General features: G+C 41.7%; 4 protein-coding genes and 1 long non-coding RNA gene across 9 annotated transcripts; 1 reads left to right on the top strand and 4 right to left on the bottom strand.

Moving 5' to 3' along the window:
- Positions 1-26,779: 26,779 nt before the first annotated feature.
- On the bottom strand, positions 26,780-27,621 carry LOC118888507 (malignant T-cell-amplified sequence 1-like). Its single transcript, XM_036839598.1, has one exon. The coding sequence runs from the start codon at positions 27,467-27,469 to the stop codon at positions 26,924-26,926; it is 546 nt and encodes a 181-aa protein (XP_036695493.1). The 5' UTR covers positions 27,470-27,621; the 3' UTR covers positions 26,780-26,923.
- A 2,961-nt stretch (positions 27,622-30,582) lies between these two features.
- Positions 30,583-42,217, bottom strand: LOC118891091. The gene is made up of 5 exons (XR_005018897.1): positions 42,001-42,217; positions 40,576-40,709; positions 39,094-39,280; positions 38,656-38,846; positions 30,583-34,266 (listed from the first exon to the last, which is right to left on the bottom strand). It is a non-coding gene; the product is annotated as an uncharacterized LOC118891091 (long non-coding RNA).
- Positions 42,218-42,395: 178 nt separating this feature from the next.
- On the top strand, positions 42,396-56,447 carry LOC118891074 (aldo-keto reductase family 1 member B1-like). 2 transcript variants are annotated; one of them, XR_005018888.1, is made up of 7 exons: positions 42,396-42,488; positions 44,525-44,668; positions 46,655-46,752; positions 48,642-48,715; positions 49,009-49,230; positions 50,125-50,207; positions 50,485-50,610. XR_005018888.1 is itself a non-coding variant. In XM_036844676.1 (6 exons), the coding sequence occupies exons 1-6, from the start codon at positions 42,450-42,452 to the stop codon at positions 56,353-56,355; spliced, it is 501 nt and encodes a 166-aa protein (XP_036700571.1). In that variant the 5' UTR covers positions 42,396-42,449; the 3' UTR covers positions 56,356-56,447. The 2 variants fall into 2 exon arrangements, 1 of the variants encoding a protein (XP_036700571.1); XM_036844676.1 differs by lacking the exons at positions 49,009-49,230; positions 50,125-50,207 and adding an exon at positions 56,332-56,447 and having other exon boundaries at positions 50,485-50,606.
- On the bottom strand, positions 56,260-86,498 carry LOC118891073 (aldo-keto reductase family 1 member C3 homolog). Of its 3 annotated transcripts, XM_036844674.1 has the most exons (11): positions 86,390-86,498; positions 85,244-85,354; positions 74,190-74,332; positions 72,345-72,512; positions 70,046-70,162; positions 69,286-69,363; positions 68,172-68,294; positions 61,313-61,422; positions 60,425-60,590; positions 59,753-59,835; positions 56,260-56,503 (listed from the first exon to the last, which is right to left on the bottom strand). In XM_036844674.1, exons 3-11 carry the CDS (start codon positions 74,274-74,276, stop codon positions 56,461-56,463), a joined length of 975 nt encoding a protein of 324 aa, XP_036700569.1. In that variant the 5' UTR covers positions 74,277-74,332; positions 85,244-85,354; positions 86,390-86,498; the 3' UTR covers positions 56,260-56,460. The 3 variants fall into 3 exon arrangements, with proteins under 3 accessions (XP_036700569.1, XP_036700568.1, XP_036700570.1); XM_036844673.1 differs by lacking the exon at positions 85,244-85,354 and having other exon boundaries at positions 86,390-86,497; XM_036844675.1 differs by lacking the exons at positions 72,345-72,512; positions 85,244-85,354 and having other exon boundaries at positions 86,390-86,492.
- Positions 86,499-89,977: 3,479 nt separating this feature from the next.
- Positions 89,978-104,320, bottom strand: LOC118891271 (dihydrodiol dehydrogenase 3). Of its 2 annotated transcripts, none has more exons than XM_036845050.1 (9): positions 104,112-104,320; positions 101,623-101,790; positions 100,654-100,770; positions 99,417-99,494; positions 98,565-98,687; positions 95,871-95,980; positions 94,773-94,938; positions 92,327-92,409; positions 89,978-90,124 (listed from the first exon to the last, which is right to left on the bottom strand). In XM_036845050.1, exons 1-9 carry the CDS (start codon positions 104,193-104,195, stop codon positions 90,082-90,084), a joined length of 972 nt encoding a protein of 323 aa, XP_036700945.1. In that variant the 5' UTR covers positions 104,196-104,320; the 3' UTR covers positions 89,978-90,081. The 2 variants fall into 2 exon arrangements, with proteins under 2 accessions (XP_036700945.1, XP_036700947.1); XM_036845052.1 differs by having other exon boundaries at positions 92,350-92,409.
- Between the last annotated feature and the right edge of the window lie 39,859 nt (positions 104,321-144,179).

Below are 144,179 nucleotides of genomic sequence, written 5' to 3'. Positions count from 1 at the left end.
TATTAAGGAGACCAGGAGAAGTTAGTTAAAGTAGTTGTGTCTTGAAGTCATTTCGAATATGAGAATTTTGGTCTTTACTTATTCTTTTTATTGTACAGGCTTATGATCAACAATGTTACAATCTTATATCAACCTTTTACAGCTCTTTTGCAAATAGGTCCCTTTCTCTAAAAAATAATCTCCAGGGGCTAAATGGAGAAAATCATGAAAAAGTCCCAGAATGCCACGCTCAAGAATGTATATTGGTACAGCCACCATGGAAGACAGGATGGAGGTTCCTCAAAAAACTAAAACTAGAACTACCATATGATCCAGCAATTCCACTCCTGGGTATATATCTCAAAAAAATGAAAACACTAATTTGAAAAGTACATGCACCCCAGTGCTCATAGCAGCATTATTTACAATAGCCAAGATATGGAAGCAACCTAAGTGTCCATCAACAGATGAATGGATAAAGAAGATGTGGTAAATAGGTACAATGGAATATTACTCAGCCATAAAAAGGGATGAAATTCTGCCATTTGCAACAACATAGATGGATCTAGAGGGTATTATGCTAAGTGAAATGAGCCAAACAGAGACAGACTAATACTCTATGTTATCACTTATATGTGGAATCTAAAAAATAAAACAAACTAATGTATATAACAAAATAGAAGCAGACTCACAGATATAGAGAACAAAATAGTGGTTACCAGTGGGGAGAGGGAAGGGAGGAGGGGCAAGATAGGGGTAGGGGATTAAGAGGTACAAACTACTGTGTATAAAATAAATAAGCTACAAGGATATATTATACAGCACAGGGATATATAGTCAATATTTTATAATAACTTTAAATGGAGTATATTCTATAAAAATATTGAATCTCTATGTTGTACACCTGAAAGTAACATAAAATTGTAAATCAACTATACTTCATGTTTTTAAAGAAGACTCTATGGAGGAAGGGTACCTGTGAAGCTGGGTGCTTGGCAGAACACAGACAATGCTCAGCTGCTTGACCTGATCAGGCATAGCACCCAGCTACAGACGCTGCCTCCTAAAACACAGTGTGGAGCAGGCAACAGCCAAGGGAAATAAACTCAGATGCCAGTGGCCATGGAGTAGGAATCCTATTAGACAGTCTTAAGACTGGAAAATGGGGACATTGTGCATCCAGAGAAAATATTCTGACTCTCCCAGTTTCCTCTTCAGGGGCATTTGACATCACTTTCTGATGTTTGATGGTTCACATTCACTCCTTGTACACACGCTCCTATCAGGCCCTGCCAGACCCCTGTCAACAGAATGTCTCAGCCATTTGTACGTGATTGTTTATCTGACAACCGCCACCCCCGACACACACACACACACACACACACACACACACACACACAGAGTACTTGTATGTATAATCAGGAGTATAAAGTGAGGGGCCTTGACTCCCCAAGAATAAAGGGTTGGCTTCAGAAAACAGAGCAAACATTGAGGGAGAGAAGGAAAGATGCAGAAGGTGTTGGCAGTATCCCCAAAATCCCAGTTGAGCTCGTGTGTACACCAGCGCTGAGCAGCACTGACTAAGTTTATCAACAAAGAAACTCTAACAGTGGCAGAGGAGTCAGAGGATTGTACACAACCTGACATGATATATTAGCCAGAGCAGGAAAACTGCGTGTGTGTGCTTGACCTTTGACATTCTAAATAAACTTGTGAGAGCAACGTATTCTTTCGGTAATCTGTTTGGCACGTGATTTTAATCCATTTATTATACAAACCTACCTGATTGTGCTTTCACAAGGCTTCCCTTCAAATATGTGAGGACCGCTGGAATGTTCCAACCCGCCCTTCATGAGTTTTCTTTGCACCTGGATAAACATCCCAAGGTGTTTAAACCATTAGTCATGTAAAATACTGTGTCTCCATGGTCCTGAAATCACTCCTGTAGGCATTCGCTACTTGGTCATTGTTGCAGGCAAAACTGTCTTCTTTTTAAGGTAAAGGAGTTTTGGAGAAGATCAGTTTGGAGAAACTGATGCCTGACTTCTGGTTTCAGCTTCGACATGTAAAGAGTTTAGAAGCTGTCACTCCCATTTTTACAACAAAAAAGCTAGGCAAACTGAAAATAAATGACTTTCTCGGACCCATCAGAGAATTGAGGCTGTGGGGCAAATTGCCACTCTGAAATCTGGAGACCAGTGAGTCCAGAAAAGACTTTACTGGCCTTACCTCAGCTGGGGGAGGGTCTTCCTTCCACTCCCTCTAATATTTATGTCTCACTCAAGAGGATAAAACAAAAACACAACAGTAGTCAGGAGGTTAGAGCCTTAAGGAAATAGATAGGCAACTCTCTAGTCAAGAAGGGAGAGGTGGATGAGGGAAGAAAACTATACCATGGGAAAAACACTCGTGAAGGTCACAGCCCAGAGATGCAGGCCTGCAAGACACTGAGATTTAGTTCTGAGATTATAGAATGCTTGTCCTTCCCTGTGTGTTACCACCAAAACATGGGGTTCCTGTATAATAATAGTGCATTATACCTGAAAGAGCTGGAAGACAGAGACTCTCTCTGGAGATTAATTAGGGAACCCCAAAATCACAATGGAGACAAAAACAAGGGCACTGGAGGACCTTGAGTCCTCAAGCACATTCCGCTACAGCTACCCTTAGCCGGATGACCATAAATCCTCCAACTAAAAGCCTATTTACTTCAGTACCTGTTAGTCAATGTGTGTCCGGCTTTCAACAAAAAATTAGAAAGCATAAAAGACTAGAAAAAATACAGTGTGAAGAGACAAAGTGAGCATCAGTATCAGACAGATGTGACACAGATGTCGGAATTATCAGTTACAGAATTTAAAATAACTGTGATTAGTAGGTCAAGGGCTCTAATGGGAAAAGTTAACAGCATGTAAGTTTACACGGGTAATGTAAGCAGAGAGACAGAAGCTCTAAGAATCAAAAAGAAATGCTAGAAATAAAAAACATAGTAACAGACATGAAGAATGCCTTCAAAGAGATCATCAGTAGACCGGACACAGCTGAGGAAAGAGTCAGTGAGCTTGGATATATAAATAGAAACTTCCCAGACTGAAATTCAAGGAGAAAAAAAAAAGAGAAAGAGAAATAACAGGACATTCAAGATCTGTGAGACAATTTAAAAGTATGTAACATGTGTGTCATTGGCATATCCGGAGAATAAAGATAGGATGGAGGAAAAGAAATATTTGAAGAAATAATGGTCAAGAACTTTGCAAAATTAACGACTGACACTAAACCACAAATCCAGGAAGCTCATAGAACATCAAGAAGAATAAATATTTGTTTTAAAAATCACACCTTCATATATTTTTATATTTTAAATATCACAGACTATATTCAAACTACAGAAAACCAAGACGGTGTGGTATTTGCAAAACAATAGACACATAGATCAATGAGCAGGATACAGAGCTCAAAATTAGACCCAAACAAATTAAGTCAGCTGATTTTTGACAGGGGTTCAAGGGTAATTCAGTGGAGAAAGAATAGTCTTTTAAACAAATTGTGCTAGAATTGTGTATATCCATATGCAAAAAAAAAAAGTGTAGACACAGACCATACACTTTTTACAAAAATTAACTCAAGATGGGCCATAGACCCAAGTGTTAAATACTAAACTATAAAATTTCTAGAAGAAAATGTAGGAGAAAATCTACTTGACCTTCAGTTTGGTGATGAATTTTTACATATAGCACCAAAAACATGATCCATTTAAAAAATTGATAGGGTGAGCATTATTAAAATTAAAAGTGTCTGTTTTGTGAAAGATGCTGTTAGCCTCAGAATGAGAGAAGACATTTGCAAAACACTTATCTGATAAAAGTCGTCTCTAAAAAATACACAGGACTCTTCAGACTCAACAATAAGAAAGCAAAGGACCCAAGTAAGAAATGGTAAAAAGATCTGAATAGACATCTCACTAAAAAGGAAAATTGTCACATGAAAAGATGAAGATGCTCAATGGTACATGTTTTCAGAGAAATGCAAATTAAACCAGTGATAAAAACCATTACACACCTATCAGTATTCTTAACAGTAAAGACCCATAAACACCAAGCATGCTACAGGAACTCTCATTCATTGTTCGCAGGAATGCAAAATGGTACAGCCATTTTGGAAGACAGTTTGGCAGTTCCTTACAAAACTAAGCATAGTCTTTCAAATGATTTAGCAATCAGGCTGATAAGGTATTTACCCAACTGACTGGAAAATGTACATTTACACAAAAACCTGCAAGCAAGTATTATAGTAGCTTTATTCATAAATGCCCAAAACTGGAAGTAATCAATATATCCTTCAATATTTGAGTGAATAAACATACTGTGGCACATCCACACCTTAGAATGCTATTCAAAGATAAAAAGGAATGAGTTATGAAGACTCATAAAGACATAGATGAATAATATATTAATTGTTATTTGAATCACATCTCTCAATTTTGTCAACTAAAAAAGAACTCATGATCCAAATATATATTTCTAAAATCAAACTCCAATAACTCAGATGAAACTTAAATTCAACATCTAATATATCTTATTCCAGTCTTTCCCATATGGCTGTATATGATGTCTCTGTAAAATAAGTAGTTAAAGGGACTCTTGTGCTTTGTTTTAAGCTTTCCTTAGCAGGCAGTGTGATCTTGGATGTCTCGAGACTTTGTGCCTCTATTCCTCATTTTATAAATAAGAATAAAAACAACTGATATTTAACAAACATTTTGATTCTAATAAATCTATTAAAAAGAAATTTTCTAAGAAGCATTTAAATAATAAGTGAATGTATAGTTTGACTGTAAGAATATTGCTTTTTGTACAATCATTTGAGTCTGGGACCTGGGAGAAAGGTCAGTGCACCAATAACAATGTTCTCGCTTTGGAAAAAAAAGAAGTATTGAGATAACATCTAAGAATTTAGTTTTCTAAATGTCTTGGCATTTGGACTTGAGTTTTAACCTGGCACAAACATCAGTATTACAACTGAATATGCACTTGCTCCATTCAGCATCTTATTTGCTAAAAGTAAGAATAAATAGTAATAAATTGTAATATTTCAAAATCCTTATTTTAAATCTTCTTTGATAAATATACAATCTCATTTCCTCTTCTATCCAACAAAGCAAAATAAAAAAGAAATATCCTGAATAATTTTAAGATTATGCTTTTCTTCTTAATTTATATCTTGCCATTATTTTTTTCTCTCTTTTCTTTTTTTATCTACAGTTATAGTTTTCATTTAGGAAACCTTTTTGAGCTAAGTAGAAATGATGTATTATGAGACTAAGCCAATGTTGAGAATTCAAAGAAAACAGGTAACAGACAAAGGATTTGAATTTAGCTGGCTAACTCATACTTTGAGAAACTACAACTACTGGAATTACTTGCCTAAATACACCTTTATTTTCTAAAACTGGAATTACGCTTTCCAATGAAATTAAAATATTCTATTTGCATGTGTGTATTCTACACACTGCTTGTCAAAATGTGGTCCATGGATCAGCACCACGTGGGGCTCCACGAGAATGCAGAACCTTACTCCCTACCTGAGATGTATGGAATCGGGATCTGCATTTAACAGGATTTCCGGGTGATAGGCATGCACGTTAAAGTTCTATGTAACTACCAATAATAGGAACAATATTTTCACCAGAATGCGCTATATAAAATTCAAGTTAAAATTTATTTCTGAATTTGTTGCCACTGCTTTTGTTGTTCATTTGTTTCACATTCTTTTTCCAAAATATGAATATAAGATTAATAGAAGTGCTTAACAGGTAAAAGCAACTGAGTCCTCCAAGGTGAAAGTTCATTCTTGCCTTTCATCTCCAAATAAAATAGCGTCAAATGAAGTATCCCTCCCTCCATGCCATCCTAATCTTACAATCTACTTCCCCTACTAGCATTTCAAAGGTCAGCTTCTACTAATTGAAGTAACAGAGAGGGATTTGATCTCATATCTGCCCCTGAATGATTTCACATTACACACTGCAGGTTAATTCTTCTGGCTTTTACCAGTCTGGAGAGATGAGGTTATCCTTATGCTATGGTAAAAAATAACTCCCAATCTGAAAGGCTTAAAATAGCAAGGTTTAGCTCTCACTCACCGTGTGTGTGTGTGTGTGTGTGTGTGTGTGTGTGTGTGTGTGTGTGTGTGTGTGTGTGTGTGTGTGTGTGTGTGTGTGTGTGTGTACCATGCTTTTGGTGCTATATGTAGAAATTCAAACTGAAGGTCAAATAGATTTTCTCCAAATTTATCATCTTATAGTTTTAGAAGTCAAAAAGTCCAAAATAGGTCTTCCTGAGCTAAAATCAGGTCAGCAGGCCTGTGCTCCTTCTGAAGGCTTTCGGAAGCCTCGGTATTCTTGCCTTTTCCAGCTTCTAGAGGCTGCCTGCATTCTTGGCTCACGGCACCTTCCTCCATCTTCCAATTTTTCTCTGACTCTGACTTTCCCTTTTGTCTCCCTCTTATACTTTAAAGGACCCTGAAATTACATTGGGCCCAGTGGGATAATCCAGTAGACTCTTCTTATTTTAAGGTGAACTGATTAGCAATCTTATTTTCATCTACAACCTTAATTCTCCCTTGCCATGTAACATAACACATTAGCAGGTTCTGGAGATTCAGATGCAGACATCTTTAGAGTGGGGGGGGGGGCACATCCTGCTAACCACATCTTCATTATGGAAAAGAATGGATTGTCCTAGCAACTGAGAGTCAAGTTAAACCACGTCAATAGATCACAAAAGACACCAAGTGCTCAATAACCTCAGAGATTAATATTTCTAACATGGTTTCCAATATATATGAAAAATATGTTTGTTTACAATGGTCTTAGGATGTAGAACTTAATTAATATATATGTTTTAGACCAATATTTTTTCCAACTGAGATAGTCATTAAAATATCTGAGGTGCTTATTAAAAATATAGATTCTGAGGTGTCACATTCCAGACCTCCAGATGAGAGATTTGGGAATCACTGTGTTTAACAAGTGCCCCAGGAAATTCTGCTGATGAGCCCAGCTGGGAAAAGACAGGACTCCAAAAAAGATGTGGAAAGTCATCAAGATACACTGATGACAATTACAGAAGGAAGCATTGTACATACGGATTAAATTCTGCATCATTGGGTGGCAAGTAAAATACCAGTTAGTCAAACATTAGGACGTTTTTCAGGACTACAAATACTTTATCTTCAATTGGCTTTAACAGCATGTATGGGGAGCCCCAGGACCAAAAAAAGTTTTAAGATAACAGCAAATACTCACTGAGCACTTATTTAGTCACCTTTTGGAGTGATTTGTGTATATTAACACCTTTAATCCCATGAGAACTAAACAAGGCAGGTATTATTATTATCTCAATTTTACATATGAAAATACTGAGGAATATAGAGAGTAAGTTACTTCCCCAAAGTCACAAAGCCTCTAAGGCATAGAGACAGGATTTCAACCCAGGAAGTTTATTCCAGAGCCCATGACCTCAAACCCCACAGGATATTTTGACTCTCAGCAAAGGCCGTATAATATTTCAGTGTTTCAAACTAAACCAAACATGTTTGATATAAAACTGTAGTCACAAATCTATTTTTTATAGAGTATTATTTATACCCTGATAGAGTTAAGGTCACCCAAGTATAATCGAGGCAAAGAAACAGCTGCCAACTATTCCATTTAGAGATTCAATCATCGTAAGACTGAATTGATGACCCTCCAAGTAAGCCTCGTCATCAAGTATCAAATGCAATTTTGTCAGGAAGTATTATGGAAAATACAAGGCATCAATTTATGTAAATCAAAACATGAGCTTGCAAATGGTATAATATTTATTATTAAAAACACAGCAACTTTGAAAGCATTGTACATTTCTCATCTATAAAGCCCATATTTAAATGATATTTTATTTAAAAAGCTATAAAGATACTGGAATACTGAAATGGAGGAAAATCGATCTGAGAACAATTTTCAGTCTGCTTTTAATTGTCCCAGATACGCAGAAAGTAATATGGCTGTTACAATTACTGGAGCATTGCCAGCCTATCTTGCACATGTGAATGCAAAGTTTGGACGCCCTTGCCAGGAAACTGAGAAGCCTGAATTGTATGGCACTTAATGTTTCCTAGCACTTAATGTTCCCTCCCAGACCCATAGAGAATAGAATTGAGATTAGGAGGGAAAGGAAGATGTGACATTGGGAGAAAAAAAATGTCTTATGTAAACTTCAGTTAAAATATGCCCCTTTGAGCTGGACTTAAATCACCCAGATCCTAGCTTCTGGGTGGTCCTTTAAGCATCCAGTCATCTATTAAATATTTCAAGATTATGGGATCTTGACTAGACCTTTGTCATTTATTTTTACCCAATCCCCAAATTACCACAGATATTATAAAATCTAGCTACCAGTCATATTTCTCCCTCCTTCCTTCCTTCCTTAATTTTTGTTGTTGTTGTTCTTTTTTCTCTTTGCACTTTAGTTTGGAAAGTTTCAATTGATATACCTTCAAGCTCGGTGATTCTTTCCCTGCCTGTGTCTCATCTACTCATGAGCCCATCAGATAGTTTCCACCTCTCTGCTTCTATTATTCCTCTCTCTTTTTTTTTTACAATCATCACATTGATTTATTTACTTTTAACGACACCACTCAACATCCTCAGTGGAAAATAAGATCATTTAGGAGCACATACAATTTTCTATCAGAGACCCAGCTGGCATCAAGAAACTCAAGCAGTCTGTTTGGATGCCCTGAAAAAAGGAAGGGAAGGGATGGAGGCAGGGAATCCACAGGTGCTCTGTGGTTGTGTTGATAAAAAATCATATTCATCTCTTCCTGTGTGCTGTCTACCTTTTCCATTAGCGCTTAATCATAGTTATTTTTAAACATTCCAAAATCTGTGCCATATCTAAGAATCTTTCTGATGCTCGTTTTGTCTTTCCACACTGTAATTTTTCTGCCTTTTAGCACGCCTTGTGATTTTTTACTGAAATCCAGACATGACATGCTGGGTAATAGGAACTGAGGTAAACAGACCTTTCATGTGCAGTTCAGGCTATGTTTAATGTTTGTTATAGTTGTAAAGCTTCAAATTCCTCTAGTTCCATTGGTTTTATCTTCCCTGACAGCTTTGGGGCTTCCCTACGAATTCCTCCTTAGAGTCTGAATCCCGTACAATCTGCTGTTATTATACAGGAGCCCTCCTGATGTAGCTGTGGGGTGTGGGAGAGGAGAAGTGCTCTGTTATCTTCTAATTAAACCCCAGTCTCTTGGTGGGCCTGTGTCCCTGAGCTGTGACCTTCACACATGCTACTTAGCTTCAGGAAGTCTAGAGGGGGCTGGAGTCAGGGCAGTGGTCTTCCCCCAGGTGGAATAAGGTGATGGTACAGTCTGCTCCCCACAGAGTAGGATTCTGTTATGGAGAACACTTGGGTGTCTTTCTCAAAGATTGCTCTCCTTCTCCCCTGCCAGAGCCACAAGGGGCTCTTCCTTGGCTCTTTACAGAATTCCTGGAGGTAAAGCCCCTTTCAGTGGTCTCCACCAACTTCTTACTCTCAAGCTAGACCATACTCTGCTTCCAGAAATTCAACAAAATTACCCTTTAAGTGTTGCTACCAGTTTATGGCTCCAGTGGGTTCCGTTCCAGGAAAGCAGGTCTTGGCTCTGACTTTCCAGATTCACGTTTCTCTCCAGAATTTGGAGTGGTACCTAGACCTGAGACTTCATTGATTTTTTTTCAGTTAGTTCATCTTTTTTCCTGATGTGAGGATGGTAATGACAACTTCCAAGCTCTTCACATGTCTGAGTTGAAGCTGTAAGTCTCCACCTGTTTCCTGATGTGTCTTTCTGCAACCTCTCTGCACCTTGAGAGTTGCACCTACAGAGCTAGCAGGAATCTACCCCTGTAATTGGCCTCTGATCTCTTCATGTGCCATCCCAGCCCCGAGAGGCCACTGTTATTGAGGAAAGCTAGGCGGTAGAGAATTATATCATTGATATCTGTATCATTTAAGTAAACAGTTAATAAATAATTTTCTGTGATAAAAAAAAAAAACCATTATCCAACAACTCTGGCAAGATTTCCAAAACTTATTTTGTAGGTAAGTTAAAAGTATTCAAGGGTACAGAGACTTTGAAACCACCAGATAAAAAGATCTGGAAAATCTTTTTATCTTTTTAAAAATTCACAATTTTAAAAAAACAAAGCAAAATAATTTGTATTTTGACATTGAGCTCCAATAAAGGAGATTATGCATGTACATATGCATGTGCATTTTAGAAGCCCTTATTAAGATTTTAATTTGCTATCAAATTAAAATGTCACATGAAGAAGAAACTATTTTATGATTCATTTGCCAAGTGTGACTGTGACAGCTGAGATTAATTTAACCTGGGCTTTTATACATTAGTATTCAAAAGGAATCTAATGCAGAGAAAAGTGCTTGGTTTTATTTTTATAATGAAGGAAATGTGTGTTCTCTGTTTTGCTGATTACAATGAGCAGGTGGATTAAATGGTTTTGTAGTTAAACACAAATACGGATTAGGAATGAAAGCTACTTCCAAGATGCATTTCCGCCCTTCAGACAAGTGCTTGAATGACACAGGGTCATGAAAAGCAGGGGCTGTAACATTTACTCTGGAAAATAAATGTTTACCTCAAGCAGCAATTGACATTTCTAGCTTATTACGTGAATGTCAAGCACTGTTTCAAATCACTTTCCCCACATTGGTCCCAGCTTTGGGCCCTAGGCCAATATCAGATCGGTCAACCTTGATTGGTGGCTTACCTTTACTTCCTAGAATTCATATTCGTGTCAGTAACATGACCTCCAAATTCATAACAAGCAAGACGTGTTCAGAGCTGAAATACATCCACAGGAACCATGGAAACGAAGGAAGAGCTGCAGACGTGGGCGGGCCCGTTGCTCTGCACCCAATCAAGAGTGGTGTTCTGTGAGTTCCAACCCATCCCGCTGAGACCACGAGGTCTCCAGTACCACAAAGCGCTGTTCAAAGTCTACATCTTCAACCCTAACCTCTGACCCCGACTGAGCATGTTATCACCACTATGCACGATGGTTACTGTTGCTATTGGTGACGCAGCTACAGACATCCACTAACACAGAAGCCCCCGTGATTCCCATCAGTTGGTTCCTCTTTTCCTTTTTCTTCTTTGCCAATCACACATAATCCACCACCATAGCAAGAAAAACCCCTGAATCCTCTCCTTTTCTTTCCATTTTAGTGGTGGGATTCTCATAATCTCTTGCCTTAATTGCTGCAACAATAGCACTAAAAAAATCTTCATTCTGATGTTTCTACCCATTCTTGTTTCTTTCTCTCAATGCAAGTCTATGGAGCCAAATTACACACACTCTCACAAACACACACTTTTTTTTTTTTTTTTTACTACTAACTGTAATTATTATTACCGAGAGTTTATCATATGCCAAGCATTCCATCAGCTTGGTGAGTTTTTAATTTTAGTCAGCCCCAGCAACTCTCGATTAACTAGTCTGTGCCATAAATTTAGCATTTCGATGATATTTCAGTATTATTATTGTATGTAAATACACACATTCTGACTCCTCAACTAAACTTAAGCCTCTTAAAGTTAATGATTGTGTCTTACTCTCTATAACAGGCCCTCGCTAAATCAGAGCATCAAGCTTGTTTTGAGACATTTTGTGAACAAGGAGCTCATCCTACTCCACACACTAAGTTTGAGATGTTTGGTTAAACAGGATAATTAAAGGCATTCATAGAACTTGCACTGTGGCATGCTCCTAATAATTGAACAGAATTCATAAATGTATTTAAACTCAAGTTTCCTACCTTATAGCTACTTTTGAGAAGCTAGGACTCTTGAAACTGGCTCGAAGGGAGTTAAAAATGTCACAGGAAATGAAATATTCTGTCCAAAGCCCACTAAGAAATTTGAGAGAACATGCTATTTTTGGAGTAGATTGACCATTTCTTATATGTCAAAATTTTGGCAGGTGGTTGGTTAGCCATAAATACTATAGAAATATTATTTTAAGGAGGCCAAAGAGTCTATACATAAGGCACACATAGCTTAACATGGAAATATGTATCCAACATATATTTTTAATTAGAAAGAAAATTACAGTTGAGTATAGGACTACATATGTTTAGCGGATTCACATAAAACTGGAAAATACAGACATCTGCTATTTTTACTCAAAGCATACTGAGTGCCCATGACATAATTTGGCAAATACATGTATACCATAATTTTTTAAAATGTATTGGAATAAATGAGACTTGGTTATATCAGGAATGGAATGTTTAAATACCCCAATAATCTAGATACCTCTTTGTAGAAAAGACAATTTTTTTCTTCTGCTGTAATACAATTTTAAAGAAAGCAATCTTTTGTTTCTTCAAAGACACAGATAAATAAATGATTGTTTACAGGAATTTTGTTCAGCACGCATTCCAGTTTTCTAAACCTAAAAGTGCCTTATAATATGTGAAAGGAAAGCCACCTGTCATGCGTCTATAAGCAAAAACCAAAAACATATTATTTTGAATGCTGTCTGGCCTATGGCCTTTAAAATCTTTAAAGTTCAGTTGCTTTGGAAAGGATTTTCTAAATTGCAAAATCGCAATCCAAATTACACCTGAAAACTGGGTGCATTCCTGTAATGAAGGGTTCATGCATACTATCTCCCAGGAGGTGTTTAACCCTTTGAAGGACTCCTGCGTGCTTTTGTCTCTCTGTCAGAGAACTGCTTCCCCTCTAGCATCACTCAGCATTCTGTTGCTCCACGACCCGGCCACGTGAACATGACTTCCTGCATTTCCTAGGCTTTTGCTCTCAACCACAAACCTTTGTTACGCTCTTCTCTTGGCCTCGAATGCTCTTCCCTGACTTCCACTTGCCTAAACCTTCCCTACCCTGCAGTCTGAAGACAGGTGTGGGTTCCCTGAGGACTCCTTTCTTGACCCGCAGACCTTACCTTCTGTCTGTGTTATAATTGTCTCTTTGCTAGACTCCCCTTCCTACCCAGACGGGGATGTGTAAGGGCAGAGCCTGGCTCTGCTCACCATTCCATCTCCAGGCATTAGCACAGGACTAAGTAAACACACAGGACTTGTTAAATTAATAAATCAATGGGGGTGGTGTGGCAGCTAATTTGCATCTTTCTTTGCCTCTCTTTTCATTTTGTCTTTGCCAGCTGTGTTCTGTGAGGTGGGTAGATATCTTTCCAGGGCTAAAATGTATGCTAATCTCCTTCACGGTTTGTTCCTCAACTTTGGCTCTGGGTTCCAGAGAGGATGCTCCTGTATTCCCTCACTTCACAAAGTGCTCTCAACTGGCTTAGCTTGGCTACTTGCTTGCCTAATTTCACAGTATGTGGAAAACATAATGAAAATGCTCTGTGCTGGCAGAAGTGATTTCCATGCCAAAGAGAACTGATTTTTTAATCTTAACTATGTCATTATCCAAGTCTATTAAGTTGGACAATTTCAGTTATTTTTGCTGGCCTCAGTTTTCTCCTTTATGAAATGAGGGGTTGAACTACATGATTTTAGAGGTGCCTATAGTGGGCAGTTCTCGGATTAAATTGCCAGGGCGTTCCTTGCATATAGTTAGAGATACGTGATGCTAATGTATGGTTTGAATATCTCGTGCAATCTGTAAATTCAACCTCATGCATCGATTATATTAGCACAGGTGACAACATAACAAAAATAATAACCCACAAGCCACAGGTCGATTTGGCTAAAACTATAAAGGAAAGTTATGGACACACATAACTAAAAGCTCAGAAGAATTTCAGGCTTCAAAAGCGGTTTCATCACAGCCCCCCTCCTGCTCTTCTCGTCCTCTTGGATCCGCCCCCCCCATGCATGACTGGGCTTCAGATTCAGGCTGACTTGCCTTTTGGTTGCAATCTGCTTGCTGTCGTCCCAAGCCTGCTGCCCAGTTTCTTCCCCAGTCCTTAAAGTCCTGGCATCATTCTGGCGGAGCCAAATAGGAGCAATTGCCCAGACCCCTAAAACAGTCAATTTGACCAGGGCTGGGGTCAGGGCAAGGATTGCACTGCCGAGCTTAGGCCTGAGCCCAGGGTTGCAGGGCCATCTAGTTGCTCCTGGAACAAACCAATTTTGAAGGTTGCAGAAATACTGAAACAAAAATCTAGGTATTGTATTAAGAAAGGGGGAAGGAGAGAGTAAGGAGGCCCAAACAATAGATTGTCACAGTACATAGGCTTTGGAAACCTATTCCTTTAAAAAGAGAGAAATAATAAGTGTTCATTGAGGACACTCAAAACTACATCTTAATTTTTAACATCTATCTTCAAATTCACACACTAATCTGCAGGTGACTGTTATATATAATGTGGCTGTCCCACTATCCCCTCAACCCAGCAAATCTACAAAAGAGCACACAAACCCTCTCCCGCACACACCAGCCCACAGAACACTGTACTTCTCTCAGCTGCACTACTGTTCTCCAGGTAACTCAGGCTTGGACACATGGAATCTACTTGGATTATATTTAGGTCACATTTTGAAAAAACCTGAAGTGAACCCAAATGAATTCTCTTTATACGATACGATAAAACGATGAGTTAAAGAAAGATAGTCAAATGCACAGATAACTAAAATATTGAAGAAAAATAAGCAAATGCACAGAAATGTATTCAAGGTACAAATTCTGGAACGATACACTTATCACCAAAGTATACAGAGGGCTGGTGCACGAACTGCCCTACAGCCAGGACTTAGTCTCTTGAGTTACCCAATCTCATGTCAGGGATATTACAATGCATTATTGCTGTTTTAATGCTTAATTAATAAAATGTCTACACCATTTAAAAATACATGGACTAAATTCCCACGTTATCAATGTGGTCTACAAAACAAATATAAGGGGGTGGGGGGCTTGTATATTTATTTCCATTTACAGATAATGAAATCAAGTTTCAAACAAGGATGTATGACTTGGCCTTGATCATAGAGACTAGGAGGCTTCAAAGCCTTAATTCCCACAGTTTTTGACACTAAGCATTGTGGGTTTGTCATAGTATTAGTAAGAACATTGCCACACAACTAAGCTATTTGTCCTTTAGGTAAATAAAGTCCTGGGCATCATTCTGGCAGGGCCAAATAGCAGCAATTGCCCACAGAATTTGCTTCTGTGGTTGTGAATATTTCAATCTCCATCTACCTTTTGGTTTGTCTTTCTCTCATTTGATTCCAAATGCAGAAGAGGAACAGGGAAGCACGTATTGAGGGCAACCACCTGGAACAAGCATGTGGCTATTTGAACACAGGAACTCCAAGAAAAGAGCTAATACCTTAGGTATTACTTGAACGTCAACCCCCAAGTTACTCATATTTTATTGATTTATATAGATATATATTTATAAAGGTATTTTAGACTTTGTACTCTTTGGGGAGATACTTCTACAGCTTCTAAATACTTGTATTGTTTTATTTAAATTTTATACCAACCCTTTAATGTTAGTAAGGAATTTGACTAATTTCACACAAGTTCAGGAAGAACCAGGATTAGACATTGTATTTTTCAAACATCCAGCACATTCAAGTTAACCCCTCCTGTTTCCGATTACTTACCAACCAGTTTTCTTCTGAGTTAAATCATCAGTATATTTTCCTTAAACAACAGCATTCTGTGGCAGTTAGTTCACTTAGTGAGGGGGTGGGGCAGTTAAAATCCTTGTCTCCTTCCCATCTGGAAATCCTATTATTTGATTATGGATTCCACTGATTTGATTATTTCCCTATTTAATCAGTATTTATTGCTAATACAGTATATAATAGGTGGAAACAAGTTTTCACAAATTGTACAGACACACGAGCAGACAACTGTACAGATGCCCAGGGCTGCAGCAGCAGTGGTACCTGGTGCGAGGGGGCATGTGGGGCTGTGGCTCAGACTTGGGATCAGGAAAGTCTGCCGGATGCAACAAGCAATTAACACAGAAGGAGGAGTAACAGTTAGCCACGCGAAGGCAGAGGGTAGGCAGAATAGAGAAGTTCTTCAGACAGAACAGAGAAGTTAAAACCCAAAGGCAGGGGACAGCATGGTGCCTTAGAAAAACTACAAATTCAGGGTTTCTGTAGCAGAGAGGGCTAGAATTAGTGAAGCTGGTGAGAGAGGAGACCTAAGAATTCCCAGAGGCTGAATCAGGAAGGGTCTCGCACTCCATTTAAGGCATCCCTATTTTAACCAGAGAGTAATATGCAGCCTTTTAAGACTAAAAGCTAGGTGTGAGGCATGACCAGATTTGAATTTCAGAAGGATCCATCTGAACGCAGCAGGGAAGACTGTTTGGGAAAAATAAAAGACCAGAGTAGGGAGGGCAGGAGGCTGCTGCAGTAATCGATGAGCCGAGGGGTGATGAGAGCAAAGCAACGCCAAGGGTACGCATTCTTCCTGGAACTTGGATTTGGATTTCAGACACTAATCAGCGTCCACAGGTGGCCAACTCAGGAGCACAGTCTGGGCAATTCTGACTCATGTACACCAAAATCAGAGCAATTGGTTTGCAAGGAAGGAACAGAACAAAGCAGAAAGAAAGAGACAGAGATGAGACCCCCCCCCCTCACCTTGAGTCGTAACGGGTCTGCGGGCACACCCCCGTGAGAACCAACCCCACTCCCAACCCTGTGCCTTCCTGGAGATGCCCCAAATCTTTAAGATGGTCGGCAATGTTTTGCTTCTACTAGGGCAACGGGGCTTTGTTAATTGCAGCCAAAAAGGCTTGCCTAAGTATTTTAATTTCCATTTTATGGTGGGTGTTAATTAGTAGTTGTTACATGAATTAATGTAAGAATAAATGAATACATAAATTAAGTCAATGGTTTCAGATGAATTTTGGAAATTTCATTAACAGCATAAGGCTTTCTATTATTTCTTCCAACTAATTATCTACATCTGTTTATTACATTTTCACTCCCAATTCTACCCCCTCTCCCCAAAAAGAGGCAGTTTGTCTTTTATGCACTAGTATGATTACCTTGCTCAAAATATTTGTTTTAAATGAAAAGACTTAATGTGTGTAGCGTGGTGGAGGGGTGGGAGAGCGGGGAAGGGGTCATTTCCTGTGTAAACTCCCAGTCCTTAATTAAAACTGTATTTTCTAATATTAAAAATAACTAATTCTTATTCAGAGTTCTGGCTGTAAGTCTAAAAGGAAAGGCTATGATTTTTTAAAGCTATAAGAAGTATTGAGGGTTTCTCCATTATTACTGATTATTGGATTGTGTATTAAAATTGACAAATGTGCTTCATAAAATTGTTTTTATTGTTAATAGTTTAATTCATTATTACATTAAAATCTTAAAATATTCTAAGGGAATAAAATATACTACAAAGCTATTCTACTATAAATTTCATACTTTAGAGTTTGTGCATATTGTGTGCCACATATTTCTTAATTTTCAGGTATTTAAATACATGAACATATGCATAATCTATTCCTGAACTAGAGTTTGATGTGAAAAATCCTGCACATTGTATTTTACTCTTCTTTGGTGTTTATTTATAGCTAGATTTCTGCACTAATTTTATCATACCTGAATTCCACCATCCATATTTTAAATCATCCATGTTCCTAGTGCTAAAAAGATCTAGGCTTTTGTAGTTCTCATTGCTGTTAAAACGGAAAAAGAACAAACAGATGTTCCCTAATCACATGGATGGTGTTCTTTCTGATGTTTAGTACAGGATGGGGTAAAAAGACACAGTTCAGACACTAAGGCAACACCAAGTAACTCCAGCCCAGCAGGTGAGAGTGGGGACTGTCAATCACGGAGCCATTCTTGCCAGGCTACAGGGTGTCAGACAACAGACTTCACTGTCTCCATTGAACTGCTAATTATTTGAGGATTCTGTAGGGAAAAGTCCATGTAGAGTTGGCCTGTTCAATTCTCAAACAGCTTGCTCCTGCTAAATCATGTGCACACACACACTCTCACACACACACACAACAACAACGGGTATGTAACCCACAGATATGACTTTTCCACCTTTCTCTCTCTCACTTCCTGCGCTCAGGGTCTCAACCCTCCATACTTACAGCACGCAGACTTTCCCACGTCTATAGTTTCTCTTGCAAGACACTTTCAAAATCAACATTCCATTGCTGGGCTCAAAAGCCCAGGTGACCTGTTACCTTCAGGTGAATGCACTGACTGAGAACTCAAAGCACTCTCTATGTGGCTTCAATCCACCTTTTCCATTCTTACACTCCACTTCCACTACATTTTTCTTCTGTTACATGTTTACGGCGTCATCTGTCTCCTCCATAAATCTTCCTGGACTGGTCAGGACACTAGTTACCTCTCCCTCCTCTTCACGCATACATTGATATTGTCCGCACAAAGAATGTCTGTGTAGTGCCAGCTACTTTGATATCATCTTGTCTTATTCCTAGTTTTGGTTTTTAAAAAGTATTTTTAAAAATTCACCTTTATATCTTGACTTCATATATATATAAATTCACTGAGTGCAAAAACCCTGTTTCACACTGCTTTGCAGCTCTAACATAACCAGCACTGTGGTTTTGCTAGTAGATGACAATCCATGTAACTTTTATATGATTCCTTGAGGCCAACGTGATAAAATGGCAAAATGAGATATGCAGACATTACGTTACCTTAAGATCTCAGAATATTCGACTTTTGGTGAGGGGAATAATAAAGGAGAATCTAATAGAGGAAATGCAAGCCTTCATTAAGTTCTGAAGAAAAGTGATAATGTATATAATAGTTAGGCCAAGAGGGAATAGAAAACTCAAGATAAAAGAATAATTTGAACCTAAGCTGGACTCCAAAATGTCCACAAAAAGTCTGTGAGAGAGTGAATAAAACAGGTTGGCTAGAGTGAAGTGGGATGGTTAGCTTTTAGAGATGAAAACTAAGACTCTGTGACTTTTTTTTCGGTAAGAGGAAACTAACAGAAATTCTTGCATGTCCCTGAGGGTGAGGTAACAAGTCAAACAGCATGTTGAATCAGGTGGGGAAATTCTCTGGTGTCTTCTATAGAAGAGCACCCGGATTCTGGAGTCAGATGTCTGAGACCCAAGCCCATCTCCATCATTCACGGGCTCTGTGACTTTGGGTAATTAGCCTTGCCTCTCTGTGTGCCTCAAATTGTCAGCTCCAAAAAAGGAGGTTATAATCCTATCTCAGATGATTGTTCTCATAAATTATGAATATTTTAAAGGGTATATGGGGAGAGGGGGAGGCTGAAGAGGAAGGGCTGTGTAGGTTTGGGGAAAGGGGCAGCAGGAAAAGAAGGATGGGGTAAAGGGTATTAGCAGCTATGGAGAGTTGGTCACCACCTAATCCTGTGGGGAAGTATCCACAGCTCAGGGAATTTCTCCTGCGTTCATCTACAAATAGGTAGTGCAAAACAGCACCCTTTAATTGAGAGTAATAGTACATTAAACTGAATTTTAACAAAAGCAATAAACCTAAGCCTCTTTGGTGCATCACCAGAATGAGCGCATTGCTTGGTTAAGGGCTCACTTTTAAACCACGTTCACCGAAGTGGTGCTTTACCTGTAATTAAGAGAGTGATACTCAAAACCTTAGTGCAGCTTCTCGAATGTCATCTAGTACAACTTGGAAGGTTAATAAGAAAGGAAAAAAACAGCATAACCGATAAACAGGACGACAAATCACAGCTCTCTTTGGCCTGAGAATCTGCAATGGTTTTAAGAACGTGTCCTTCTTAGCCTAATGCCCTCTACATGCACCCATGTTTTCATTCTTTTTTTACATTTTTATAGATTTTTACTGAGATATAAATACAAATTTTTAAAAATAAACTGTCATTTGACCTCAAAAGAACAGAGACATAATGACCAATAGTCAGTATGTATATAAGGAGCCCTTGGAGGGGCTGCTCACTTCATGGTTTTGAAAGGAATGGTCATAGTCAGCTCAAATCCTCAACAGACCGGAAATGCAGGGCTTACTTTAAAAAGCATTATTTTGCCCAAAGAAAACCAATTGATATCATATTTGGTTTTCACGACTGTTTGGCTAAGCTTCTGACATAACCATGACTTGCTTGTGCACCTTTCTACAACATTCGGACAGAAGAAAAAAGTCTTCAGACAGAGATAACCCCAAAACACGCAATTGAAAATGTTGTTTTGCAGAGTCAGAAAGACTTTTCCTGCTTAGAAAATGTTTTCTCTGTAACACAGATGTGCTTTTCAAAGCCTCAGAATTTCCTCCTTTGAAAATATGTTGAGCCAACTGAATTTTTAAAGAAAATATTTATACCCTGAATTTAGCTCTGCTGAAAGAGCACGCAAGAATTGCAATCATGCTCTTTGTAAGTGTTTTAAAGTTTTCCTGGAGTTTATCACGTGAGGATGAACTGAAGGACTGAGGTCCCAGGATTAACATAGACCTTGACCTTTGATTTAACATAGACCTTGACCTTGATTTAACATAGACCTTGACCTTTCTCAAAAGAATGAGAAAGTGCATAGAGATGAAAAAATGTGCCAATATGTTCACTATCATTAATCCTCATAATCTGAAAACCTCAGTTTGTAATATTCAACATCCTTATTGGTCATTATTTGTAATATGTTTGCTGTTAAAAGATTCCTATTAAAATAAAGATTGAGAGTGGATAAGTATATGGCAATGGTAGGAATGTCCCTTTGGTAGGAATGTCCCTTTACTGTGTTTCAAGTTTGGGGGGATTACAAATACAGCCACTATAAACATTTCCTTTCCACAGCTGGCTACACCACTTGCATTCCCAGCAGCAATGGATGAGAGTTCCATTTGCTCAGCATTTCTGCCAACACTTACACGGCCAGCCTTTTCTGTTGTTGTTGTTTGTATGTAGTGTATCACACTGTGGTTTAATTTTAATTTCTCTAATTATTAAAGATGTTGAGCATCTTTTCATGTGCTTATTTGCTATTCATATATATCTTATTTAGTGAAGTGTCTGTCAAACATTTTGCCTGTTTTTTTCTTGCTTTTTCATCACTGAATTTTGAAAATATATATTTTGGATGCTAATGACTTATTAAATATATGTTTTGATAATAGTTTCTTTTAGTATACGGTTTGTCTTTTCCGTGTCTTAACAGTGTCTTTAAAAACTTAGAAGTTCTTAATTTCAGTTATTTCCATTTCTTCATTTAAGGGTAGTGTTTTGGGGTCTTCCCTGGTGGTGTAGTGGATAAGAATCTGCCTGTCAGTGCAGGGGACGCAGGTTCGAGCCCTGGTCCGGGAAGATCCCACATGCCGCGGAGCAACTAAGCCCATGCACCACAACTATTGAGCCTGCGCCCTAGAGCACACGAGCCACAACTACTGAAGCCTGCGTGCCTAGAGCCCGTGCTCCACAAAAAGAGAAGCCACTGCAATGAGAAGCCCCTGCACTGTAAACAAAGAGTAGCCCCCGCTCGCTGCAACTAGAGAAAGCCCACCTGCAGCAATGAAGACCCAACATAGCCATAAATAAATAAATTAATTAATTAATTTTTTTTAAAAGGGTAGTGTTTTTGGTGTTACATCTAAGAAATCTTTGTTAAACTCATAGTTTTTCTCCTATGTTTACTTCTAGAAATTTGATACGTTTTAACATTTAGGTCTACAATGCATTTTGAGTTAATTTTTATTTACATTGTAAAGTAAGGGCCAAAGTTCAATATTTTTGCATATGGATGCCCCCAGCACCATTTGTTGAGAAGACTATTCTTGCTCCATGGAATTACCTTGGCAACTTTGTAGAAAATCAATTGACAATATTTAGCAGGTCCATCTGGGGACTCTTCTCAGCTCCCTTGATTCATGAGTCTGTCCTTTTGCTAAGACCACACTGTCTACAGCAGCTTTATAGGAAGCTTTGGCGTCTGTAAGTGTGAGCCCTCCAACTTTGTTCTCCCTTTTCACAATGGTTTGGACTATTCTGTCCCTTTGAAGTGCCATTAAAATTTTAGAAATAGGGACTTCCCTGGTGGTGCAGTGGTTAAGAATCCGCCTGCCAATGCAGGGGACACAGGTTCAAGCCCTGGTCCGGGAAGATCCCACATGCCACGGAGCAACTAAGCCTGTGCGCCACAACTACTGAGCCTGAGCTCTGGAGCCCGCAAGTCACAGCTACTGAAGCCCGCACGCCTAGAGCCCGTGCTCTGCAACAAGAGAAGCCACCGCAATGAGAAGCCCGCGCACCGCAAACAAAGAGTAGCCCCCGCTCACCACAACTAGAGAAAGCCCACGTGCAGCAAAGAAGGCCCAAGGTAGCCAGAAATAAATAAATAAATAAATAAATTTAACTACAACAACAACAAAAATTTAGAAATAGTTTGCCAATTCTGATGAAAAACCTGTGTGATTTTGACTCAAATTGTATTAAATCTCTATATTAATTTGGGGAGAATTGACATTATCACTTTCCTGTTCCTGAACAGATCAAACCTCTGTGTTTATGAAAGTGCCCTTTAATCAGTGTTTCATTCATAAGTGTTTTGTGGTTTTGGCATACAGATCATGTACATACTGTTTGATTAAGGATTTCAAGTTTTTCTGTGCTACTGAAAATGGTCTATTTTTAAATTTCAACAATTGTTCATTGCTGGCATGTAGACATGCAACTGATTTTTAAATATTGATTTGCTAACCTCGTATCTGTTCTAATGGCTTATTTTGTACATTCCTTTGGATTTTCTACTTAGACAACTAAGTTGTCTGTGAGTAGAGACAGTTTTGTTTTTTACTTGCAGGCTGTATGCCTTTTATTTCTTTGGTCTTCCTTTACTGAATCACTATCTAAAATGACTGATAGAAGGAGTTATAAGGGACATTTCTGTCCTGTTCCTGATTTTAGGAAGACAGCATTCAGTCTTTCACCAATAAATATATGTGAGCTGTAGGTATTTTATAGACCTACTTTATCAGGTTGAGGAAGATTTCTTTCAGTGAATGAATTAATAATGAACTATGTCAAATGTTTTTTTCTGCATCTAGTGGGAATACCTTATGCTTTTCCTTCTTTAATCTATTAATATGGCATATTACATTGATTTCTAAATATTAAACCAAGCTTCCATTTCCAGAATAAATCCGTTTTGCCATTTTTACATATTGCTGGGCTCAGTTTGCTCATTTTTTAAACAGTATTTGTGTTTATATTCAGATGGATATCGGTCTATAGTTTTGTGGGGGGTTTTGCCATGTCTTTGGTTTGGATTTTTCGGTACTGCTGGCCTCATAAAATGAGTTGGAAAGTATTCCCCAAACCTCTTTACTTTAGAAGAAATTCTATAAATTTTTAAATTATTTCTTCCTGAAATGTTTGGTAGATTTCACTAGTGAAACTTTCTGGGTCTGGAGTTTTCCTTGTTTGTAGAATTTTAACTACAAATTTAATTATGTACTTTAATAGATATAGTACTACTGTAGTTACCCATTTCTTCTTAAGTGAGCTGGTGGTTCCCTTAATGACTTAGGAAAATTTCCTCCACAAACATTTTTAGAATAGCTCAAATCCTTTTAATCAGTGCCATTATCTTTTGCCTGAAATACCTACAATGCTGCAATATTAGTTATTTTCTCTAGTCTTATCCCCACTAGAACCCATCCTCACCATTATCATCTATCCAAAATATATTGTTCATGTCTCATTCTTTTTTAGCAGCCTTTAAAAGACCGATTTAAATTGTCAAGTATATACATTTTTTAATATTTATTTATTTATTTGGCTGCGCTGGGTCTTAGTTGCAGCATGCAGGATCTTTTGTTGCAGCCCATGGGCTTCTCTCTAGTTGTGGCGTGCAGGTTTTTTTTTTTTTCCTCTCTCTAGTTGTGGCGTGTGGGCTCCAGAGCACATGGACTCTGTAGTTTGCAGCATGTGGGCTCTCTCATGGAGGTGCCTCAGCTCAGCAGTTGTGGCATGCGGGCTTAGTTGCCCTGCGACATGTGGGATCTTAGTTCCCTGACCAGGGATCGAACCCGCGTTCCCTGTATTGGAAGGCGGATTCTTTACCTCTGGACCACCAGGGAAGTCCCTCAAGTATATAAATTCTTTAGCATATTAAAAATGGGTCTCTACCATAGGCCTCCAGCTTCATCTCCTCTCACCTTTTCCAGGAAAATCATGGCCTACAAAAGCCAAACTGCTTGTATTTCTGTGAATCTACTGCATTGCTTGCCCTGTATCTTTTACTGTAATTTTTCACCATATTCATTATGAAGATTTTTTTTTTTTTTTTTTGGCCATGCCACTTGGCTTGTGGGATCTTAGTTCCCTGACCAGGGACTGAACCCTGGCCCTCAGCAGTGAAAGCACAGAGTCCCAACCACTGGACCACCAGGGAATTCCCAATATTCTGAATCATCTTTTATGTCCCCACTCACACAACCTGTCATTCAGAAACCCTCTTTGATTCTCTAGGGAGAGACAGCTTTCCCTCATTCATTCATGCTATGTTGTAATAGGTAATTCAGATATTTACCGTATGTAGGTTATATACATACATGAATATACGAAAGTGAAATTATCTAAGTTTGCCTTCCTAACAAGACCAAGCTCCTAAAAGTTAAGGTAATAGTATATTTCTCTTTCTGTCCCTTACTCCTAGCCCAGTGTCTGCCTTACAGTAAGTACCCAAGAATGTTTGTTGAACTATTCTGGGTTACATAGCACTGGAGTGGGTAGATTCTTGAGGTAAGATATGACTGTAATTTGTATTTCATTTTCCAGCATCCTATCATTGAACTATGCACTGGCATTAGCCAAGAAGAAGTAGATGGGGATGCTCTTCTACTTTAATTGTTCATAATACCCTTTTGGCTCACAGGTCACCTTAAACACATGATCAATGTAGAGAAGGCTCTACCAAATACAGTTATCTATGCACATACACACCAGATTTTGTATGAAATTCCAGGAAGTTCATAGAACTCTTTATCTCCATCCGCTTCCCAGTTTGTATACAGGCTGTCCATTCTGAGTTGTTCAGTAGGACTACAACACCATCCAATAGAACCAAGTGAACCAGGATGGAATAAGAGAAGGAATAGAAGAGACCTGAAAGGAGGCTTAGAGTAGATCCAGAAGGTCCTTGTTCAATTTTTGGTGGAGATAGTAAGAATATGGTAAAAGAAGAACTGAAAGGTTGCTTACTTGATTGTCTCCATCAGTGTTCGTCAGAGGCCTGGGTGCTCCAGATTATCATGAGACGTTCAGAGACCCTCCACAGGTATCCACCACTGACCAGACTTAATGATGCTGATTTGGGCGGAGAATTAATAGGGGCAAAAGCCCTAAGCCTTTAAGGAAAAAACAGTGTTTTGAAGAGGAGTATTTAAGAGCTGTTACATGACAACCCTATGGTGAAAGGCGATAATCAAAATGTGCAGATTTCTGAGGATAGAAGGCCATCCTCTACCCCTGCTTTTGGAGCCATTCCTTTCTGCTTTCCTATTCCACTGATTAAATCCCCATCAAGTATCCCTCTCTTAGTGAATCTTTCCCCTCAGCATATAAATATACTCAGATACCCCACTAACAAACATGCCACAAGAAAGAAAAAAACAAAAACAATTAAAATAACAACAGCAAAATAATATAAACTCCAAAACAGACTATCTTAACTATGACCTTCCTTTCACCCACCTTTTAATTCCCAAAATTCTGTAAATAATAACATTTAGTGTAAACTCCCACACCTTAACCTTCTCACTCCCCATTCACCCCCAGATCTACTGCAATTTATCTTGCTTTCATATGAATTTCACTGAAACTGCTCATGTGAAAGTCACTGATGAACTTTCAGCTGACCTATTTTATCCCTGTTTAAGATATTTTTCAGTTGGGTGTCTATGATGCCACTCTATAAAAACTGAGTTCTCTTTAGCTTTAAATTTCAGAAGACTCAAGTACAAATGAAGTAATCTATAAGAAAATTTTATTATTTCACAGAACTTAGTCACACCCCTTAAGAGGTCCCAATATATGGAATCTGCATAGTTGATTAATCATTGGTTCATAGATCACCAAGGGCACTCTTTTCTATTTTCAGCTTTACCATGTTCAGACTTTATGCTAATCAAGGGTGCGTGTGTGTGTGTTTGGCAAGAGCAAAATCATATGCCAATGTCCATCCAAAGTAGGGAGAGTTTCTCCCCATGCATCTTTCTTTTAGTGGTCCCACCTATAAATGACTCAAAACCATGGGAGGAAGGACCCTCATTTTCCCATGGGTTCCTAAACAGAAGATCCTCCTTGGCCTTAGGCCCCACGCCCACCTACAAATGAATCCATCTCATAGGGAAATAGACCACCGTGATAGGCCTTGACTAATCAGCATTTTCCAGACTCGTGTAGAAAAGGGATGGACAGAGCTATGCCACCAAGGAGGGAGGGGGCTACTTTGTTGGGTGGACAACCAATAATGACCGCTGTGTACTTTTTACCGGATTTTCTGTTTCTAGTACTCATCCCTTAAATGGTCATATGAATAGAGTTGTTTAGGGTCTCTCTCCAGTCATTTTCTTCTCCCAACTTGGGTCCATCTAGCAACTGCACACTCTTGACTTTGAAATCTATTTTTCTAAAAGATAATTTAGCTGTTTGAACTGATATCTGCTTAAACAGACAAGACAGCAAATCTAATCACTCCCCTGTAAACACACACAAACACACACACACACCCTCACATATCCACAGGCATACACACTCACACAGACACACACACACAATGACACATGCACAGACATATGGATTCGTTCCAAAGCTTTACTTCGTCTATTTCCGGCTTTTAGCATCTGTTGAATTGCTAACCACAGAGGTGCCGTCTTCATGCCGTCACACACAAGCAGATACTGCACGAGGTCCATGTTTAGCCCAGGCGCATTTCTTCTGAGGCTCATTTATACGTCTTCATGTGCCACAGCCCGTCATTTAAATAATGGATATTTTCGATCCCGATTCCTTTGTTGACTTTCTCGATTTCCTCTGCAGACATCTTCATGACTCCCACACACAGGGCGTGCTGTTTTCCTTCTGCCATGATTGCGACCACCGTGTCCACAGCGGCGGGGTAGAGCTTAGCTCCGGGAGAGGTCAGGCCCGGACACATGATATTGGCTCCACTGAGCACAAACTTGATGGCTCCTTTATCAACCTGCTGGCGGGGCAGGATGAAAGGGTATTTGTGAAGCAGCCTTAGCGTTGGATAAAAAGGCCCTTCTCTTTGTCTAAAAAATAGTAACTCCCCGTTTACCGTGAGGATTTCTATGTGTTCGTGGCATCGCACTATTTTGACCGGATCCTTCTTAGGCATGATTTGATTCAGCCACGGATCGATACCAGGAAATTGCTCTATCAACTGGTTCTTAATACCCTTAATAACGGAAGTTTTCAACTGGATGCAGTTGGACACATTTTCTTTTTCATCAAATTTCTTGAACATGATCCAAGGTGAAGAGGGCGACGACAAGGAAGTGCCCGGAATGGAAGAGAAAATTGAATTACAGAGAGACCGGCGGAGGCGCTTACCGGAGGACGGCCGGCGAGGACGGTCGGTACGGCTGTTGTTAACCGGAAGAGGGGCGCGCTTTACGGCTTTCCGGGAAATCTACTTCCGCTCCTTGGAATGTGGCGTCGCTCTTTGCGGCAGTATTTGGTCTTCCGATTACTCTCCGGGGCGGGCATGTAAAAGGGCGGGACTTGAGAAGGAAGGGTGGCGGAGCAATCATTTTTGTTGCAGGAAGAGAAGAATGGAGGGGGCCTGTCTTCTATTTTTTTTAATTGGGAAATGGATCACCATCCGTCCAATTACCCACGCCAGAAACCGGGGGACGAATCCTGAACGATAAGACCTCCTGTTCCGCACCGTCACGGCAAGGAGTCGAGTCCTGTGCGTTATTCCTCCTCCACAATCTCTCATGCTCTCACAATCTCTCGCTGGTTTAGCGCAGCTCCGAATACTTGCAAACGGTCGCTGCCTGTCACCTTCCCAGTTCTCTCCATTTGCACCCGGAGAAGAGGCTTTACGGCCAGGAGGAATGCGGCTGTTGTACGATTTCAGTCCTTTTAAACACACCCAAACTCGTTTTATGGGCCGGCATACGGTCTCTTTTGGTGAATGTAACGGTGCTTCTGAAAATAATGGGCCTTCTGCTTTGTTTGGGTGCAGCGCTTCTCTATTCTTACTGATTTTCTGTGTGCTCATTCTGTCCGTTACTTAGTAGCATATTGAAATCTCCATGGTTGTGGAGCTCTTTCCCTTTTCAGTTCTATCAGCTTTGGATTTATACATTTTGAAACTGCGTTATTAGGTCCATACCCATTTCAGATTAATGTGGAAGTCACCCTGTTAATTAGGATTTTATCCGCTTAGGTTTTACTTGTCATCCAAAGAAGTGTGAGGCCCGTGAGGGCAGTAATTGTATATTTTATCTCTGTATTTTTTCACCCAGCACAAGATAGATCTGTTTCATACTACATACACAGTAAGTGACTGATGAATAAATGAAAGAATGCTTCCTCTCCCCCAAGTTTTGGTCCCTTTGTTTCCCAGACAGTGCTTTGTGAAGAGAATAAGAGCAAATCCTTGCTCTGTGGGCACTTCTCTCCAATAACACATGCTTAATTTGGGAAGCCTGCACTGCAGCAGAATTGTAACAGGTGCTGAATGTATAGTGGAAAAATAACATACATTTCCTCATTTTGGGGAGCTTATAGCACATGAGGGTTTTATATATGTGTGTTTTATACGTATACATATATAATCATTATTATAAGGAATTGGCTCATACGATTATGGAGGCTGAGGAGTTCCAAAATCAACAGTCAACAAGCCAGACACTCAGGAGAGCTGATGGTGTAATTCATTTTGAATCTAAAGGCCTGAGGACCAAGATGGTATAAATTCCAGTCTGAGTCCAAGTCTGAAGGTAGATGAAGACCATTGTCCCAGCTCAAAGGCCATCCGGCAGGAGGATGGCCTTTTCAGGGGAGAGTCAACCTTTTTATTTTATTCAGGCTTCCAAACTGATTGGATAAGCCCTGTCCACATTAGGGAGGACAATCTGCTTTACTCTACAATTAAAATGTTAATCTCATCCAGAAACACCCAGAATAATATTTGATCAAGTATCTGTGCACCCCGTGGACCAGTCAAGTTGACACATAAATGAACCATCACAGGGGTAGACCATCTTAAATGAGGCAGTATAATGGGGTATTTATGTGTGCTGACCCTAGAGCCCAGAAATGACTCCTGCTCCATCAGTTACTAGATTGAAATCCTGGAAGTTACTTAACTTCATCTGTGCCTCAGTTTATTCATCATGAATGTGTGGTTAACAAGAATACCCATCTCCTGGGGGTGGGGGTGAGAATTGCTTGAATTAATACTTATAACAAATGGGTTTTAAATATTTGACATAGCTATTATTATTAAATTAACATCAAAACAGTTACATAAATATTTTAAACACTCTTCACACAGGACACAGTACAACTGGCCCCACATTTGCGCTTTCCTATTTATAGCTTAGTCTGTTCTGCTTCCCTAAAACTTCACTGCAGTCACTTTGATCCTGTGAAGTCGCACACATCCAGATGCATCTCTTGTTATTTTATAAGCCGCTAACCTAATTCATTATATGTGGATTTTATGGGCTTAACTCTTCTTATAGGATGGTTGTCTTTCTTTTGTTCTTAAGGATTGTCCCATTGTTCCGATCTATGAAGTCATATGTATGAGCAGCATAAACGAGATGTAGAAATTCAGGGGAGGGAAAGTCATTACTGGCTACAATGACCAGGGTGACGTGTCTAGATGCCAAATGGCTTAATCAGAAATGATCTGACCTAGACCTGGCTATCAGAGGCATGCCCAAAGGACTTTGTAGTGAAGCTATTTTAAGCAAAGGACTTAAAAACTTTTAGTCTGGAGTTCCATAGCAATGAAAAATCTTTTTGAAGTTAATTATCCTTCTTATCTGAAATCATACTCTTAATTCCGTACCACGTAACTCTTCCCCAGGGTGCACTTTCTTAGCCCACAAGCATCTCTTTGCTATCTACCATGAAAAGGGACACGAAGCTCTAGTTTTTGCTTCTAAATTCTTCAGTTAAAATGGAAAACCTCTTTTTAGACTTTCTAAAAACTCACCTTCTCTAAAATCATGGGGCCTGGTTCTTAAACTTTATAGAAGAACCTAGGTCTTTGAGGCTGGCATACATTAGCATATTAAAAGAATGTGATACACAAATGTTGCTTTAAACATACTAATATGTTAAAACATGACCAACTTATTCTGGTTAAATAATTTTAAACCAATTCAAAATTAATTATATGGATTTTTAGAAGAAAGAAAGTCATGGCACAAAATTCAGTCTTTCAGGCCCGGGGTGTACCACTTCCTCAATCTTATCAGCCCCCCTCAGTATCACTTTATTTCTTCATGAAATCAGAATATTATAGCGTGTGCTTCACAAAGTGTATGGGGTAGTTATGGGGAATAAAAAATACAGTATATAATGGACTTACCTAATAGTAGGAAACAGTGTAAGTACATTTTAAAGTGTTTATTTACTTGCAAAACAACCTTTATGCAATAGCGATAAGATCTATGATTATACCATATATGTAAAAAAATTACAGAAAATAACGGTAGCTTTGGATAATTTACTAAGTCAAATAGTCAAAAGATGCCAGAATTGAATTTTATATCAGTAATCTCAAGGGAATATGTAATCGACACATGGTGTTTATGTTGCAAAGATGAGGAAATCAAGTCAGAAAATTTCTCAGGTTCCTCTAATCTCCAAAATTCCCAACCTGATCCCCACACCTGGGTTGTATAATTTCAGGGGGTTCACCTAATACAAGCTTCTCTGCATTTTGATAAATGACCACTAGAGGGCAGGAGACCCAAACGAAGTCCTCATACCGTTCAACAAGATGGAAGTTCTGTATTAGAAGGAATACTAATAGGTAACTAATACGTAACTATTCTCAATTAAAAGGTAACTATTTTTTATCATACAGTTGTTTTTCCTCAGTTATATTTCCGAAATAAACAAACCCATCTACAGAGTCACAAAATATTTCCCAAGCTCAGGTGAAGCACATTCTAAATAGTAATCTACTTAATTTACAATTTGTGAATTTTTCTCTGCAACTATAGACAATCAACAATAAAATAATTACTTCTAAAATGACGTCTTTTAAAACAAAAAGTTAGCCCTACATTTTTTGCCTGTTGAAAGAAACATTAAAAGTGCCTTTTCTCACATTGCTTCAATGTATAAACTATTTTTGAAAATTAAAAAAGCTATGTGTATTATAAAAATAATCTCACAACATCCAGAATGTTTTAAATTATGTCATCTACCTCATTGCTCCATTCCACAGGTAACACTGCTAAGTTTCTCATATACTGTACTACAAAAATGTACTCTGCATACCAAGAATAGTAGATGGATGGGGAGAAAACATGAGGTCGCGCATGCGCCACACCTGTGCCCAAGTGGGGATGCACAGAGGAAAGGGCCCCACGTGGGAGAGGTGTGCAGGGGGTCCCTCAGGATCCTAGGGGCTATCATTCCCAAAGCAAACCCTGGCCTCGGGGTACTGAACCCTCCCTTCTCCTCTGAACTCGGCCCACCTCTCGGGCCCTGGGCCAGTCCCCGACTCTCCTGCTCTCAGATTCCCCCGATTGTCCCAGGAGGGGATGGACACGGAACTGTGGGAGCCCCACTCGGTGTGGACACGGCCTGGGCTCCTGGTCCCCAGGCCCCCGGGTGGGTGCAGCAGGATGCGCTCAGGGGTGCAAGGGGCCTCCCTCCCACGTGCGGACTCAGCGCGGGGCCGCCGGCCTAGCGTCCAAGTCCACCTCCCGGCGCACATGCAGACCCCAGGCAGCGCGGGCACGAGACCCAACATCAGCATCAGCCGATGGTGCACTGAGCGCGTGAGCTCAGGGCACCAATGGCTCCCAGCCCGGCCGTTATCGCACGGCCCCAACGTCCGCTGCTCTGCGACCCCATGACCCCTGGGACCCCCGGGCCACCCTACTCCAGTCAGGCTGGCTGGAGACCTAGGAACATGAAAGTCACGGAATACCCCCCATACACAACCTGCTGTCCTGGTCCCGAGACTCCTCCCCGAGGCCAGCGCGGTGCACGGCTGGGTCAGGGGGCCTAGAGGTAGCGTAGACACGGGCCTGGGCAGGAGAAGGTCAGGCCGCCCCCGCCCCTCCTCCTCCACACCCGCCTCTCCCTGCCTTCTCTGGCAGGACCCCGGGACACGCACCGGGTACAGCCTGGCCCTGGCTGGTGTAGCAGCGGCTGGAGGGAGCCCCCAGAGGAGGTGGCCCCACAGGGAGGGCCGAGTGAGTGTTGGGGGTAATTCCTGTTATTAGGGAGCCCCTCCTGGACACTCAGTGAGCTCACCCAAATTTATAGATGAGCCATGGCATGGATGCTCAGGGTCACTCAGCTCTAAGTGACCAAGCCCAGCCAAAGTGAGACTCTGAGAAGTCACCAGGAAGATTGCTTGTCACAGGGCTGTGACTGGCCCCAGGTCAATCTGACCCGAAAGGCCATGCTGTGCCCAGGAGCCCAAGACGTGGCCCCTGAGCCCAGGCTTGGAGGTGAGTCCACTGTGGATGGGGGAGTATAGGGAGGGGCACTGCAGGCTGGGGCTGTGAGGAGGCAAGGGCGGTGGGGTCCATGGGTGAAGAAGGCTCTAGGGAGGCTGAAGGGAGGGAGGGTGACGGTGCACCCTGGGGAAGTCCTCTGGATCCGAACACATAGGGCTCTGAGCGCCAAGCAAGGAGTCAGGGGCCACTGCAGGTTGGGGGTGGGCAGGAGACACAATCCAGGTGGTCCGACCAGAGCCACAGCATCTTAGACCTGGAGCGAGCTTAATGAGCATGGATCCCCAGGAGCCACCCAGGGCTAAGGAGACCGCCTCTGTGTCCTCATGGTGCAGCGGAGCGCTGGCGTGCCCCCCCTGGGTCTGGCTGTGCTGCTTGAAGGGCACCTGTTCAGGAGAGGTCTATGCCCAGAGAGGTCTGAGCGCGGGGACCACGCCCCACCCATTCAGATGACCAGGGTGCTCTTGTGCATGTTGTCCTCCTCCAGGCTGACGGGCATGGAGCAGCATCGCCTGCCTGCTGGAGCTGTGCCCGCAGACCCGAGACACAGGGCTGCTGGCTGCGTGGGACAGTCACAGGCAACCACACTGAAAAAGAGGTGCTGCTGGAGCTGTGCCCGCAGACCCCTGAGACACAGGCCTGGTGGCTGCGTGGGACAGTCACAGGCAACCACACTGAAAAGCAGATGCTGCTAGAAGCTGAGCTAATGCTGTGGATTTGGGGGGACTTTGAGGAGGTCGACTCCCAGAACACTGGGGGATGGCAAGGGGCAGCAGTAGCCCTGGACTCTGCAGGGCATCACATGCCAGGTTGCAGCTTTGAGGGCTTCCTGGTTCCTTTTGTGGGTACAGATTGGGGAGCACTGAGAGGGGCTGCAGAAGTGCTGTCAGGGAGAAGAGGCGGGTGCTCAGCTTCTTTTCTTGGCCATCGGAGGACTCGAAGACAAAGCTCATGTTGATCCCCTTCACTTCGGAGCCAAAGGAGCTGCCAGAGTGCTCACTGAACTCTCTGCTGACGGAGGGCTGCGTCTGTAATGTTCACAGGACTTGGGGTCCTGGGGTCCTGTGGACTTGGAGTTGCTGTTGGTCCTGGCTCTTTGATGGGGCCCTTGTAGCTGAATGGAAGGCTGGCTTTGCAGTGGTCAGAGCCATGCAGGAGTGGTGCTCTGGGGTGCCTGTGGGCACAGGTGGCAGTGACCCACCCCCAGGGAGACACGAGGGAAGTCCTCGAGGACAGTGATGGTGGTGGGCACACACGCCTCCACACCCATGGCAGTGCTCCTTGGCAAAACTGAGCTGGTCTTTGGATCCCAGAGAACAGAAGGCGTCCAAGGCTGTGAGTGGTCTATGGAGGTAAGTCAGCCTATAGACCGCTCATTTCTCGTATATGACACCATATATATTCTCAACAGCAAGAGAATTTCAGGGTAAAAGTGGAATCTGAGAGTAGCTTGGGCTGGTAGTGGGGCAGAAAATGCCCAGGTAGCTCAGTCTGCTACAGTCTGCAAGTACTTACCTGTCTGACCACCCAGACCCTGAGGAGCGCAGCTCAGTGCCTGCCAGTGCCAAGCTGTTTAGAAGATGACCTTGGTGACCTAGAAAAAGAAGAGGAAAGTAAACCTAGAATTAGCAGGAGGAAGGAAATAATAAGGATTAGAGCAAGATAAATGGAATAGAAAACAGATGAACACTTGAGAAAAACAATGAATTCAAGTTCCTTCTTGAGAAGATTTACAAAATTGGCAAATATTTAGTTAGATTGACTTTAAAAAGAGAGAAGACTCAAATAACAAAAACAGAAATGACAGTGGGACATTATTAATGACTCTGCATAAAGAAAAAGGATTGTAAGAGAGCACTAGGAACAATTGTAGGCTAAGAAACTGGTTAAGCTTGAGGAAATGGACAAATTACTAGAAGCTGGCAAACTACCAAAACCGACTCAAGAAGAAATGGAAACTCTAAAGAGGGGGTGATCCTGAGTAACAAGATTGAGTCAGTTATCAGAAAGTTCTCAACCAAGAAAAGCAGGGAATCAGATCACTTCCCTGGTGAACTATCCCAAATATAAAAGATATGATGCCAATCATTCTCAGATACTACCAAAAAAAATAATATATATACAAGAGGAAGAAACAATCTATGATGCCTGCAATCTACCCTGATACCAAAGACAAAGACCTCACAAGAAAGGAAACTACAGGCCAAAATCCATTATGAATAGAAATGCAAAAATCCTTAACAAAATACTAGCAAACAGAATTAAGCAGTATATTGAAAGGAATATACATCATGATAAATGCAGTTTATTCAAGGAATGAAAGCACTGTTCAAGATGGTTAAAACTATCAACATAATACTCCATATCAGTAGAACGAAGGAATAAAACTACATGATCATTTCAATTGATGCAAAGAAAGCATGTGACAAAATACAAGATCCTTTCATGATAAAAGAGCTCAATAAAATAGAAGATGACTTTCTCAACATGACAAAGATTATTTATGAAAAACTCAAACCTACCATAATACTCATTGATGAAAGACCTAAAGTTTTCTCCCTGAGATCAGAAGAAAGAAAGAATGCCTGCTCCCATCACTTCAACATGGTAATGGAAGTTAGGTCAGAGCAATTAGGTAAGATAAATAAGACACCAAAATTGGAAAGGAAGGGAAAAGTATCTCTGTTGAGCTTCTACATAGAAAATCCTAAGGAATAAAAACAAACAGCAAAAAATAACCTGTTAGAACCAGTAAACATTTTCAGCAGTGCTTTGAAAGATTAACACAAACAGGTCGATGGAATAAAATTAAAAGTCAAGAAATAAATCTATACACGTATAGTCAACTGACTTTCCAGAGGTGTAGCAGGATCATTAAATGAGACACAGTCTTTTCAACAAATGGTGCTGTGAAAACTGGATATCCACATGCAAAAGAGTGAAGTTGGGGTGTTACCTAACACCATACAAAAAAATTAAAGTGACTCAAAAAGCTAAATTTAGGAGATAAAAGAATAGTACTCTCAGAAAAAAACAAAGACAAATCTTCATGACCATTGATTTGGCAATGGTTTCTTATATATGACACCAAAGGCAAAAGCAGCAAAAGACTGATAAATTGAGCTTCATCAAAATTTAAAACTTTTTTGCATGCAAGGACATTCTCAAGAGATTGGAGACAACCCACTGAATGGGAGAAAAATATTTGCAAATCACAAAATATGATAAGGGTCATGTATCCAGAATAAATAAAAAATTCTTATAATTCAACAACAAAAGCAATCCAATTTAAAGTGAGGGAAGGACTTGAATACACATTTCTCCACAGAAGATATACAACTGGCCAGTAAGCATATGAAAACATGACCAACCAGGTCACTAATGGAGGAAATTGGGTTATTTCCAATCTTTTGCTCATGTGAAGAAGGCTGCAATGAATAACTGTGTACATATGCCAAGTGTAGAGGTGTTTCCATGGGGTAAATTCCCTGAACTGTGATTGTTGAGTCAAAGGGTAAATACATTTGTAATTGTGTATAGATAGAGCTCCACTGCCTCTGTTGGAAGGCAACTTGCATTCCCATCAACAATGAATAAAAGTACTATTTCTACAGCAGCTTCAGAGTATACCTTCAATCTTCTGGATTTAGTAATTTTGTCATAGGAACCTGAGCATATTTCAAGCGTTTAGAGCTATATTTGTTTTCTTTGGAGTGTATGATAATGTCTTTTGCCCATTTTTATATTGCGGCTCTTCTCTTTCTTACCAGTTTCTAGGGTCTCTTTATTAATAGAGGCAGTTAGGCCCTTTGCCTGAGATATAAGTTGCAAATATTTCTTCCCAGATTATCACTTTTTCCTTTTTAGGTTACGGTGTCTTTTCCCTTGGTACAACGTTAAAATGTCAGTTCTCCCCCAATTTGACTTACAGATTCAGTACAATCTCTATAAAATGCCTCAGCAGAAATCTCTTTGTGGAAACTGATGAGCTAATTTCAAAATATATACAGAAATACAAAGGGCCAAGAATAGTCAGAATAATCTTGAACAAGAAAGTTGGAGGACATACAATACTAGATATCCAGATTTTTAATTCAGCAACAGTAAACAAGGCAGTGTGGTCGTGGTGCAGGACGGACAAATGGAACGGTAGAAAGTACAGATTCCATCCAGAGGCCCACATACAGATACTCAGGAGTGCTACAAGCACAGCGAGGTAGGACCTTCTAAGGATGGGTTAACATGCAAAAACCAATCAATGCAACACTCTAAGAGAACGAAGGGAAAAAACCGTGACATCGGGCTGGAGACCTGATACAGCCTGAGGCAGGACATGAATGAGTTCTGCTGGCCGGCCCTGATTCTGGTGGTCTTTCCTAGCAGGTATGGAGGAAGAGGCATTTCCCAGATCAACAGCTGCATGCCAGGTACCGGGGGATGTGTTATTCTGCTCAGGCAATGAAATCACACTGAGGAAGCAGCAACGGGAGTCAGTCACCGCCTGGCTGAGCTTACGATCATTCACTGTCCTTTTCCAAGATACATCCCAGGCCTCCTGTGCTCCAGACACCACTGCTGAGATGTCCTTGGGCAAATCGCTGCTTTGCTTTTTCCCAGGGTCCCGTTCTTGGGGCACAGGGGACAGGCACCTTGACGCCTCTTGTCACGTGTGAGGGACAGCTACAGTAGTTCACAGTGCACCTGCAGCCCCCGAGAATGTGCCTCCCACGGGGACGGGCACTCTTTCCAGGTGGCCCTTTGTCAGGTCCTTGTCACTGAGCACATACGGGGGCCCCCAAGTGCAGTCGCGCTGAGCCTGTCTCCATATCACCTTAGAAGGCCACTGCTGGCCCCACTTCACAGATGAGCAAACTGTGGCTCGAATAGCAACACCTTCCCCGGTGACGGGGTCTGTCTGGCCTCAGAGCCTGTGCCTCGACCACCAGGTGGCACTGCCCCAGCCACGCGGCCGTCACGCATCCCTGCTCTCTGCCCTCACGCGCTCACCATACGGTCAGGGTCTTCCCTCCCCTTCCTCCAGGGTGAGCCTGGCGAGTTCCCCCCTTGAGGACCGGCGCTGTCTGCCTGGGGGGCTCCAAGTCTGGGCAGACAAGACACAAGTGGCTGTGGCTTCATCCGACAGCCTCAGACCATGTGGGCCCTCCTGCCCGCAACCCACTTTGAGGCAGGTGAGGCTCTCCGGCTCCTCCCCGCCAGGCAGAGCTGCGTGTGACTGATGCTCGGGCTCGGGGTGGCAGCCCACACTCCCGTGGAGCCTGAGATGCTGTCTGAGCAGTGCTCCGCCTCCAAAGCCCCCAGCCCGATGCTCTGACCTTCCAGCAGCTTCCCTGAGTCCCCCACCCACCCCCGTGCTCTGTGAAGGCCTCCTCTGCTCATAGGAGCTCAAGGGTCCCGCTGTTGCAGCTGAGAACATGCCCTGGATGGATGCCTCGGGGGAGAGGGAACAGGCTGGCCGCGCCCTCCGGTGTCCTGGACAGCGGGGCTGGGTGCTCAGCTCAGAAGCTGCATTAAGATGCAGGAGCGGCGGGGGCGGGGATGGGGCCAGGACCAGGGCACGGCCTGCGATGGAGAGTCTGTGTAGGCCCTGATGAGTAGTCGTATCAATGGATCTTTGAAATATTGTGCAAGAATTTCTTTTGGATAAATTACTGCTAGTAAAGGTATACACCTGTGGGACTTTGACGGGTCCTGAAAGCTCTTCTCCGGAGAGAAGCGTCCCTCCAGGGCAGCTGAAGGGGCCTCTGCTCCCTCACACTGTCACCAGAAATAAACACCCACCAGTGATGGTACCCAGCGCTCCTTGGCGGTGAGGACATTTGTGTGCGTCCAGAGCAGGGAGGCGAGCATCTCTGCTGCTTACGGCCAGGTGCATCACTTCTCGTTTGAACTGCATGTGTTTGTTCTCTGTACCTTTTTTAAAACATTGATTTTTGAGAGTTTTTGGTACCACAGGGATGCTTACCTTCCTCTGGCTTTGGGTTCTGAGGAATGCTTTCCCAGGTTCAGTTGTCTTTCTACCAGTGACGTTTGCCTTGTTTTTGCTGGGCCTCTCTGGAGCTGGCCCTGGCACTGCAGTGATGCAGCTGGATCGAGGTCTTGAGATAGTACAGCAGCTGGCGCTGGAGCCAGCCTCACCGCGGGAGGGCAGTGGAGCTGCAAGAGGAGAAAAGGTCACCGGCGTGACTGCGCTCCCATGCGCCTTCCAAAGACCACACATCCTGGTGCTTTCCAGAGGACTCAGAGCCCAGGAGCCCACAGGAGGAAGTCTTCCCAGGCTGAGGGGGGGTCCCAGGCCAGTCTTTGCTCCTGGTCGGACAGCGGCCCCTGGGGGCTCCGCCCTGAGTGGCCCGTAGGGACCCCTCCTCCTATGCTCATGTGCGCCCACCCCTGGCCTCCTCACCCTGGGCTCGGCTCTGCCTCCTGGGCTCCTGGTCCCCCGGCTGGGTCAGAAGAAGGTAGGCCTGGGGCTCCAGGTCTGAGCCCAGCATGCTGAGCTGCACGTAAGCCATAAACTGCTTTAGGCCGAGGGTTGACAAAAATCCTCCGGAAACTGGTCCAGTCAGGTGCCCGGGAAGGAGCAGGTGGTACTGGAGGTAGAGGGTGGGCAGCAGAGTCAGAGGTCTGGTCTTTCCTTCCTTTCCACAGGCGCCCCTGCGGGCCCCGGTGTCAGCCCCTGCCCACCCAGAGGCCAGCCCCACCGCAGCCCGCCCCCACTTGGCTGCCAGGCAGGGGCTACAAAGAGTGTCCATGCAGGAGACTCTGACCACCCGCCCCCTCCCTCAGGGAAGCCAGGCACAGCCCTCTGTCTGTCCCCTCCCCGCTGAAACATCCACCCCAGGGGGGCAGGGAGGGCTGCGCTGCTCTGGTCATTGCCCACAGTAGGTGCTCCATGTGCAGCTGGGCTCGGAGGATGGGCGGCAAGGCCGATGTGTGATCAGGATACCCGGCACACCTCTGTCCTAAGCCCTCAGATCGGGGAAGGGGCAGGCACGGCTGGGCTGTGGGTGCATGCATCTTCTCTGGGGACTGGCTCTGAGCCCCCAGCCTCCCCTCTGCTCCCTGGGGACCCGGGACCCCAGCCACAGCTCTCTGACTCCTTTCTTCCTGCAGGAAAAGCCCTCAGCCCTCAGCCCTCTAGCGGGAATCACAAGATGTGAGGGATCCAGGGTTCTGCCTGAACCCCCAACCTCAGCCCCCAAATGTCACCCCATGTGGAGACAGGAGTCCTCTCCTTAATGCCCACTCACTTCTTTAGTTGTTCCCGGGGTCCGTCCTCCTTCTGACAATGAGGGCAGAGGAACTCCTATCCAGAGGAGGCCAGGAGGGTGTCACACGTGTCCACTACCTGCCTTGATGTCCAGTGGGACTGGTGGACCCCAGACCAGAATGCAAGCCCAGGGGGGCAGGGATTTTTGTCCACTCTGTTCACTGAACTCTGCTAAGTGCTTAGAAAAGGGCCTGTGCACAGTAGGCACTTTATGTACTGTTGACAGAATGAACCTTCTCGGATGTCTGAGTGTACCTGGGGCCCCCCAGCCAGCCGCCAGGGATCCCTGCTCTGGCTACACCCAGGACAGGGGACCCCGCCCAACAGACAGAAATGGGAGAGAGCCTGGCCCACGGTCACAGGATAAGTGAGGCTTGAAGCAGAAACCTTCCTCATGGAGGAGAGGAAAATCATAAATAAGAACCACCACATCCTTCCCACAGGCCAGGCAGGGACTCGGCATTTCCCGTAGCTTGTCCCACTGAGTCCTGGCAGTAACCCTATGAGTTTGGTCCTTGTCATACCCCAGCCATCACATGAGCAAACCCAGGAACAGAGAGGTGAAGCGACATTTCCAAGACACACAGCTGTGCTGTAGAGGGGAGAAGCACCTACCTTTTCACCGGCAGGCCGGGGACCTGCTGGGTGCCAGTGACGTTTCAGCAGGTGGAGGGGAGGTGGGTCACAGGAGCTCTGCTCCGGTGGGCAGGCACCAGGTTCTCCAGGTTCAGGGCTGACTTGTTTTCATGCTGGGGTGGATAGAAGGGGGACAGTTCAAATAATGTAGGTGAACAGTAGGAAAATGCAAAACTACAGCCATAACAAGAAGCCAAAGATATACATAAAGAAATCTTCTCAGATATTCCCCCAAATATATGAAAAGTAATTTTGCAACTGACCAAGGAGGAGGCTCACTGGTGGAGGTAGAGGAAGGGAGGAGCCCAGACTCCTTGGGACCCTGGCCACTCAAGTACAAAACCCCTGGGCCTGTAACCCCCAACACACACACACACACACACACACACACACACACACACACTGGGCCTTCCAGTGGGGATCATTCTAGCATCTGCTTCCGGATGTCATCAGGCCTATAAGAGATAAGACCAATGACACCCCAGGCGTGATATCACACGAGGCTAATGCACAAACTCAGAGATGGATGATTACAGAAAGGGGTGGGACGGAGCTGGAATACAACTCAAAACTGGCGTGGGTTCTGGTCCACAATCTTCCCCCCCTTTTGGCCTTATGCCCTAGTCTCTCCCATGGAGGGGTTAAAATGAAATTCAGATACTCCCCTTCTCTGGCATGAAACTTTCCAAGGACCTCTCACATTTAGAATCAGGCCCCCAAGTGCCTCATCTCGGCCTGTGTGTCCCTCTGTCCCCTGATACACAGGCTTACGAGATCCCTGGTGTCCTTCCCTGCGCCAGTTGTTCCGTTAACCACAGTGGGCACAACTGCCCCCTGGTGGTCACCGGCAGCACTGCAGCGCCAGACAGGAAAGCAGAGATTAAAACAGACCTTTGTTTGGGGTCATCAAGGCAAGCCCCACCTTTGTGGGGCTCCCAGGCCCCACGGGGCAAAGAAGAAGGACCTGCGGGATCCAGGGGGGATCGGAGGGACCTTGGATCCTCCATGTCTCCCAGTTTCCCTCCACTGTCCTGGGACGTCCATGAGGACAGGAGGCCTCACCCCAGGCAATGACTCCGCCCCCTTCCACCTCAGGACTGGAGGCTCCTGCAGGGAGGGTCTGTTCCCTGGCCCCCGGAGGAGCGGTCCAGGGCTCTACCACGTTGTGCATTACCCAGGTCCCCAGGCTGTCCTCTGCTCCCAAGGGCCCCAGGAGGTAGAAAACATTTACAGGACTCAGCACAGCGGGTTACCAACAGAGAACCAAGGCCAACACACTCTTCTATGAAATCGTGGAACCCTCGGGGTCCCGCCCAAGCACATCAATTTGCAGAGGATGAAGCAGGTCTTCCCTCCCTTATCCTGGTGCCCCCTGGCATGGGAGTGGGGGTCTCGGGAGCCTACCCTCGTCCCAGGTGCTCAGAGCGGTGAACACAAGGCCTCAGACCCTGTCCTCTCCCCGCTGCCCTGGGGATGGCCCGGCCCAGAAGACCCTGGGAACCTCTGGGTCCCCGCCCAGCAGCCCGGCATTTCTCCGCTCCGTACGCTGTGCGCCGCCGGCGTGCTGCTAGGAGACGGGGTGCTGGGCCTCCTCCCTCCTGGACCGCAAAGCCCACCCGGCGCGTGCGCACATCCTCTCCCCAACGCCCTACCTTCGGTCTCCGCCCATGTGGGCGTGTCCACTGCCCGCGAGCGCTTCTGGCTAACCGGCCGCGTCGCCAGCCAATCAGGGTGTCCACCATCGGTGCCGCCGGCCAATCGAAGTGTCCACCACGGTGCCGCCAGCGAATCCGGGCACCCATTACGGTGGCGTCCCTCGGAGCCGCGCGGCAGCTGCAGAGGTGATCTGAAGCATGGAGAAGATACCTGTCCTGGGCCTGGGCACCTGGAAGGTGAGGTGGCCCCGTGGTCGGGGAGGGGCGGCGCCTTTCCTCGGCTCTCCCTGACGTGGAGGGGCCACCTACCTGGACACCCGCGGGGACACCCCCGGGACACTGCCGCAGCCTCCTCAGGCCCAGCTGATCGCCCGCACCTGCCGCGGGGCTCCTCCTGTGTTTGAAAGATGGAATATTTAGATATCAGCTTTTCTGAAAATGGAGGTTGTCCTTATTCATATTGAGTCCCAATCATAATTATTCAGAAATAACGTCTGGAAAAGCCCAGAAGAAAAGGTGGTCATGCTTAGATAAGGGCGGGAAGATTGGTAGTCACCTCACAGATCAGAGCAGCAGCCAACCGGAAGATGGGGAAATGTCTGTATCAAAGAGACAAGGAAATGCTGTCATTGCCAACTTGGTTTTAAAAAGAAACAATGAAACTTTGTCTTCTTCCCCGTGTAAAAACCTGATAGTGGAAGTACTTTGGACCTTTCTCTACTTCGGACTTTCTAATTCCTGTCAGTGATTTAGACATAGCACTAACTAAAAAGCCTTTCAAATTTGCTTTCTTTTAAAACTTAGTCTTTGGTAAAAAGATATTCATTTAAGAAGTCACATAGGAAGTTATTGGATGAGTAGGAATTCGAATGATCTACCCTTGCTCATCAAAATATTATTTAAATTACTTCTTCTATCAACTTAACTCGTAGAGGCCAGGGATGTAGTTTAATTCATTGTGGTTTGGTAGAATGAGTTGGAATTATTTCCTCTTTACCTCTTGTCAGAAAGATTTTGTTTTAAAGTGGGATGAATTCTGACTTGAAAATTTTGTAGAACTATGTGTGTGTTGTGTTTAATTGCTTCATTTTAAAAATAACTATAGGACAATTGAGTTTTATTTCTTCTTGAGTTAAGTTTTTCTAGGAATTTTTCCATTTTATTTCATTTTTCCAAATTGTCGGCTTCTAGTCATTGATAATAGTTTCTTAGATTTTAAATCTCTATTTTTATCTATATGTACTGCTTTTCTTTCATGTCATTTTTTAAAAAATTGGTCTCCTCAGTCTTGTCAAAAGTTTGTCTACTTTAGGGAATTCCCTGGTGGCCCAGTGGTTAGGACTCCACGCTCCCACTGCTGGGGGCCCGGGTTCGGTCCCTGGTTGGGGAACTAAGATCCCACATGCTGTGCAGCACAGCCAAAAAAAAAAAAAAGAACAACAACAAAAAAGTTTGTCTACTTTATTAAGATTTTTCAAAGAGCTAACCACTGGCTTTGTTGATCTTCTTTATCGATTTTTGATATTCATTCTTATTTTCATAAGTGGTTCTTCTAACTTTGAGGTGGACACTTAGTTCATTAGCTCCCAGCCACTCTGAATGTGTTCTTGTTAAATGAAGATCATTATACTGATGCATCCCGTGGGGTGATGTCAAGTTCAAGTGAGAAAGCGCCTTGTGAGCTGTGAAGCCCTTTGGGAACATGGGGTTTAATGGTCCTGTGAGCCATCCCGGGCCTCTTCCCCTGGTTCCAGGCCCCTTGCCTGCTAGAACAACCCCGTTCACAGTGAGCGTTTTCTTTTCCGAACTTCCACATTCCTGATAGAGTCCATCTCGTTCCTTTGGGTCTGGCAGATGCTCTGTGTGATGGATTATCTTTGTGTGCACATGTCTACCTTCACACTTGGGCTGATAGTCTTTGTGGGTAGAGGGTGAGCCTGTACCTCCTTGCAGCTCACCTGTCATCTTTATGCATCCGAAATTTATTTATTCCTGTGTTCCATTCTGGAAGCACGGCCTCTAGCTCAGTTATTTGCAAGCACTAAAAATACCTAAAGCGTTTTCCCCAAATACGTAAAGGAATTTGAACTTAGATTAACTATAAATCTTTTCTGACTCTGACATTCCCAAATTCTAGGACGAAGGGATAGGAGTACCAATTCAGTAACTTCATTTTTTACGGATCATTGGCTGTGCATTCTAGAGTGCAAAGGGGGAATTAGGGTTGGCCTCTCCTGAATGTGGGTGGCTTACTTCTGTTCCTCGTTTTGCAGGTGGCCCCAGGGGAAGTGACGGAGGCGGTCAAAGTGGTGATAGACGCGGGCTTGTACCACAACGAGAATGAGGTTGGAGTGGGGATCCAGTGCAAGGTCAAGGAGGGCATGGTGAGGCGGAAGGACCTGTTTATTGTCAGCAAGGTAGGCCTTCCCTGGCAGAGAGAGCGGGGTGCAGGCAGCTCAGGGCTGGGCCACGAGATGGGGGGAGCAGAACAGGGGGGGTTTTCCGGTCTCCTCATGGGAGCTGATGACTCCACCTTGAACCAGACGGGACAGGACTTCTGCAGCTTCGTGCAGATGCTGGGAGTGGTGCGGTCAAGGGGTCGGGGACAGCGTGACAGGCAGAGGGGACCTCTTGAGCAAAGGTACAGCGTATGGGACAGCGCAGGGTACAGGGGCCCATAAGAAGCTTGACGTTCCTACATCGAAAAATGTTAAGCAGCAGAGAGACGCGAGGCTGGGGAAACGGATGGGCCAGACGGTGGAAGTCTGGATGCCGTTTGAGGAGCTTATTCTTTCCCCCTTAGACAAAGGAGCACCGCTGAAGGCTTTGAGGTAGGGAGCTTGTATTCTATGTAAGAGAGACTTGTGTTGTGTCGAGGTGATTGTAGCCGCTGAAAGAAGCACGTGTTTGAACAGGAGGCAGGAGACAGGCGACAGTAACAGCTGTAGAGACGGGGGTGATGACGGCCTGAACTAGGACGCAGGCCAGGACGGGACAGAGAAAGGCTTGTGAAGGACAATTAGGAGGCAGGCCCTGTGGGAAGTGCTGGGGGTAGACCCGGATGGTGGAGAATTAAAGAACTCCCTTTAAGCACTTTATTTTAAACTTTTTGTTGAAGTGTTAGGTACATACAAAAAAGCGCACACGTAAGAATAGAGCTTGATACAGTCTCATAAGCTGAGCCCAGCTCTGACCAGCATGTGGATCAGGAAACAAACATGACCAGCCCCCCCAGAGGCCCCCAACTGTGCTCCTTTCGTGTCCCCCCCTCCTTCAGAAAGGGCAGCCACTCTTCAGATTTCCAACAGCATTGAGTAGCTTTAGAGCTTTATATGGATAACATGGTACGTTCCATGCTCGTTTGTGTCCTGGTCCTTCACTCAGCGTTGCACCTGTTAGATCCTCCACACCCACGTGTGACCGCGGGTCACTGTTCTTCTCACTGTTCCTACGTGATGCTCCATGTGGGAACACGCCGCAGAGCAGTTGTCCATTCTGTACTTGGTGGGCACTCGGGTAGTCTCCCATCCGGGGGTATAGAGCATCGTGTCCTTTCTTTTCTATGAATAAACTTTTTAACTGAAGTGTAACAGATACAGAGATGCACGTGGGGTCTTGAAGGGCAAAGCCCACGGCGTTTCCACCAGTGAGCCCTCACAAGCACCCAGCACCAGAGCAGAAACAGAACGTCGTCCAGTTCGGGAAGCTGGAGGGTGTGTTTCCTAAGTAGGGTTGTGGACCCCCCAGGAATGCTTCTCCTTCGGGGTCTCTCCTGATGGCTGCACCCAGCACGTTCCTGGTTCCCCCTGATTCGCTGAAGCGAGTCTCCATCCGGTCACTTATGACCTGGATCGTTCGAGAATTCAGAGTGTGGAGGGGACAGGGATCTCCTCTCGAGCTTCTCAGAACGTCCACTGGGGCTGCTGGGGCGTGTGTCTGTCCCTTGTGAGCTTCACTCATCCACTCAGCAGATATTTATTCAGCATCTTCGGTATGCCCAGCTTATTCTAGATGTTCAGGAGACATCTGTGAACAAAACAAAATCGGACCAAAATCCCTGCCTTCGTGGAGCTTACATCCTAGTGGCAACAGACAGACAATAGCAGAAAATACAACATATAAGACGTCAAGTAATGATACACACGCACAGAGGGAGTGGGAGGCCGTGGTTTTTACCTAAAGTGATGAGGGGGGCCTGACTCAGCAGGTGAGGCTCGAGCGCTTCTGACACAGGTATTCACAGCGGGCTGGCGTCTCGGGGATCACAGTCTAGTCTTTCCACTTCACAGCTGTAGACCCTCAAGGTGCGTCACCTAGCTCATCAGTGACAGAGTCGAGACAGGCATGTAGGACCCCTTTTCTGGTGGACTGTTTTCCCTGGTAAGCTGTGATTTTCTTTGTAGATCGAGTGCCACCCATACCTGACTCAGAAGAACCTGATCAGTTTTTGCCAATGGAGAAATGTGTCCATGACTGCTTACCGGCCCCTCGGGGGCTCCAGGTAGGGATGTGCCAGTGGTCCTGAGTCCAGACCCAAGCAGGAAATAGCTTCGCCCTCCAGTTTAATGTGGGGAGTTAGCGGAGGGTTTAACGAAGGCCTGGGCGGGGTGTGGAGGGCCCACAGGCACCTGCAAGGGGTAGGGGGCTGTCAGCTCCCTAGGCCCTCCGGCTGGGGGAGGGGCTGCTTTGAGGGGCTGCCCCAGCTGAAAGCGAGCACTTTGCAGAGCTCTGGACCAGTGCATCTCGTCCTCTCCTGGGCCTCTTGACGGGACGGTTCACAGACATGGTTCACGGACACCTCCATCTCCATAGGAGCCAAACGCCACATGCCATCTTCCCCAGAACCTGCCCTGCCCTACATGAACCAACAGGCCTCCACCCACTCAGCCACCCAGACCAGACTCCTAGACATCACCCCTTTCCGATTCCCCCAATCCAATCCATCAGCAAGATCCACTGATCATTCTTCCAGAGAACCTGGAGTCGGTCTCTTGCTCTCTGCTCTCACTGTTTGCCTTAGTCAAGTGATAACTCTCGGGTTAGGGGATCAGCCTCTGAACTCCTGCCAGACTGAGGGAGGCATCCCAATTTGACCAGGTCACTTTCTTGCTTAAAACTCCTTCAATTGTTGGCGTGGCCTGCGAGTCCTGGCTGATCTGGCCTCTGCCAATTTCTGGCCTCTTTTCTTCCTGCAAACACTCTCTGCACTAATCACTTGAAACTCCATGGGTTCCTGGAACAGAACATGTTCTTTCTAGTCTCTGTGCCTTTATATATGTTGTTCTCTTTACCTTATTATCTTTTTTTGCAATCTGGTTAACTCCAATTTCTAAGGTAAGGCTCAATTCAGCAACACCTCCTCCAGGAAGCCCTCCTGACTCCCCTTATTCATGTTTGGTCTGCAGCCCTTGTCACACTCTCTTGTCCCTATTTTCTCCTCACTCTCTCCACTTGTCAGCGCTCACCGAGGGCAAGCACTGCATCTAACTCGCAACTCTGCCCAGCCCCTCGCTCGGTGCCTGGGACATGTCAGGGGTCCAGCGGAGGCTGAAATGGTGGCACTGTTATTACCTGTGTGTTTCCCACTTGAAATGGGGCACATGTGTTTGAACTTGGCAGCAGCAGGGGAGTTCCTAGAAGGCCGGGTTGTATTCCACAGCTGAACCCGGGCAGTGGAGCCCTTAGGGGAGCAGGTGGGGAGAGCCCTCCACGGCAGGGGAGCCAGCTGGAACCCTGGGCCCACGGCCAGATGAAACGGACTCCGTCGGCTCCCCTCAGTAGACTGTGGTGGCTGTTTCTAGTGCAGTGCTTGAAACCTAGTAACTGCTTAAATAATGTTCCCTGGGAGATGGCTCTCCAGGGTGACGAGGGCCTGTCCTCTGCTGGGCAGAGGTGGAGGGACAGAACTCAGTCACCATCTTCAAACTCTCTACACTGAAGGTTCATAATCTCAACTTTTTCTTGATGTTTGAGGTGAACCTGTCTGAAATCATCATCATCAACAACAATTATTTATCAATGGTACACTATTCTATGTCCTACAATACAGGTCAGAGAGGTCAGAGAGCCTTTAAATGTCAGAGGGGCAAAGCACAGAGACCCACTGCCTCATACGCTCTGATGTTGCTGCCTGGTTCTTGAGAAAAAGCACCCAATATACGCGAAAAGCAATGTGTCCAGCTGTCTCCACTGAAATGTCAACAGTGGTTTCTCTAAGATGGTGGTATTTGGGTGACAGCTGTTCTGCGTCATTTAAGTTTCCTATGCTGAGCATGTATCGTGACCAGACAAAAAATACATCTAGATTTTGCATTTGGAGAAAGTTTGAGGTTTTCCTAAAGAAGGAAGCATACTCATTTGATCCCGTGGCCCCTGTGCTCTTCTCCCCAGTGAGGGGGGTGCACCTGATGGAAGACCCTGTGATCCAGATGATCTTTCAGCAGCACAAGAAGTCTGCAGCTCAGGTAGGTTGGGGCCGCTGCGTCCTTGCTCTGATGTCCCCTTGTTTGGGGATCGGACACGTTAGTTCTCCTTAAGGCGTCTGCAGGTCCCCCAAGCTTCTCCTGCTAGGGCTGCTCAGAAGATGCCAGTTTGGTTTCTAAAGGACTTAGAATGAAAGCGCTTGTAGTAAAAGTTCCTGCTGCCCCTGGCTTTTGGACTTTTACTGCACGATATAGCATGAACCGTCAGGGAAAGTACTGAGCTCTGACTCCGATGAGGCCCTGTACCTGATATTAGACTTTTTTTTCCCCTGCAGAGTTTGATCCGATTTCAGATCCAGAGGAATGTGATAGTGATTCCCAAATCCGTCAACCCAAAGCGGATTCTTGAGAATATCCAAGAAAGCGTTTCCTCCTTTTGAATCGGCATCGGAGGGTTTGTCATCACCTGCTAGCTTGGGGCAGGAGGTGTGCTGACCGCCGGAGCCAGCATCCCCGTCCCCTGCGGCTTTGACACCAGGGGCAGGATGAGGCCTCAGGTGCAGAGACTGGCCCTTCCCAGCCTGGGAGCTGGCACACGGGATTGAATGGGGTGGGGAGAGGGGTTGAGTGGGCAGGGGTGCGGCCAGAGCTCTCTTGGGGCTGCCCGCCCAGCCAGACGCCCGCCCCTCACCCCAGTGCCACCCAGCGACGCTGCACCCAGGCTGCCCCAGCCCTGACGAGTCGGGCCCTCCCCGAGCTGTCCACTCTTTCCTCTTAACCCAGACGACCCCTGGCCCCAGTTCTCCCTCCAGGCAGAACTCCAGTTGTCACTGATTCCTGATTTCTGCTAGACTTCGGGCAGAGGGCCCCCTGCGGGTAGAGGCTGGGCCATGCGTCCCCTCCCCTCACTCTGCACACCCCTGCCCCCAGCTCCTCAGCTACGGGTTCAGAGATGGCTGTCGGGGGTGGACGGCTCTTACTGCGGGCGAGGGTCGTAGTCCGCAAGTGTGTTAGGGGCAGAAGGGGGGAGGGCAGCTCAGAATACTGCTTTAGAAGGAACAGAAACAAAAATTACACCGTATGTGGATACTGTGAGCATCAGCGGTCCCGGGGACCAAGGGTCTCCCTCACCAAGTGTAGAAGAAATGTTTTTGGTTTTTGTTTCTTGGGATTGTGTGTGTGTGTGCGTGTGTGTGTGTGTGTGTCTTTGCATGTTGGGAAAAATTCTTTTCTGGAACGTCCCTTACAACTATAGGCCGAATGCAGCACACACCTGTCTTCCTAAGGATTCCTAAACAGCCAAGGCTAAGCCGGCCGGGATGGTCAGGGCCCACGTGCCTTTTGGTCCAGGTGTCACAGGAAGTCCCGTCCCCACAGGTGTTGTAGCTAACGTAGCTCAACTAAATGTCCACTGAAGTAAATTTCCTATGAATGTTTCCTTTTGGTTCCAGGTGTTTGATTTTGAATTATCAGAACAGGATATGACTGACCTCCTCCACCCGGACAGGAATCTCCATTTGTCTACATTCCCCATGTAAATACGGCTGCTTTATCTCCTTCCCAAGTACAGAGAGCGATGTCCGGATTGCATGATTGCTTCCTGCATAGGCGTTTATTATGTACATGTGGAGTTAATTAAGCTTTCTCATAATTCTCTCCTGTCTGAGGATGGGCCACTTTGGAGGTGAATCATAAAACTGATTCAGTACACTAGGGAGTTTAAAAATACGTAACTGTATCTTTTGAATGTTTCTCTTAAAAATAATAATCATTCTCTGCTTCTATTTTTGATTTGTTTTTCTGTTTTTCAGAACTGAAAACCACAAGGACTATCCCTTCAAAGCAGAGTACTGAGGCCCTCCTTGGCCGGGACAAATCCTCGCCGAGGCACAGGCAGCTCTGGTCAGGGATGCTGGGACACAGTTGGATTTGGGTGAGTTCCTGCCTGCAACGGAAGTTCCCTGAGAAATCCAAGGAACTGAGTGTGGTCTGTGCCTGAAGGAGGAAGCTTCGTGAGAGCGGTGATCGCTCTCCACTGTTGACTTAAAAAAAAAGCACAACGTGAGAGTCACAAGTTAAGTTTTATTTGGGGCAAAATGAGGACTGCAGCCTGGGAGACGGCATTTCAGATAGCTCTGAGAAACTGCTCCAAGGGGCGATGGGAGAGCCAGGATATATAGGAGTTTTGCAACAACGGGCAGGTGGTCTGAACCTCAAAAGATTATTATTAATTAAAACCAGATATCTCAAGTTAAGGAATTTAGCGCTTTTCTATGTATGGAAAGATGCAAGAGTCTGGGCTCACCGAAATCATTCCTTTGCTATGCATCTCAGCTATCTGGGGCCTGTATCCTGTATTTTCACCTCCTGAGTTTCCTCAGGGCTCACCGCAGGAAGTGGCTGCAGTCTGACGGCTGCTAGATGGCAGGTATTCTTTTCAGCCCTGAGTTGCCTTAGGGCTCACCGGCTCACGTTGAGGGCTGCAATTGTTGATGACTGTGGCATCATTTGTTAATTGATATGGCAGGAAATATTCCATTTGTAAATATTATAAATATTCCATTCCATTTATAAATATTCCATTTATCACCACCGAGAACCCATTCAAGTCTTAAGAACCCCTGGAACACACAGTGTGATGGGATTCTTACAAGACCTGCTGTGCCTACTGTACTCTCAAACAAGGATATTTGATGTTTCATAAATGATTTGCCTTCACATTAAAAAAAAATTGTGTTATGAAAATATTTAATGGTCTACAGCATAACAAACCTCCACCCCCATCACTGAGCTTCAGCAGTTATCAGTCCTTGGCCCGTCCTGCTTTATCTCTGCTCGTCTGTTCCATGCCAATCCCCCCAGATGGTTTTAAAGCAAAATCCTTACCTTCAGACAACAAAAGGGTGTGCTCAGCAGCTGGTGTCTTTTAACAACATGCACCCCCCCCCCGGCCCCCACTCCCCCCCAGCTCCCACCCCACCCGCGGCCCGTTGATTCTAACATGCAGCCAGAGGGGAGGGGTTTCCTATAGCCCGGGAAAAAATATCTCCAACCTGTCTAAGAGACAAAACAAAAATAATGAAACTATAAAACAGTTCTTATGTACAAGAAAATGATAAATTCCCAATTTTAAAAAGATGATATTGGAGGAACACAGTAACTAACAGTTATTGATTAATTACCATGTACTAGGCATTTAATCCACAGAATGCCCCTACGTGACAAGTACCCTTTAAGAAGATAGGCACATGGAGGTCGAGTAATTTCCAAAAATTACTTAGTTGTAAAGGTCGAAGCTAGGATTTGAATGTCCAAAAGCCAATGAGCAAAGTAATAATAGAAATAAAAATTGAATTGACAGTGACTTTCCAGTTTCCCCACTCAAAGTAAAACAACAGACAAAAAACAAACCTCCAATACATGGGAAGTGTTTTTGAAAAATAGCACTTCCAGTAAATTTTGGTAGGACTATAAATTTATATAGATCTCCTGGAAGCAATTTGGTATTACATTTCAAAGTCTTTAAAAATGTGAATATTAAATGATAGCATTTGAGCTTTTAAGCCTTGAAGTTTAGGAAAAAAGAGTATTCCCTTCCCCATATTCTCAAGTTAGAGTATGTATGTTGCTAAAGAAAAGTTGTATTTATGGTTAATCATTTGCAATTGTGGAGGTGATCTCGGGTGGCCTCAGCTTGCAGTGGCTTGAAACAGGGTTTCAGTTCCCTGCCAGTGATTGAGGTCGGGTCGAGGCAGTGAAAGCACCAAATCCTAGCCACTAGACCAGTGGTCAGTGACAGAACCCTGGCCCTACGGATTTGCAGAAAAAGAATTCCCACAAAGACGGAAAGTAGTGAAACAAGTAAAGTATTTATTAGGAGAAAAAAGTACATGTGGATAGACACATGGGCGGACTCAGAGAGTCGCACCCTCGTGGCAGTTTGAATCACTTTTATGGGGCATTTCTTACGGGTTTCCTTTGACCAATCTTTTTTTTTTCTAATTTTATTTTATTTATTTTTTATACAGCAAGTTCTTACTATCTATTTTATACCTGTTAGTGTATATATGTAAATCCCAATCTCCCAATTCATCCCACCACCACCAACCCCCTGCCACTTTCCCCCGTTGGTGTCCATACATTTGTTCTCTACATCTGTGTCTCTATTTCTGTGCTGCAAACTGGTTCATCTGTACCATTTTTCTAGGTTCCACATAGATGCATTAATGTACAATATTTGTTTTTCTCTTTCTGACTTACTTCACTCTGTATGACAGTCTCTAGATCCATCCACGTCTCTACAAATGACCCAATTTCATTCCTTTTTATGGCTGAGTAATATTCCATTGTATATATGTACCAAATCTTCTTTATCTATTCGTCTGTCGATGAGCATTTAGGTTGCTTCCATGACCTGGCTATTGTAAATAGAGCTGCAATGAACATTGGGGTGCATGTGTCTTTTTGAATTATGATTTTCTCTGGGTATATGCCCAGTAGTGGGATTGCTGGGTCATATGGTAATTCTATTTTTAGGTTTCTAAGGAACCTCCATACTGTTCTCCATAGTGGCTGTATCAATTTACATTCCCACTAACAGAGCAAGAGAGTTCCCTTTTCTCTACACCCTCTCCAGCATTTGTTGTTTGTAGATTTTCTGATGATGCCCATTCTAACTGGTGTGAGGTGATACCTCATCGTAGTTTTTTTTTTTTTTAATACATTTTATTTATTTATTTATTTTTGGCTGCATTGGGTCTTCGTTGCTGCACACGGGCTTTCTCTAGTTGCAGTGAGCAGGGGCTACTCTTCGCTGTGGTGCGTGGGCTTCTCATTGCAGTTGCTACCCTTGTTGCGGAGTATGGGCTGTAGGCGCGCGGGCTTCAGTAGTTGTGGCACATGGGCTCAGTAGTTGTGGCTCACGGGCTCTAGAGCGTAGGCTCAGTAGTTGTGGCGCACAAGCTTAGTTGCTCCGAGGCATGTGGGACCTCCCTGTACCAGGGCTCAAACCCGTGTCCCCTGCACTGGCAGGCGGATTCTTAACCACTGCGCCACCAGGGAAGCCCCCTCATTGTAGTTTTGACCAGTCATTTTGATTTGCCTTGTTCAAAGTCCATATTTGGTGTATCTCAGGATTTTCTCATGTGTGCATAAGCATCTCTTAGCCAAGATGGAGTCTACTGGAGAGGCCTATGGGTAGTGAGCATTAGTTGTCATCACTTAGCATTACAACCCTTTTGACCTCCAAGGAGCCTTTCTGCGCATGTGTAGTCGGGGAGGTCTCCGGACTTGGAGAATGAAGGATAAGTGGTCTCTTATCTTCTATCTGAGCACGGCCCAGCCTCCTCTCTATATTGTCCTGTTATTCCCGTCTAGGAGTATCCGGACAAGGAAGGAACTCAAACCATTTGCCCTGAGGGCCCATCTGTCTCCTGCCTCAGGGGCAGATTAAAATTTGAATTTAAAAACACTTTCCGGAAAGTGTTTTTCTCCCCTGGGGTTCATCTGGTCTTTTTGACCTCATGACCCCCAATTCTCAATAATCTTACCATTTGGTAATAGCACTGCCAAATCCCAGGACTGGCATGGAGTTTCCAACGTTCATTTTCATAGAACGGAGTGTGTATGGATCCAGCCACTGGTTTTCACCATCCAGACTCCTGTTTTTATTCCCACTTCCTCCAGTCTGTGCTCTGGGCAGAATTTTATTTTTGGATTACACAGTAAATGGTGAGAGTGCCTAAGGCTAGCACCACATCCAAATTCTTTTGATTAGAAAGGAATCCAAAAGGGAGGAGGGGGTGTGGAGCTGGTGACAGTTTTCTAGTTGCTCTTTTTACAGTAAACTTTTATTTTGTGAGAACTGTAAATTCACATGCGGTTGAAAGAAATAGTACAGAGAAATCTCGTGTCCCCTCTGCTCAGCTCCCCCCAACGTTACCATCTTGCAAGATGAGAGCCCCATGTCACGACCAGGATATCAACAACAATACAACCCACTGAGCTTATTCAGATTTTCCCAGATTTGTGCTGGGTGTGCATTTAGTTCTGTGCAATTTTTTCACCTATGTGTTTCATGAATCATGGCCATGGTTAGGACACAGAACTTCTCCATCACCATGGGCATCCCTTTTCTAACTGTTCCCCCCTCTCTTCTGCCCCACTCTCTCCTTTAATTTTCCAGCTTTCTTGAGGTGTAATTGACAAATAAACTGTATGTGTTTTAAGTGTGCAGCATAATGATCTGATACACGTGCACATTGTGAAATGATTCCCACAATCAAGTTAGTTAACTCCCGTCACATCACATAACTCCCTTTTTTGTGTGTGGTGAGAAGGCTTAAGATTTACTCTAACAGAGTAAGTAGTAGATACTAGTGCCATAAATATAAAAATCAATTTTTAAAATTAGAATAGTTATAAACTAAAAGTACTATCCTCATTGTCAACTGTATCGGTTGATTCCATGAAAGGACATTGGATGAGATTCATCACCCTTTCTTTTTTTTTCCCCCAGCTTTAATGTTGTATAATTGACAATTAAAATTATAGATAGTGATGATCTGATATGCATATACATGGTGAAATGATCCCCACACGAAATCAAGGTAATTAACACATCCATCAACTGTCAGATTCCTTTTTTTGTTTTTGTTTTGGTGGGAACCCTTAAGATCTATTCTCTAAGCAAATTCAATTATACACTACAGTGTTTTTAACTACAATCAGCATTCTGTACATGAGAACCTCAGAACTTGCTCATCTCATAACTGAAATTTGGTACCCTTTGACAAACATCTCCCTATTTTCCCCACTCCGATCACATGCATGTTAGATCTTTTGTTATTGTTCCACAGGTCCCCAAGGCCCTGTTCCTATTTTTTAAAAAAACCTACTTTCTCTCTCTTGTTCCCACTGGGTAATTGATATCGCTTTATCTTCCAGCACACTGATTATTTCCTCTGTTCCTTCAAATCTACTGAGGTTATTCACTGAGTTTTCAATTTTTATTATTGTATTTTTCAGTTCTAAAATTACCATTTGGTTTTTCTTTATGTCTTCTATTTCTTTGCTAGGACACTCTATTTCCTTGTTGAAACTTTTTACTTTTTCATTTGTCCCCAGTATGTTTGTAATGGCTTGTTGAAACATTTTCATGATGGCTGCTTTAAAATCTTGGTCAGATAATTCTAATACTCAGTCATCTTGGTGTAGGTATCTGTAGCTTGTCTTTTTTAATTCAATTTGATGCCTTGTTTTAGGTATAATGAGTAATTTTTAATTGAAATCTGGACATTTGGGGTATTGTATATTCATTAAGTTTTAGATCCCTTTAAAAGGTCTCATAAAATTATATAGTGTGGCAAATTCACAGAACAAAAGGGGAAAAAACACACAAGAACTACAGACAGGTGAAAAGCCAGACTTCGAAAATTTGGAAAATATGCTATGGTTAGCTTTTTCTGGGGGATCCATATCTCCTATGATCACTTCCAGGGATGATAGCATTTCAACCTCAGTTACACAGGGAAACAAAACAAAACAAAACAGATAAACCAACAAAGCCAAAGCAGCAGTAGGTTGGATTGTTTGAAATGTATCTTTATTTACTTTGGGGGAAAAGGACTGGGTTTAGAGATTTTTATTTCCTGCCCCAGGGACCCCGGCCATATCAGGACTGATCAGGCTAAGTGACATGGAATGAAGCAGGTACGTTCTCATCCTTGAGATGTCCTCCAGTCATCAACCCAAAACCAAGAACTCTGGAGCAACCACAGACACTGCTGTTAATATTCATCATGAAATGGATAATTTGGATGATGAGACAGTCTAAAAGGTAAAGGGAGAGTCTTAGTCAAGTAACTGTTTCTGGGCTGGGTAAAGAGAGGTTTCTTTTAAACTGGCTTAAGCATGAGAATTAATGTAGTTTTCTTTTTTGGACAAGTACAAACCCAACGAGTTTTATAACAACCATATACAATTGTATTACAATGTAACAAACACATTGTGGAAAATAAATATGCTTACATGCACTTGGGCACACACACAAAAATAAACCAATATATTCCATTTTTTAGGTATATTATTCTACAACTTAAGGAGATAAACTATTTGTGTTGATATTATAAACTCCCAAGAGGGCAGAAATAAATTCTTCCTCTTTTAAAACAGTGCCAATCTGGTTTAATACCTTAAGTTAACAAATATTTCAAGGTGATGATGAGGAAGGTGACAAGAATATCACTGTTGTTCAATTTCTTGCAAGCACTCAGAAATAATTTACCTATGACTTTGCTGGGTGAAAAATTATATATTAGATCTAGAGATAGAGTGATTATAATATAAGCCACTTCAACAGGGGTTTCCATTTTTAGCAAGGGAAGTGAACTGTCTTTGTATATATGAAGTACAGTAAGTCCCCTATATGCGAACCTTCAAGTTGCAAACTTTCAAAGTTGTGAACATGCGTTCCATCAACATCAGGCATGAGTGAAATTGCAGCTTGCCCGCTGTCTCCTACTGCTGACGATCCTTCAGGTCTACCATCTCCCACCTCCTCTCCCTCCTGCAGGCAGTAACTCTTCCTGCCCGTTCACTCGATGCCAGCCCCTGGATGCCAGCTGTTGTACTGTACTACCATACTTTTCAAGGTACTGTACTGTAAGATTAAAAATGTTTTCTTTATTTTTTGTGTTTATTTGTTATGTATGTTTGTGTGAAAAGTATTATAAACCTATTACAGTGCAGTACTATATAGCCGATTGTGTTAATTGGGTACCTAGGCTAACCTTGTTGGACTTACGAATGCACTCTCGGAAAGGGACTCATTCGTATGTAGGGGACTTACTGTAATCATTTTTGAGGTAGGCAGTGCTAAACCACTGGATAATTATTGTTGATTAAAATGACTGATATTAATTGTTAAAAATTACTACCTGCTTCTTCACTGTCCCTTACTTTTCCCTATCATTTTCTTATATTATTCATTCAACAAACATTTACTAATTACTCAGAGAGAGGGCAGTTTTTAAAAAATCCTTCCCTACGAATCTAGCGTTCTGTGGTAAACAGAAAGTAAACAGAATAGGTTAGCAAACCACACGGTATGTTAATTAGGGAGGTGGGCCAAGAGAAAAATGGAGCAGGATCGAGGGGAAGGAAGGGCTGTACAGGGCTGCGTTTTTAGATAAAGTGACAGAGAAGGTGTCACAGAGGTGCCATCTGAGTTAAGACTGACAGTGGTGAAGGAGTGACCATCCAGGTATTTGGAGAAAGAGCATTCTGGGCAGAGGGAACAGACAGTGCAAAGGCCCCAAGATGGGCCTGACACATGTGGGGGACAGCAAGGAGGCCATTAGGCTGCACTGGAGTCAGAAGGGGCAGAACAGCAGGACTTGGAGGCAGAGGCATGGGGAGACCATGTCCTGCTGGCCTTTGTAGGTTTTGTGAGGACTCTGGCCTTTACTCTGAGTGAGAAGGCAAGCCACCAGATACCGAGAAGAGGACTTCCCCATCAGACCTACTATTTTTTTTGTTTTTTGTGGGTTTTTCTTTTCAGAAAATAGTGTTTTTATTTTTTTTTTATTTAAATTTTTATTTTATATTGGAGTATAGTTTATTTACAATGTTGTGTTAGTTTCAGGTGTGCAACAAAGTGATTCAGTTATACATATACATATATCCATTCTTTTTCAGATTCTTTTCCCATATAGGTTATTACAGAATATTGAATATAGAGTTCCCTGTACTATACATTTTATATGTAGTAGCGTGTATATGTTAAATAAGTCAGACAGAAAGATAAATATCATATGATATCACTTATATGTGGAATCTAAAAAGAATGACACAAATGAACTTATTTACAAAACAGAAACAGACTTACAGACGTAGAAAACAAACTTATGGTTACCAAAGGGGAAAGGTGTTGGGGGAGGGATATTAGGAGTTTGGGATTAACATATACAGACCTACATTTTTACCTCATTCACTGTGGTGAGTACGGGCAGAGACAAAGTACAGAAGCAGAGAGAGCAAATAGCAGCCAGTTAGTTGATCAGGAAGATTCTGATACAAGCATGTGAGGTTGTGGGGTTTGGGGGGGTGGGGTGGGTGCAGGTACCATCATGAGCTCAAGTGTAGACTTGATAAGTTTGAGTGGAGTAGAGCAAATGGGTATACAAGTCTTGATCCAGGGCCTAGGTCTGGGCTGGATATAATTTGGAGGAGTGTATATTTACCCAGTGTTTAGAGCACGGGACTAGATGAAGTACCAAGGATGAGGATGTGGATAGAAAAGAGAAGACGTCCAAGGATTGAGCCTTAGGTCACTCCACAGTTAAGAGGTCAGGTTGATGAGGAGACACCTGCAAAGACCAGGAGAAGGAATGGCATGGGGGATAAGGGGAAACCAGATCTTCAGTGAAGAAAGCAAAGCTGAGAAAGTGTTTCTAGGAGGAGTGACCCACTAGGTAAAATAAGATGGATGAGAATCACTGCTGGGTTAAGCAAAGAGGAGGTCATGGCTGACCTTGACAAGAGGAGCTTTGGCAGAGAGGAGGGCAAATGCCTGGTTTGTGTGGGTTCAGAAGAGAACGGGGAGAGAGACACGAAGGAAGAAAGCATGGACTTCTTCAAGAAGTTTTGCTGTAAAAGGAGAAAGGGGGATGGCAGGGTGAGCTGCAGCTGACATCAGTTTGAGAGAGAGCTTTTTTGAAGATGAGGGAATGTTCCAATGCCTCTAGGAGTAATCTCATGGGGAGGGGAAATCTGATGAAGTAGAGAGAGAGAGAGCAGGATGTAACCAGGTTTTAGACCAATGAGTAAGACAAAGAAGAGAGAGGAGACTTGAAAATACGTGCAAAGGATGTCATCGTATTGATTGATCCTGGAATTTAAGCAGAGGAAGGACAGAGGGGCATGGAGTAACAGGGCTATGAGGGCTTGAAGGAAAAATGTTTTCCATCCACTTCCCTAAAAGAAGAGGCAAGAGAAGACCCTGCCCTTTGTGGATTAGAATAAACGGAATTCCTTCATTACCCTGCTCCCCCAGTATCTACAATGGAACAGGGTACTTACGAATCTTCTTCAAAATAGCGCATGTTTCTGTTTAGGCCATCTAGACTTTGCATATCCTCTGGGGTCAACTGGAATTCAAAAACCTATCAGAAATGTGAGAAGATCAATTCAATTTCCTGGAGGCAATTACTGCAGCCCCTACATGCCCCCCACATGCAGATACACACACACAAATTTATGTAGGAACTTATGTAGGTTTCATGAGACAGTTGTCATGAACTTGGGGTTCATCCCCTGGCAGAAGTCATGGGAATTTGTCCATTCAAAGCATTGAGACTAGCAATTCAGGTCACCCTCAGAGACTTGAATTGAGTAGCTGTGGTGGTAGCCAATTAATCCTTGAGATTTTTGAGCCCAGGTCTCACTTCAGCTAACTCCTTCATTTTTTCAGCTGAAGAAATCAAGGGATGATTTACTCAGGGCCATACTGTTGAGTGAAAACCAGGATTGAGACTCAAACCTGACCCTCTGTCGACTGTTCTTTACAACCACCATGCCTCCTCCCTTGTAGGATTTAGAGGACAGGATAGTTAAATATAGCACATATACGCATAGAATATACAGGGAGATAAGCTTTGCCCATATACACATTGGGAGCCTCCCAAATAACCCATCCTGGGGAAAATGGTGTGCTTCTGTCAGCCCCCTGCTGCCCAAAACCCTACCAGGTACCTGGAAGTTCTCCTTGAGCCTCTTCTCATTGAAGCTCTTGGCCAGAGCAGCCACCCCTCTCTGCAGCTGATAGCGCAGGGTGACCTGGGCTGGAGTTCGCCTGTGCTTTTCAGCAATGGTGTTGAGTACTGGATCCTGCAGGAGAACTGGATTGTCCTTTTTCACCCTGGGAGGGAAGCAGAGGTGCTATGTGTCTGAGGTTGTGTATCCGTTCTACTTGGGGATAGTTCATTCAGGCTAGGGGTGGTTGATCCTCTAGAATCTTCCTCATTACCTTCTGGCTGTCTCAATATTTCTTTGGCTTCTTTTGGTAAATCCAAAGAAGAAGGACAAGGGAAAGAAAGGGAAAATCGGGTAGTTTTTTCATCTTTTAAACATTTCTGAGAAACTTGGTAAAAGATTGAATAAGTCAAGAAGACAAAATTGTTGTCCACAGTAAGACCCAATGACCACCATCATAACAAATAACCAAGAATTTTATAAGAATTTACTATTTCAAAAAATGCTCTCAACTAATTGTCTCCATTTTGTCCTCAAGTGTTAAAAGGTACACATCTATATTCCTCTTGAAGAGATAAAGAAACTAAAACTTACAGAAGTTGTAACTTGTCTCATATCCCTCAACTGCTAAGTGTCAGAATCATGGCTTGGAATTACCTTGTCACTCTTTAAAACCAAAGCTTTTGAATTGGATGAACATTTTAATCAGTAATAATAATTACTTTATTATTCAATAATTTTTCATTGAGTCCTCACAATGTAGACTAGGTAAAGGGTTTGCAAAGATGGATGATTCCTCTTGACTGTACTTAATTTCCCTCAGACGTTGAGAGATGTCTCCAGAAGGCACAGCATCTAGGGTCGGAATACCTTTATAGAGATCATTACCATTTCTTCCTTACGTCAGACCCCAAGGTAGCATATGCAACAAGGAGAATGTCCTTGGACTTGCAGAACTCCAGCAGTTTGCTCTGGTTGAGGTAAGGGTGACATTCCACCTGTAAATTGCCAAGCAGAAGTATTGGAGTGTAGGACCAGCAGGATGGCCAGCACCAAATTTACAAGGAACATACAGTGAATACAGATTCATGGTATCAGAAATACTTAGAAATACCAGCAACGTGGGCCAGCAAGTGACCATCATCCACAGCTGTACCCATGGTGCACCATACACAGTAGTTTTACTGCCTAAAAATGTCTTGTGCTTTACCTGTTCATCCCTCCTTCCCTTCCCATGAACACTTTGCAACCACTGATCTTTTCTTTCTTTCTTTCTTCCCTTCTCTTCCTTCCTTCCTTCCTTTCTCTTTCTCTCTTTCTTTTTTTTTTTGGAGCACTTTTGGGTTTACAGAAAAAATCGAACAAAAAATACAGTTTCCATATTTCCCTTCATTCCCTCTCCAATTTCCCCTATTATTATCCTCTTACATTAGTATGGTACATTTATTAAAATTGATGAGTCAATATTGGCAGATTATTATTAAGTAAAGCCCATAGTTTACGTTAGGGTGCATTCTTTGTGATGTAAATTCTATGGGTTTTGACAAATGGATGATGTGTATCTTTCATTACAATACCCAACAGAATAATAGTTATGCTGTCCTAAGATTTCCCCTGTGTACCACCTATTCATCCACCCTTCTGTCCCTTTGTACCCCTGGCAAGCACTGATCATTTTACTGTCTCCATAGTTTTGCCTTTTCCAGAATGTCATAGAGGTGGAATCATACAGTATGCAGAATTTTCAGATTGGCTTCTTTCACTTAACAATATGCATTTAAGTTTCCTCCATGTCTTTTTCTCGCTTGATAGCTCACTTTTTAATTGCTAAATAATATTACATTTTAAGGCTGTCCCAGAGTTTGTTTATCCTTTCACCTATGGAGGGATGGAGGGACATCTTGGTTGCTTCCAAGCTTCGGCAATTATGAATAAAACTGCTATAAGACTCTGTGATCAGGTTTGTGTGTTTTCAGCTCATTTGGGTAAATACCAAGGACTACAATGCTGGATCATATGATAAGAGTATGTTTAGTTTTGTAAGAAACTGCCGAACTGTCTTCCAAAGTGGCTGCACCATGTTGCACTCCCATCAGCCATGAATGAGAGTCCCTGTTGCTCCGCATCCTCACCAGCATTTGGTGTTGTCAGTGTTCTGGATTTGGGCACTTTTAACAGGTGCATGGCAGGAGGGTGGCCCCACCCCATCTGTCGTTTTTCTCTCTGTGGTCTCAGTTACCCACAGTCAACCATGGTCTGAAAATATTAAATGGAAAATTCCAGAAATAATTCACAAGTTTTATACTTCACACTGTTCTAAATGGTGTGATGAAGTCTTGTGCTGTCCTGCTCCATCCCACGCAAGACAGGAATCATGCCTTTGTTCAATGTACCCACACTCTATATGCTACCAGCCTGTTGGTCACTTAGTAACCATCAGATCATCACATCATCTGTCGTGGTATCGCAGTGCTGGTGTTCAAGTGACCCTTATTTTACTTAGTAATGTCCCCAAAACACAAAATTAGTGATGCTGGCAATTCAAATATTCTCTCTCTCTCTTTTTTTTTTTTATTGGAGTATAGTTGCTTTACAATGTTGTGCTAGTTTCTGCTGTACAACAAAGTGAATCAGCTATATGTATACATATATCCCCTCCCTCTTGGACCTCCCCACCCCGCATCCCACCTATCTAGGTCATCACAGAGCACCGAGCTGAGCTCCCTGTGCTATGCAGCAGGTTCCCACTAGCTACCTATTTTACACATGGTAGTGTATCTATGTCAATCCTAATCTCCCAGTTCATCCCACCATCCCCTTCCCCGCCCCACATGTCCACATGTCTGTTCTCTACATCTGCATCTCTATTCCTGCCCTGCAAATAGGTTCATCTGTACCATTTTTCTAGATTCCACATATATGCATTAACATATGATGTTTGTTTTTCTCTTTCTGACTTACTTCACTCTGTATGACAGACTCTAGGTCCATCCACATCTCTACAAATGACCCAATTGTGTTCCTTTTTATGACTGAGTTATATTCCATTGTATATATGTACCACATCTTCTTTATTCATTCATCTGTCAATGGACATTTATGTTGTTTCCATGTCCTGGCTATTGTAAATAGTGCTGCAATGAAAATTGGGGTGCATGTGTCTTTTTGAATTATGGTTTTCTCAGGGTATATGCCCAGTAGTGAGATTACTGGTCATATGGTAGTTCTATTTTTAGTTTTTTAAGAAACCTCCATACTGTTCTCCATAGTGGCTGTATCAATTTACGTTCCCACCAACAGTGCAAGAGGGTTCCCTTTTCTCCACACCCTCTCCAGCATTTATTGTTTGTAGATTTTTTGAGGATGGCCATTCTGACAGGTGTGAGATGATACCTCATTGTAGTTTTGATTTACATTTCTCTAATAATTAGTGATGTTGAGCATTTTTCACGTGCCTCTTGGCCATCTGTATGTCTTCTCTGGAGAAATGTCTATTTAGGTCTCCAGCCCTTTTTTTTTTTCCTGCCCATTTTTTGATTGGGTTGTTTGTTTTTTTGATATTGAGCTGCATGAGCTGTTTGTATATTTTGGAGATTAATCCTTTGTCAGTTGCTTTGTTTGCAAATATTTTCTCCCATTCTGAGGGATGTCTTTTCATCTTGTTTATGGTTTCCTTTGCTGTGCAAAAGCTTTTAAGTTTCACTAGGTCCCATTTGTTTATCTTTGTTTTTATTTTCATTACTCTAGGAGGTGGATCAAAAAAGATCTTTCTGTGATTTATATCAAAGAGTGTTTTCCCTATGTTTTCCTCTAAGAGTTTCATAGTGTCTGGTCTTACATTTAGGTCTTTAAACCATTTTGAGTTTTTTTTGTGTGTATTGTGTTAGGTAGTGTTCTAATTTCATTCTTTTACATGTAGCTGTCCAGTTTTTCCAGCACCACTTATTGAAGAGACTGTCTTTTCTCCATTGTATACTCTTGCCTCCTTTGTCATAGATTAGGTGACCATAGGTGTGTGAGTTTATCTCTGGGCTTTCTATCCTGTTCCATTGATCTATATTTCTGTTTTTGTGCCAGTACCATACTGTCTTGATTACTGTAGCTTTGTAGTATAGTGTGAAGTCAGGGAGCCTGATTCCTCCAGCTCCGTTTTTCTTTCTCAAGATTGCTTTGGCTATTCAGGGTCTTCTGTGTTTCCATACAAATTGTAAAATTTTCTGTTCTAATTCTGTGAATAACACCATTGGTAATCTGATAGGGATTGCACTGAATCTGTAGATTGCTTTGGGTAATGTAATCATTTTCACAATATTGATTCTTCCAGTGTTCCAAGAACATTGTGTATCTCTCCATCTGTTTGTGTCATCTTTGATTTCTTTCATCAGTGTTTTATAGTTTTCTGAGTACAGGTCTTTTGCCCCTTAGGTAAGTTTATTCCTAGGTATTTTATTCTTTTTGTTGTGATGGTAAATGGGATTGTTTCCTTAATTTCGCTTTCTGATCTTTCGTTGTTAGTGTATAGGAATGCAAGAGATTTCTGTGTGTTAATTTTGGATCCTGGAACTTTACCAGATTCATTGATTAGCTCTAGTAATTTTCTGGTAGCATATTTAGGATTTTCTATGTACAGTATATTGCCATCTGCAAACAGTGACAGTTTTACTTCTTCTTTTCCAATTTATATTCCTTTTATTTCTTTTTCTTCTCTGATTGCCTTGGCTAGGACTTCCAAAACTATGTTGAATAATAGTGGCAATAATGGACATCCTTGTCTTGTTCCTGACCTTAGAGGAAATGCTTTCAGTTTTTTACCATTGAGAATGATGTTTGCTGTGGGTTTGTTGCATATGGCCTTTATTATGTTGAGGTAGGTTCCCTCTATGCCCACTTTCTGGAGAGTTTTTATCATAAATGGGTGTTGAATTTTGTCAAAAGCTTTTTCTGCATCTATTGAGATGACCATATGGTTTGTACAAATTTCCAAGACTGAACCAAGAAGAATTAGAAAATATAAACAGACCAATCACAAGTAATGAAATTGAAACTGTAATTAGAAATCTTCCAGCAAACAAAATTCCAGGACCGGATGGCTTCACAGGAGAATTATATCAAACATTTACAGAAGAGCTAACACCTATCCTTCTCAAACTCTTCCAAAAAACTGCAGAGGAAAGAACACTCCCAGACTTGTTCTCTGAGGCCACAATCACCCTAATACCAAAACCAGAGAAAGATATCTCAAAAAAAGAAAATTACAGACCAATATCACTGACGAACACAGAAGCAAAAATCCTCAACAAAATTCTAACAAACGGAATCCAACAACACATTAAAAAGATCATACACCATGATCAAGTGGGATTTATCCTAAGGATTCAAGGATTCTTCAATATATGCAAATGAATCACTGTGATACACCATAATTAACAAATCAAATATTCTCTTACTGTGCTTAATTGTATATATATATATATTTTGGCCATACCACACGGCATGTGAGATCTTAGTTCCCTGACCAGGGATCAAACCTGCACCCCCTGCATTGGAAGCACTGAGTCAACCACTGGACTGCCAGGGAAGTCCCATTACTGTGCTTAATTAAAATTAAACTTTATCATAGGCATGTACGTATAGGAAAAAACATAGTCTGTATAGTGTTCAGTAATATCCATGGTATGGTTTGGGGCATCCACTGTTTGGGGGGGGGGGTGTCATCCCGCAGATAAGAGGGAACTATTCTATCTCACTTTTGTCTTAATTTGCAAATCTCTAATGATATGTGATGTTTAACAATTTTTCATATGCTTATTTGCTACCTGTTCAGGCAAACCTTGGAGATATTGCAGGTTCAGTTCCAAGCCATCACAATAAAGCAAATATTGCAATAAAGGAGCCACATATTTTTCAGTTTCCCAGTAAACATAAAAAGTGATGTTTACACTACACTGTGGTCTATTAAGTGTGCAATAGCATATGTCTAAAAACTACATACCTTAATTTAAAAAGACTCAATTGCTAAAAAGTGCCAAAACAGTTACAATAGTAACATCAAAGATCACTGATCACACATCCCCATAACAAATAAAATAATAATGAAAAAGTTTGAAATATTGTGAGAGTTACCAAAATGTGACACAAACTCAGCAAATGCTGTTGGGAAAATGGTTCTGACAGACTTGCTTGACACAGGGTCGCCACAAACCTTCAATTCATAAAAGATGCACTAGCTTCAAAACGCAATGAAAGGAGGATGCCTGTATATCTTTGTTGATGTATCTGTTCAGAACCTTTGCTCATTTTTAAATTGCTCAGCCTCCACTTGGCCAAATTCCATTCACCCCTTAGAGTTCAGGGTAATGTCCAGCTTCTCGCTTAATTCTTCACCACTCCTCCAGTCAAAACTAATTTTCTCAATAGTTCAAATTATTGGGTGTACGATAGCCTCAAGGATGTATTGTACAACATGGGGAATATAGCCAATATTTTGTAATAACTGTAAATGGAAAGTAACTTTTAAAACTTGTATAAAAATTTTTTAATTTAAAAGACAAAAGAATTAATTAAAAATTTTAAAAAACATACTACATTTTTAAACATGAGATTTCAGTTTACTAATTTAGTAAAACCAAAAATTATATATCATGGTATCTTATATTGGCTTAGTTCCTTACGATATTTTGTTTGATCTCTTTTATTGAGGTATTATTGACATATAACATTATATTAGTTTTAGCTGTACAAAATAATGATTCAATATTTGTATATATTACAAAATGATCGTCACAGTAATTCTAGCTAACATCTGTCACAAAATTATTAAAATTTTATAAGAATTTTTAAAAACCAATTTTCTTTCCTTTCTCAAATTGGTGATATCCAAAGCAGAGGTAAATCTCCCAAAGGACATAAATTAAAATTTTTTAGAACTCCTGTTTGTATTTTTCATCTACAAGTAAGAAAACAATAAGCCTTACTAATATCTAATTTATGGGTTGATATTAGATTCATCCTCTCTCAGTCTACATGTGAGACGTCTAAAAGGAGATGAGATAACATGGGAATATTGGTCCTCTGCTGGGCACAAGTATTGCCAGTTATTTCTACACTCATGATTTCTTTCATTATTCTCCAAGATCAGGAATGGATGTGCTGCTCATTAAAGTGAATTTATCTTAACAAAGTAGACTTCTAAAAATTTTTTAACTTTAAATTTTTTATGGTAGTAAAATCTACATAACATACATTATTTACCACTTTACCCATATTTAAGTACACAGTTCAATGGCATTAAGTACATTCGCATTGTTTGGGAGTGATTTTGTACCATCAAGAGTCTCAATGGTTATCTCATGACACAGAACTCAAAAGAGCTGTTAAAGATGAATTACCCATTTTCTTTGACACATGAGTGTTCCAACTTTACTGACCTTTTTTGAGAAAAGTCAGCCATTTGCTAGCTCTGAATTTTTAGGACCAACCACTATAACACCTACTAGATTATACTTCAGCCTGACTCCTAAATGTTTCTTATAAAGTGACATGAGAACAAAAACAAATAAAAGAAATAAAAATAAAGTGGCATAGCCTTTAGATCTTCAGTAACTTAAAAAACATTCTGTTTTCTTGAAGCAGCTAGTGTCCAAAGGTACAGTACATAAGGGGGAGCGCCATTGGTGACTTTGTTGAAGTGAGGGAAGAGTAAGCTGATGAGGGATAAGAGGTTGGGGGGCCAATTGGTGGGGCTCACCTGGTTGCAGACGGGCTTGTACTTGAGCCCTGGCTCATTCAGGATCATCTCCAGCTGCTTGCGGTTAAAGTTGGACACCCCAATGGACTTGGCCAGTCCTGCATCCTTACACTTCTCCAGGGCCTGGGGAGGAAGAGGTGGTGAGGAGTAACTGGCTAGAGAAGCATAACAAATGGTAGCATGCTGTGGATGAGAGACAATACGTGATGCAGATGTCAGTAAATAAGACAAGAATTGGCCAATAGGAGGTGAATGGGAAATAAAATAGTTTTTGAAATGGGTAAGGAGATAGAGTAAGAATGCAAGCAGCCAAGGCAGGGCTAAGAGAGCCAGTACGATCTTTAGCTAGCACCTAAAAAACTATGATAGAACAATAGTAGAACAAGCGCCAGGAGAATGGAGGTGGAGTCAGTTGCAGCCTGGGAAACAGGAAGTGGCCATGCCATCTCCCAGACCACCAGCTCCCTGTTTTCTCTTTGACCTCATTTCCTATTATTGTCCACCAAATTCACTCTGTTCCAGCCACACATGCCCCTTTGCTGGTTTTTGAACATGGTAAGCTCTCTCCTACTTTAAAATCTTTGCCTTGATTTTCTTTATGCCTGCATCACTCTTCCTCCAGATACACACTTAATCTACTTAATCCATTAATCAATTAATCAATTTCATTATCCATTTAATCAATTTCCTCATTTCCTGCAAGTCTTTGGTCAAATGCCACCTTCTCAAAGAGACCTGCCCTGTCCATTCTGTTTTTAATTGCCTATCTGTGCCCCAAACCCAGCCTGGCACACTCAGTTCCCTTACTCTTTCTTATACCACTGCATCCCTCCCCCCCACCAGTAGCACCTACCACTCTATGGGGTCAGAGACCTTGGTTTTGTTCATGGATGTAGCCTGAGTACTTAGAAGTACTCAGTAATCATAAGCACTCAATAACTACTTATTGAATTACTAAATAGAAGAAATGTGAAACTGAGGCAGAGGGATATTCAGGGATTTGCCCAAATCTACACGGGGGGCAGAATTGGACTACATCCTCCTCTCCTCAATTCCATTTCTGTCCTCTCCACCCCAGGGTGCAGAGACATGGCCTCTTTGGAGCTGCACTCACCTCCCATGTGGTACAGAGATCCACTGTGTCAAAAATGATGTTTCCATATGTGTCCTTTGGGAAAAAGTCCTCCCCAGGCTGGAATATAGGAAAGAAGAAGAGGTTGGATCAAGCTATGTCTGGCCTCAGCCAAGATGTTTGGAGCCTTTAGACCTTGAGGCTAATGGAACCATCTATCCTTATTCTTAGTACATTGAGAAAGTACACTTCTTAGAAATATTTTTAACCTCTAAAGGTTTAATAAATATTGTTTGTGTCAAGGACAACTTGAGATACCCAACACCCCATCCTAGTGAGAGCCCAGAGTGGTGCCATAGCTGAATGGGCTCCTTTGTCCCAGATCCTTGTGGGATAAGGCTCTTCCATCCCTGCTTTCCACCTGGAGGTGGTCTTTTGAGAGAGGGACTTGTCACCATCTCAAGGGCTGAGTCTCATCCTCATTAAATTTTCTGTGCCTTCACAGGTCTCCACACTGGGACGTTCCCCAGACACCAGTGGGCATGAGGTTGAAATTCAAGAGTACAGGGACTTGAAAATATAGACAGTTGTCCACAAGATCAAGGCAAATACATTGAAACCAGTAAACCCATCAGTCTGGGGCTGGAATAGTGAACTGGGATAGGGATAGTTGCAGAAAAAAGAAAAAACAAAAAGAATATTAAAGTATTATATATGATTCTTCTCATTTTCACAAACTATATCCTCTTTTTATTTAGCTACTAATGATGTTGATAACCAAAGTAAAATAACTTTCACTAACCTTCATAGCTATTGGGAAATGAGTAAGATAAAGATCCACATAGCTCAGTTGAAGTTTCCTCAGTGAGCTTTCCAGGCAAGTTTGGACCAATTCTGGACGGAAAAAGGTGCTCCACAACTGCAGTGGTGGAAAGACAAGTGAGGTGGGATTATTTAAGAACATTTAGGAGAGATTAATACAATGGCAAATAAACAACAACAACCAAAAACCCACTCGTGGTCGTTGGGAAGTGACAAGTCATCCTGTGAAGCTCAGGATTCTTTATCATCATAGCTTATTTTCACATTGAATTAAGAAAACATGGTAGAAAGTTAAAATATGGTCTTACACAGATGCTCTCAAAACTGAAAATACTAAAAAGAATTATTTGGTTTGTTTGTGCAAAATATATCCCTGGGTTCTCCCTCAAACATCATAAATTAGAATATCTGGAGACTGGGCTGGGAAACTGCATTTTATTTTTTATTTTTTTAAGAATTTTTGATGTGGACCGTATTTAAAGTCTTTATCAATTTTGTTACAATATTGCTTCTGTTTTATGTTTTGATTTTTTGGCCCCAAGGCATGTGGGATCTTAGCTCCCTGACCAGGGATTGAACCCACACCCCCTGCATTGGAAGGGGAAGTCTTAATCACCTGACCACCAGGGAGGTCCCTGGGAAACTGCATTTTAAACAAGCACATCAAGTGATTGTGATACAGGAAATTCTATCTTGGCTGCATTCAATTGTTAGGTTTGCCAAAGAAAGCTAGGCCCTTTAGGAACTTTGGGGGGAGGGCATTTTAGTTACTTCATTTTAAGAAGTAATAATCTAAGGAAAATCCATCAAAATTACTAAAGGTAAGGAAACAAACGGATCCCATGTAAAGAGGATTAAAGCTGAGAGTTAAGAGGGTAGTGCTCTAGCAATACCTCATCTAAACACAGTCGTGTGGAGAGATTCACATTCGGGAGCGAGAAGGAAGAAATATCCATTCATAGACCAGTATAGGGTTCACTATCATGGACACCAACTCCCTCCTCTTGGGCTACTTTACCTCAAATTCAAATGCTTTTTTTTCTAGCAGTAGTCAGTTCAATGAACGCGATGGGGAAAATTCCTCTTGTGTTCCATTTCCAATCCAACTTAAATAGTAAGTTCCTTTGTTTGTTTCAGATGTGATATCAGTGGGTATAAATTATATTAGTAAAAATGGCTTGAAAGTTTAAAATTGCATTAGAAATACTTTTATAAACATGAATGTTATCCTCATATCAGTTCCGTGGTATTATATTATTTTTCCTACCTCATAGGAAAGAGAAATAAATGTCTATTGACAACACAATAGATTGAGATATAAAGACTAAGACTTAAAGAGGTTAAAAGACTTTTTTTTGGTTAAGAAATTTCACAGGGCTTCCCTGGTGGCACAGTGGTTGAGAATCTGCCTGCCAATGCAGGGGACACGGGTTTGAGCCCTGGTCTGGGAAGATCCCATATGCCGCGGAGCAACTAGGCCCTTGAGCCACAATTACTGAGCCTGCGCGTCTGGAGCCTGTGCTCCGCAACAAGAGAGGCCGCAATAATGAGAGGCCCGCGCACCGCGATGAAGAGTGGCCCCCACTTGCCGCAACTAGAGAAAGCCCTCACACAGAAATGAAGACCCAACGCAGCCATAAATAATAAATAAATCAATTTTTTTTTTAAGTAGAGGAATTTAAACAAAAACTCCTAAAGAAACTCAACATTTAAAAAAAAAATTTCACAAAGTCAAATATATAGAATATTAAAAAACCAAAATTTGATTGTAGTTTCCAAAAGCCTACACTTTCTGACTAAGTTGCTTTACCTCACACTACAGCTAAGAAAGATTGTCACTTCATCAAAACTTGAGTATAACAGAGTTGGAAAAGCCAAATCCATCCTTGAGTTTGAAAACATATGATAATAATAACAGCTAGTATTTTTGAACATTTAAAATACATTAAATATTTTTAAAGCTTTACATGTATTTTTTTTGAAGTAATACTCATAAAAATCCTGTGAGGCAAATACTGTTATCTTCATTTACAGCTTGGGAAACTAAGGCACAGACTTTAAGTAGTTTGTCCAAGGTAAGTAAGTGGCAGAACCTGGATTCAAATATAGGAAGTCTGACCACAGAACCCACATTCCTATCCAGCTGTTCCAAACCAGCCTTCTCATAGTTCAAGGTCTGAGAGTGAATGAGAATTAAACCAATGAGAAAAGAAATATGCCAAGAAATGATTCAGCTAAGAGTGAGCTTCCACAGATACATATGCAACTATACACAACACCTTCGTAGTGTAGAATAAGTCACTCCTCTTCACAGTGCCAGCTGCAATCTTCATCTGGATGGCCCTGCCAATTTCTTCTTCATTTTGGTACATATAAGCTGAATCAATATGGCGGTAGCCTACATCGATTGCTCTCTTGATGGCCTTTTCTACCTCACTCTTAGCAACCTAGAAGAGCATGAAAAGATAAAGACCTACTTGATTCAGGAACAGATGACCAATTCCATAAGCAGAGCTAGTCAGCAGAACCCATTGTTTTTCTAAGGGTTAAGAGCTAGCGGTGACAAAGCTTAATGTTGACCTATGATCGGCAGTAAATATTTAACAACTGACTCTGAAGGAGTCCTGATTTGTAGTATTAGCCAGTTTCTATGGTGGAACTATTCCCACCATTGCTAATTTCACGCAACCGATGCTGGGAAAAGACTCTTACAGTTGAATCTTCGAGCTCATGAGCTGGTCCCAGCACATCACATCATGAACTCTCTATTTCTGGACTTACAGTATATACATGTATAGATTTACACAATATATAGATTTACCTTTCTAAATTAATTCACTCTGTAAGAGATCATTAAACTGGTTTCAACCCGGAAATCCAGTGCAAAAAAATGATCAATGCGATGAAGATGTAACTTCAGAGAGAATAAATTTGTGATTTATCTTTGTAAACTTGGAGAAACACTTCAAACAACATTTGAGGAAGAACTAAAATGTAAAAAACAAAAACAAACAAAAAAAACCCTCTTTTTTGTCACTTAAAAATATCTTATAATTAATTCCTTCTTTGGTTACTAAGTTAATCCTTAGCTAATATTCTCCTTCACAATTTTGTTATTCTTCTTAGCTGCCTACTGTTCTGCTGGACCACCAGGCTGGACTTCTGAAGTTATCAATCCTTTTCACAGCTCCATTATCCCCTCTACTTCACTCAGTAATTAAAAGGTCTTTTGGGTATATTTTTGTAATTTGCAACTCCTGATGAATTGACCAGTCCCAGGGGGATGAGCTGACTGTCCACAGATGAAAGAGCCAAGTCAAAGTAAAAGCAACAGTCCGTGCCAGTGTCCTTGCTACAGACCTCAACATCACACTCCACGTGGCTCTCCTGCTGGGGAATCAAGCATGAAGTTCAGTCTTCCAAACAGAGAGAGAACTTCCAAGTGCCACATGCCTCTCCCCACAGCACAGTATTCACAGCCTGACCTGTAAGAGACTATTTTCACCTCAGACCACCAAAACTCCCTCTAAGATGAATCTGGTCTCTCATTCTCCAGGTCCTTTTTGCCCCCGAGATTTCTCTGGATGCTCTACGATTGGAGGTGGATGGGGACAACTTGGACATTAGAAATTACAGAGAAACTTCATCACTAAGAAATTTGCGGCAACATCTCTGATACGTGGTAATCAAGACAACTACGTTTCACTGATTCTAACCTACTGTGGAATGGCTACAACTGGACAGCAAATGAGAATAAAGGGAAAAGATGGACCCACCCCTGAATTGCTGAAAGATGAAGAACTTCCGTATCTCTTGCTATAGCATCAGAATCACTTGCCAGCTCGTTAGAAATGTGGATTTTTGAGCCTTATCCCAGATCGAATGAATCAGAACCTTTGTGGGCAGAACCCCAAAGTCTGCATTTTAAACAAGATCCTCAGGTATTTTCATGCCTATTAAAATTTGAAAAGCACTGACAATGCACAAAATAACCTAACCTGGAGAGAAGCATACTACACATTAAGAAAGCGTGGTCCATCTGAATTTCCCAAATTCACACAGTGACTGGTTCTGATCAGGACCCAAGTCTGCTACTCCTCCATCTCCAATACCATTCTGATTACCTGAGGAGGGGCAGAAGTGCCCAATCCCAGCATAGGCATGAAGCATCCATCATTCATCTTTAAAGAAAAAAGTCTCATTTGACTCATCTTCTCTCACTCTTCTGGCTAAACAAACACTAATTTTCCTCTTTATTAAGAGAAATCTGCAGAGGGAAGAAAATAGTATTCAATACAATTGTTATTTTTTTTTAACAGCTTTAATGAGATAAAATTCACATATCATAAAATCCCCCCCTTTAAGGAACTCTGCTCAATATTATGTAACAACTTAGATGGGAAAAGAATTTGAAAAAGAATAGATACACGTATATGTATAACTGAATCACTTTGCTGGACACCTAAAACTAACACAACATTGTTAATCAACTATACTCCAATATAAAATAAAAAGCTTACAAAAATCACCCCCTTTAAAGTATACAATTCAGTGGTTTTTAGTATATTCATAGAGTTGTTACCACTACACAACTTTAGAACATTTTCATCATCCCCAAAGAAACCCACAATCATTAGAAACAAGTCCCCACCCCTCCTTCCCTTCAATTCCTGGCAACTGCTTTCTGTCTCTATAGATTTGCCTATTCTAGACATCTGATATTAATGCTCTCATACAATATGTGGCATTTTCTGACTGTCTTCTTTCACTTAGCATAATATTTTCAAGGCTTGTCCATGTTGAAACATGTATCAGTACTTCAGTCCATTTTATGGCTAAATAACATCCCACTGTATGGATATGCCACATTTTATTTATATATTCATCAGTTGATAAACATTTTGCTTTTTCTACCTTTTGGCTATTATGAGTAATTCTTTTATAAACATTCATGTAGAAGTTTTTGTGTAGACTTGCACTTTTAATTCTCTTGGGTATATACCTAAGAGTGGAATTGCTGGGTCATACAGCAAATCCATATTTAACATTCTGAGGAACTGCCAAATGTCTTCCAAATTGGCTGCACCATTTACATTCCTAACAGTAATTTATGAGGGTTCCAATTTCTCCACAACCTCACAACACTGCTTATTATCTTTTTTTATTATAGCCATCTTATGCAGTGTGAACAGTCCTGCAATGAACATAGGAGAACTAATATCTCTTCAAGATCCTGATTTCAATTCTATTGGAATAGTACACAGAAGTGGGATTGTTGAATCATATGGTAGATCTATTTTCAGTTTTTTGAGGAACATTCATTCAAAGTAGTTGCATTATTTTGCATTCCCACTAACAGTGTACAAGCTTTCCAATTTCTCCACATCCTCTCCAAGACTTATTATCTGTCAGGTTGTTTTTTTGTTTTTTTTTTTTATAATAGCCATTCTGACAGGTATGAAGTCATGTCACGTAGTTTCAGTTTGCATTTTCCTGATGACCAGTGATGCTGACCATTTTTTTATATACCTATTGGCCATTTGTATGTCTTCTTTGGAGAAATGTCTATTGAAGTCCTTTGCCCAATTTTTAAATTGGATTATTAGTTTTGTTAGTTTTGTTAGTTTAAATTGGATTATTAGTATTGTTCAGTGTTGATGTATAGAACCACAACTGATTGTGTGTTTATCTGTATTTATCTTGTACCCTACAACTCTGCTGGATTTATTAGCTCTAGTAGTTTTCTTGTGAACTCTTTGGGGTTTTCTGTATGTTGAATCATGTCATCTGTGATCAGAGATAGTTTACCGCTTTCTTTCCAATTTGGATGGCTTTTATTTCTTTTTCTTGTCTAATGGCTCTGGCTAGAATGTCCAGTATCATGCTGAATAGCTGAGGTAAAAATAGGCATCCTATCTCATTCTTGATCTTAGGAGGAAAACTTTCAGTCTTTCATCATACCATTGAGTATGATGTTACCTGGACTTTTTTCATATGTCTTTGTTGAGAATTTGGCTAAACTACTCTGTAATATCACTGCATTGGCATCTGTTTTGTACAGCTAAGTAGCCTACAGGGGCCATAAATCGACACTACCCCCTCCAGAAAGCTAATGCTTTAAACAAGTGTTTTCTGAATGCCCCCCAAAGCAGAAATGGCTTATTTAGATCCCCGGGAAGCCACTTCAGCTTGTGAGGTAAAAAACAATGGCAGCAGCCTTGTTTGTACCTCTTCAATCAGAGCAGCAACCTACCATCAGAACACAGAACACTGATATGTGGAAGACAAGCTCCTTATTTCCCACCCTGGATACAGCAAACCACACCAGAACCTCGGGTTTCCTTCCTCACAGCTGCCTGCCCCAGGTCTGGAAGGTGGGCGGTGGGTAAACACCACCCTGAGGGCTGTAACTGACCGGTACTAACCGCAATTTACCAGCCAAGCTTTGCTCTGGATGCAGCAAGCCTTCAAATAGACTCTAGAGTTCCAAAATATTTACTTCAGACAGATTCTACCAATATAATTTTTTGTCAAGGTAGAGAGATGGATTCCTGGTGCTTCCAATTATGCCATTTTTCCTGAAGACACTCTATAAATTCTTTGGGTTGATCTTTGAAAGTATTGTTTTACTCTAAGATCTGGTAAGATAGAAATAAATTTAATTTTCAAAAAAAAACCTACTCATTTTTGTGTTGCAAAATACTAATATCATTTCATTAAAATCTGATAATAAAAAGATGTTACTGTGAAAATATACATAGTTTAGAGTTGACTATAGTAAAAGCATCTTGGAGGATGCAAATATATTAACAAATACAGAGATTCTAGTAAAAAAAATTTACTAGAATATACTAAAGACTTTTGTCATTGATGGAATAGAAGACAAATACACCATATATATACAGTTAACCCTCCAACAATGCAGGGGTTAGGGGCGCCAACCCAAGCACTGTTGAAAATCCACATATAACTTTGCAGTCTCCCTTTTATATCCGCAGTTCTGCCTCTGTAGATTCAACCAACCGTGGATTACTAGTGTGGTACATATTTACTGAAAAAAAGCCACTTGGCCTCACATGGTTCAAACCTGTGTTGTTCAAGGGTCAACTGTAAATAAATTCCAAATATGTAAGTGACATAAAGTGTGAAAAATGAGGAGAAAAATACAAGAAACTTCAAGACATAATCTTGTCTGAGAGAAGAGCTTGTTAAATAGACCAGAAAATCAAATGCTATGAAAGGAGAAATAAACATATTTGGCTATATAAAAATCCAAACTTTTAACAGAGTTAATAAGAAAATGATAAATTTGGAAAATATTTATAAACTAGATAACAGGGAGCTGATATAGCAAAAGACAAGTAATTTATAAAAATTTGACTGAGGCTATGAAGATAAATTGCAAATAATAATACAAACCCAAATGTCCACGAGCATAGTAAAAGATTCACTAGTCGTTAGGGAAAAGCAAGTTAAAGTAACAAAAGAGATTTCAGTTTATAGCCACCTGACTGGCAAAATTTAAATGAGTCATGGTATCTATTGGGTAGCGGTGTGGATAAGAAAGTAATTTCGTATATTGTAGCTAGGTATGTGAAATTAAATGTGAAAAGCAATCTGCCAACAACTATTGAAACTAAAATTTCATATACCCTTTAACTCATAAATCCTGATCCCCAGAAATGAAAGCACCTGTGTAATGGCACATGTATAAGGATATTTTACATAACCATATTTAGTGCCAACACCCAGAACCAAGTGAACACTCACCCATAAGAAAATCAGTAAATAATTACAGTGACTTCACTCCATGTAGTATTTGCTCTGCTAATGCACTTGGAGGAATTTCCATGTGCTGAACACAGGATCTGGTTTTGTTAAAACATGACAAATAATTTCCATATGTTGTATATGTGTACATATATACATACATATATGTTTGTGTATATAAATGTATATATAGGTATATATTATATAAGCCTGGAGAAAATATAGGAAGTGCATATTAAGCTGTTAACATTCATTATTGTGAAGTGTTGCTGAAACGAGTGAAGGGGGAAAAAGAGGGCATGGGGGACAAAAAGGGCAAAAAGAAAAAAATTCAACAAAAAAGCAAATATATGATCATTTACATATGTATTTAAAATTATATACTTATCTTTTTTCTTTATGTATAAATAAAATAATTCAGTAAGCAATATCAAATTACAGAGACAGCAAAGGATAAAGCACTCAATATAATCACTTAAAAGACCAAGAGGTGACACATACACACTATTATATATAAAATAGATAACTAATAAGGACCTACTGTATAGCACAGAGAACTCTACTCAATACTCTGTTATAACCTATATGGGAAAAGAATCTAAAAAAGAGTGGATATATGTATATGTATAACAGATTCACTTAGCTGTACACCTGAAACTAACACAATATTGTAAATGTTTTGAAATGTTGTAAAAAAAAAAAAAAAAAGACCAAGAGGTATGTACTATAATTCACTGTTGAGTTACTGGACATGGTTCCACACCAAGAAAGGGAGAATCCCTGACTTCAGAGAATTATTTCCTCTATGTAAAGATTTGGGTACTTACCTCTAAGTGGATATCTAGTATATATCCAAACTTGAACGTGAAAAAGCAGCCGTAAACACTGAGACCGTTGCCCGGAGGACCCTGGCAAGGTATTTATGTGCTCATCTGCCCTTGATTTTTGTTTGCAAAACTTACACATAGGTGCTGATTGGCACCACACTGTTTTTGAACCTCTCTTCTATGCCACAATTAAAGTCATACACAAAATTATGTATTATAATCAAAGAGGAAACAGTCAAGCACAGTTTTAAATATTAGAGAAAGGGAACAAAATCATCTCTGATGTTCCACATGGCAAACACCAACCCTTCTCGAACTGTGAAAACAGCCATGAATCTGTCTTTCAGGGACAGCTCTGAGTCTGATCTGGAAATGCAGAATTTACCCAGACACTGTATTCCATTGGAGAGTATTGACTGTCCTAATATGGGTACAATCAGCCTGTCATTTAATTTTTATTTATTTTTGGCTATGTTGGGTCTTCATTTCTGTGCGAGGGCTTTCCCTAGTTGTGGCGAGCGGGGGCCACTCTTCATCACAGTGCGCAGGCCTCTCACTGTCGCGGCCTCTCTTGTTGTGGAGCACAAGCTCCAGACGCGCAGGCTCAGTAGTTGTGGCTCACGGGCCTAGTTGCTCCGCAGCATGTGGGATCTTCCCAGACCAGGGCTCGAACCCGTGTCCCCTGCATTGGCAGACAGATTCTCAACCACTGCGCCACCAGGGAAGCCTTAGGCTGTCATTTATAGAGCTAAAACTACTGATACCATGATATGAATCAATCATGTGAGCAATGAGAAAAATGTTACTTCACTGCTTAACTTTTCACCCCTGACCACTAAGGGGAGCAAGTCTCTGAAAATCCTTCACACCTTCTTTTCTCTTTCTTCCCTCTGCATTTACGACAATCTGTTGTGGTAGGTGGGGTTACAGGGCTCTTGGATTCACCAAGACTCTGGGAAAATAAGTAGGGGACTCAGTTAATCAGCCCATATTATATTTGCAAAAAGACCTTCTCCAAGGTTATATTAAAACTGTCAAAAGTCAACAACAAAGAAAATGGCAGCCAGGGAACAAAGGATGGTAACCTACAAAGGAACCTCCATTAGGCTATCAGCAGATTTCTCAACAGAAACTTAATAGGCTGGGGGGAAGGGAGAAGGGTGGAATGACATTTTCAAAATACTGAAAGATAAAAACTGTCAGCCAAGAATACCCAGCAAAGTTATCATTCAGATATGAAGGCAAAATAAAGATTTTCCCAGATAAACAAAAGTTGAGGATGTTCATCAACTTTTCCTGCTTTACAAGGAAATGTCAAAAGGAGCTCTTGTACCAGAAACAAAAAGGCAAAACTTTGAGCAAGGTGATAAGTAGACAGAGTTAATCAGAAAGTTGAAACTCTATATCAGAATAGGTTTTTTTAAAATGCTTTATTATAGCATAAAGGTTAAAAGGGGGGAAAAAGCAGAAAAAATAACTATAGCTACTTCAATCTGGTAACAAACTCACAACATAAAAGGGATAATTTGAGGCAAGAAAAACATAAAAGGGAAGTGGAAAAGAACAGAACTTGTATAGGCAAATGAAAATAGATGCTATCAGCAGGAAAAGGACTATTTTATCTATGAGATGTTGTATGCAAACCTCGGTAACCACAAAACATAAACCCAGAGCAGAGACATGAAACATTAAAAAAAAAAAAAAAAAAGAAACTGAAAAACACCATGGAAAACCACCAAACCAAAATGGGAGACAGAAACACAAGGAAAAAAATAATGGAGATATAGAGCAACCAGAAAACAAAAGATAACATGGCATTACTAAGTCCTCATCTACCAATAATCACCCTAAATGTAAATGGATTGAATTCACCAATCAAAAGACACAGAGTGGCTGGCTGGATTAAAAACCAGACCCAACTATATGCTGCCTCCCAGAGACTCACCTCAGCTCTAAAAACAAACACAGGCTAAAAGTGAAGGGTTGGAAAATGATACTCCAAGCAAATAGCAACCAAAAGAAAGCAGGTGTAGCCGTACTCATATCAGAGAAAATAGACCTCAAGCTAAAAAAGGTAACAAGAGACGAAGACGGATATTATATAATGATAAAGGGAACAATTCATCACAAAGACATAACAGTGATTAATATATATGCACCCAACATAGGAGCAACAAAACACATAAATTATTAACAGACCTAAAGGGAGGAATTGATGGCAGCACAATAATAGCTAACACCTCACTTATGTCAATGAATAGGTCATCCAGACATAAAGTCAACAAGGAAACAGAGGCCTTAAATTAAACATAAGACCAGATGGATTTGATAAATTTGTACAGAACATTCCATCCAAATGTGGCAGAATACACATTCTTCTCAAGTGCACATGGGACTTTCTCAAAGACAGACCATATGTTGGGACACAAAATAAGTTTCAATAAATTTAAGAAGATTGAAATCATATCAAGCATCTTTTCTGATAACTATGGTCTGAAGCTAGAAATCAGCTGCAACAAGAAAGCTAGAAAAATCACAAATATGTGGAGACTGAACAACATGCTAGTAAACAAGTTTTGATTTCTTCTTTTCAATGAAGAAATCAAGAGAAATCAAAAATTACCTGAAGACAAATGAAAATGAGAATACAGTGTACCAAAATCTATGGGATGCAGCAAAAGTGGTAACAGGAGGGAAGTTTATGGCAATACAGATCCACCTCAAGAGACAAGAAAAATCTCAAATAAACAAACTAAACTTATACCTAAAGGAACTAAAAAACTAGAACAAATGAAGCCCAAAGTCAGTAGAAGGAAGAAAATAAAAATCAGAGCTAAGTGAAATACAGACTAAAAAGATAATAGAAATATCAGTGACTAAGAGCTAGTTCTTTGGAAGAATAAACAAAATTGACAAGCTTTTAACTAGACTAAGAAAAAAAGAGAAGTCTCTGATAAATAAAATCAGAAAAAAAGAGGAGAAATAACAACAGATATCACAGAAATTCAATGGATTATAAGAGAATATTATGAGCAGTTATATGACAACATACTGGACAACCTAGAAGAAATGCACAAATTCTTAGAATCACGCAACCTTCCCAGACTGAATTATGAAGAAATAGAAAATTTGAATAAACTGATCACTAGCAAAGATATCGAAACAGTAATCAAAAATCTCCCAAGAAACAAAAATCCAGGACCATACAGCTTCACAGGTGAATTCTACCAAACATTCAAAGAATATTTAACTCCTATCCTTCTCACAATCTTAGAAAAAACTGAAGAAGAGGGAACACTTCCTAACTCATTTTATGAGGCCAACGTTACCCTGATACCAGACCAGACAAAGACAACATTAAAAAAAAAGAAAATTACAGGCCAATATCTCTGATAAACATAGATACAAAAATCCTCAGAAAAATGTTAGCAAACTGAATACAACAATACATTAAGAGGATCATACATCATGATCAAGTGGGATTTATTCCAGGGATGCAAGGATGATTCAATATTCACAAATAAAACAATGATTCACCATGTTAACAAAATGAAGGATGGAAACCATATGTTCATCTCAATAGATGCAGAAAATGCATCTAAGATTCAATACCCATTTATAGTAAAAACTGTCAATAAAATGGGTATAAAAGGAATGTACCTTAACATAATAAAGGCCATATATGACAAACCCACAGCAAACATTATACTAAATGGTGAAAAACTGAAGACTGTCCCTCTAAGATCAGGAACAAGGCAAGGATGCTCGCTCTCACCACTCTTATTCAACGTAGTATTGGAAGTCTTACCCAGATCAGTTAGACAAGAAAAAGAAATAAAAGGCATCTAAACTGGAAAGGAAGATTCAAACAGACAAATTCATTGATTCACTCATTTCAGGTTTAGAATTTGTCTCTTCCAGATAAAGAGACATCAAATAGGTGCTAAAAACAATCACTCATTTAAATAAAAATTAACAGCTGTTGTGTCTAACCTCCTGCTTCTTGCATCTATTGAAGTTTTCCTTTTTTCATTCAGATAATTTATTTTTCATAAGACTTCCAATTAGTTCTTTCTCCCATCTGTCTTTTTTTTTTTTTTTACTTACTTAGTTTTCTTCTCCTTTCATAAATGTTTGTCCCTTCTTAATTTCCTTTGAGAATGCCAAACCACATTATTTTTACATCATGCTCATATTACATTATTATTTTTATGTCTTCTTGTGTGATTTTTTTCCTATTTGTTACATCTTTTGGTTCCGTTCCATGGTGGTAGATTTCCTCATTTGCATCGTTATTTTTCATTTGAGAAACAATCTTGTGCCTGCATGTCTTGGGGTTTTGTGGTAACTCTTGTGGTTCCAGGTCTTATGTTAAGATTCAGGATTATTGCAGTCCAAATGTCAGGTTTCCTAACATCAATTCCAAATAGGCCAATATTGGTATGACCTTTTAGTATTTTACTGGGAGTATCCTAGCTGAATCTCTTGAATGAATTCCATGATATCTCAAGCCCATAGTGTTTGGAATTGCAATTTCCATGGGCTCTTGTTGGCAAAGACTATTTTTGACAGCTTTGATTCCAAAGAATAAAATACAGAAATTATCACCGAACTAGGAATTTTGTCCCAGTTGGCTCAGTTCTACAACCGCAAAGCTATTCTTTCAGTCTGCCTTGGGCATAGGTGCCATTCATAAGCCATGCCATCTCAGGCTTTATCTTGAAACTTCCTATAGGCCCAGGGAATATCTGTTCTTTATCTTTGTGGTACTGCAAGTCAGCATGGAATGAAATAGTTACTTTGCTGTGCAGGTTATGAAAGAATTTTGACATCTCTAAATGCTGTGCAGGCAGGAAATATCTGGACAAAGAGAGCTGCCACAAAAGAGCAGAGATAAGCAAGTCAATTCACAGAAATGGAAAGTTCCTTGAGGTCTGATTCCACTTTCCTTAGGAGGGAAATGCCCCTTTGAAAATGAGTTTCTCCAAAACTATTCCACACAGTCTCATGTGAATAAGCCTGGAAACCTGCTAACCTACTTTGCTAAGATGTAGATGATGACCAAAGAATGGCCTATTTCCCATTCCAGTTCACCTCCATAGACCTGAGAACTATTAGAAACACTGACAATTTGACTACAGGTGCATCAAATCCTTTAATGGTGGTGTCATGAGATAATCACAAAATCTGACTCTTAGACTCTCAAAAAAGTTTTTTTTTAATTAAAGGTAATAAACTGTTAGAAAGAATAAAAATTGGACAATACATTGTTTATTTTTAATAATAGACTATTTTTAGAGTAGTTTTAGATTGACAGGGAAATTGTATACAAAGTACCGCAAGTTCTTATACCCCCTCTCCCCGCCCCCCACTTTGCCCTGTTATTAGCATTTTGCATTACTGTGGGACATTTGTTACAACAGATGAGCCAATATTGATACATTACTATTAACTAGGGCGCATAGATTACATTACGGTTCACACTTATTGTTGTACAGCAGCTCTATGCATACTGAAAAATGTGTATTGACATGTATCCACCATTACTGTATACATAATACAGAATAGTTTCACCACCCTAAAAATCCTACATGCTCCACTATCCATCCTTCCCTTTCTCTCTTCCTCCAAACCCCTGGCAACATTGACCTTTTTACTGTCTCTATATTTTGCATTTTCCAGAATGTCATACGGTTGGAAGCGTAGAGTATGTAGCCTTTTAAGGCACTTTTTTTCACATAGCAATATGCATTTAAGTTTCCTCCGTGTCTTTTCATGTCTTGATAGTTTATTTCTTATCACTGAATAATATTCTACTGATGGATAAAATTATGTATCCATACCCAATGAACCTCTATATATAACTTGGCAATTATTAAAAGCTAGTATAATCATCCATGTGCAAGGTTTTTTGTGGATATAAGCTTTCAACTTATTTAGGTAAATACCCAAAAACACAGTTGCTGGATCACATAGTAAGAGTATGTTTAGTTTTGTAAGAAACCCCAAACTTTCCTCCAAAGTAGGCGTACCATTTTGCATTCCCCGCAGCAATGAATGAAAGGTCCTGTTGCTCCACATCCTTGTCAGCATTTGGTGCTGTCACTGTTTTGAATTTGGCCATTGTAATAGGTGTGTAGGAGAATCTTATTTTTTTTTTTTTTTTTTAGTTTCCTATTCCTAATGACAAATGATGTTGGGCAAATTTTCATCTGCATATTTGCCATCTGAATATCTTCTTTGGTAAAGAGTCTCTGAATATTTCTTTCTGTATTTCCAGAGGAGAAAAGTGAGACTCAAAGTTTAAGGACCAGTCCTTTGTCATACAACTACATACACTAAAGACAAGATGAACAGCAAACTTTCTGACTTCCAGTCTAGAGACTTGTGCACTAGCCTCTCTTATGTCCAAGCAATTAAATTATGTTTCAATCAAAATACAGTAACAAGGACCAAGAACTAAGACCTTGCCCTATAAGATTGTGGCTTATTCCTACAAATGATATTATATTTTCTATTCAAGATAAGTTTCCAAGCAGTAACAACAGTACAAGGCAAAACACAGGTGGAGTATTTCTCACCCGGCACTCAGCAGGCTACCCCATAGATGCCCAGCAATTCTCTCCTATCATTTTCCCAGCACCTCATCTTCAGGACCTTTTACATCAACTACTTCTTTGGGTTATGTCTTCCTGGAAGGAGGAAAGGAATCTTGAATTGATGAAATATACAGAGAAACCACTCCCATTACAATCAATCTCTAAGCAAAGCAACTGACAGTGTCCTTGACAGCTGAGTCTCACCTCTTCTGCCAAGCTGGGAAAGAGATGCAAACCGGGGGGAAACCCAGAATAATCGGTAGGTGACTGTATGATCAGGCCCTGATGTGGAGTGAAGACTGAATACTTTCTCCCCTTTCATAGGGGATGGTTCTAGCCTGGTTAGTAGAACAAAATGGGCCTCCCAGAGTCACACAGGAACTCAATGACTTGACAACCCACACTGGTTTCCACTCATATTAAGTCTATTTTCTTTTGAATCCTCAACCCCAAACTACTATTGTTACCTCCTCAGGTGCATAGGTGTCAAATTCCATACAGGAATGACATGACCATCATTAAGTTCCAAACACTGGCGTTTGGAACCATTACCTGTTGCTCCTCTGACTAAGCAGACACTGATTTTTTCTTCTGCCCTCAGAGGTAATGAATAACAGGAAGGTAACACCCCAACTGTACTGACCAGCTATTAGGAAATACATTGGAGGAGAAGCAGGGTTAAAGCAGTACCCATGGAGTAAGAAGAGAATTGAAGCCAGTTAACTTGGTTGTACTTCTATCAGAGTGGTCTTAATTAAAGTGTTATAAAATAATAAAGACATCATTAATTTTTTGCAAAATTTTAACTCATATTTTTAATGAGTAAATTTTAAATTCCAGATACACTTACATTATTGTAAATTATTATAAGAGAATGTTGAACAATTATTAACCATATGCTGGACTAGAAACCTCCACATACCAATATCTTTCTTGTTTTTCCAATGATGAAGCCCCTTCTTGACCAAACATCGTTTGAAACACTTAGCTATCTTACACTACACTACACCACACACACACACACACATACACACACAATTTAAAGGAATGATTAATGAGCGTTTTTCAAAATATTAACCTTTAGTAAAGAAATAAAACTTCAAAATGAAAGAAAATTTGCTTTTTTACCTTTTCAATCAGAAAAAAATTATTTCATTTATTCTTCTTTGCTTTATAATAAGAATATCCAGTCCTGACAAGGGTGCAATCCTGAAAAGGGTAACAAAAAAAGACATGCTGGCAAGGTGCTTAGTGGAGGTTAATTATTGATAGTTTTTGCAGTATGCAAACAGACTGTTGGAGGGGTTATATCTTTCACCCAGTGTATAACTTTTAAAGAACTATCACAATGTAACTCCCCCCAAATGATAAATATTTTATATAACTTATTATCTTGCTCAACATTATCCATAAAGGAAAAACCTCTAAACAAGTTAAATTATAATAAATTTGGGAGGAGTTAGGGAAATCATGAAACATTGATACAATGGAATGTTATGAAGCCAAATAAAATTTAACATGTACAGTGATGTCAACAAAATGCTAAGCTGTGATTTTGGAAATTGTGTGTCCGTTTTCATTTGTCTCAAGGGATTTTTTTATTTCCTCTTTGATTTCTTCAATGACCATTGGTTTTTTAGTAGCATATTGCTTAGTCTCCACTTATTGTTTGTTTAATTTTACTTTCTATAATTGATTTCTAATTTCATGTTGCGATCAGAAAAGCCTCTTGATACAATTTCCATCATCTTACATTTACTGAGACTTCTTTTGTGGCCTAGAATGTGATCTATCTTGGAGAATGTTCCGTGTGCACTTGCAAAGAATTTGTTTTCTGCTGTTTTTGAATGGAATGTCCTTTAAATATCTGTTAAGTCCAACTGGTCTAATGTATCATTTAAGTCCAGTTTTTCCTTATTGATTTTCTGTCTGGATTATCTAACCTTTGATGTAAGTGGAGTGTTAAAGTCCCCTACTATTATTGTATTCCTGTCAATTTCTCTATTTAGGTCTGTTAATATTTGATTTATATATGTAGGTACTTCTAAATTAAATGCATATTTGTTCACAAATGTTATAGACTCTTCTTCGATTGACGCCTTTATCATTATGTAATGCCCTTATTTGTTTTTTATTATGGACTTTGTTTTAAAGTCTACTTTGTCTGATATGGGTATTGCTAGAACAGGTTTTTGTTTTTGTTTTGCCTCCATTTGTATGGAGGATATTTTCCATCCCCTGACTTTCATTCTGTGCGTGTCTTTAGCTCTGGAGTGAGGCTCTTGAAGGCAGCATGTATACTGTTCTTATTTCTTTACCCAATCAGCCACTCTATGTCTTTTGATTGGAGGATTGAGTCCATTGACATTTAAAGTGACTGATAGTACTGTACTTATTGCCATTTTGTTACTTGTTTTCTGCTTGTTTTTGTAGTTTTTCTTGTCTTTTTCTTCTTTTAGTCTGTTATCTTTTGATTTGATAACTTTATTTGTGTTATATTTGGGTTACTTTCTCTTTAATTTTTGTGTATCTACTGTAGGTTTTTGATGTATGATTACCATGAAGTTTATATATGTCAACCTATACCTATATCTACTTGTTTTATACTGATATCATTTCAGCTCTAACACATTCTAAAAGATCTACATTTTACCCTCTCTGTCCTGACATTTTGTGTTTTTGATGTCATATTTTACATCTTCATGTCTATCCCTTAACTATTTAATTTAGTCTTTTACGTTTGTACTAGTTTATTTAAGTGGTTGATGCACCACCTTTACTATGCACTTGGCTTTACTAGTGGGATTTTTCCCTTTTTATATTTTCTTATTTCTTGTTATAGCCTTTTCTTTTTCACTTAAGGGAGACACTAATATTTCTTGTAGGGTCAGTTTAGTGGTGATAAACTCAGTTGTTGCTTGTCTGGGAAACTCTTTAGCTCTCCTTCAATTCTGAATGATAATCTTGCTGAGTAGACTGTCCTCGATCATAGGGTTTTTTTTCCTTTCAGCACTTTAAATATATCATGCCACTCCCTTCTGACCTGCAATATTTCTACTGAAAAATCAGCTGATAGCTTGATGTGGTTTTCCTGGTATGTGATTCATTGTTTTTCTCTTGCTGCCTTTAGAATTCTCTACTTTTAACTTTTGCCATTTTAATTATAATATGTCTGGGTGTGGGCCTCTTTGGTTTCATCTCATTTGGGACTCTCTGTGATTCCTGCACCTGGATATCTTTTCCTTTCTCAGATTTGGGAACTTTTCTGCCATAATTTCATCCAATATATTTTCTGCCTCTTTCTCTCTTTTCTTCTCTTTCTAGGACCCCTATAATGCAAGTGTTAGTGCACTTGATGTTATCCTAGAGGTCCCTTAAACTGTTCTTATGAAAAATAATTTATTCTTTATTGCTGTTCTGATTGAGTGATTTCCACTATTCTGTCTTCCAGGTTGTGAAAGCATTCTTCTGTATCACCTAGCCTGTTGTTAATTCCTTCTGGTGTATTTTGTATTTCAGTTACTGTATCCTTCAGCTCTGATTGGATCTGTTTAATATTTTCTAGTTCTTTGAGGTTCTCGTTGTGTTCCTCTACTATCTTACCACATTCAGTGAGCATTTTTATTACTATTGCTTTGAGTTTTTAATCAGTTAAATTATTTATCTCTCTTTTGATAGGGTTTTTTTCCCTGAGGTTTTATCCTGTTATTTCATTTGGAACATGTGTGTTTTTCTTCTAATTTGTTTGGTCTTTTCTGTTTGTCTCTATGAGATTAGGCAAACAGTTACCTATTCCAGAGTCTAAAGGTGTGTCCTTGTGTGGGAGCATCTCTATGTGGTCTGCCTGTGACCAATGGCATTGGTGGGAGAGCTGGATCTAAAGTGGGCACAGGCCATGTCTTCTCCCTAGGTGAGCTGGCAGCTGCTGTTTTGGTGGGAGATAGAGCTGGAGTCAGAGGGACTAGAGCCAGAGTTAGGTGTGAGCTGAGGCTTCTTCTAGGCTCAATGGCAATTGGTGACCTGTTGGGGGTAGGGCTAGGGCCCAAGGGGCTGGAGACACACTTCTGAGTTGCCACCACTTTCTCCCTGTGCATGTGATGGCTGTCACTGCCTTAGCAGGGACCAGTGCCAGAGCAGGAGGGGATGGAGCAGGAGGCTTTTGGCATGCACTGAGGTAGTCCTGGCAGACCGGCCAGAGCATCAAGCAGAATCCAATCTGCTGTCTCTGTGTTGGGACTGAAAGCAATCAAGTGTATGCACACGCTCTTGAAGAATGGAGTCTTGGTTTCTTACAACTCTCTGGTAAGCCCCACTGGTTTTCAAACCAGCCAAGGGGGCTCGTCTTCCCAGTGCCAGTCCTCAGACCTGGGGTGCCTAACATGGGTCTTGTACCCCTCGTTCTTTAGGAGGATCCCTGAGCCTGTTTATACTCCTCTGGGTCACCTGCTCGGGGTGTGGGTCCTGAATGGATTGCTTCTCCTGCCCACCTACTAGGCTCTGTGAGGTTCTTTCTTGATAGCTTGGGTTGTAGAGAGCCATTCTGCTACTCTTCAAGTTGTTTGCAGTGAGAGTTACTCTATATGTAGTGGTAGTTTTGATGTCTTCATGGAGGAAGGTGAGTTCAAGGTCCCCCGACTCTGCCTTTTGATCCCCCTCCCGAGTATCCTTACTTTGAAATCTTTATTATTTCACATACACCAAAACATGCAAGAAGCCTTAACTAGAGACACAGATTTTAATTAGCTCCAGTGATTATAGCAATTCTCACCACACCCCTAGAATCAATAATTTCTGATACAACCATGGCGGATCACTCATAATCAATATTCTTCAGAAAATGGATAGTCAGGGTGATCAGCAATGCTGAAAGAGAAGGAGGGATATTAATTTTATTAACTCTGTCTCACATTTGTCAAGGAGAGTGTTCCTCTGTGGATGCAGTTAGGATGCTCTAAAACTCTAAATTTACAACCAACTCATTTACAACATACATATATGCAGGCTCCTGGTCCATATGTCAACTGCATCTTCATATCCAGTTCCCACATTCACATGCAGCATAAAAGCCACAGTGATATCTACCTTGGTTGGAATTACAATTTCTAAGAAGGTCTAAGAACTATAGATGAAATGCTAAGGTCACTTCAGCCCCAGGTGGAACATTTGGCCCTGGATGATGACAGTAATCACAGTAAGAATTTTGCTGATCTTTTTCACACATCCATCCAACACATAAACATGGAGCACCCCCCAAAATAAAGGTCACTCTGTTAAAAAACTTCTAATCTCTTGAGATATCATGTACACATAAATAACTATACCGATAAAAAGGGATTACTATTTTCTTAATTTATAATGTATTAAAACACTGGTTATCAAGGAATTAGTATTACTGCTGTTTTCCTTTTTTTCCATGTTTTTACTTTTCTTTCTAAGTTTGTCTTTTTCAATTCAATTCATTAAAGAGTGCATTCTGAGCAATTCCATGTGCCAGGAGCCATGCTGTTGACCTAAGTCCACAAATATGAGTAAGTCTAGATATTCACAGCCTAATAAGGAGAACACAGAAGTATACTTCAAAGATTTGAGTACAGAAAAGTAACTTTCCACCTTTTTTTCATTTATAATATCCTTTCTCAGAATCATGATATAGCTTTACAAACAAGAGAAAGAGTTTTGACATCTTTCATTTGAAACTAGATCTTTATCAATAATTTGTATTCCCTTCTCTCTAAATTCCCTTCCAAATTTCTCTGTTTGATTAGTCTTCTTTCTCTTCAGTCCTGATATCCTCCTGCTGTAATTGAACATGGAATTCTATGTTTGTGAATTAAGTCAAAGTCGAGGAGGTAGGGGCTCCCCAGGGGGTGGACTCCTGATGGACAAAGGCAACACTGAGCTAAGTCTTAAATCAAGAAACCAGAGAGACCCACACGATCTTATCTGGATGTATCCTGCTAAGGACACAGCAGTCACTCACTGGAGGGTCAGTTAAGTTCATGACCTAACTGTAATTCAGTTTGGTGAGATTACAAGGATGAGGAAATGGAGTTGTAATAGGGAAAAAGGTCCAATGAAGAGATAAATTTGGAAGAAATGGATGATGTCTTGGGAAAGAAATGCACATTAGGGAGAAAAGCCACCAGACATTTAGGGGAGGGGGTGGAAGCATGCCCCACTGTGCCTTCACAGCACCGACGCACATTGGCCTTTATGGGCTCCTCCTCCATAAAAATATTAACATGACATTTTACAATTGTGTTAGGATAAAAATGAATGTATCCAGGCTGGATTCACTGTTACATAGTCATTACTAATACAAATCATTTTCCCCTGATTTAAAAAAAATAAAGGTGAAACATTTTCCTAGGTCCCTAAAAGAATAGTGGGCTGTAGGCACTGTGCCTTCTGTATCTAATGGGTACGTCAGCCCTGAGAGGAAGTACACCAGGCACAGAGATGAGGGGCATAAAGTAGTGAATTCACCACAATGTGAACTTTGGTGATTTTACTTATGAGTTGTCCTGGGCCCTGCTAACATTTCTGTTAGGTCAGAGACTGAGCCCTGGAAGAAACCTCTGGTCTGAGGTCTACAGGAAGCCCTGGTTTACTCCTACACTGGAAATCAGGCCTGCCTTCCTGGTTAGAGAAGCTCAGTTTCTCTGCTGACCTGCATGCTACAGAAAACAATGTGTGTGGACCTCCCTCCCACCACCCCCATCCCACCCATCTAGGTCATTACAGAGCACCAAACTGAGCTCCCTGTGCTATACAGCAGGTTCCCACTAGCTGTCTATTTTACACATGGTAGTGTATATATGTCAATCGAAATCTCCCAATTCACCCCACCCCTCCACCCCCAACCCCCGTGTCCACAAGTCCGTTCTCTACGTCTGTCTCTCTATTCCTACCCTGCAAATAGGTTCATCTGTAAGGGGATATATGTATACATATAGCTGATTCACTTCTTTGTACAGCAGAAACTAACACAACGTTGTGAAGCAATTATACTCCAATAAAAAAAAAAAGAAAACAATGTGTCTGAAATATATACAAGTCACTTACAAGAGCAAATCATAATATCGTACATTACTGTTGAGGCCATCAATTGCTTTCATGTCTTCTGGAGTCAATTCAAAATTGAGAACCTGGAAGGAAGGGAAGAATCACATTAACCTCTCCCCCAAGGAGTTGGCCTCCCCCTGGGAACTGGAGGACTTTCCAGCTGGATGGACGCAAGAATAGAGTACAGGGAAGACTTGCCTGTCCTCAGCTTCCAAGTGAACCAGCCTGGGAACCCTTCTGTGGGGTTCTCCACCTCTCTTTCCCACTCCCTCTCCTTTTCTGCTCCATTTCACACACACACACACACACACACACACACACACACACACACTCACACAGCTTGCAAGGCATCAATCCCAAATCTTTCTAAGTGAATTACTTGTGACAGAAAACAAACAAACAAAAATCTTCTTTTTCCAAACAAAGGGGCAGTTGGACAACCTGGACAAAATACTCGTACTTGACCAAACATTACACTGATTTTTCCTTCCCAACACCCCTAAGTATGACACAGCTTTGAGCTTAAGCAAGTATTGGAAGGAGGACACCCCCCCCCCCCCCGTGAAAACCTATCCGAGAAGCCCATATCAAACTTACTCATTCTCTATGAATAAATTGAACAAAAAAGATTATGTAAATGCCTTGTAAAGAAAGTTATGAAATGTATTTAAAATATTAAAGAACACCTAAATAATTAGAAATTCATATCATAGTCATGGAATAGAAATCTCAATCTTGAAAAGAAATCAGTTTTCTCTAAAGTGATCTAGTGTTTCAATGCAACATGAACCAAAGACTTAAAGATTTTTTCTTTTGTAGAAGTTGGTAAAGTGATACTAAATTTTATATAAAAGAACAGCTAGTCAAGAGCAGCCAAGACATCCTTAAGAAGAAAAATGTACCGTTCTTTAAAGCAAGACTTATTTTCCACCACAATAAGACAGTGCAGCAAAGTAAATAGCTAACTAGAAGAAAGAGGCCAGAAATGTACTTATGGACACTTGATACATGACAGAGTTGACAATGAAAATCTGTGGGAAAATATGGACATTTAGGTTTCTATTTAAGTATATGTATATATATCCATTTTCATGTCATATTAGAAAATCAGTTCCAGGTGTATTACAGGGCTAAATTTGAATGGAAAGACAAAAACAAATTTTCAGGGTAATATTTCCCTGCCCCTTGAATTGGCCTGACCTGTAACTTACACTGGACAATGAAATTTGCCAGAAAAAGTGGCGAGTCAGTTCTGAGCCTAGACATGACAAGGATTTTTTTTTTCCCACTCATGGCCTTGGTATCATACCATTGTGCTGAGATGAAGACCAGGTTAGTGGCCACAGTCTAGCCGACTATACATGAAAAACCGTATGGAGAAGAGGGCTGGCTCCTCTGACAACAGCCAAATCCACCTGCTAAAGCAGCACTGCCTAGCTGCTCTGCATTTGACTGCAAATACATGAGACGGCCCAGCCAAGGAGAGAACAGCTTATATGAGTGCAGGCTAATTGTCATACCACAGAATCATGAGATGCATAAATGATTTCTGCATTAAACCCCTTAATGGGGGGGAGTTTGCTGTACAGCTATGGCTAACAGTATAATAATCGTCTCATACATATAAATCAAAAGACAGACAACCTAATAAAAATGGACAAAGTCTTGAACAGGAACTTCACAAAGGCAGAAACTCAGGGAGGTTAGAAGTTTGAAAATGAAACAACGTTACTATTCAGAGGAATGCAAAATAAAACCATGATGACATGGAGGTTGAAGATCACTGCTGTAATCTGTGTGCTCCCCAAATTCGTATGCTGGAAAACTCACTCCTACTGTAATGATATTAGAAAGTGGGACCTTGGAGTGGTGATTAGGTCATGATGGTGAAGGCTTCATGAATGAGATTTAAATAATATCATATATCATATAAGAGACTCTGAGAGCTCCGTTGCCCCCCACTACATTAAGATACAAGGAGAAGCCTGTGACCTGGAAGAGGGCCCTCACACCACCACACGGGCACCCTGATCTCAGACCTCCAGCTTTCAGAACAGTGAGGAACAAATTTCAGTTGTTTCTAAGCCACCCAATCTGTGGTATTTTGTTATAGCAGCCCAACTGTCTAGGAAAATCACAATTCAATTTCGTCAACTGAGAATAAAGAAAATAAGATATCACTTGCAGGGTGACAGAATAAATTGCAGATGTAATGCTGGAACTAAAATCTCCATTTTCTGTCCAATCTTAATCCTATCCAGCCATGCCACCTCTCCTGTTGCCACAGTAGGAGGAGAAAACCATTAGGAATATACATAAGGCATACATGCACAACAAATAACAGGTAACTCATCTTGGCCCAAAGATAGTCCTGAGAGCTGGACAAAGAATGACCCTCGTGAAGGATATTATTTAGACCCCCTATGCCCACAGCCCCACTCATCACCTGCATGTTCTCTTTGATCCGCTTCTTATTGTAACTCTTGGCCAGGACCACAACCCCACGTTGCATCTGGTAGCGAAGGGCTATCAGCGCTGCGGTTTGCTTGTGCTTTTTTGCAATGGCACAAAGAACTGGGTCCTCCAAGAGAACTGGGTAGCTCGGGTTCACCCTGGAAGGAAATTCAGAAATGCTGACTATCTGAGACTGAGTATTCAGTTTGTTAGGAGGCTTCCCAAACAGACCAAGTAAAGTAGGTCCACTCTAGACCACTGCTTCTCAAAATGTGGTCCATGGACCAACAGCATCAGTATCACCTGGGACCTTGTTAGAAATGCAAATTCCATGGCTTAACTGCAGACAAACTGAATCAGAAACTCAATTGTGGCACCTGGCAATCTGTGTTTACAAATCTCTCCAGGTCATTTGGATGCATGATTGAGTTGAGATCAATGCCTCCACAATCATGGTTTTTTTCTGTTTTACATCTCAGTGGCTGTTTTTAATTCTCCAATCACAGCCCCGAAGTAAGTACAAGAGCATGAAAGGAGCAAGAGAAGGAAAAGACTGGGATACTTTTTAGTGTAATTTTCTTGGGTATTGATAAAAATTGAGTAGTCTCAAAATGAGAACTATTCATTTCATCATTACTTACAGTGTGCAATACTTCTACAGATGTTTACAAGAATGGTTCAAATTGTAATTTTTTGGATCATGATAGACCTGGGAGTTATATGTTATTATCCTGATTTTATACATAAGGTAAGTGAAGCTTGGAGAGTCTATTACTAGTAATGTGTTCCTTAGGTAATAAATAAGTAAATCATGATTTAAGCTTATGTCTTAGGTCTCAACCTGGGGATTATATATAGATTTTAATACAGACACATGTTATTGATCAATCTACAACAGGACACATATAATATAAGAAAATTGGCTGGGTGATGGGAATACAAAAGAGAAGGATTCCTTCCATCCCTCCCCTCTCTGCCCCAAGCAAGTTGAGAGTTATCTCCAGAGCACTGAGTACGGTATGACTAAAAATATTTCATCAGAAACTGAATTTTAGGTAAACTTTCCATTGTCTTCATTAGGGTTCATTACCAATCTTTTAATCGTTGGGATCCCAGAGCACCATAGGCAACAAGAACAATATCGTTTGACTTGCAGAAGTCCAACAGTTTGCTCTGATTGAGATAAGGATGACATTCCACCTGTAGAAGGCCAACATAGAAGAGTTTCAGATTATATGAAATGGTAATGTAAATATGACAGAGAAATGTTAGAAGTTAAAAAAATCTAAAGAAAAAAACTGTGTAACATTAAATTTAAACTGGAATTATCAACGTCAAGTAATGATTTTTTTAAAAAATACATTTTATATCTCTGTCCCTGAAAAGGTAAAAAATAATGACATTCCTGAGAACAAGCAACTCTAGGGACCAGATCTCAATTACTAAATACACTACCAGGAGACACGCCTAATTCCAGATCTGAGACAGGAAAACAACTGTTTGAGTCTTGGACATCAAATTTTGCAAAGAATTTGCTCCAAGACTCATGAAGAAATGTCTGAAGCACTAAAAGAACCAGTTTGATGGGGATCCCACTGGTGACATTTGGGTAGATTTGAGCATCAAAAGGAATAATGAATAAAAGCAAATGTAACACTGAGGGTAAATAAAAATCCCTGAGTCCCAAGTGATGAGAGAGAGAGAAAGAACAAAAATATTTGCCTCCACTGATGGTGATTATTACAATAAATCCTTTCTCAGAAACTGAGAATTAAGAGGAAGGAGTTAAGTTTTCACCCTGTCTTATAGGAATAAGGTATTTTATGCTGACTTAATGACAGAATTTTATTTTTGCAATAAAATGTCATGTAAGAAGATCAAAAAGAGTATTTAAGTTGAAAATATTGAAAAACATCCCAATGAAATAACTAATTCAGGTGAAAGTCGTTGATGGATTCTCAACCATTATGTGAAAATTTGGGGAGAATCTAACTTCCCCAGATGACTAGGTAATTTCAACAGGGAAAATACACATTTCCAAACAAAAAATCTAGCTACCACTAGCTTTACCAGGAGAACAAAAGTACCATCATTCACAGTGGGACAACCTGTCATCATGTGCTTCCTACTGGAGTGCATTTGAAGGGCACAGCATGCAAAGGACGTGTTCTTGTCAAAATGTTTAACCTTAAGGTAGTAAGGAGTTCAGATCTATCTACTCATTTACAGGAATTGAGAATAGAGAAACAAATTAACTAACATCACAAGATGATAGTCTGATAAATCTATTATATTTGTCAAAAACCTGTCTGGATATCATGGTTAAAAAAAATGATTGAGTGACCACCATGCTAGGTTAAAAGAGCTTGAGAAACATGTCTCAAAGTGACATGTGAATTACAATGAGATTCAAGTCAACAAAATATTACATACATAAATATATATACATATATATATATATATATATATATATATACATCTGGCAATGTGGCAAAACGTGAAGAATTTTGCATACAAGAGGGAAAATGGATGTTCTCTATCATACCCTTAACTTTGCTAATATCTGAAAATTTTCACAATGAAAACTTGGAGGCAAAATTAATGCTAAAATCACATTAATTTTTAAGCTTTTATAATTGAAAATGCTGATGCTGTATATAGATATATATAAATCTTGAATTTTACAAGCTACTTTTTCTGTAGAAGACTCTTACTCCTTGACTTAGGTTGTACTTGTGAACATTACATTATATGAAATACAACAGTCACAGAAAAACAAATATTAATGTCTAAACTGGTCAAACTCATAGAATTAAAAGAGTAGAGTGATGGTTGTCAGGGTCTGGGAGCAAGGAGAAATCGGAAGTTTCTAAACATGGGTGTGAAGTCTAGTACTCAAGATGAATAAATTCTAGAGATCTGCTGTATGGCGTTGTCCCTGCAGTTAACAATATTGTATTGCATTGTATTGTATAGTATTGTATACTTAAAATTTAAGAAGACGAATCTCTTATTAAGTTTTCTCACCACAAAAAAGTAAAAATACAACAAAAAATATACGAGCACAGGATCAAACAGAGAAAAAATGTGTTTAAACATTTAAGTTTAAGGTAGAAATCAATGGGAGAACCATACCAAGACCGAGTAAATCACAAGGTCTGCTCTAATTCCTGAGTGACTATTTCACCTACTGTTAGTATCACCATAAGACGTTAACTTCACCCTCTAACCTGGATGACTTTCATAGTCGCCAGCAAATTTTTCTGTACTATGCTTCCTGTTGAAGATCTCTAAAAGCAGAGACACTAAGACTAAGGACTCAGGCATCTGAACCCCACACAAACTCTTAAAACCTCAATGAGATCTCATTTTCACTCTTTATTTGCTTCTCATTCCGTGTTTTCATGGCCTTCCTACCTGTACACAGTTCCCTCCAAGGCACTTTCACCATCCAATTTCTGGTCATCCTTTACAGCTCAGGGAAATGCCACCTTCCTCTAAGTTCTGGGTAACTATTCTAACCCTCCTTTATCTCCTTTACCTTCCCTAAATGCCTACCCACAATTTAGCAGGAAACCCTCCCCATCTTTTCCACCAAGACTTTATCACACAGAGATACCATTCTGGGTTCTATTCACGCCCTTCCAGGCAGAGGCTCTGCTCTCTAGAATCTTCTGTCCCACAAAGGTAGGATGAATATGAGGGGAAGACAAATAGACATCTGGCTCTACTGCAGGAAGGAGGTTATGAAGAGCAGAAAGGAGAGGAAATGGAGGGTGCTCACCTGGTTGCAGACGGGCTTATACTTGAGCCCCGGCTTGTTCAGGATCTTCTCCAGCTGTTTGCGGTTAAAGTTGGACACCCCGATGGACTTGGCCAATCCTGCATCCTTACACTTCTCCAGGGCCTGGGGAGGAAGGGGTGGTGAACATGATTTGCAATGGGCTATAGAGCAAGAATAAATGCTGAAAAATGCTAACACGGTCACCTGTCAAGAATTAGCATGGATTATCAAGAAGAAAAAAGGGGAAGAATGTTGTGACACAAGAATAAGAATTACGGGACTTCCCTGGTGGCGCAGTGGTTAAGAATCCTCCTGCCAATGCAGGGGACATGGGTTTAAGCCCTGGTCCGGGAAGATCCCACATGCCGCGGAGCAACTAAGCCCGTGTGCCACAACTACTGAGCCTGTGCTCTACTGCGAGAGGCACAGAGCCTGCGAGCCACAACTACTGAAGCCCACGTGCCTAGAGCCCATGCTCTGCAACAAGAGAAGCCACCACAATGAGAAGCCTGCACACCGCAGTGAAGACCAAACTCAGCCATAAATAAATAAATAAATTTATTAAAAAATAATAATAAGAAGAATTACTGTCTCCTCCTTAGAAAAACCCAGAAGAAGATATATCACACTGAAGGAAAGAGATGCTATCTTCATTGTCCCAAATTCTTCTCCATTCCTCTCTGTGAACATTTCAGCAATGATTTCATCCACACCACCCCAGCATAACAGCCCTTTAAAGTTCATGAACTGCTGAATCTGATGGTCCACAGCCCATTCTCACAGGTGGAAGAAATGAAGGGGGTTCCCGCTCTCCTGACTTCCTCTCCTGGGCTCTCTCCTCCACGGACTCACCTCCCACGTGCGACAGAGATCCACTGTGTCAAATATCATTTTTCCATTTTCATCTTTGGGAAAAAGTTCCTCCCCTGGCTGGAATAGGATAGAAGCAGTCATTTTAAAGATGTCACTAAATAATTTCCCCACACTTAACCAGGCTGCCAGGCACATCTAGGACCAGGACACTAAACATCCATGAGGTAGGTGTAGCAACATTCTAGATCTCTTACACTTACTATATGTTTTAATAAATAGAATTTTCCTAGGTCCCAAAGGGGACTCAGAGTGACTTATGCAAAGAATGGCAATAAGTTACATGGCTTTATTTCCAGAAAAAAAGTGCAATCTTGACTTAAGCCTGACAATCAGATTTCCTTTTCCCTCTGAACATCTGATAGCCCTAGGGCAGTCACATGAATCAGCAAGGCTCTTTTTAGGTTAATATGGAATGTGGAAGATCCAGACATGCTCTCAAATGTTAATGACCATGAGCCTTGAACTGATCAAGGTTAATTTGCCACTGAAGGAAAATGTTGAGGTAAAAATAAAGCAAACCAAGAGTACTACAAAGTTAAGGGATAGAAAAAAAAGGAGACATTTCTGAAGAGTACTGCAAATCCTTAAATCTATCCATGGCTGGGACTTCCCGTCTACATAGTCCAATAAACTCTTTTGCATAGGGTAGCTTGAGTAGATTTCTGTAACTTCAAATCAAGAGTTCTATATAATGCAGTTCTTAATGGCTAAGTGCAGTCTACAAAACTCATTGTGAAGACAGCCAATGGTGTAGGCAAGGTCTCCCAAGTCCCTATAAAGGCTGCTAGGTTTAGACCCACCCAGAGAGAGCACCACCAACTCCGGTCAATTTGAAAGGGTGAAAGAGGAGATAAACTTATCATGTTCAAGTGTAAGGCAGCTTCATTGCTCACCACTGCTGCACCAAACTGTGTGTTCATGAAATCCCCAAGAGGCTCGGGACCCTGTGTTGAACGCCTCTATTTTTATTTCCTCAAGTTTTTGAGGCAGAGGATGTGAGATTGTTGAACTCTTTTCTCTTGGAGGCATGGACAGGAAATTAAGGATTCAAAGAAACCCAGTAAAAAGATAATCAGAAATTATGATTTTGGGACTTCTACTCTAGTGTAATCATCCCTACATCTTACTAAGAAAAATCTGAATTCAACCATCCATGCAAGTTGATAGATATTCTCACACAAGAAATAAAATAGATGTGATCACACAAATCGCAAACCTTCAGAGCCGTTGGCAAATGAATAATATAGAGATCAACATAATCCAGTTGAAGATTTTTCAGTGACTTTTCCAAGGCTGGTTGAACCAACTCTGGTCGAAGGAAAGTGGACCAAAGCTGCAGAGGTTAAAGAATGGGAGCTATGTTAAATTAATGCCTTAGGTAATTTTGTTTTTCTTCTTTCACCTAAAAATTAGACATTTTTCCTGATTAGAAACAGATGACCACAGAGGAAAACCACTCTGTTTCTTTTTCAGTTCCATTTTTGATCTAACCAACTGAAGTAAACTTTATTATTTGATTGATTTTATCATCAGTACATCATTCACAATAAAAAGAAATGATCCAAGAAATAAAGAGTATCATCAAATAATTACCATACTCATCATCTGAATTATGTTTGATAGAGTTTAAAAGCAGTTCACAAACTTAACCTAATTCTATCAAAGAATCAGTCCTCTCAGGAATTAGTATCTGTTTGTTTACATAACTGTAGGAAAAGTGCTTTGAACATATTAATATGAGCAGAACATAATTCAAGACACTTTTGCTAGATCTTGTGTAATATACAAACTGCCTCTCCTATTGCTCTCTCTCATTGATGGACGTAAGAACTGGGATTTAGAATTTGAAGACATTTTAGAAAGTCCCCTAGATGATAAGGAAAGCTATAATCTGATCACAGTTCTGTCTGATTCATTAGCCCATATGAAATCACACAGCTCTGGTCTAGGCTCAGAGAAGTAAAGTGACTTTACCTTAAAATTAAAATTTGAACACAGCAATGATGAGAAAGCCATCATCACTCTCATTTTCTTTTTGGATACCAGATTTAATATACAAATATGTGTGAAAAAAGTTGTACCAATAAGCACAGTTCACCAAACAACTACTGGTCCTATTATATAATTGTCACCTGTGCACAATCACGTTGCACACATGTGCACACTCACACAACACACACAGCACCTTTGAAGTGTAGAATATGTCTTCTCTCTTCACAGTGCCATCTGCAATCTTGCTGCGAATGGCCTGTCCAACCTGCTCTTCATTTTGGTACAAATGAGCACAGTCAATATGGCGGAACCCAACATCAATAGCAAATTTGGTGACCTCCAGAGCTTCACTCTTAGGAACCTACATAAGCAACAAAGGTAGTAGTTGGATACCCACAGGATTAAGAGATTGCTAAGACGCAAGCTTTGATCTTCCCAAGAATCAACTTTTCTTCATGCCTTTGGTTAGTTCTGCATGTGTGGTGATGAACCCATAACAGTTTCCCTGAATGTTCCTGGTAAGTAATTAAAGTTGGACATCCAGGAAGTCCTTCAGTCCCAGGCAATCACTGGTTCATCACTGGCATCAGAGGTCCCCAAGACCACCTCCAGTTTCAGTGATTTGCTGGAGGAACTCATAAGACTGAGCATAAAGTTGTAGTCATGGATATGATTTATACAGTGAGATATTTTAAGCAAAGTCAACAAAGGTATAAGGTTCATGGTACAAAGCATCAAGAAGCCAGGTGAACACTTCTAAGAGTCCTCTGTCTACCAGTGTAGCCACACAGAATACACCAAATAAAAACTGTATCTATTCAAAGTGTGCAAAGTGATGTTTTCATGTAAGTATCTATTGTGAAATGATTTACCACAATCAAGCTAGTTAACAGATCCATCTCCTCACATAGCTAACTTTTGGGTGTGGTGAGAACACTTAAGATCTACTCTCTTAGCAAATCTCAAGAATATAACCCATTATTATTAACTATAGTCACCATGTTGTACATTAGGTCTCAAGAACTTATTCATCTTATAACTGAAGGTTTGTATCCTTTGACCAACATCTTTACATTTTTCCCAGCCATGTCCCCAGCTTCTGGTCACCATGCCTCTATGCTTCTATGAGTTTGATTTTTCTGCTTCTATGAGTTTGATTTTTTAAGATTCTTCCCATAAAGAGATCATGCAGTATTTGTCTTTCTATGTCTGGCTTATCTCACTTAGCTTAATGTTCTCTGGGTTCATCCATGTTGTTGCAAATGGCGGGATAACTTCTTTTATAAGGCTGAATAATATTCCGTTTCTGTGATTCAGAATCTTTTCTTTTTCAAGGAGGTAGATACTTGGTCTAACTGCCCTTTGTTGGGTCTAGTTCTGGTTTTCCTTAAATGCACGGGCATTCGGAGATGTACCCAGGAATTAACCAGTAAGCTTCAGGAATAGCCTGGACCCTTCCCTCCCCTCATCCCACTTTACGCTGCAAATTAAACATGCCCTGGGGCTTCCCTCATGGCGCAGTGGTTAAGAATCCGCCTGCCAATGCAGGGGACACGGGTTGGAGCCCTGATCCGGGAAGTTCCCACATGCCGTGGAGCAACTAAGCCTATGTACCACAACTACTGAACCTGCGCTCTAGAGCCCGTGGGCCACAACTACTGAAGCCCACGTGCCACAACTACTGAAGCCTGCATGCCACAACTACTGTAGCCGGTGCGCCTAGACCCCGTGCTCTGCAACAAGAGAAGCCACCACTCGCCACGACTAGAGAAAGCCCATGTGAAGCAAAGAAGACCCAACACAGCCAAAAATTAATTAATTAATTAATTTAAAATAAATAAATAAATAAACATGTCCTGTCTTCAGTCTCCAAAGTGTTTCTGAATATTTCCTTCTGTTTTATAGATGAAAAAGATGAGACTCAAAGTTTAAGGACCAGTTCTTTGTCATACAACTATATACTCCAAAGACAAGATGGACAGCAAACTTTCTAGCTTCCAGTCTAGAAAATTGTCCATTTTGCCCCTCTTACACCCAAGCACTGAAGATTATAGTTTAATAAAAAAATATATTACAAAAAAACAAGAATTGAAACCTTGCCCTGTAAGACTGTAGCTTATCCCCTCAAGTGATATTATAGATTCCATTAGAATAAGTTTCCAAGCAGAAACAGAAAAACAAGGCAAAACACAGGCGGAGCATTTCTCGCCTGGCACCTAGCAGGCACAACACAGCAGAAGAGCAATTCTCTCCCATTATTTTTCATTCACCTCATCTCAGGACCTTTTACCTCAAATACTTCTTTTCGGAAAGAGGAAAGAGTTCTTGAATGAATGAAGCATACAGAGAAACCACACCATTGCAATCACCCTCAGAGCAAAACAGCTGACAGTCAGTGTTCTTGATGGTTGAGTTTCACCTCTTCTGCCAAGCTGGGAAAGAGACGGAAACTGGAGGCAAACCCAGAAAAACCGGTAGGTGACCACAGCTTCAGACCCTGATGCCGAGGGAATACTGAATGCCTTCTCTCCTTTCATAGGGGATGGTTGTAGCCTGGTTAGTAGAACCAAGTGACCCTCCCAGAGTCGCACAAGAACTCAGTGACTTGACAACCTAAGTCCGCTTCCACTCACGTTACATCCATTTTCTTTTCTAACCCTAACCCCAACCCACAACTGTTACCTCCTCAGGGGCATAGGTTCCAAATCCCAGAACGGGAACGAAGTGGCCATTATTAAGTTCCAGACACTGGCATTTGGGGTCCATTGCCTGTTGCTCCTCTGACTAAGCAGACTCTGATTTTTTCTTCTGCCCTCACGGGCTATGAATAACAGGAAGGTAACACCCCAACTGCACTGTCCAATGTTAGCAGAAATATTGCAGGAGGAGCATGATTAAATCAGTAGCCATGGAGTAAGGAATATTTCAAGGTAATTAACTTGTTTGGGGTTTGTTTCAGAATAATATTAAGTATCGTATAATGATAAATAAATCACTAATTGCTTGGAAATATTTTACCTCATATTTTTAATAAGTAAATTTACAATTCTGGATCCACTTACATTACTGTAAATTATTGCATGGGATTTGCTGAACAATTATTGACCATATGTTAAGACTAGAAACCTCCACATACCAATCTTTTTTGTTTTTCTAATTATGAAGCCCAATCTTGACCAAACATCAATTGAAACAATTAACTATATTACAGCACACACACACAAACACACACAATCACACAACTTAAAGGAGTGACTAATAAGCATTTTTCAAAATGTTAGCACTTAATAAAGAATGAAGACTTCAAATGAAAATAAATTTGCCTTTTGACATTTCCCACCAGCAAAATTATTTTGCTTACAGATGGGGGTGAAATCCTGAAAATGATACCAAAATCAGACATTCTAGCAAAGTGCTTACGGGAGGTTAATTATTAATAGTTTTTACTGTGTGCTGTATGCAAGCAGAATCTTTGTTCATACCTTTTACCTAGTTAGAGAACTTCTGAAAATTGTCATGACGTAAATGATACTTTATATAATTTATTATCTTGCTCAACATTATTCATAAAAGAACAACCTGTAAACAAGTTAAATTATAATAAAATTGGGAGGAGTTAGGGAAATCGTGAAACATTGATACAAGGGAATGTTGTGAAGCCAATTAAAATTTAACATGTAGATTAATGTCAGCTAAATTGTGAGGTAGGAAGTGCTGAATTCTCCCATGGAAACATAAGGAAAAAAACAGAAACTTGCCATAAAACCTCATAGGTGTTCTGGAAAACAGTCAAACAAAAACCTAGAGCAACAAAGTGAACACCCAAATTAAGAAAAATCCAGAACAGAGTGGTAGGACATTTCATGGTGCTTTTACTCACCTGTACCCTCCTCCTGCCTGGTGCATTGCAGTCTTGATCTGTAAAGAACAGCAGCTCAGCTCCCAGTCACATCCCTCAGACCAGAATGATCACAGAAAACCTTATTTGCAATGTCACAACCTATTTGGGGGCTGTCTAAAGACTGGTGTCTGCTTCAGCTAACCCTAAGCTTAGACTGAAGGGCAGCTGGAATGGTTCATTACAACTGCAGGGGGATTATATATGCACAGATGCCAGGGAAAAGGGATTAAGGGAGGAGACATAGCATAGACCACATAAAACCCTGAGTAGAACTGGGGTGTGGATTTGGGGGATAGTAAGGCATTCATGTATTCAGGAGAATCAAAAAGCTACACAGATACCAGGCAAGATGCAGAGTCAGAAAAGAAATGAGTAGCCCTTTAGCTTTCCTGCTGGGCTGATCCCAAGACTAGGAGCATACCAAGCTAATTAGTGAAGGACAGTCATGGCATGGAACAAATCTTCAATGAGTGGGTATTTTCTTGTTGTTTCAGGTGCCCAACTGTAAACACACACACAGAGACACATACACACACACACACACACACACACACACACACACGCGGCATACGAGACAGAAAGGAAGGAAGGAAGGAAGGGAGGGAGGGAGGGAGAAAGAAAGAGGAAAGAAGGAAGAAGAAGGGAGGGAGGGAGAGAGAGAGAAAAAGATGGAAGGAAGGAAGGAAGAAAGAAAGAAGGAAGGAAGGAAGGAAGGAAGGAAGGAAAGAAAGAAAGAAAGAAAGAGGAAAACATGGTCCATGAAAGGACGAAAATAAATTGGCAGAAACTGTTCCTGAACAATCACAGGTATTAAACTTAGTACACAATCAGTTTTAAAACCACTGTCTTGAAGAGGAGATCCAGGTGGCAGAGCAAGAGGATGCTGAACTCACCTCCCCCATGAGCACATCAAGATTACATCTACATATGGAGCGATTATCACTGAAAACACACTGGGGACCAGCAGGAAGGTTCTTACACAGCCAAGGCTGTAAAGAAACATCCACATAGAGTTGGGTGTGAAGGGAAGAAAAGCAATCAGATCAGGACTTGTGCCCCAAGGAGGGACACAGAAGAGGAGGGGGATTACAGGGATTTGGTCTCGGAGATCCTCCCTGGAGAGTGAGTGAGCAGTTCAAACCACATACTGGGCTCCACAGCCCTGGGTATTGATTTGTAAATAAAATACAAACTCACACATTTGTAAAGGAAAATCATGAAGGAAAATGTACCAAACGTTCAATGTAATGGGCTAGTTACAGGTTATCTTTATTCTCTATCCTTTCCTTTTTTCCCGCAAATTTCTGTAATTTGCATGTATGACTTTAATGATCAGGAAAAACAAACATCCTTATCTTTTTCATTGAAATATAGCTGACTTACAATATTATATTATTTCAGATGTACAACAGAGTGATTTGTTATTTTTATAGATTATACTCCATATAAAGTTATTATAAAATATTGGGTATATTCCCCATTATTCTAGGTTGTAGGGTTTTCCCTTTCAGCACTTTAAATACATCATGCCACACCCTTCTGCCTACATAGTTTCTACAGAAAAATCAGCTGATAGCCTGATAGGGTTTTCCTTGTATGTGACTCGTTTTTCTCTTGCTGCTCAAACCTGTGTCCCTTGCACTGGCAGGCAGATTCTTAACCACTGTGCCACCAGGGATATCCCCCCTTCTTTCTCTTTTATATCAACATTTAGATGTTGAGACCTCAAAGCAGTAACCATCTCTTTTCCCTCTGGAGCTGGATTGACCATCATGCAGAGCAGCCAGACCTAAATAGACCAAAGGCCCTGGGACAATGAGTGTCTTTGTGGATCCAGTCCCTGATGATCAGGGGGACCGCCAAGACTTGGTTCTGTATCTAAAATACAGTACGTGCCTGTGTGTGTGCGTGTGCATGTACGTGTGTGCGTGTACGTGTGTGTGTGTAAGGTAGAGGTCTAACTTCCTTCTTTTGCACGTTGATATGTAGTTTCCTCAGCATTGTTTGTTGAAAGGACTGCACTTTTCCCATAAATGATCTTGGCAACCTTGTCAAACAACATTAACTATATTTGAGTTTATTTTTGTATTCTGTTCTATTTCACTGGTCTTTATATCTGTCTTTATGCCATTACCCACACTATTTTGATGATAGTAGCTTTGTAGTAAGTTATGAAATCTGGAATTGTGAGAAACCCAAATCTGTTCTCTCTTTTTACTTTACTTTTTCTTTTCCAAGACTTGTTTCTTTCTTTTCAAGATTGCTTTGTCTATTCAGGGTCCCTCGAGATTCCGTATGAATTTTAGGGTGAGATTTTCTACTTCTGCAAAACAATGATGTTAGGCTATATATAAAGTTCAATGGAATGTGTAGATCACTTTGGTTCATATTGTCATCCTAATATTAAGTCTTTCATTCACGAACATGGTTGTCTTTCCAATATCTGTGTCTTTACTTTCTTCAAACAATTTTTAGTTATACATTTGTCAACTAAAAAATTATTCACAACCTAAAAGTTGAGAGTTATGTTTTAGTCAGCAGAAATTTTTAGGACTTCAAGCCCGGGAGACAGCATCTCAAGTAACCCTGAGAGAACTGTTCCAAGGAAGCAGGGGGAAGCCAGGTTATATAGAAGTTTTGCAACAAAGGGCAGGTAGTCTGAATATCAAAGATAATTGTTAATTAACAAAAACCAGATTATCTCAAATTAAGGAATTTAGCACTTTTCTATGTATGGGAAGATGCAAGAGTCTAGGCTCACTGAAATCACTCCTTTGCTATGCACCTCAGCTTCTGGGACCAGTATCCTGTGTTTTCACATCCTGAATTTGCTCAGGGCTTTGCTTACGGAGTGGCTGCAGTCTGATGACTGCTAGATGGCAGGTATTCTGTTTCCTCCCTGAGTTCCCTCAGGGCTCACCAGCTCACCATAGGCTGTGGCTGCAATCACTGATGACTGTGACTTTCTTTGTTTACTGATATGGCAGGCAATATTCCATTTATCACATTTCTTTTGCCTTTTTGGTTAAGTTATTTCTAAGTATTTTTTTTGTAATATTTTAAATGGAATTGCTTTTTAAATTTTCTTCTCAGACAGTTCATCGTTAAGGTATAGAAATGTAACTGATTTTTCTGTGTTGATATTGTATCCCACGCCTTTGCTGAAATTGTTTATTAGTCTAACGTTTTTTGTTTTATCTCTACGGATTTCTACACACATGATCATGTCATCTCAGAACAGAGGTAATTTTACTTATTTTGATGTAGAGTATTTCTTTTTTGTTTGTTTTCTTATTTTAGCTGGAACTGCCAATTCTATGTTGACTAAGAGTGGCAAAAGCAGGTAACTTTTCATATTATTTATCTTAACAAGAAATGCTTTCCAGAATGAAGAAGGGGACAAGAGGAAGGGAGGGAGAGAAGAGGACATCTTGAGTTATAAGCAAGCATTCTCTTGTGCCACAAGTAAATAATTGCTTTTATTTCTCCTCACCCATTTGTAAAAGAGACGTGCCCCTGTAGAGAGAACAGCAAATATTTGCTCATCAGAGGTCTACCCTTTCTGACCCTCAGTTATCTAAATACATCTCTATAGGCTGTGCACCCCTTCCCCATGCCATTTTCGGGGTAATGTTTGCTACTTCTAGGAATGCCATTTATTATTTGCCTTTATCTCATCTGGTTTCCATGCCAAATGCAGACACACCTTATGATAAGCCTTAAAAACATAAGTGCACCAAGAGACCCTTGGTCTGTGGCCTCACCTCCGCCTCCTGTGAAGCTGGACACCAGCCATGGAAACACTGGAAGAGAGCTGTAAGAAATGGAATGATTTTAAAAATAAAAGCCCTCATTTCATGAGCTTCCTTCCATCCAGTGGTACCAAAAGAGAGAAACTGCGAGGGTCAGAACCTGTGCAGGCAAAGCAGGGGATGTATTCTTAGCAGTCCTATTGTGCTGTATCAAACAGCTTTGTTCACTGTGAGTCAGCAACATTTTTGAAAGAGGGAGGTTGGAGTTAATGGTATAGAAACATTTTTGGATGATCACGCTTGGTGAACATGAATGCTCTAATGAGGATTAGTGTAGAAGAGAAACGTCCTTGGGGAATGTGTCCATAGGAGCCTCTCTAAGCAATTTTAACATTTTATGTAAACATTACCTGTTGGTCAGATATAGTCTTCTTGTGTACTCCATGCAAATGGGACAGAACACTGGATTATGTAAGTGTAAGAATGTCCACTGAATGTGTAACTAGAGATATTAAAACTTCCTCCTGGGGAAATGCAAAAATTCTGTAGCACTAACACGATTTGGGCCACTTTTACTGAACGTTGGGATTGGCAAAGGTGGGGCTGCAGAAAGTGTTGTAACTAGAATTCAGTTCAGCAAATATTTACAGAGTCTCTCCTACATGGAAAACACTGTTCCTAACTTTTTTTTTTTTTTTAAGTCATGCACGTAAGAACAAGCTTAAGAGTTTTGAAATTTGCTTTTGCAGGACTATATCCTCAAATCTTGCCCTGGTTCTAAAATGACAACCTTCTTTGAAACAGGGACACAGGAGTAATTATTGCTGGATCTTGAAGCCCCTTGTCCAGAGGTAAACCTCCCAAACCATGACCTAGAAGACCAAGGATTACACATGGATTATGCCATGGAAAAATATCAGGAATTTGAGTGCATTTGACTCTGTTATCTGTTGGTTATAACACCCTTGGCCAAGGGAGCCCAACAGATTGCAAATCTGGCTTTTCTAACATGCAGACTTTGGGCTGGTCTAGGAGCCCGCCTTCTTAACCCAGATCTTCCTAAGAATCCACATCAGGGAATTTGTACTAGTCGCTGGGGGATCAGCCCCAAATAAAGACATTCCAACTTCAGACAATGGAACTGCCCCTTTCACACCAAAAATCTAGCTGATTTCAGCATCCTAAATTTGCTCCGCCCCCAGACCTTATACAATCCATGAACTGTGGAAAGAGCAGAGGCACCCAGAGTCCAAAAAGCGTAATCAGGAGACACACTCAAGACTTGAGGAGACCCTGGTCTTTTGCTCCACCCCAAGAGCACCTATCCAGACTAAGAGCAGAGCCTGCAGGGCAGCTGCTTGCACCTATGGCCATCACTGTTCCTGGTTTTCAGGCCCAGGAAGGTTAGACCAATCGTGGAATGAGAGAAATAGTAATAGCAATAGCTATATTTATTGATATTTTTCATCAGTTTTATTGAGGTATACTTTACATATCATGAAATTCACTCATTCTAAATGTACAGTCCAATGATTTTTAGTAAATTTATAGAGTTTTGCAATCATCACCACAATCCTGTTTCAGAACACTTCCAACACCCCCCAAAAGTTCCCCTGTGCCCATTGGAAGGCAATTATTGCTCCCAAACCCCAGTTCTAAGCAACCTCTAACCTCCTTTCTGTCTAAAGAGTTTTGCCTCTTCCACAAATTTCATATAAATGGAATCATACAATGTGTAGTCTTTTATCTTCTTTTTTCATTTACCAAAATATTTTTGAGACTCATCCATGTTGCTGCATGTACCAACATGTTCCTTTTTATTGTTGAAAAGTCTTAGTCCAAAGTTTGAATACTTGGAACTAAAAAGCATCAATCTGATCCCATATTCCTCCAAGAGTTGTTCCTAGATAACCCCTTTCAGAATCTCAGGGTTGCCTGTTAAAAATGCAGATTTGGGGGTTCTATCCCAAACTTCCTGCATCAGCATTATGCAGTGATGTATAGTGTATTACTGGGGTAACTGTATTATACACAATGTATCAATGGAGGTGAGACCAGGAATCCATATACTTAATAAGCACCTCCAGGTAATTGGTATAGATCCCAAAGCTTGACAAAACCACCATCTAACCAGGCTTTTACAGGAAATCTACTAAGATATTTGAATATACCTACTCTGAGAAGTTTCCTCTCCTGGCAAAACAACCACTGTTACTTTAGACATTCTTTATCCTAATGTTTAAAACTTTCATGATTCACATTGACTTTTTATAGGTTATGCTGCATTTCATTAGTTGCACATTCTTTCACATAAAATGAAATCAAGGTGCATCTTAAACTTGACAGTAGGTCATCATTTAACAGGCAGAGTTTTTTCTTTCTTAGGTAGCACATAAAGCAATAGTGCATCTTACAACTGTCAACATCTTAGATTTGAATAATGATGGTACTTGAGGCTGAGAACCACTAAACTCTGCAACATCCAGCTTTGCAGGGCACATATGGAAGTATTATCGGTCGTGACTATAAATCCATCCTCATACATAAAAACACATATAAAAGTCTTCAGAGAAGATATAACACAAGAGCTCCCTGCTGAAAAGTGAAGAGGCCTTAGGGTGGATTGAATGGTGGCCCCCAAAAGATATGCTCACCCTATAAATGAGATATTTGGGTAAAGGGTCTCTGCGGGTGTAATTACGTTAAGGATCTTGAGATGAGATCATCCTTCATTATCCAGGTGGGCCCCAAATCCAAGGATAAGTGTCCTTATAAGAGACAGAAAAGGGGAAGACAGAGAGAGAAGAGGAGGCAGGGTGAAGATGGGGGCAGAGATGGGAGGGTTGCAGCCCCAAGCCCAGGAACCCCTGGAACCAGCAGAAGCTGGAAGAGGCAGGAAGGAGTCTCCCCTGGAGCCTGCAGAGGGAACGTGCCCTTCGTTCTCCACAGGTAAAGACAACAGGTATTTCCAAAACGTTGAGCTCCTCCAAGGATGTGAGTGGCTCTAAGTATTCCTCAGTGAGACACTGATCTATCCGTGCTCTACCTTGGATTCATGATCAGAATCCTTATTAGCAAATTCTTATGCCACAGCCAAAGGCAGAACTCAGAGCATCCTGTGAGGAAAAAAGAGTTCGAACAAATTGAAAATTTTCATCCTGAAATAAACCGAGATGTAATGTTGGCAATGAATCATTTTAAATATTTGAGGTTTTCTTATACGGTCCCCCAATCTGTTATTCATCCCCACTTGGGACAGGATCAGAAGAGCTTATTTCAGTCAGAAGGATTTCAGTTGGACTCCAGGAAAGTGATCCTGGCCCACTTTGCAAAGAGAACTTCAGCGTCATCCCTCATAGGGTTGAAGGGTTGGTGGACACCACCCCCTCTGACTCATGTGCCCCTCTGGGAAGGTTAAGGGAGCCTCCTGTCAAGACAAATAATGACATTATACAACCCTCATGCTCTGAGAGATAAAATGCATTCACTCTACCGTGATCTTCATCACCATTATTTGCTGAAACAAAGCAAAATCAACTTCCAAGGTAGAGTCAAGCTGACATGGGCTTCTCAACACAGTTTAACCAATGCTTCCCTCTCGTGTGTGGCCGTGACATTGCATGAGCCCAGGATTGTGACCACAGACAGAAAAGAGTTTGAGGAAAACCTAGAGACGAAACTCCCATAAAGAACAGTGCTCGTCCCCTAGGAATTTGTCATCAGAAACAGGGGAGAAGGTGATGACAAATCTCAAATAAAAAACAATCTGAATCCATGCAAGTCCTTGTGCGAGAGGATTTGCCTATTAAACCAGCAAAACTGGAGAGTTAGCAGAGACTAAGTTACCACCAAGTAAACTAAGGATTTCTAACTTCATCCTGGCAAGCTGGGTGGCTATTGAAGGATCTTCAGCAGAGGAGAATTATAAAGTCTTGTCCAATTTAGGAAGGCCATTCTGGCTAAGCTGAAGGATGCTTGGAGACAAAAAGACCAGCAAGCCTTTGTCTGTGCGATACGGGGTATGCACGGTGAGGATTTAAAGACCCTCATTTTCTAGCTTAAAGAACTAAAGGGTCAACAGTACTATCAAGCGATATGGAGGACACAGGAGAGGAGCAAGAAGGTTTGTGAGGTCAAGGAATAATCATTTCCATTTTGGACATACTGAGTTTAAAGGCCCTTTAGCATATCCAGGTGGAAGTATCTACTAGGTTAATAAACAAGCAGGCCTGGAGCTCAGTGGCAAAATGTAGATTTAGTTACAGATTTTGCACCAAGATCATAGCTGAGCCTTGGGGACAGGTGGGGCTGCCCGGGGGATCGTGATGGGAGAGCACCACCTTATAGGGTTGGAGAACTCCACAGGGGTCACGGAGTAAAGTCCGAGCTGTCAGGATAACAGCAGGGCCTCACATCACAGAAGAGAGGAAAGCAGTTCCAAGAAGACATGTTGTAAATACTGCCAAATGCTGACCCCCAAAAAGTAACTCCAGTCTGCCCACAACACATCAAGGGGCTACTGGTGAAAGCCATCAACGATCTTAGAACAACACAAGTGGCTCAAAGAAGAGAGGGAGGCCAAGACATGGAGAGAGGAAGAAGGAACATAGGATGGTATCCCAGTATGATAGGATCGTCCTATGTCCTTGTGGTCACTGTCACATTCTTCATGGAGGGAAAAGTAATTTTTCATCATATGAAATATTAGAGGTTCCAATGCCCTAAGTGGAAATTCAAATGAACAATAGGGTCTGAATCACAACCTGGCTCTCAGATTTGGGGGTGGGGTGACGTGTTTGGGAAAGAAGATCTCCGTGTCCCGTGTTAAATGATGAACACGTGACACAAATGAACAAATGAGCATCATGCTGATGAGGACAGGGTAAAACAAGCCTCCGCTGTAAGAATGTAAATTAACATTTATCATTTCCTAGAACAATTTTGCAGTGCATTGGCATGTTTACATCATTCAATATAGTAATTCCAATTCTAGGATTTTTAGTTAAAGAAGTCTTCTATCATACAGAGAAAGCTTGATGTTTAGCTCAGGGCCATTTATATTAGGAAAAACAGAAATCAAACTAAATTTTTCATAGTAGAGGAATCATTAAGTAAGTTATGTTACATACGTAACTGGAATATTAGGCAACTATTAAGAATAATGTCGGGCTTCCCTGGTGGCGCAGTGGTTGGGAGTCTGCCTGCCAGTGCGGGGGACATGGGTTCGGGCCCTGGTCTGGGAGGATCCCACATGCCGCGGAGCGACTGGGCCCGTGAGCCACGACTGCTGGGCCTGAGCGTCTGGAGCCTCTGCTCCGCAACGGGAGGGGCCGCGGTGGTGGGAGGCCCGCGCACCGCGATGAAGAGTGGCCCCCGCTCGCCGCAGCTGGAGGAAGCCCTCACACAGAAACGAAGACCCAGCACAGCCAAAAATAAACATAATAAATAAATAATAAAAAAAAAAGAAAGAATAATGTCAATGAAGGTTTTTAATAACTCAGAGACAATATGGACACGAAACTGACATTTGAGTTTGAACCCGTCTCAGCCTGGTGCGCTCAGGTGACCCTGTCGCTGTGCACTCACCCCTACTCCTTCATCGTCGTCATAAGGTGACAATGACAAGGCCAACAGTCCCACCTCTATCTTTGGCTCTGGATGGTGCTCACAGGACGGGAAGTGGAGGAGACAGTGAGCCACAGCAAAGCACCAAAATCAGTGCACTAGGGCAAAGCTGCAGCCACCTCTGGGATCGGAGGCCGTGTCAGGGCCAGCCCTGGCTTAGTGTCTGTGTGGTGATGACTGTCTTCTTCATTTTTCCCCCTTCTCCCCTGTCGCTCCTGACCTTGCAACTCAGTCTAGAAAGAACAACAGGTGCAATCAACTGAAAGCTTCCGATGTGTCAGGTGACAAGGGATATTTTGTCAAAGGCTATTGGAAGCAGGCAGGTTTCAGGTGCGATCTACAAACACTTCCTGATTTTTTAAAATTTTTTTCTTGTAGTATAGTTGATTTACAATGTTGTGTTACTTTCAGGTGTACAGCACACTGATTAGGTTATATATCTGTTCTTTTTCAGATTCTTTTCCCTTACAGGTTATTACAAAATATTTAGTAGAGTTCCCTGTGCTATACAGGAGGACCTAGTCGGTTATCTATTTTATATATAATAGTGTGTATGTGTTACTCCCAACCTCCTAACTGATCCCTCCCCCACCCCTTTCCCCCTTGGTAACCATAATTACAAACATCTCGGTTCCCACTGTCGATAAGCCTGGCCTGTCACCGGTGCTCCCCTACCCGCCAGGCCCACTTCATCTCTGAGACGCCTTCTGGAGCAGAGTTCCTTAATCTGGGGCCCGCAGACCACCTAGGGACAGAGTTCTGAGCGTCCATGAAGTTGAAAGGCAAAAAAATCACATCCTCGTCTTCACTGAGCTTTAACTGAAGTTAACATCCTTGCCATTCTAACTGTAGACAACAAACCACAGCGATTTCCACAGTGCCGGGGGCTCACCAACAGCATAAGCAGGGGTTTTCCTACGCAGTGCAGTTGCTACAGATATCCGATCCTTTACCCTCACGGCAGTTTTGAAATCACAGTACTTGTTAGACCTGCCACCAGAGCTGGCTACTTAATGCATCAGTAAAGAAGCTTATGTATTACCAGATAATAAAAATGTTTTGTTAACTGTTGTGGAGGCAAGAGAATGGCCTCCCCAAAATGTCCATGTCCTAATCCCAGAAACCTACAAGGTGTTTCCTTATAGAGTAAAAGACCTTTGAAGATATAAATTAAGGATCTTGAGATGGGAAGATGATCCTGGATTATTCAGGTGGGCCCACATAACCACAAATCTCCCTATAAAAGGAAGGCAGGAGATCAGAGTCAGAGGGGAGATGTGACAGCAGAAGCAGAGGTCAGAGGGAGGCAATTGCTGGCTCTCAAGACGGAGGAAATAGCCAGGAGCCAAAGAAGGCAGAAGGCTTCTAGAAGCTGGAACCATCCAGGAAGCATTCTGCCCTAGAAGCTCCAGAAGGAACACAGCTGACCCATTTTGGTTTTTTGTCCTCCAAAACTGCAAGATGAATGTGTGCTATTTTAAGCCGTCGAGTTTGTGCTAATTTGTTACAGCAGCAATAAGAAACCAGTACAACTGAATTTCAGTAGGATTTGTTTCTTCTGCAATCCTGTGTATTTTTATTTTATTTTCTGGATTTAAAAACATTACTATGATAAGGGCCCATAGGCCTCATCAAACTGCCAGGGGTCCATAACACACACACAAAAACGATAGACCCCGGCCCTAGAAAGTAGAGATTCAGGATAGGATGAAATCCAGGGTGAGGTGAAGAACACAATGCAGTAAGAATGTAAGTTGAGTACATGATGCTATCTTTCTTTTTTTTTTTTTAATAAATTTATTTATTTTATTTTATTTTATTTTTGGCTGTGTTGGGTCTTCACTGCTGCACGCAGGCTTTCTCTAGTTGTGGCAAGCGGGGGCTACTCTTCATTGCTGTGTGCGGGCTTCTCATTGCGGTGGCTTCTCTTGTTGGGAGCACAGGCTCTAGGCGCATGGGCTCAGTAGTTGTGGCGCATGGGTTTAGTTGCTCCACATGACGCTAACTTTTGAGTTGAAAGTGTAATGATCTCTTTTTCAACCACATTCAAATCTGTACACCTGAGGCAGCGCTTTAGCTCATTCAATTCCTGCAAAAACCTGAGACACGGGTATCACAATGCCTATTTCATAAATGAGAAAGATGTAGAGTCTGGGATGTGAAAGGGTTCTCCAAAGAGCTAAGAGGTGATGGCCTGGGGGTTTGAACCGGGTCCGCCCGACTCCAGAGACCAGCACTGCATCATCAGCCTCCTTCCCTCGGTCACCTCCACTCCCAGCCAGCCGGTCCTGCAGCCCCACGTTCCCTTACGTCCCCTCCACCTCTGGAAAGACATCGCCTCAAGTTCTCTGTGTCTTATGACGTGGACAAGCTATCAATCAGCTAATCTGAAAACCCGGCTCTGACTGACAGTCTAGTAGTCAGAGAAGACGAGGAGCTTCCACCACTAATGCCTTTTCTACGTGAGGAGTCAGGCGCTGGCCCCATCTCAGACTTTATCTACCTAAGCTCTTGTGTCCTGATGCTCACCGTCCCTCTTGTAAAAAGTTCACCTCTTGGCTTCTTCAAGGTCCCTCAACGTGTGATCCTTGGTCCATGCCTCTTCCCTCATCCCTTCCCGTGTGTGCACTTCATGCAACGCGGCATACTGAGTCGGAAAGTGTGAGAGGCATCAAGACAATAGGCTCTGGAACCAGGCAGACCCAGCTGGGAATCTCAGCTCCACCACTGACAGTTCACTGATTGAATTAGTAGCCTGTATGAGCCGGAAAATATTGCCCTTCCTGGGAGGCCGTGGAGGTTAAAGGAGGCCACTTCCAGGCTCACCCCATGGGAGATGATCAGCACGTTGGTTACATACATCACGTGATAAGGTGTAGGTTAATGATGGGATATTTGCCGATGATCAGTAGTCAGGGCTAGGCTGGAGACCTGACGTTTGAGAACTGGAGAATGATGGCCTTTGGGACACGCTGCTGGGAGAGGCGAACGGCCCTGGGCCCTGGGTATCCCTGCATACTCTTGCCGGGTGGACTGAGACTGTGTGGCCTCACTGCTCTTTACCAAGGCTGTTTCTCAGGGTCGTGTTCACAGCAAGCAGTTTTCAGTGTGGAGTAACGTCTCTCCCCAAACAGCAGGCTCCTTCCGCTTGCTGCCAAAGTGGTGAATCCTCCAGGCTCAGTGTTCCTCTCTGTACAGCACACCCCCGACCCAGCACGTGGGGAATCCATCCAGGCCCCCAGAAGGTCAGTGGTGCTGACAGGTCAGGCAAAGCAGGAGAGAGAATGGACAGTGAGATTTGACAGCACGGAGGTTGCTAGTGTCCTTGAGAAGAAGGATTTCACGGGGTTGAGGAGGAGAAAGCTCCATGGGAGTGGACTTAAAAGAGGATGGAAAGGGAGGGGAGATATTGGGTACTGGATATTTTTAAGCACTTTTGCCAGAAAGAAAAATGAGAAAATGAGAAATTCACTTGCTCCCTCTAAGAAAAGCTGCTCTTAAATTACAGTTTCTCTATTAAGAATTGTATAACTCCATACTGGTGGGAACAACTCATGAATACCACCTTGGTATGTTACCCATAAGATATTTACCTTTTATAAGGGAAAACAGGTTCTTAGGCCAAGACTATCGCTCCTTTCTGTTTGGGCCACAGGCCAGCTGAGACAGATGTCACGCTGCCGTCATCTGGCCACTCTGGTGGCTAAATCACATTCCACAGCCAACAAGCTGAAACTCTGTGACCCTCTTTGTTTGATTGTCCCTTAAAGGAAATTTTAAGTGCAGTACAAAGACTTAGGATGTCAGATGTTAACTAGTTAATATTATCCGACACCAGGAAGAAACTAAAATAGCAACAATCAACTGTCTTGCCCTTGGAGAGGCTGTTAAATGATATCAAGTTCCCTATTAATTCCCATAGCTCATGAGAGAATAACACTTATGAACCACCTTCTGATGCTGGCTGGAACCATAGAGTTCCTTTGCTGATCAGGGGCACCCATATTTGTAATGAGCATATTTCAAGAGTTGACACCAGTAGCAAACCAGCTGTTCACCTCTTCCCTGAGAGGGAGTAGGCATTGAAGTTTTCTTTGTACCAGGAAACTATCCTTTCTCCCCAAATACCACCGGTGTTCTATATCAAGAATGGGAAGATGGGCTAGGAGAGGAAGATTTTAACTGGTGGAGGGAAGAAGAAAGAGGGTTTTTAGAATCACCCAGCCAGCGTGAATCTTCAAGGTGGCCCAGAGAAGCACTCTTGTTTCACTAAGGCCCAGAAGCTGGGTGATTCTCCGGAGCTCACCCAGAAAGTCCAAAACAGAGCTGAGATTATAACCCAAGTGACCTGGGGCTCTTTGAAAATTGTCACGCTATTCAGCAGAGCAGTCCCATCTAGGGGTACCCCAGTGGGTGGCCTGTAGAGCCAGACTGCTGGGCTCAAATCCCATCCCTGACTCGTTGTGTTACCTTGGGCAGCTTCCCGAAACTTTCCTTCATCTGCAGTAAACTGGACAAGCTACTTACCCTCCCTGGGCTGCATCTCCTAGGAGTGTTGGGATGTGTGTATAACCTAAGCCTTAGCTCATCATATCAGCAGCACTCAGTAAACGTTAATTTATTACTATTGCCTCTCTGGGACATTCCAGTCCAAGTGTTGGACAACGATTGTATCTGAAAAGAGCCTGAGTGAAGGAAGAACAAAATGTCTAGCAAAAAATCAAACTCCTTGTGACCATGGAAAAGGTCAACAAAAGTGGAAAAATCCCAGTAATAATTACTCTTTGCTGCAGGGCAAAGAAGAACAGCTAGGCCAGATTCCTGCCCTTGGGACTGTCGTGAGCTCACCGCAGACTGGATTCTTAAAGGACAGGAACAGCCTCTTAGGGTGGCTTCAAGGTTGAGAGAAGAAAAGCCAAGTGCAAAGTCCCTGGCTGGAAGCCTGGCAGCCAGCAGACCCGCCTGGTGGGAGGGGTACGGAGGAGCCCACAGACCTGAGCCAGAAGTTCAAGGCCGGTGTCAGCAGAGCTCAGGGCTGGGGTGGGAGCGGGGATGGATAAAGACACGGCTCAGCTGAGAACAGCCGTGACCTGCCTGTGGGTCCCTGGGAGAGAGTCAGCAAGGAGCTGAGAGCATCAGCACCCCTTCAGGTCCCAGGCTGCCGGCCACTTCAAGTCCCACCACCCACCTGTCAAATCTGAAGTCGTTTTGCTGAAAAGATAACAAAAACGCCCACTGGGCAATATAGTAAAAGTTGTACCATCTCAACATACACTCCCCGGAGTCATTTTCCATGCTCTCTCAGAAACTGCCTTAAAAGTGACTTTTTGTGAATTTTTCCTGTTTTTCACTTTGATATGCCTGAACATAATTCCAAACTTCTCCCATCTCATCCACCACACTTTGTTTTCATTCATTCATTCATTCGATGAACACTGCGTGAGCGCTCTGGGTCAGACCCCACATGAAGGAGGTGGAGACACGGGAGCACCTGACCCCAAAGAAGGCGCTGGTACCCAGGCTGACAATGCAGTGTGTGTGTCCTCTGTGTGTCTGAAGTCAGGGTCCCCAGACAGACTCTGAGACAGAGAGCTACGTGCAGGTTTGGGTGAATGTTCTTGGAGACACACCCGTGAGGAGATGAGGACGGCGAGACTGGGCCAAGGGAGGAGCCGGCCGGCAAAGCAGTGGCAGCTGAGGCTCCACTGGGCTGGGGAGCTTTGCAAGTTGTCTTGAGTTTAGGCGGGGGCCAGGCCTTTGTGTACAGGCACCAGCAATCCGTGGCAGTGAATCACCCCAGTAGGACATACAACCTTGGGTGAGGCAGTTTCTTGCTTCCGGGGTCAATTTCCAAGTCCACCAACAGAATGGATAAAGAAGACAAGATATATATATATATATATATATATATATATATATATACACACGCAATGGAATATTACTCAGCCATAAAGAAGACCGATGTCCATAAACAGATGAATGGATAAAGAAGATGTGGCACATATATACAATGCAATATTACTCAGCCATGAAAAGAAATGAAATTGAGTTTTTGTAGTGAGGTGGATGGATCTAGAGTCTGTCATACAGAGTGAAGTAAGTCAGAAAGAGAAAAACAAATATCATATGCTAACACATACATATGGAATCTAAAAAAAAAAAAAAAAAAGGTCATGACGAACCTAGGGGCAGGACGGGAATAAAGACACAGACCTACTAGAGGATGGACTTGAGGACACGGGGAGGGGGAAGGGTAAGCTGGGACGAAGTGAGAGAGTGGCATGGACATATATACACTACCAAATGTAAAATAGATAGCTAGTGGGAAGCAGCCGCACAGCACAGGGAGATCAGGGGTGGGATAGGGAGGGTGGGAGGGAGACGCAAGAGGGAGGTTACATGGGGATATATGTATAGCTGATTCACTTTGTTATAAAGCAGAAATTAACACACCATTGTAAAGCAATTATACTCCAATAAAGATGTTAAAAAAAAAAAAGTTAAAAAAAAAAGAAGAACGAAATTTTGCCATTTGCAGCACCATGGATGGACTTGGAGGGTATTATGCTCAGTGAAGTACGTCAGACAGAGAAAGACAAATACTGTATGATATCACTTATATGTGGAATCTAAAAAATACAACAAAGTAGTGAATATAACGAAAAAGAAGCAGACACAGATATAGAGAACAAACTAGTGGTTACCAGTGGGGAGAGTGGGGGAGGGGCAACATAGGGGTGGGGGAGGGGAGGCACAAACTACTGGGTGTAAGACAGGCTACAAGGATGTATTGTACAGCACGGGGAATACAGTCAATATTCTGTAATAACTGTAAATGGAGTGTAAACTTTAAAATTGTATAAAAAAATATAAAAATTAAAAATGTTCCAATGGGGGGTACAGATGTGAACCATCCTGCCCTCCAAGAATGTCTAGAACTTTAGACCAAATCATCAAGCCACAGTGGCCACACACACGCTCTTTTAAATGTCTGAAGAGGGTACATCGCGTCCCAGGTGAATGGAACAGACCTTCCCGCACGACCTTAGAAAATTCACATGAGTAGGGTGGCCCACTAGCCTTCCCTCCAGACAAATGAGGATGCAGACAGCCTGAGCTAATGCTTCACCTTCACTGAGCGTTTAATTACCCAGAAGAGCATCTATTGCCTCATTAACTCTCTAACTGTGACCATTACAGTTAGAAACGCAAACACAGCAGCTGGACAAGGCAAATACAACCCAGCCATTTGCAAGGTTGAAGATGGAGGCCTCGTGGCCGACAGGTGGTGGTTACGTGGGCAGCGAGTTGTCAGCTAATCCTCCCCGGGTGAGCAGGGCAGCGAGGCCCTCTGTGTCTTCAAGTGGGACTCCGGGAAAGGGGAGCCAGTTCAGCCTCTCTGTGGCAGCCCCAGATGCTCCCTTTCTTTGTTCTGCTGAGGAGCAGCCTGGAAATACTGAGTCCAAGCATCTTGGTCAGCAGCACCTGGTCATCACACACCTGAATGAGGGGGACGGGGGGGGTGGTACAGGTGCAGGCGGTTCGGAGGGGAAGGTTGGGGTGGGAGGCTGCAGAGAGAGAAAGGAGGGCTTTGCTACGTCCTACGTTGATGAGTAGAGCTGAGTCACTTGGAAGAATGGGCTGCCCTGTGAAAGAAGAGAAAAACTTGTCCACTCCCTTGTTTTATAGAAAAAGACACTAAAACCCAGAGAGGAGGCACCACTTGCCCAAAGTTACACAGCTCGCTTGTGACAGAACTCGCGTTAAAACTCAGATTCCCTGATTTCCCCTCCAGGACTCTATTCACCTCCCCAAAGAAAACAAAGGAAAACAAGAAATGTGGGTGACAAAGTAAGCAAAGTGACAAAACTAGGGGGGGAAAAAAGAGTAAAGGGCGAAAGATTCAGCTGGGAAAGGAAAGGAAACAAGCAAAGAACAATCATCAAAACAATGCTGATGCTAAAATTCCTGTGCACAGGAAGAGCCAAGAAAGTGTTGAAAAAGAACAAGACGTGGAGCCCGCCCTCAGATTGCAAATATTCTGGAGCTACTGTGATTCAGCGTGTTAACAGAACAGTAATCAGCAAATACGTCAATGGAACAGAATATGCAGCCCAGACACAAAACAAAGTAGATGTGGAATTTAGTACATGTGTATAGACATCATTTCAGGCAGTGGCCATAGGAAGGGGGAGGGTGGAGAAGCAGTCACTGATGGGTATTAGCACTAGTGGCTGTATAGTTGAGGGGGAATTAAGTTAAATCCCCACTTCACAACATTTCCCAAAAAAATGAGAGATGGATAACCTCAGTTAAAATGGCAATATTAGGCAACATCTGAAAAATATTACAAGAAAATATAGGGGAATCTCTCTAGGAGGATGGGAGACCTTCATAATTAAGGCACAAGAAAACAAAATCAAAAGGGAAAAGACTGGGCTTCCCTGGTGACGCAGTGGTTGAGAATCTGCTTGCCAATGCAGGGGACACGGGTTCGAGACCTGGTCTGGGAAGATCCCACATGCCACGGAGCAACTAGGCCCGTGAGCCACGGCTGCTGAGCCTGCGCGTCTGGAGCCTGTGCTCCGCAATAAGAGAGGCCGCGATAGTGAGAGGCCCGCGCACCGCGATGAAGAGTGGCCCCCGCTTGCCGCAACTGGAGAAAGCCCTCGCACAGAAACGAAGACCCAACACAGCCAAAAATAAATAAATAAAATAAAGAATTAAAAAAAAAAAAAAGACAGGTCTTTAAAAAAAAAAAAAAAAAAGGGAAAAGACTGATCAATTTGACTACATCAGAATTTAAAACTCCAGTTTCCTAATAGAGACCACAAGGAAAATTAAAATCAAGGGACAAACCAGGAGAAATATCATAAATATCCAGCAAAGGACTTAAAGCCATCAAGTATAAAAAATTCCTAAAATCAATACAAAAGGACTATAAAAATAGAAACCATGGGCAAAGGATATAAGCAAGCAACTCAAAGAAGAGGAAACAAAAATGTCCAATCAACATATGAGAAGCTGATCAACTCGTGATCGGGGAAATGCCGATGAAAGCAAAGTGAGATATTTCTTCCCGCTCATCAGCCTGAAGAAAATGTGTGTGTTTGATGACACAGAGCATATGGAACTTGTACACTCATACCCAGCCGGCGGGATGAAAACTGGGTGTAACCACGTTGAAGGGTAAATTAGTCAAACCTATTGAAGCTAAATCCCCCAATTTTCACTTTCATGTTTAAGCAAATGAATACATTACTAGTCACTCTTGCAGTAAAGAGAGTCACTTTGACCATAAATCAGAGACCAAATGCCAGGCAAGGATCCCAGTCAAGGAAGGATGTCTGCAGCATTTTGCATCTCAGCCCCCGGGTGGGGCTGGGTCGGGGCCCATCAGAGCCAGTACCTGAGCAGGAAGGTAGGGAGGGCAACCTGGGGATCAACATCTCCTCCCTCCTCCGTGGCCTTCAGTGCTGCTGACTCCCTGACCGTCCCAGGGGAAGGAGACAGCTTCGCCATCAGGTTGTCTCATTTTCCAAACTCAGTAGTGAATCTGTTTCAGTTTGGCAAGTGAAGCAATTACATTTCCGAGTGGCAGGGGTCACTTAGGGCTAAGTGAAAAACTTGACTCTGTCCAGGCAAGAAAGATGTGTGTCATTAATCATGGCCTATCCCCACACGTCCACGGCTGAGCTCCGCATCCCCTCCCTTCCTTGGGCTGACTTATTCTCCATCTTCTTTCTCTGTGCAGAGCGTCCAGAGATGGTCCACTGGGGGCCCAGATGGGAAGGTAAGTCATTTAAGTGTTGGTCACCCAGGAAATTGAAAATCTACCATGACGGTACTAGGGCACAGAGAGTGAATTGATTTCCTGTAGCGTCTCTGGACCCAAAGTCTCTGGGGGAATCACGTCAGAACCAGGTGGGGAACCAGCAAGGCTGAACAAGCAGGAGTTGAGAGCAAAGCAGGGCATGGTGGAGGGCAGGTGGGGCACTCCATAAAGTCAGGTGTTCAAGGCCCTGGGTCACCTGCGTCCCTTGGGAACCTGTCTCTACCTTTCTAAATTGTTCCAACTTTAAAACCCGAATCCCAGGTCTCCTGGTCATGCCTGACTCTGCCTCTCGCTGTCCTTGGCTTGATGATCCTCAGTGTCCCCGAGCCCACTTCCCATTTGTGTCCTAGGAGTACCCGCCCTGCTCCTGGTCCGGTAATAGTAATAATTGTCGTTCAGTCAGGACGAGGCACAATGCAAGCACTTTACGTGAGTCATTTATCAGCTCTGGCTCTCTCACGTAGGTGGTAAATGACCACAGACCCCAGGGCCTGCGTCCTCTGGGCAGTGGTGGCTGGTGCTCCATCACCCCAAGGACCTTTGTCCAAACATACATGCCAGGACCCCACAAAATCTTCTGAAATGGAATCTGTAGGGGTGGAGCCTAGGAGTTCCCTGGATGGCCGGAAGGGTGACTGCTGGACACATCCCGGTTTGACCGACCCCACTACACCAGGAAGAAGCCAAACTCCTTCTTCTGCCGTTAGACCCCTGCAGGAGCCCCCATCAGGGCACCCGGTGCATCTGGTTTCCTCCTGCAACCTTCTCCCAAAGTTTTTTATAAACATCACTGGGGGGTAAGCACTGGTTCAGATACTCTACATCTCTTTCTTAGACTGTGCTCGGAAACTCCTTTGGCAGAGACCAACGGATCCCTAAGAGAACTTTTGAGTATGCGACACCCATCACTCAAAAGGTCTTCAAAATAAAAATGCTGATAGCAACCAGAAATAGAATAGTTCTGCCCCCAGCTTTCATGGTAATAAGGAGAAGCCTGTGAATCAGCTACTCTAAAGGGCAGAGGGCGGGGATGTTTGAAGCAAAAGGGAGATGAGGATCTATCACCTGATAACAGCTCCCAACCCACCAGCCTCTTTATGCATTAAATAGGAAAGTAATTAAAAATAATAATCATATCTGGGCTATTGTGCTGGGAAGAATGCACGGAAGATGAGGAGGCGGTGTCCTTGACCCCACGCACTGAGAGAATATGAAGGATGTTTCTAAATGGGGAAGCCCCCCCCTGAGCAAAGTGTAGAGGGGTGACAGAGGAGGGATGCAGGTCCCATTCTTGTCCAAGGCAGATGGAGGCCAAAGCTGGGATGGTAGAGCAGAGAGGTCAAGAGCAAGTGAGGATTCAGGGACAGACAGGCCTGAACTCAGGTCCCAATCTCTCCACTTCCTACCTGTGTGATCGCAGGGAAAGACGCAGTTTCTTCATCCCATCCCTAGGTGGGAAGGATCCCCGTACCTACGTCACAGGACAAATGTTGTACGTTAATAACCAGACAACTTAGCTTCAGAAGAAACTTTGATTAAAATAATATGTGTAACAGGGAACTATATTCAATATCTTGTAATAACCTGTAATAGAAAATAATCTGAAAAAATATATATATATATGTATAAGTGAATCGCCTTGCTGTACACCTGAAACTAACACAATATTGTAAATCAACCTTATGTCAATAAAAATAAATAAATATATAGTGTAAAACATTTATCTCAGTGCCCAGCACTGAGTAAGAGTTCAACAGATGGCTGATAATCGCTATGACGACATAGATGTCCCCCCTGGATTTCCGCTTCTGATCCCTGATGAAGTCTAGGCAAGGACTTCATGACTCAGAGCCTTGTTTTCCCCACACGCACACACACACACGCACACACACACACAAAGGGAGTAATTACCTCTGACCCCAATCCTACTTGAGTCTTTAGTTTCCCAAAGAATTAAGACATGTAGGGCAGGACCCAGGAAAAAAATATTATTGATCTTCAGCCTTAAAAAGGAGGAGCTCCTGCCCCTTGAGACAACATGGATGAATCTGGAGGACATTATGCTAAGTGAGATAAGCCAAAGACAAATACTGCATGATCTCACATGTACGTGGAATCTAAAACAGGTGAACTCGTAGAAGCAGAGAGCAGTAGGGTGGTTGCCAGGGGGGCAGGGGTTGTGGAGGGATGGTGGTCAAGGGCTACAAAGTTCATGGTACAAGATGAATACTGGAGATCTAATGTGCAGCATGGTGACTATAAGTAAAAACTGTATTGCGTACTTAAATTTCCCTAAGAGTGTAGATCTTGATCATGTGTTCCCTCCATATACACACAGACACACTCACACACACACACACACGCACACACACACAAAGGAAATGGTAACTGTGAGGTAATAGATATGTTAATTAGCTTGATCATGGTGATTATTTCACAATGTATGTATATATCACATCATCAATTGTACACCTTAAATAGATCCAATTTTACTTGCCAGTTATACCTCAATTTTTAAAAAAAGATATTGATCTAGAATGAAAGGTATCAGCATTCCTGCCTTATGTTACTTCTAGCAACAGATGTGACTCCCAGGGAGCTGACAGAACAAAAATCATAGCATGTCTGAAGGACCCACCAGCCAGAGAGGAAGAGCTGGTGAAAACATTCAGAGCACAAACCCAGTGAAACCTGCAGGGGGAGAAAAATGAACACCTGCAGTAAAAGTTACTAGAGCAGTCAAGGAAATTGAAGAAAAGCACAAAAAGACTTCCAGGGGCTTCCCCCAGAACATGCTTTGAGTTTTAAAATTTAGTAGATGAATTAAAGAAGAGGATGGTCGGTCACTACTGAGACCAAGTGTTAAGAAATGTGTCAAAGTAAAAAAAAAAAAAACAATGAGAGATGAAATCAGAGGGAAAGAGAAGATACAGAAAGGATAGCTCCAGGAGAGCTAATTTTTGATGAATAGCATTTCCAGAAAAATAAAAAGAAACAGATATGAGGAAATAACAGGGATCACCTCTGCCCTCCTGCCGTAGGCGACTAGAAAACCAAAATGCACGAAAGGTGTTTCTAACATTGGATGACAGACAGTGCAGGACTGCCAGCTTCACATGAGATTGTCCTTCATAAGATCACAGATAAGTCTCAGCCCTCTCAACACTAGACTGGGCATCTTTTTACTATTCTGCGCAACAAAATGGGAAGAACACAGTCACATCCACAGCACAATGGTTGTTTCAAGGAGAAACACTTGTGCAATTGTTTGAATTTCAGGCTGAACAAGTCACTTTTTCCATAGAGTGTTATTTTTACTTTGAAAGAACAACTGCCAGATAGACAAACTCCGGCTGGTTACTCAAACACAGGTAAATGGCAGACATTTTCTCCTTGCAAGGAAAACAACTAACAGTTTTTGTTGCCAAGAATAAAAATTGAGCTTTCAAGAGAAAATTATAGTTTGAGAAAACATGTATCAGCCACTATGAACTCCCTCAAGAAAAAAATAGTTAATAGGACTAGCCCTGTATTTTTTTTTTTTAATTAATTTATTTTATTCTTTTTTTTTTTTTTTTTTTGGGTGCGTTGGGTCTTCGTTGCTGTGCACGGGCTTTCTCTAGTTGCGGCAAGCAGGGGCTACTCTTCATCATGGTGCGCGGGCTTCTCACTGCGGTGGCTTCTCTTGTTGCAGAGCACAGGCTCTAGGCACGTGGGCTCAGTAGTTGTGGCACACGGGCTTAGTTGCTCCGTGGCATGTGGGATCTTCCCGGACCAGGGCTCGAACCCATGTCCCCTGCATTGGCAGGCAGATTCTTAACCACTGCGCCACCAGAGAAGCCCTAGCCCTGTATTTATTAATGAAATTGAATTCGTAATTAAAAATCTTATTACCCTGATACCAAAGCCACACAAAGATATCACCAAAAAAGGAAACTACAGGGTAAAATACCTCATAAACATAGATATAAAAATCCTCAACAAAATAGCTACTTGAACCCAACAATATGTAAGGAGGATAATACATTTTGATCAAATGGTATTAGATCTCAGAAATGGATAGAGAAAAGACAAACATTTTTAAATACCATTGATTCTCATTATTTATGGCAACGTTTGATAAAGTTGCTGTGAACACTGAATTAGTGAATACTGAGCCATCACTTCTTGGGGGAATACTGGGTTATGTTCCTGCCAGCCTCTGGTCACAACATTCTCATCAATTAACCAGTACGTAACCTTGCTTTACGTGTGCTTCTATTTAAGGAAACCTCATTTAATTTAATATAAGTTGTTAAGTCATTAACATTGGACTCATGACCCACAGTGCTGTAAGTCATTCCTGAATGAAATTTTAACTCATGTATTGTCTCCATAAGACACATGTCATCCTCTCGCACTTAGGAATACCAGGTAACACTTCAATGCTATGCCTGAGGCCATCTCGAACAGCAAAATCACCCAGAAAAAGCAGAAAACCTAAAAATATGGCACAAAATAGACTGTGAAAAGGACACGTGCAGGTAGTGTGAGAAGGCAGACTGTCATCTGGTCCAATCTCAGCTGGGAAGGTGCACTCGGGGCGACTCAGGATCTACCACCCAGTACACGTTTGTGAAGGACCACAAAAACTCCACAAGTATTGATTCTGGGGTTAGAAATAATGTTAGCATTTAGGAAAATTCACAAATACACACTCAGTAAATAATGAGGGTCAACTACAGTCATAGAAGGAAAATGTCCATGAGTTGAAGAAACACTTGGGTCTATGTTTTAATGGGCTCACTGAATCCTAGTTTAGATTGATGAGAAAGGGCACATAAGTGAGCATGTCCTAATGAAGTTCTTGATTATCATGATCAAGGGAGAAATTTGCAAACATCCTGGGAAAAGAATCAGTTACCCATAAAGGGGGCCAGGGCAGGGGGGGAATCCAGCTTGTCTGGGACTTCTCGTCTGCTACACAATTACCTGGAACTTTGCTGCAAAAAGTGTGATCCGCTGACTGGCAGCTGTTGTGTCCACTGGGAGGGTAATAGAAATGCAGAGTCTCAGGCCCCAGCCCAGTCCTCCTGGATTCAGATCCACATCTTAATAAGACCCCTAGTGACTAGCAGGCACATTGGGGGAGAAGACAGTAAAGAACATCTACAGACCTTCTAGAGAGAGATTGCCACCCAAGAACCCTCTAAGCAGCCAAGATACCATTTCCTATTGAGATAAAAGAAAGATATTTAATGATAGACTCAAACAGAGAGAATATCATCTCTGGGTCCTATGTTAAAAAAAAAAAAAAAACGAGCTAAACAATCCATGAACCAAAGAGAAAGACTTCGAAATGGGGGAAGATGGAGAGGAGAGGAAACAGGGCCAGCAAGCCTTACAATATACAATTAAATATTAATGGTGAGAATAGAGTCTCTGAGAATGTATAAATAAGAACCTTTGTACAAGAGACAGATTATAAGGAAAATTCTAATAACATAAAATTATTTCATAAAACCTAGATGTTGGGATGAGATTTTTGGGAGAGAAATTAAAAGTATTGTGGGGAACCAGTAGCTCCTTGCAAGGGGTGGGTGTAGGGGAGAGGAGAATAAAAGTGCTTTTACCTAAAGGTCTAAAGTGAGGCTCTGAATGGGTTATATTCTGCACCTCCATGCGTGGATGCTTTGCGAGGTTGCCCCATACCCTGCGGATGGACGGCTCTGAAATGGTAACACCCCCTTTTCCCCAGCAAGCTTAGAGATCGAGCTCTGGAGGAAAGCACCACGTCTCTTGGTTATTCTGAGGAGGGGAAGGAAGGATAGCTCCCACTTACCTACCATGCGTAAGTCACTCTATGTATACACAACCGCATTTAATCGTCACCGAAATCCTGCCAAATACAACTGATACTGTTTTATCCATCATAAAAATGAAGAAACAGAAGCTTAGAGAAGGTAACATGCCCAAGGCAAGCTAATAAATGAGAGAAATGGGATTTGAGCTCAGGTCTGTTTGCTTCCAAAATGTTTGCTTATTGGGTGAAGCAGTGAGATTCAGAGGCAACAACAAATAGTAACCTCCTGAAAGCTTCACTTTGGAAGACTGTCTAGCAGTTTCTTACAAAACTAAACATACTCTTATGCAGTCACACTCCTTGGTATTGGCCCAAATGAATGGAAAACTTATGTCCACGCAAAAACCTACACTGATATTTATAGCGGCTTTATTCACAGTTGCCAAAACTGGAAGCAACCATGATGTCCTTCAGAGGGTGAATGGACAAATAAACTGTGGTCCATCCAGACAACGGAAAGTTACTCATGACTAAAAAGAAATAAGCTATCAAGCCATGAAAGACATCGAGGAAGCTTAAATGCATATTCCGAAGTAAAAGAGGTCAATCTGAAAAGGCTACAGACTGTGTGATTCCAATTATATAACATCCTGGAAAAGGTAAAACTATGGAGACAGTAAAACGATGGGTGAGTGCCAGGGGTTAGAGAAAGGGAGGGATGAACAGGTGGAGGAGAAGAACGTTAGAGCCTTGAGACAAGAAGGTTTGCTATTGTAAGGATGGATAGATGTCATTATATATTTGCCCAAACCCACAGAATACACAACCCACAGAATACGAGTGACCCCTAATGTAAACTATGGATTTTAGGTGATGATGATGTGTCAACCTAGGTTCATTGATTGTAGCAAGGTACCCTCTGGTGGAGGATGTTGATACTGGGGGAAGCTATTCACTCCCTGTGGGCAGGGGGTGCATGGGAAATCTCTGTACTTACCCCTAATTTTGCTGTGAGCCTAAAGCTGCTCTTAAAAAGTGTATTTTTTTTGTTTTCAGGAGGAAAAAACACTGATTTTTAAAAAAATTTTAATTTCTAACCATTCCAAAAATCTGGTCATATCAAGTTAGATAAAGGATCAGATAAAACAACCAAGAACCTTATGTCTCTTCACTTTTTTACTTGACTCTAAACAAAAAAGACTATGGCCAGATTTTGAAAGGAGGTAACTGAACTTCAAGTCACTTTGGAGTCATATAACTCTCTCTCCTAAATAGAGATGAAGCATTAAAAAAAAAAAATGGGCTTAGTTTTTTTTTTTTTCTTAAAGAGCATTTCCTAACATTGATGAGTATAAAATTCTAAAATGGATGAAAGAAGGAGAATATGAATTCAACTTCTTTAGACACGTATGGGGTGTTTGTGACATATATACTCATACAGAGAATGCTGGAGTTGGAAAGTCCAGCGGTTTTCATATTCCCAGAGGTGTCGGGATTCTGACACCATCTGAGCTGCCTTGTGGATTTAATGAAGGGGAGGCCTGGTCCTATATATGCTTTATGTATTAAAGTTCTAAGTAAACTAGCACTTGTTAAAATAGTCTCACTGCTTTAAACAAAAAACAATTTTTTCAAAAACAGGAAAGGGAGAAATTGAAAACCACTTACAATCTGACCACCTATTCTTCTGAACCTGAAATACCAATTTCGTTTTTAAGAACAAAGCAAAGAAAGTGTTACTTTACATGGTGGGCAGCCAATCTTTGGAACTTGCTTCCCTTGGAGGTGTTACAGGTTGAAAAACACGACGGTTCACACATCTTGCTCACATGTTTATTGGGTGTCTGTGCCAGGGTTACGGTGCCAATAAGACAGGCATGACTCCTACTGCATGGAGCTTACATATTTTTAATAGAGTTGAAAGAAAATCATGAAGAAAGACGTTCAAAATTAGCAAAGAAGGGAATTTCTTCTAAGTCTTAGGGTGTGAGCTTCCATAGACCAGAGACTCCAACAGCCTAGCAGCTTACTCTCCTTATTGCCCAAAACACCAACTTTAGAAGAAAATAATCCCAGCAGTGTTTGGAATTAGAGCTACCCCTGGACAAGGTTGTGAAGCTGATCTGGTTCGTCTTGAGTTAACTTTTAGCTCCTCTTCCTTCTCCCAAAAAAGGCTTTGTCCCATCATAAAGCGTCCCCCATCCAGCTACCCACCGGTGACATTTGGAGGAAATACTCTTTTCACAGCATTTGCATCTACGTCTGTCTAAGACTGTCTAAGCTTCAAGCCTCAGAGCAGGAAATCTGTAATGGTTTGATTGCGGACACCACGATTGTCCCACGGGAGGGATAATTTTGAGCTCTGCTCCTAAAGTTACGCCAGCAGTGTGCCCTGCCTGCTCTTGGGTCTCCGATGATGAGGACACAGAACAGAGACACAGGTCCTCACAGGGACTGAACACAGCATTGCTTGTGAACCTCGTGTGGGTGGGAAGACGTCATCCCAGGACTGCATCCTCACTCTCTTTTAATCTCTTATAAATCCTTCCAAAGGAGGTGTTGTCCCTTTTCCGGGTGCATGAAATCAGTACCACCTTCTTCCCCCACTGAAAGTGATGGAACTGCCCAGCACAGCCCATGACTCATTCCTCAGTGATTAGATTTAACTCTGATTTGATTTCCAAATGCGGAGAACACAGATCAGTCATGGTGCTGGGCTTAATACAGTTGAGGCCTTTGTCTGACAGGAGAAGGTAAGGAGTAGAGAAAACCTGAAATGTAAGTCTGTCCAGTCATCCCAGATGGAGAACGAGACCTATGTCAGGACCTGCTTTCCTTCCTGCTTTCCTTCGACACCACAGCCCCGCAGGGAGCTTGATGCCTGCCTTCCCCAGACCCATGACGACGTTGAGATGGATGGATTTTCAGTGAGCACAGCCTCTCAGCTCCCTGTGTGTAGCGGCGCCCCTTCTCCCCCAGCCCCATCAGCTCCAGCACGTCTCCCAGCTCCTTTGGCCGAGGTTTCAGCCCCCACCCCCCGCCCCATCTCCCTCCTCTCCTCTCCCTGACGCTGATATCTTCCCAGTTTTGTTACCAAGTCCAAGCTTGCTCTGTTCGCCTCACTACAGGCCGATGAATCAGAGACAAGGTGTTGAGGTAAAGAATACGACTTTATTCGGAAAGCCGGCAGACTGAGAAGATGGCAGACAAATGTCTCCAAAAAACCATCTTATGCAGGTTCGGATGCCAGTTTCTTTTATAGCACAGAGAGGGGGAGGAGATGAGGAAGTAAAGTAAAAAGGCCATGAGTTTTGCAAATATCCCCTGGAACGGCCAGCCTCCGGGAGGGGATGTGTTAATTTCTTCTTTCTTGCAGCCATCGGCAGGTGGACAGGGGCCGGATGCTTCCCTGAACAAAGGCACTTTGGTTTAACATTCAGGCAGAGGGGCAGGCTTCCCTGAGGCAGGCCATTGTGTATAGACAGTATCCTCTTAGTGAACAAAAGCAACGGCAAGCAAAGGTTAAAGTAAAAGGAACAGATCCAACACGTAGTCAGAGTTGGCTCTTCCCTGTTACAGTTTGCCTGTTGAACCCCAGTTTGTCCCACCTCCCAATTCCTCCAACTCCAACTGTAGCTGACCCGTGAGATTCTGAACACTCTGATGGCCATGGGACCCTCCGAGGTCTTTCCTTTACACCTCAGGTGCTGTCTCCACCTCCCTCTGGCCACTTCAGTCCACATTTTGGCCAAACTCCACGGCTCAGATAGGATCTCACGTGAGGATATACTGGAAAGTTAGGAGAGATGTGTAGCTGTGAGCTAAGTGGCCCGGCCAACAGTCAGCTGACCTCCGGACCTGTACCTGAGCCCAGTCAGGACCAGAAGAACCACCAGCCTAAAGGGCTGATCCACAGCATTGTGAGCTGAATATGGTTAAGATTTTAAGCCAACTGAGTTTTTTGGGTGTTACATAACACTATTTGTGCAGTCAGTAACTGCTAATATTCAACAACTTATGTCCAATGTTTGAATAAATTTCCTCCTATTTATATGTTCCTTGACATTTTTCTGTTTTTATTGCCAACTTCTGTGCATTTCATCCCCTTGGGAGCAGTTAAGCCACACCCTCCAAAGTCTCATTCCCTTCCCTACTATCTGCTAATAATAATAAAAAAGGAGCCTGTTACAAGGTTTCGAAAGAATAACTCAAAGGACTATTGGAAGAAATAGCTTATAAGCAAAAACTACTTACTGAGGATCAAAAAGTATTTACTTTCAAAAGTGGACCCAGTACTACTGACAGAAACAATCAGGGTATAGAAATATGTAACTCACAACATTTGCTTTCAAAGTGGCTGAAACTGGAAGAGCTAAAAGTCTTAAAATTGAGGAGACTAAAACTAGTACAGGGCTTCCCTGGTGGCGCAGTGGTTAAGAATCTGCCTGCCAATGCAAGGGACATAGGTTCGAGCCCTGGTCCGGGAAGATCCCACATGCCTCGGAGCAACTAAGTCCATGCACCACAACTACTGAGCCTGTGCTCTAGATCCCGTGAGCCACAATTACTGAACCCTGTGCGCCTAGAGCCCGTGCTCTGCAACAAGAGAAGCCACCGCAATGAGAAGCCCACGCACCGCAAGGAAGAGTAGCCCTCACTCGCTGCAACTAGAGAAAGCCCACGCACAGCAACAAAGACCCAACGCAGCCAAAAATAAATAAATTTTTTTAAAAATGTTATGCTTTGAACCACTAAACCCAATCTTGGGGGATTTACTCCCAAGCCAATACTTCAAAAGCAGAAAGAAAAAAAAAAAAAAAGAAAGCTATCAACATAAAGTTACTTTCTGCCAAGGCAGTCACATGAGAGAAAAAATCTTTAAATACAAAAGGCCCACAAACTGAGAAGAGACAAAGTATAGCAACTTCAGGGAATATTCTACAGCCATTTAAAAAAAAAAAAAAAAAAAGGTCCATGAAGACAATAGATACACAGCAAGGTGCTTATCATGTAATATTAATCAGAAGCAAACTAAGTTATATGTGTTCTAAAATTATAACAAATGTATTCACTCACGTGGGAATATATTAAAAGGATACCTAATTGAAAGTAGCTCTACGTGAGTTTGAGACAAATATTTAATCTTTTCAAATATTATCATGGTTTAAAGGTGATGTAATAATAGCATTTTTTAAATTTAAAATAACGAGTTATGCAGAAGAGTTGAAATAATGACGCTGGAAAATTTTAGCCAAACTGGTCTGGACAGCTCTGTGTTCATATTTTTGAACACTATATAATCATAATAGATTGTGACTCAACCTTCCCACCTCTGTGCCTTCCCTTTTAATTACCTCTGTCACCTCTAATTGCTCCCATACACATCCCTAAAATATTCTGGTTACACAGAGTACCCCAGAACTGTACCCCGGGGCTGCCATTCCTGCTGATGAGTTCGGAGGCACTGATCCCAAACTTCTACTGCTTCTTTTATCTTCTTGTAAGTTTATAGGATTTGATTTAGGGCCTGTCCTCAATTTAGACCATTAGGATTCTCCTTGCCATTAAATGGACTTGTGTAAATCTACAATTTTGTGCCTACAATGTAAACCGATAAATGAAATGGCTAACAATAACAAATTCACTCAACAAATATATATTAAATAACAGGCACCATGAACTAGACCCTAACCCTCTATTTCTCTCTTAACAAGGCTTTGATCCATGTAACTTACAGCCCATCTACTTAACCCATCCTTTCCACTGGCTTAGAATCCTGCTGCAGGGACCATGTTCTGGTTGTTCACACTCAAGGCTTCCTGCCTCACCATATACTTGAGTAGAGGTGTTTGCCAATTACATGCAAACATATCTCTGTGTTATATCTAATTCATCTTTGATGTTTAAGATGATAATAACTGCTATCATTTGTCCCTCTGATCAGCCTTTGCATGTTATTTCAGGGAACCCTGAGGTCTCATGTCAGTCAGTGAGAGCAGCAAAGGGAACCAAATGTCACAAAGTACTCAGAACAGGAGTCCTCCTGAGACAATCCCATTAAAGCTGAAGGGTTTTTTTTTCTTTTTTTTGGTCATTGTGATATGTGATTTATAAGAAGAAATATATATTTGGTCCTCCTCCAGTTCTTGGCACAGAGGTCCTAAAACCCCTGGAATTTCTTAAGTGATAAGAGCAATAAAGGTGAAAGGCTTGCCTTTGGTTATTCGTAATAAGCCCCTTTAGACCACACCTGAGTTTATGCTAATAAGGTGACTTTTGGAAAACCCCCCAAACTGGGGGCTGGTTGCCAGGGGAACCAGCCACTGATTAGAGGGTTGGAACTTTCAGCCCAACCCCCCAGCCTCTGGGGAGGAGAGAGGAGCTGGAGGTTGAGTTGACCACCAATGGCCAATGATTCAATCAATCGTGCCTATGTAATGCTGCCTGCATAAAAAACCTAAACTGAAGGGGTTCAGAGAGCTTCCAGGTTGGTGAACATGTGGAGGTGCTGGTGGGGTGGAGCATCCAGAGAGGACCTGCGTCTTCCCCCGTGCCGTACCCCGTGCATCTCTTCCATCTGGCTGTTCCTGAGTTGTATCCTTTTATAATGAACTACTAATCTAGTGAGTAAACTGTTTTTCTCTCAGATCTGTGAAGTGTTATAGCAAATCATCAAACTTTCGGAGGGGGTTGTGGGAACCCAGATTTGTAGTCAGTTGGTCAGAAGCACAGGTGACAACCTGGACTTGGGATTGGCACCTGAACTGGGGGAGGGGTCAGTCTTGGCGGGGGCAGGCTCAGCACACTTGACTTACCTTCTTGGAACAGACTGGAATTTCTTTCCCACACTTAACGTGAAACGGCCCCCCATCTGTTCAATGAGCTCTCGAAGCTTCTATCCCTTCACCTAAGGTGACTTTGATACATCTTCTCTATACTAATCTCCTTCATTAATTCATTTGTTCATTTATTCGCCAGCTATTCGTTGAAGACCTGCTGTGTATGTGTCCACCCTGGGGCTAGGCTCTGGGGAGGTCATACAAATCCCACGGCCCTGCCCCTGATTTTAAAGAGAATGTTTTTAATATTTCTCCATTTAGGTTGATGATACTTATAGATTTTAATACCCTTTATCCAGTTAAAGAAATTCCGTTCTGTTTTTAATTTAACGAAGAGGTTTTTTTAAATCAAAAAATATGTTAAGTATTATTAAGTGCTTTTCCTGTAGCTATTGAGATAATCATATCATTTTATTCTTTAATCTGTGCATGTGATGAATTTTCCTGTAGCTATTGAGATAATCATATCATTTTATTCTTTAATCTGTGCATGTGATGAATTATGTTGATAGTTTTTTTTTTTTTTTTTAATTCCAAATGTATTTTGAAGACCAAGTCTACAGGATTTGCTGACAGCTCAGATGTAATACTGTTGCCAAATCTTGGCTCCCTGTGCATACGGCGGAGACAGAGATTTGGAAGATAAGAAATAGAGAGGCTTTTTATTTTCTTTGCCAGGCAAAGGGAAGACACAGTAGGCTAGCGTCTCAAGAACTGTGCCCCCCCTTCCTGGGGAATTACAGGGATTCTTATAGGGAAGCTCGCAGTCCAAAGTGAGTGGTAAGGATCAAAATGGTGAAGGTCTTGCATTCTTCTTCTTCTTGCATTATTTCAAAACAGTCACCACTGGAGTCCGGCAACCCGGTAATTGGGTCTGGCAGCCCGGTAATTGGGTACATTAGTCTCTGGGTTATCGGTCTGCGACCTCCTTTCTGAAATACAGCTACAAAGGGAGATTTGCTACAAGAAATTATAAGGAGAGTAAAGAGTAAATACCAGGTGCAGGAAGTAAATTACCTAAATTACACAGGATTAGGGATGACAGGTTAGCTTCGCAAAGGGCAAATCTAGTTACAGACACTACAGATTAGTAACAGTTCAAATAAAACTAGGATTGATTAACTCAGGCCAGTTTATGTTTCTTCTCTAGCCTGTTCACTGTTCCCTTTATTTTCCTTGCTCTCAGGAGAGGGAAAACTTCATTTCTATTTTTGTTGTAACAAACTCTTGAGAGAAATAGAGTAGTCAGGTATGATGCCAAAAGTTTTGTCCTAAGCAAGCGAGTAAATAAAATTGCCGTTAATCCAGACAGGGAAAGCTGCAGGGAGAAGGTTTGATTTTTTGGTGGGGGAGGGGGGAGGTTTACAAATCAGAGCTCAGTTTTGTACATGTGAAATGTGAGATGCAGAAAAGACACTGAAAAGGACTGTATACAATTGAATTAGAAGACAGGTAGCACCCAAAGATATGAATATATAAATGTGGGAGTCATCAGCACCAGAGGAAATTGAGCTGACAAAACATTTTTAAAAACGTACGTATACAAGAGTAAATAGATCTCAAAATTACATGCAAAATGCTTGTTCCTTCTCCCATTTAGGACAAAGAGCACATAGAGACAGATTATCTATCATGTTTATTATCCAGCAGAGGCTTTTGCTCTGGGTTTGGTGATACTCCTCACCAGGCATGCTAGTTTTTTCTGGCAGTAGTTATTTTGTCCTATAGGTTGCCTTCAAGTGTCTGTTGTTCTGTAAAATATGATGGGAATTTTTCTATTTGGTGAGCAGAACTGAAACATCTCTCTCTCACACATACACACACACACACACACACACACACACACACACACGTGTCAATTCTACTGTATGTAAATTTATATAAAATATATGTATTTTAATGCATGAGTCTCACAAATTCTGCCTTTGAAGTTTTCCAAAGGTACCAGTCAGCCTAAAGAGAAGGTATGACCTCTTCAGGTAAGATGGAAGGGTAGGTATTTATAAAGTAGGGTGGCTGTGACTGTGGGCTTCTCCTTATTACTTGTATTAAATTATTTGGAGTCTCATTGAGCCAAAGACAAAGTCCACTCATTCTATAGGTTCTTGGATCTAATTTTATAGCATCCAAACTGGAGGCTAGATGGGGCCTTCCAAGATGGCACAGTCCAGTTACCTAGTCATCCATCCATGGTGCCTCTAAGTAACACACTAAACCACCCTAGACTGAAATGCCTAGGAATCACATAAGAGGGGCAATGGTTAAGGACAGAATTAAGAGCTTTACAAGAGAAAAGCATTCTTTTTCTTCCCTTTCACTGTGACTCCAAACTTACCAATCATTTCTATCATATCAGTAAGGAACCCAAGACTATAACGTTATCGAGAATTAACATATCAATACTTCTTTAACATTTAACATCAGGATTCCTTTAATATATTTACCAGTGCCCTGAAGTTTGGACTTCACGGTCAGTTTGTTTCCGCCATAAAAAGGAACGAAACTGAGTCATTTGTAGAGACGTGGATGGATCTAGAGACTGTCATACAGAGTGAAGTAGGAAAGAGAAAAACAAATATCGTATATGAACGCATATATGTGGAACCTAGAAAAATGGTACAGATGAACCGGTTTGCAGGGCAGAAATGGAGACACAGATGTAGAGAACAAACGTACGGACACCAAGGGAGGAAAGTGGCCGTGGGGGGGGGGGGGGATGGTGGTGTGATGAATTGGGAGATTGGGATTGACATGTATACACTAATATGTATAAAATGGATAACTAATAAGAACCTGCTGTATAAAAAAATAAACAAAATTAAATTAAAAAATTTAAAAAAAAAAGATGTTTGTTTCCTTTCCAAAACCTGGCAAATGTATTGAATTCCTGATGAGATTACTCTCTGACTCCTACATTCTCCTTCTGCTCATCCCAGCCCTGACTAATATGTGACCTTTTTTGACAGAATTATTGAAATTCATTAATGGTTTTATTGCCTCTGATTGCCGACATTTGTCACTGGTGCTGTGACATTATCAAGCTCTCGTTAGCCCGGACAAGGGTCACTTCCAGCACTGATTGAACTTCCACAAACAAATTTTCCTTAACTAGCATCAGTTCAGCTCCAACAGTCCTGGCTAATAGCTACTAATGAGTTTGCCATGAGTTTGTAACAAAAAGAAATAGAATTAGTGAGTATTTAGCAAAGTTAAAAGATATTGAACTTTCAGAAAAGGATGTCATTTCTCTAGAGCACTGTTTCTATATAATGCCTTCCCATGGAAGGGTGATGGGATAGCAGGAAGCTGCTTTACCTTGGGGGTGGGGGGGGTCCATACCCCCTTCCCTTAACCCAAACTACCTGATGTGTCTACATCTAAGATGACTTCTGATTATTCCAGAGCCCAGAAAAGAAAGGCATTTACCATCAATGTGAAAGAGCTGGGAAGTTGACTCACTCCTTGGAGGAAGCTCAAGTGATCTCTTTACTTCACTGCTCAAGTAGCTTCAGAGAGTTTGAGAAGAAGAGTCTTGCCTTAGAAGTCATAAGATCTGCATTCTTACTAGCTGTTGTGCAAACAATTTAACCTCTTAACCTTGGGTCCAATTACATCTTCAGTAAAATAAGGATAACAAAACTTTACCTGGTCCCAAGAACAAAATTTGGTCAGATGAATTCTGCCCAATGTCTCCTCCCAGATTGAAAGGTGGGCACCCCACAGATTTTACTTGTTGCTGTCCTCACCTCCTTCCTCATTTTCACACCAAGAAGGTCAAAAGCTTCCTTCCACTATGGCTGGAGGAGTTTGGCTGTAACACAGTGAAAAGCATAGTTTTCATGTTCAACCTGCCAAACCCCATTTTGGTATTGGCGGACCCATAAACAGAGCTTGGTACAAAACTGTGTTCCAGAAAATGCATTCTGAATATTGTTGAACCAGATTCTCACTCACATTTCTTAGTGAAGCTACTAAGGAAGCAATAGATCAGTCTGGGCCCAGCTGAGCCTCAGCAACTCTCTCTCCCCTCAACTTGTCCTTACTTCGTTACCCTCGGGGCAGCTTGCTCATGTTTCTTCCTGGACAGGCCAAACAGGGGCAAAGGTTCTTGAACGTTCTAAGCATGTCAGGGCTGTAATATGCTTTGGAGTTAAGGCTTAAAGGAGCATATTTAAAAGCAGTCCTGTTACGGTGGTATTCACAAAGTTCTGCTCTCCATCAGTCTATCGGAAGCTGATGCTAGGGGAGGATATTAAACAATCCATCAAAGGTCTTTGATTGAAGGAAACTCAATCATAAAGAATGTATTTGTTCAAAGTGCTTTCTTTTTAGGTGCATGATCAAGGACGGGGCGGGGGGGGGGGGAGAAAACAATCCCCCCATGTATGCAGAGAGACAGGAAATCTTATATTCATCTGGGATTTGGAGAAAGATACATTAGAGATTGAACAAGACAGCAACTTCTCTGAGTAAAGGGGGAACTTATTTCCTTTTGGAAATGGGTGATTCCTATTCACCCCTCAACTCTCATACTAAATGTGAACTTTGACATCTAAGAATCTTTTGGTGGACCCCAAGACTGGATGAGGGGCCCCTCGGGATGTCCTCACAGCACCCTGGTCTTCCCCTCTTATAGTAGTGGGTTATCCCACTGTCCGGCCACTGCCTCTTTATCCACCCTCAGCCCACTTCAGCCTACCTGGCAGGTGGTTCAGATTCAACAGACCTTAACTCGCATTCTCATATGTTGCTATTAAGACTGCAAATTGCTACAGTCACTATAGAGGACGATTGGCAATATTTTTCAAATATTATCGTATCTTTTAAAATTATAAAAGTACAGATTCTTTGATCTGGCAGTTCTTAGACATCTAACCTAACACTTAATCTTTCAAGTGAAGGATGAATAGGAATTATCCCTTCTCAACAGGAAATGAGTTCATCATTTGTTCTGAGAGATGCTGCTTTGAAGGCAAGAATCATGACTGTCCTGCTGCATCTTTAATCTCCCGAAGTCAAGACTGTCCCTCACAGCCATAGGCATTCAATAAATATTTAAGTGAACAAATGACTTTACCAAAAATTCAGATTTCCTTCATCATGTAAAATCTATTTTTACAAACCCAACATGTTCCTCTTCCAAATGGGACAATTAACTAGTCCTATAATTTTGAAATGGCACAGCAGGGCATCTCTGAAGCACTTCCTTTGTTGAAAACTGAAACATATTTATTACTGATATTTAAGTGTTGCTCCCACCTACTCCCCCTTTGCAAATATTTCTGAAGAAAATGCATTTCTGGACAGATTTCTCCTCATTTACATCTAATTCTCTTCAGATTACACTCAGTGGAGGGGTGTTAGCAAAGGTTAGGGCATCAGAGACATGTGACAGCCAAAGAATCAAGTGAATGCAAAGCTTTAATTGACAATTAGTCAGAATGAAGAAAGAGACAAAGGAAGCAGATGCCTGTCCTAGCACTCAGCAAAGAACTATGCATTGTGACTGAGAGATGCAAAGAACACAGAAGGCCTTTTTCCATTTTCTCTAAGTCATTGAATTTATGGGCATAGAGCTGTTTGTAATATTCATTACTATCCTGAAGGGTCAGTAATGATGTCCCTCTTGCACTCCTGATATCAGTAATTTGGGTCTTCTCTCTTTTTTCAATGTTGACAATTGGTTGATTTAGATAAAGGGTATACCTGTGTTCATCACACTGTTATTTCTACGTTTCTAGAAAATTTTTGAAAAAAAAGTAAGGGTCAAAAAAGAGTGCACAGAGGGTTATTTGGGCAACTCCCTTGTTTTACAAGGGGGATAGTGGAGTTACCATCACGGCAGAGCACTGAGAAGCCAGCCATCTCTTCAATAACAAAGTTTGGATGTTTGAAAATAAGCCTAGGAGAGAAGGACTAGCCGGCTGGAATGAACAACAGATTATTGTTTGGGACGATCTCATTTTCACCTCTGAGCTGCCGCAGGGAGACTCCACAGAGCAGTGATGTTCTCGTTAGCAGCTCAAGTTCAACCCAGGCTTCTCTGCCTTCTGTACGGTACAACGTTAGCGATAGTCTCTGCAAACCCTGGGACCTGAGCGGGTGCCTGCTGCTCACCAAGATGACTGTTCAGACCTCCCTCTCCCACAGGGGAACTGGAGCAACCCCAAGAGCCATCCACCTGGTACACAGAGTGTGAGATTGAGGGTAGGGATGTTATTGTCCCCGTGACACAGAGTGGGTGGGAAAGTAAGTCTCAGATGAGCAGAAAGAGAAGCAGATTTTTAAATGTTCAAAGATGCAGTGGGAGGGGGAGAAAGGGCAGAATATAAAATAACATCTATGCTATGGCTACAAATACATGTACCCACGTTTTCTCAGGTTACAAGTCCAATTTCTCATGCCCTGGTCTGATAACATGGAACCTACTGTCCACACTGCCCCCAAGGCCCAACGAGCTATTTCTGGGGTGTCTTACTGAACAGTACTTTTAATTTCATCCACTTCCAGCCCCCCACCACGGTAACATGGTGTCCTTCCCAAAGCTACAGACCCTAATGGGAGCAAAGTGACACTATTCCCCTTGGCTTTCCCTGGGGTAAAGTCAAGCTGTGTTCCACAAAGGATTAGAAAGCTGATCATTTCTAATCTTCTTGCGAGGCTCTCTTCTCATTCAATCACCTGATTCCTCAAACATGTCTACAAAAATATTCCTGTAATAAAGCCATTTGTGGGAATTCCCTGGTGGTCCTGCAAGCAGCACGGCAAGGTCTAATCAATTAATTAATTAATTAATAAAAATAAAGCCATTTGTTAGTGCTTCCCATGGCTGCTCTTCTCCCCTGAGGCTCTTATTAAAAGGAAGAGTTTGATTCATTAGGTCTGGGATGAGATCTGAAATTCTGCATCTCTAACAAGCTCCCAGGGATGCTGAGCCTGGGGGTCCATGGACCACACTTTGAGCAGCAAGCTCCTGTAGTACTTAGTACTTACTATAATACTTAGTACTAAGTACT

Source organism: Balaenoptera musculus, chromosome 2 (assembly GCF_009873245.2).
Source record: "Balaenoptera musculus isolate JJ_BM4_2016_0621 chromosome 2, mBalMus1.pri.v3, whole genome shotgun sequence".
NCBI classification, from domain to species: Eukaryota; Metazoa; Chordata; class Mammalia; order Artiodactyla; family Balaenopteridae; genus Balaenoptera; species Balaenoptera musculus.
Note: the sequence above shows the minus strand (reverse complement) of the source record. Positions and strands in the feature narration are given on the sequence as shown.

Coding starts and splice junctions, on each gene's coding strand:
- LOC118891073 (XM_036844674.1), bottom strand. CDS start 74,276: ATGAGTCAAATGAGACTTTTTTCTTTAAAGATGAATGATGGATGCTTC. Junction 69,364..70,045: donor ATTTCCCAATAGCTATGAAG/GTTAGTGAAAGT, acceptor CCTATATTCCAG/CCTGGGGAGGACTTTTTCCC. Junction 61,423..68,171: donor ACAAGCCCGTCTGCAACCAG/GTGAGCCCCACC, acceptor GGCAATTTACAG/GTGGAATGTCACCCTTACCT.
- LOC118891271 (XM_036845050.1), bottom strand. CDS start 104,195: ATGGACCCCAAATGCCAGTGTCTGGAACTTAATAATGGCCACTTCGTT. Junction 101,791..104,111: donor GAACCTATGCCCCTGAGGAG/GTAACAGTTGTG, acceptor TTGCTTATGTAG/GTTCCTAAGAGTGAAGCTCT. Junction 90,125..92,326: donor CGATATTATGATTTGCTCTT/GTAAGTGACTTG, acceptor CTTCTCTTTCAG/CATTGCTGATCACCCTGACT.
- LOC118888507 (XM_036839598.1), bottom strand. CDS start 27,469: ATGTTCAAGAAATTTGATGAAAAAGAAAATGTGTCCAACTGCATCCAG.
- LOC118891074 (XM_036844676.1), top strand. CDS start 42,450: ATGGAGAAGATACCTGTCCTGGGCCTGGGCACCTGGAAG. Junction 46,753..48,641: donor CGGCCCCTCGGGGGCTCCAG/GTAGGGATGTGC, acceptor TCTTCTCCCCAG/TGAGGGGGGTGCACCTGATG. Junction 50,607..56,331: donor TGGGACACAGTTGGATTTGG/GTGAGTTCCTGC, acceptor TTCCTGCCCCAG/GGACCCCGGCCATATCAGGA.